Genomic DNA, 105945 nt, shown 5'->3' with positions numbered 1-105945 from the left:
TGTTCAGGGCGCCGGGCTTTAGTAATGGGAGCCGAATGAGTGGAGAGGGAGAGGGTTCCCGCCTTTCAGATTCAAATTTAGATTTATTTATCACATGTACATAAAAACATACAATGAAATGTTTATGCGTTAACAACCGACAAACCTAGGGATGTGCTGGAGGTAGTCCACAAACACATATCCATCAATTCCCCTTTCCTGCCCATCAATCACCAGTTGTGGGGTTTACAGAGGCTGCAGATGCTGAAATCAGTTCAAAAACCAAACTGCTGGAAGAACTCTAAGTTACGCAGCATTTTTGTTGGGGGGGGAGAGAGAGAGAGGAGGAAGAGGAAGAGGAATGGTCAATATTTGGGTTGAGATTTAATTCCACCTGCCAAGAGTCTGCTCAACTTTTCATCTCATCTATATTCTATTGTAGCCTTAGATGCTTAACTTGCTCTCCACAAAACCACCAACTCTCATGCCATCCTCAAATTTACTAATGCTACCTCCTGCACTGACAGACGTGTAAGCAGCAAAGGTCCCAGCACCAATCCCTGTGGTACACCACTGGTCAAAATTTCCCAAACTAGAAAAAACATCCTTCTATCGCTACCCTCTGGCTGCTGGTGTTGGAGCATCTACACCGGAGTTCGAGGCAAGTGGTCCTAGGACAGCTGGCTCCTTCCATGCTTTCCGTCTGTGCTGGCCTGAGTGCCAAATTAGCAACTTGTGAAAATCAGACAAAATGGCAAGGTTGCCGCCTGATGCGCCACAAGGAGCAGAAAGGAACAACAGCAACCTCGATCCTCTAAGTCGTATCACCAAGCCAGTTTTGGTCCTGCTTGGAGCGTAGTATGGTTACTACTGTGCCATGCCTTCCAACGGACTTCTTCAGCTAGAATCAAACCATTTGCTTTTTCTGGTTACCTGCTATCCAAAATGAATGTTGAGATTACCATTTGAATCACAGTCCATTGATGTTTTGAGGTAGTTTCTGCACCTTATGCTCTCCGTGAGGAATGGGTTCCTGTTAATGTGCCATAATTTAGTGTGGTATGCTTTCTTCATTTAGTACCCAATGCAGGCTGAATGCTCTGATTGTACAGTAAAGGAAATATTATCATAGCAGTTATCAGACAAGAGATGCAAGCAGCCCTTGAATCATCAGCAACCATAGTTTCCATTAGTGCACAGGTCCACCCCTTGGGATAATCCCCAGCACATGTGTTGATGGTGACTTACAGCTATGGCTGATTTTACTGTAGTTTAACAGGGATGAAAGAGGTGAATTAGGAGTCAGAAAGGGTGGCATACTGTATGTCCAGATAGCAGAGGAGAAGACCCCATTTTAGGAAACGTTTCTTTCCCTCTGCCATCAGAATTTTGAACAATGAACTCATTAAGCTGCCTTGCCTTTCTTCTTTTGCATTATTTAGTTTTATTTTCACGAACAGTAATTTGTTTTGCCTGAGCTGCACTGCTGCCACCAAACAACAAATTTCATAACCTCTGTTGGTGACGATAAACCTGATTCTAATTCTCAGTCCTGAACAATGTTTCCCGGTAGGGGACTTTGTCACCGAGGCATGGAAGTTTGTTTATGGGGAGACTGGAGAAATAGCAGTAGTCAAATGGAGTGAGAACTGTAATCTGTGTCTCAAAGTGGACAAGACAAAAGAGATGATTGTGGACTCCAGGAAGGCACAGGTCAACCACTCTCCATCGCACATCAATGGCTCTGCCGTGGAGAGAGTGAAGAGCACAACTTTCCTTGGTCTGCACATAATGGTTGATCTAACCTGAACCCACAACACTTCCACATCAGTCAGGAAGGTAGAGTAGCATCAACAGTTTGAGGCGGCTGAGGTGTGCAATCTTTCCTAACAACTTTCTACAGGAGCACCACTGACTGTCCTGTCTGGCTGCATCATTGTGATACCGAAGGTGCACGGCCTTGAACTTACATCGGACAGTAAACACTGCCGAGAGGATCATTGGGGTCTCCCTCCACCCCCTCCATTTCCACCCCCTCACTATTTGTGACATTTACCATGAGCATTGCTGACAAAGGGCCCAAGGCATTGTTGAGGATTCCTACCACCCATCCCAGAATCTTTTCGACCCACTACCATCAGGAAAGAGGTACAGGAACATCAAGACTAGGACTGCCTGACTAAGTAACAGCTTCTTCACTTCAGGCTGAGAGACTAATGAATAATCTGCCACCTCCAAGGTCTCATCAGTAGGCCAATGAGCAGTTTACAGTTTACCTATGCCACATGCTACAAGCATTTTGAGCTATATTCTTTGTGGTAATATTTTGGTTTATGAGCTGTGTGTGATATATGCTTTGCAGGTGCTCTGTGGTCCAGAGGAACTTTGTTTCATTTGGTGTATATATGTATAGTCAGATGACAATAAACTGCATTAACATTGAAAATGATTAGTTAATAAATGGTAACAATTTTGATTTACAATCCTCAATTTCAACAATACATGCAAAAATCTTTCCCTGAAGTAGGCAGTCAGTTTACAGCTGTTGGCTGAACATTTTTGTACTAGTATCTAATATGTATATTTATATTTGTCTGTAAATAGTTAATTGTGCAATATGACAACATATGTAGTAATTATCAAAATGTTTTTATTACTTTTTTAGCAGTAGCAGTGTATTTGTTATGTATACATACCTTTAAGAACCATGTGTACTGTGAATATTTGGATTTCCCCTTGTTCTTGGCTTATTTACTATTTATGAAGCTAATATGCTTCCAAATCTTATCCATGGAATGTAATAAATTGATGCTAGTCTCATCTGCAGTACACCCAAAATCTGTTATTCAAACAACAATTTAATTACTTTTAAAATAATTCTTTGCCTCAATTTCATGAGGATCTGTTGCCTAGAATTCCATATTGTAGCCAGACATCATGAAAGGATGTCTTCAATCCATTCACTGCCTCTAATTCTTCTTGCATTCTCCTGTTACTATTTCATAAAGCAGTAAAATCTGTGTAGAGATACTCACCTGACAAAGAATCTTCACAATAATGAAAAACCTTTGAATTAGGTCATCATTTAAGGCTTGGGTCATTTGGGTAATACACTGAATCCCTTTGTGATCTCATCATGCTGAGCACTGCTGTTGTACATAGAGATAATGAATTTATACAAGTCATCGAGATAAAGGTAAAATCATTGCACTAAGTTAAATCAAACTTAAACTATTCAACTTTTTTTTGAAGAGGGATATTAATTCCATTGGTTTGTGAGTAAGTGCCTCCTTCTAAGGTATTGACACAACACAAGGATGTGCTCAGTCCACTGCTCTACTCTCTCTCTCTACACCCATAACTGTGCGGCTAGGCACAGCTCAAATGCCATCTATAAATTTGCTGGCAACACAACTGTTATTAACAGAATTACAGATGGCAACGAGGCAACGTACAGGGACAAGATGGATCAGTTGGTCAAGTGGTGTTGCAGCAACAATCTTCATCAGTAAGACCACAAAATTGATTGAGAGCTTCAGGAAGGGAAAGTTGAGGGAACACACACCAGTCCTCATCGAGGGATCAGAAGTGGAATGGGTGACCTATTTCAAGTTCCTGGGTGTCAGCTTCTCTGAGGGTATATCATGGAGCTAACATATTGATGTAATCACTAAGGCACAAAAGTGACTATTTCATTCAGAACTGAAGAGAATTTGAATATTACCAAAGCACTCAGATTTCTGCATATGTACCACGGAGAGCATTCCCTCTGGTTGCATCTCCAGCTGGGATGGAGGGGCTGCTGCACAGGATCAGAAAAAGCTGCAGGAAGTTGTAAACTTAGCTAGATCCATCACAGGCACTTGTCTCCCCAGCATCTCGGACACCTTCAAAAGGTAATGCCTTATTAAGGCAGCATCCATCATTAAGGTCACTCATCGCACAGAACGTGGCCTCTTCTCATCAAGGAGATACAGGAGCCTGAGGTCACACACTCAGTTTCAACAGCAGCTTCTTCCCCTCTGCCAACAGATTTCTGGATGGACAATGAACCTAGTAACACTTCCTCACTACTTTCCCCTCTTTTTTGCACTATTTTTAATTTTTTTTATATATACTTATAGTAATAAAAACTAAATTACTGTATATTGCAATATACTGATGGAAAAGAACAAATTTCATGACATATGCCACTGATATTAAACCTGACTAATTCACTAAAAAATTACTGGACAAATTAAACCAAACAAGATAATTGATGATAAAACAATGAATTGCAGCAAAAAAAAAGGGGAAAAAATCAAAACAGCTTTTCTTTGGTGCAAAATGTTTAATACAGGGGCTCACATAGTACTTACTATCTGTGCTCTTGTAAGTAAAATACTCTCATTACAGCTATGGTCTGTAAGTGGCCAAGAATTGAATTTTATTCATGTTTTTGATGATAGGACAACATTTCATTGAGTGTTTCATCCAACCACCCAAGTAAAAAGTTACCATAACTAGAGAGGAGTTTCTGAAGGTAGTTAAATCACCTGGACCAGACAGTGCACACACCAGAGTTCTGAAAGGAATGACTGAAGATATCATAGAGGCATTAGTTATGCTCTTTCAAGGATTTCTAGATTCTGGAATGGTTCCAGATGTCACAGTGGGGTGCTGGGAATGGACCCAAATGCAAGACACAGACACTGAAGTACAAGGAACAGGACTTGACTAGAGCAGGGATGTGACAGGATTCAGGCAAGGAGCAGGGACAAGAATGCAGACTTGGGCTATGGAAAGCAGGACCAGGACTAGGAATAGGAACCATGAACTAGGAGACAAGGCTTGGACTCCAAGCCTGAGACTGGACAAGGACCCAGAACCTGGGTCTTGCCTCAGGCTCCAGAACCAAGGACATGATGGGTCTTGGAGTTCGGATTCTTGGAGCTCAGCTGTGGGATCCTTGAGGCTTGGGTTCTTGGAGCTCGGCTGCAGGATCCTCGAGGCTTGGGTTCTTGGAGCTCAGAGACAGACTGGGAACTAAACAACAGAGCAGGGACATATCCTTCAACAAGCCAGGACTCATCTTTAACACCACACTAGCATGAGCCAGGACTTATCCTAAGACAAGCTGGGACTCAACTTCTCCACACCAAGGTGGGACATGTCTATCTGTTGGCTAATGGCAGGACAGCCAGACTTACCCAACAGAGGCAAAGACAAGACATGACCCCCCACAGGGCAACAGCAACCCAGCCTGACTTACTCCACAGAGGCAAGGACAAGACAGATTCCACCTCCCCCCTCCCCCACACAGGGCAATGGCAAAACAGCCTGACTTCCTCCACAGAGACAAGGACAAGATGATACAAACACCAAAGAACAACAGACAGATCCATCTCTGCTTCAGGGTTGCTCTGGGTCACAGTTACAGCTCACAGCCACTCAACTGGCCCAGGAAACAGCCAAATCCATACTGCAAAGACCACTCCAACAAGTGGCAACAAGGCACCATGAAGCAGTGGTCCTCCAACCAGGCCCAGAGATCACTGATGGTTTCACTAGCCTTCCATCAACCAGTTGCTCCAAAGGGGACTGACAAGACAAACTAGCAGCACACACTCAATCCCAAAGCTATTTATATTGCCAGCCCAAAGATGGGAATCAGGTGCCTATGACTAATTCAAACAAGGGACAGCTGGAAGACCCGGAGTCCTGAGTCCATGAACTGGACCGTGAACTGGAATGCGGAATTCACAGACCGGACTATGACACTGGAAGACTGGAAAATAACAAGTGTTACTCCGTTCTTCAAGGAGGGAGAGAGGCAGAAGAAAGGAAACTATAGGCCAGTTAGTCTGACCTCAGAGGTTGAGAAGATGTTGGAGTTGATTATTAAGGATGAGGTCTCAGGGTACTTGGAGGCACATGATAAAACAGGCCATGGTTTCCTCAAGGGAATATCTTGACTGACAAATCTATTGGAATTTTTTGAAGAAGTAACTAGCAGGATAGACAAGGGAGAATCATTTGTTGTTGTGTATTTGGATTTTCAGTAGGCCTTTGACAAGCTATTAGCCAACTGTATTTCAGGAAAGATTCTAGCAGTGGCTGATGGAATTCTTTGCCACAGGCCACTGTGGAGCCCAAGTCTTTATGTATATTTAAGGCAGAGGTTGATAGATTCTTGATTGGTCAGGGCATGAAGGAATAGGGGGAAAAGGGCAGGAGATTGGGGCTGAGAGGAAAATTGTATCAGTCATGATGAAATGGCAGAGCCGACTCGATGGGTCCAAATGGCCTAATTCTGCTCCTACATCTTACGGTTTACTTTACTTTAGTTACTTCACTTTACTTTATTGTCGCCAAACAATTGATACTAGAGCATACAATCGTCACAGTGATATTTGATTCTGCGCTTCTCGCTCCATGGAGCACAAATCGATAGTAAATAGTAAAAGTCTAAATTATAAATCATAAATAGAAAATAGAAAAGGGAAAGTAAGGTAGTGCAATACAACCAAGAGGCAGGTCGGGATATTTGGAGGTTACGGCCCAGATCTGGGTCAGGATCTGTTCAGCAGTCTTATCACAGTTGGAAAGAAGCCGTTCCCAAATCTGTCCATACGAGTCTTCAAGCTCCTGAACCTTCTCCCGGAGGTGAACCTTCTCCCGGAGGGAAGAGGGATGAAAAGTGTGTTGGCTGGGTGGGTCGTGACCTTGATTATCCTGGCAGAACTGCTCCGACAGCGTGCGGTGTAAAGTGAGTCCAAGGACGGAAGATTGGTTTGTGTGATGTGCTGGGCTGTGTTCTAAAAAATGTGACTCATGAAAATGTCTCAACAGTTTGATGCACACTTGGTTATTTCAGTTCAGTCAGTCAAGAAAATTTTGCTTTGTTGTCTGTCTCTGAAACTGCGCTCATTAACCCGTCAATCAGATGATACTGTTAAAACTGGGATCATCTCAGCAATCTTTTGAATATTCCACCAGTCTAATCCATCTTTCTCTCAATCTCTTTGCTGTAAATGCGGCCCAGTCCATCCTGCAAACCAGCCTCACCTCTATTTACTCTGTCTACGCTTCTCGTAATCTTGGGTAAGCAGCCAGTTTAGACTGGGATCCCTCCCATCCCGTCATTCTCCCTCCCGTGAGGCACAAGACACAAAAGCTTAGGAACACACACCACCAGGCTCAAGAACAACTCCCATCCTATTATCTCCTGAATTGACTTCTTATATCCTTAGTCATGAACTTCGGACTTTATTTGCCTACCTGCTTTGCACTTTCTCTGTAACTGGAACACTATATTCCACGTTATGTTTTATTCTCTTTTTATACTACCTTGATGTACTCAAGTATGGAGTGATCTGTCTGGAAGGCATGCAAACAAATGTTTTTCACTGCATCTTGGTAAATGTGACAATAATCAATCAATTATCATTAATAAACCAATTACTTACAATTGATCTTGTGCCCGAGGTATTAACTTTATTTCTCCTTCCTGCATAACCTGCTGAGCATTTTCTACACCCTTTTTTAGGCAAAACTATTATTATATCTCCTTAGCAATAAGTCCTAGAGCCAAGCATATAACCATATAACAATTACAGCACAGAAACAGGCCATTTTGGCCCTTCTAGTCCATGCTGAACTCTTACCCTATCCTTGTCCCACCGACCTGCACTCAGCCCATAACCCTCCATTCCTTTCCTGTCCATATATCTATCCAATTTAACTTTAAACGACAACATCGAACCAGCCTCAACCACCTCTGCTGGAAGCTCGTTCCACACAGCTACCATTCTCTGAGTAAAGAAGTTTCCCCCTCATGTGACCTCAACTCATGTCCTCTTGTTTGAATCTCCCTCACTCTCAATGGAAAAAGCCGATCCACATCAACTCTGTCTATCCCCCTCACAATTTTAAATACCTCTATTAAGTCCTCCCTCAACCTTCTAAATTCCAAAGGATAAAGACCTGTATTATTTATAAAGAATAACCAGGTTAAGTAAGCAGGGATCTTCAATTACTTTCAAAAACAACCCTCTCCACAATGAAGTTAAAATATGCTTTGCCTGCTGGTGACTGTACCATGTCCAGATCTATCTGCATCTCATTCAAACCAGATATTACTGCATGCCTGCTTGGTTTACAGCATACATTTAAAAGATCTGACCTGAGTCTGATTGACATGGAAAGTAACAGAACACCGCACTTTCTTAAACTTAGTCCATGTAGGGACTATGACAGAGATGAGTGCTGGAGCTACACATTCAGCAGCATTCTCAATAATATCTTACATAGTTTCCTGATGATGGTTTATGTGGTATTTAGCCAGATTGGATAGCACCTACTTTTTGTGAATAGTTCAAATTAAATTTATTATCAAAGGACATACTGTATATGTCACCATTGTTATGTACCCCTAGGGGTCATATTTTTTATGAACTATACCTTTAAAAAGAGAGAGAGAGTTGTTCAACACCAGACACATTGTTATTAAGAGAGAGAGAGGCAAAAACTGCTTTGAGATGGTGTTATGAACCCCTAAGGTTCATATTTTCTGTGGACTGTCACGAGAAAGAACTGAGACTAACTTCTGATTTCTGCTGAGTTCGGAGAGAGAGGGCACCGAACAGTTCGTGGGTCACCATGGTGACCGAGGGCAGCGTTATTTGATGGATAATCGATGTTATGGTTTCTCTGCAGCGTATTTACTTTTTACAAGGACAGTTACAGACGCAAAGAAACACATGCTCGGAGTCAAGATGGATTCGATCAATGAAAGACACCAGTGAGTGAGGTCCTGGTTTAAACTTTCAGTAGCCCGAAAAGGGGTGAGTTGAGATTGATCCTGAGTGTTGTTAAATGACTCTTACAAGTTTTTGCAACTGGGACGAGTTTGCAGGAAGAGAGAAGGAGCTACTTGATGGACAGCTAGTATTCAGCACGGTGAGATAAATAGAAGATCAGATGATAAACGGACAGACACATGGTTTTGGACACTAGATGAGCTTTGTTGTGCCTGCAGAAAGGTGGGTTTTTGGAGGATCAGTCAGCAGAATCAATCGGTGGCTCTCGCAGTATGGAGAAGGTGTGACCAGTGGGGAGTTATTTGTGTGGACGACCTTCGCCTGGGTTGATAATTCCACCACAGAAGAACGGTCCCTTTTGTTGTGGTCACATTCGATGACTTTAAAGGAAGAGAAGAGAGGACAGAAGGTTTGAAACAGAAGAAACCTAGTGACAAAGAGGTCACTATTTGGACTCTCTCTCTAAGTAGCCCGTATGGGTGAGTTTGATTCCATTCGAATACGAAGGTGTGGTTGTCACATAGTTAATCCACAGGAGTGGCTTCTCTGGTGAGGGGAATACCTTGGAATACCACTTGTGTGTTACCATTGTTTGGGTATGGTAGTTCACTGAGAAAGGCACCCCTGTGGCAAATCACTGTTGGAGTTATTTTGTATGTCGTGGAACTGAATAAGTGGCTATCACATTGTGTGTCTGGGATAACCTTGTGTGGAAACTACTTGTGTATGATAATCCTTGCCTGGGTTGGTAGTTTTACCACTTGAAGATGATCCCCTGAGTGATAGACTATTGTTGGTAATAATCCCTACGTGGGTTCTGTTGGAGTATCCTGTGGCCACCACTTTGGGATGACCCGTAGCTGAATTTGGGTGTGGTACCACTTGTGTTGAAAGGATATTCATTGAAGATCACTGTCGGTGATACTCTGTGTGTGGAGTGAAACAACTTCGGAGATAAGACCTACCATTATTGTTATTCTGTATTGCTTTCATGGAATCTGTGGAATATTGACATAATTGCCTTCTCACAACATTTGCCTTTGGATTACAAACATCTTGCACTAATTAACTGGAAGAATAAAATATCTCTCTCCCTCCATCACTATTCAACTCAATACCATGAACTGAGCTGAACTTTACTCATCTTCGACAATCTATTTACCCCTAGACTTGAAGAAGCTTGGTTTTCATATATTTACACACTTATATATACATATATATTCACTGCTAACCTGTTTCATATGTATGCATTTATATTACTGTATTGCGTAGTTACTAATAAATGCCATTAGTTCGTAGCAATCCTGGACTCCAAAGTGTTTTCTATTTCTGCTGGTTCTTTAACCCGTCACTGGGTACGTGACACCATATACTACCTTGAGAATAAGACATACTTTGTCAGTTTTACATATTGTCAGGTGTATGCCCGTGTTGCTATTGTATGAGAGCAGCTTGGCTGGCTTTGTGGAAGCTTTTGAAGAGCATCTTCATATCTAGTGCAGTGGTAAGATGAAACAGTATTAGCGATTTGCCTGTTGCAGTAGATATAAAATGGTTGAATATGTTGAGAATTTGTTTCAAGCTCTGGTTAAACAGTTAGGCTTACCTGAGAGGATTTATTGGAGATCAAGAGGGCAAGACTTCAGGATTGAAGGACGCCCATTTAGAACAGGCATGCAGAGAAATTACTTTAGTCAGAGGGCGGTAAATCTGTGGAATTTGTCGCCATGAGTGGCTGTGGAGGCCAAGTCATTGGGTGTTTTTAAGGCAGAGATAGATAGGTTCATGATTAGCTAGGGCACCGAAAGGTATGGGGAAAAGTCAGGGGAGTGAGGATGACTGGAAGAATTGGATCAGCCCATGATTGAATGGCAGAGCAGACTTGATGGGCTGAATGGCCTACTTCTGCTTCTATACCTTATGGTCTTATGATTTCTAGTAAATTGGATGTCAGGGGTCTTGCCTTATATGGAGTCATTATTCACGCAGGAGAGATAACAGTATAATAATAGTAAGGCATTTTCAAGGTATTTTCAGTATAATAATAAGGCATTTTCAAGGTATTTAGAGTATAATAGTAAGGCATTTTCAAGGAACGTTGGGAGCTTCTCTGTGGGCTGGATCATAACTGGTGTTTAATGACCTTGATACCCTTTCGAGTCTTGTTGAAGTTTTGAGGCTCCCCGGGGGCCAAAGACTGAGAATACACAAGCAGTGTTGCTAATTGTTAATTGCTGAGAAGTATCATGATGATAAGCATGCAACTTCAAGCTTGATTTATTCGTGGATAATCAAAGAAGTCTGAATTATATTCTTTTAGATTGAATTAGATTAAATTTGTAGCTGTAATTAAAAGTTGATTACAACTACAGATTTGTAGGTAAGACTTAAACAAAATTACTTGAGTGACTAATTCCTTTGTTCTTTTTGTTATGGGACAAATAAAATTATTTGTATAGCATCTTTAGTTACTGACTTGGCCACTTGAGAAGTATCAAAAGGAACCTGAGCTCTGTTTTGGGACAAGTGCAAAGAATTTGGTTGATCCTTTAGCTTTCGCCAGTTCTTCATATTATGTGCAGTGAATCATATTGGCCAGACAACATCATCTTTGGTGGTGCAGATCCCAGGAGGCAGCTGAAATTGATCATCCACGGGCTGAAGATGATTTCTAATTTATGACTTTTCTTTAATAATCATGTGCTGGCCCCACCATTTGGGACTCCAGCATGTGATGGGATGGTCTTAAGAGCTCCACCCTCCACCCAACTTCCTGTCAGTCCATTTAACTGTCTATTGCCAGTCATGCACAGATATCATAGGACATGCTGTTATCTCCCCCCTCACCTGGCTTCACCTATCACCTTTGCAATTGTACTCCTTCCCTTCTTAACCTGGCCTCTGCCCCCTTCCTTTCCAGTCCTGATTAAGAGTCTCAGCCCAAACTGTTGACTCTTTATTCCTCTTCATAGATGCTGCCTGACCTGCTGAGTTCCTATGTGTGTTGTTCTGGATTTCTCATACCTGCAGAATTTCCTGTCTTTGTGATACTGTTCACAGAACCAAGTGGACCTAAAAATTAAGTGTTGATGCGCTTAAGTAGCAATACAAGACCATATTTATGCTACACAGACAAAGCAGTGTAGTATAGACAGAGCAGAGCAATCCTCGGCTGAAACATGGTGCTCTTCCATGCAAGGAAGTGCCAGTTTGCAGCATGCGACGAGGAGTTAAGGGGGCTCACTGAAGCTTGGTGCAGCTACTGCAAATGTCTTGTGAGGGAAAAAAAATACTGGCCACTATTTATATTTTATGAATAACATATAATTTTGGAGGGCAAAATCCTAAAACGAACAGGCCAGGTCAAAGCTTCTATAGTTTAAGTCTTACACATAAAAGTTGCTGGTGAACGCAGCAGGCCAGGCAGCATCTCTAGGAAGAGGTGCAGTCGATGTTTCAGGCCGAAACCCTTTGTCAGGACTAACTGAAGGAAGAGTGAGTAAGGGATTTGAAAGTTGGAGGGGGAGGGGGAGATTCAAAATGATAGGAGAAGACAGGAGGGGGAGGGATAGAGCCAAGAGCTGGACAGGTGATAGGCAAAAGTGATACGAGGGGATCATGGGCCAGGAGGTCTGGGAAGAAAGACAAGTTGGGGGGGGGGACCCAGAGGATGGGCAAAGGGTATATTCAGAGGGACAGAGGGAGAAAAAGGAGAGTGAGAGAAAGAATGTGTGTATAAAAATGAGTAACAGATGGGGTACGAGGGGGAGGTGGGACATTAGCGGAAGTTAGAGAAGTCGATGTTCATGCCATCAGGTTGGAGGCTACCCAGATGGAATATAAGGTGTTGTTCCTCCAACCTGAGTGTGGCCTCATCTTTACAGGAGAGGAGGCCGTGGATAGACATGTCAGAATGGGAATGGGATGTGGAATTAAAATGTGTGGCCACTGGGAGATCCTGTTTTCTCTGGCGGACAGAGCGTAGATGTTCAGCAAAGCGGTCTCCCAGTCTGCGTCGGGTCTCACCAATATATAAAAGGCCACATCGGGAGCACCGGACGCAGTATATCACCCCAGCCGATCAGTTTAAGTCTGATCGATTTCTCCACAAATTGCTTTCAGGGTTTTTTTTTAAAAGCTCCTTTGTGCAAGCAAAAGAATAACTCAAATTTTTGACAACTTCTTCCCCGAGAATTGAATTCCACCGGCACTCAAGATTAAAACCTTTTTTGCGAGACGTCAAATCACATCCAATCAGATCGTCGTTTTTTCAGCATTTTACCCAATAAGAGATTGCCCAATCAGAGGATAGAGTGTGTATTCTATGTCCAATCAGCCTGAGGACTTCCCGTCCAAATAACCAATCAATCCAATAGGTTGCCTTTATAGACGTCTGCGCTTACATCCAATCAGCTCTGTGTTAGTTTGTTCTTTAGGCGCCAATTTTGAGTCCGAGGGTTCACGGAGGAGTGTTATTGTGTTGAATACGTGGTTGGAAGTTATCGGTAGCGAACTATGTTCGTGTCGGATATACGGAAAGAATTCTATGATGTGCTGTTAAACCAGGTAAGGAACTAGGACTCGGGCTACACGGCAGAGTAGCTGAAGTGCAGGCCCGACATTTGTGAAGCCGGCTTAGTCATTCTTTGCAGCCTGAAACAGCTGAGGTTTCATCATCGGTTCTGCACAGCTTCCTACTGACTGGGACGTGGTGGAGTTTGCTGAGTATTTCTAGCGACGAGATGTCGCCCTTGGCAATGTGCTATAAATAATAAGCATCAGTTTAAAAACTAGGAGAAATATGTGAGGAACTTTATCATTGACGGTCATTTTATATTTAAAAAATCAACAGATAAAAACTTTGCCTTATCTTTGTAAATATCCCTGCCAAGATGTTAATGAGTGATAATGACGTTGAATGTATAGGTAAGTAACGAAGTTTTTTTTCGTTGGAAACGATTATTGCCAAGACCGTGACGTGTCGAGATTACATGTCATTTTTTGGTTTAATTGTGGTGGTTAATTTGGTAATCAAAGGGAATTTCTGGTGGTCTTATTTACCACAGTGTTGGTGAAGGGGCTGGCTGGCTAGGTATCTTTAGTTGTATGTCAATGGTGTTTTGGCCCCTGGTTGAACTGGTGTATTTGATTATCCCACTCTTCATGTTGGTCTAGTTGAAGTAACCAGCAATGATGAAGAGGGCCTCAAGCAATACTGTTTTAAGGCTATTGACCACAGAGTATAGTTCATTGATTGTAGGCTTCATGTTTCTCTGGGATGGGATGTAGACTGCTGTCAGAATAGCTGGTGACACTTGGCCATTAGATATTCTAAACTGGGTGAGCAAGACCTTGCCAGGACCTCCAGAGAGCTATCGGTGGTATCAAGAGACAATACCAGCCTGAAAGTAAGTTCAGGACCAACCTTCAGTTGTTGCTGGGCTAACATGCTATAACAGACTACAAAATGAAGTCGCATGCCATCCCTTCCTGATGAGCTCAATGTATGGTTTGCACCATAAGACAGAATCAGGGCATTTGGCCAATTGAGTCTGCTCCACCATTTCATCATGGCCTTGAGCAGTAGGGGATTGGTATGTACCACCTACCCAACAGACTCCAATGCATCTCAATCCAATTGCAGTTTTAAGATCAATCTTCCAGAATGGAAAACATCTGGCCTGGATGGAGTCCTGAGATTGTGTGCAGAGAAACTGGCAGAGGTATTTGCAGATATTTTTAATCTGCTTCAATCTGTGGTTCCTACCTGTTCCTAATTTCACTTGAAGAAAAAAGAGGTTTTATTTCCTGTGTCAACTCAGGAAGTACAACCTGCCTCAGGAGCTGCTGACTCAATTCTATTCAGGAATAATCCAGTCTGTTCTCTGTTCGTCCATCACTGTCTGGTTTGGATCAGCTACCAAACAAGACAAGAATAGACTCCAAAGAACCGTCAGAGCTGCGGAAAGGATTATTGGTGTGAAGCTGCCCTCGATCCAGGACTTGTATGCATCTAGAGTCAGGAAGCGAGCAAGCAGCATCATTGTAGACCCATCACACCCTGGACATCACCTGTTCCAACTCCTTCCTTCTGGTAGGTGCTTTAGATCACTGTATGCCAGGACAAATAGGTACAAGAACAGTTTCTTTCCGTATGCCATCAGCCTTATGAAAACTTGAATTTTAGTCTATTATAAACCAAGTTCACCTGTACATACACAGGTATACCTCATTGTATATAGTTCACAATTATTTGCACTATTGTTTTTTTGCTTTTTGATTCTGTACAGCGAGAGCTCAGGGAAACCGGCATCAAATTCCCTGTATGTGTCCACATACTTGGCGATAATAAAGGATTCTGATTCTGATTCTGAAAGGTAATGTGCCAGAATGACTGCCACTCAGTCACTCTGATGTGCACCACTGACAAGTCCTATGTGGGGCTGTTCATGGCATACATTAACTCCAACCACCCATACAACATCGCCCATGGCAATGCATCTACCACCAAAACAGATCTACAGGGATGCCATCTCACTGCTCCTACACTCATCCATGGAGCATCTTTACAGTAAAGGCACCTACAGTTCACTATTTATTGACTACAGCTCTGCCTGTAATTCCATGCAAACGTCATCAAATTCTGAAACCTGGGAGTCAACAACTTCCTTTGCAACTGGACCTTTGACTTCCTGACCACTGGACTGCAATCAGCAAGAAAAGGCAACAGCTCCTCCTTGATTATTCTCAAAATTGGTTCTCCACAAAGCTCTGTCCTCAGCTCCCTGTACACTCATGACAGCGTGGCCAGATTCTGCTCCAATTCCATCGACAAGATTGTAGATGATACTGCTATAATGGGCCATATCTTGAATAACAGTGAGTTGGTTACAGGAAGGAGATAGTCCAGTAATGTGGAGTGAGGACACATCCTTTCCCTCAATATTGGAAACAAAAAAAAAAAAAAACTGGTCATTGGCTTCAGGAAGAACGGTGATGCACATGTTCCTGTCTACCTCAGTGGTGTAGAGGCTGAGAGCTTCAAGTTCCTGGGAGCGAACATCAACAATAACTTGTGCCAGTGTAATGATGCAGATGTTATGGCCAGGAAAGCTCACCAACACCTCTACTTCCTCAGGACGCTGAAGATATTTTGCATGTCCCAATTGACTCTTAGCTATTTTTATCAAAGCAGCTTGGCATAGCAACTGCTGCACATGTGAACACAGAAACTGCAGAATTATGGACAGAGCTCAGCACTTTATGGAAACCAGCTTCCCCTCCGTAGACTGTTTGTACTTCTTGCTGCCTCAGTAAAGCATCTGGCATAATCAAAGACCCCACCCATCCCGGGACATTCTCTCTCCTCCCTTCTCCTGTTGGACAGAAGATACAAAAGCCTGAAAGCATGTACCTGCAGATTGAAAGATGACTTGTACCCTGCTGTTATAAGACTATTGACTGCTTCTGTCAGACAATAAAATGGACTTTTGACCTCACCATCTAACTGAACCGCACTTTGTTCTGATATTTTTTTTACTTTGTGCTGCATCAATACTATGTAATAAATGGATCTGTATGACCACTATTCAAGAGAAACCTTCCACTGTACACGTACATGTGACAATAATATTCCAGTTCCAAAAAGTTCAATGGCATGGACATATTGAATGCAGTGGTAAACTTAAACAAAACAGGTAGGCTCGCTGGTTTGTTCTGCATGTGGAATGAGTGGGAATGTTGCTAGGATGAGCAATGTCAGTGAGCTCTTGAGTGAGAACACAATAAAGAAATGGGGTGGTATAAGGACCATAAGATAAAGCAGAATTAGACCATTCAGCCAATTGAGTGCTCAATCTACATGGCTGATTTATTATCCCTCTCAACCCCATTCTCTTGCTTTCTCCCCTTAACCTTTGATGACCTTACTAATAAAAAGCCTATCAACCTCCACTTTAAATATAGCCAATGAATATGTCAGAAGAAGGCAACAATATTGTTGCTTATGATAGCACTGGAGACATATGGGACATGAATGAGTCTGCTGGTGCAAGACTACAGCTTCATTTACACATTTGCATCTGAGTAGTTGATTTGTGCAAGTTTATTTTTTGTTTTTAAAGGGGAAGCAATGTAGAGGGTATGAGAAGTAAAGGTATCACTTTGTATGAGATTGATATAGCAGACACTGCCCTTTAGTTGAGAGTTTTTGCCTTCAATAAAGCCATGAAAGAGTTCCCATAGCTGCCTTTGGAAAGGGAATTCTGTGATTTGGAACTAATGGTGAACTATCCATGTCAGTACCTTTCCTGTAACACCACAGGATTTTGTCTTGTTAAGCAGCCTCATGTGGCACCCTAACAAATGCCTTCTGAAAATTCAAGTAAATGACATCCACTGCCTCTCCTTTGTCTATCCCACTTGTTACTTCCTCAAAGAACTCTGACAGATTTGTCAGGCAACATTTCCTTCTGCAGAAACCATGCTGACTTTGACTTGTATTATCATTTGTTTCCAAGTATCCCAAAACCTCATCCTTAATAATGGACTCCAACACTTTCCCACTCAGAGGTTAGGCTAACTAGTCTATAATTTCCTTCCCTTTGCCTTCCTCCCTTCTTAAAGAGTGGAGTGACATTTGCAATCAACAAGTCCTCTGGGTCCATGCCAGAATCAAGTGATTCTTGACCTCTGTCAGGACTCTGAGATGTAGTCAGGTACAGGTGACTTGTCCACCTTAAGACCTTTGAGTTTGCTTGGCACTTTTTCCTTTGTAATAGCAATGGCACTCACTCGTGCTCCCTGACACTCACAGACCTCTGGCACACTGGTAGTGTTGCCACAGTGAAAACTGAAGCAAAGTACCCAGTAAGTCCATCAGCTATTTCTATGTCTTCCATTACTACCTCAACAGCACATTTTCCAGTGGTCCAATATCAATTCTCACCTCCCTTTTACTCTTTATATAAATGGAAAAAACTCAATAGTATCCTGCTTTATATTATTGGCTAGTTTGCCCTCTTATTTCATCTTTTCCCTTCTTGGAGCTTTTTTAATTGCCTTTTGTTGGATTTTAAAAGCTTCCTGATCACTTTTGCTACTTTATATGCCCTTTCCTTGGCTTTTATGCAGTGCTTAACTTCCCTTGTCAGCCACGGTTTCCTGTCCATGCCTTTTGAGAACTTCATCCGTGGAACATGTCTATCCTGTACCGTGTGAACTATTCCCAGAAGCTTCAGCAACCTCTGCTCTGCCGTTGTCCCTGCCAGTATCTTCCTCTAATCCACCTGGGCAAGCTCCTCTCTTGTGCCTCTGTAATTACCTTTATTCCTTTGGGAAGGATGTGACTTGTGCTTCTCCCTCTCAAATTGCAGTGTGAATTTGATCATATGATCGCTGTCCCCTAACGGTTCCTTAATATTAAGTTCCCTAATAAAATCTGAATTATTACACAACACCCAATCTAAGATGGCCTTTCCCCAAGTAGGCTCAAGCACAAGCTGCTCTAAACCTGATTTTCAAAATCCACTTGCATATTGAGATCCCCCATTACAATTGTGACATTGCCCTTATTACATGCCTTTCCCAGCTTCCTTTGCAGTCTCAACCCCACATATTTGAGGGCTTGTATATGATTTCCATAATGGTATTTTTACCCTTGCAGTTTCTTAACTCCACCCACAAAGATTCAACATTCTCTGCCCCTATGTCACCTCTTTGTAAGATGTAATTCCATCTCCAACCAACAGCCACACCATAGCCTCCGCCAGGGGTCGGCAACCTTTTTGCCTCGGTGGGCCGGATGGCGTATTAATGAGTGGACTGTGGGGCAGATAAATGCCATAAAAAAACTTGAAATATGGGAATTATCCATTTAAATACATCTAGTTATGTTTTGCCTCAAATTAATGAATAATGCATGCTAGAAATCATTTGTGCTTAACCAAGTAATCAAAGAACTCAAGCAACACACACAAAACACTGGTGAATGCAGCAGGCCAGACAGCATCTAGAGGAAGAAGCACAGTCGACGTCTCAGGCCAAGACCCTTCCTCAGGACTAACTGAAAGAAGAGATAGTAAGAGATTTGAAAGGGGGAGATCCGAAATGATAGGGGAAGACAGGAGGGGAAGGGATGAAGTAAAGAGCTGGAAAGTTGATTGGCAAAAGGGATAGAAGGCTGGAGAAGGGAGATGATCATGGGATGGAGGCCTAGGGAGAAAGAAAAGGGGAGGGGAGCGCCAGAGGAAGATGGAGCAAGGACTAATTGAGAGAGGGATAGAGGGAGAAAAAGAAGAAAAAAAAGGGAAAAAAAAAAAAATTAAATAAGGCAGGGGTCCCCAACCTTTTTTGCACTGCAGACCAGTTTAATATTGACAATATTCTTGCGGACCGGCCGATCGGTGGGGTGGGGGGTAGGGTTGCCAACGGACAAGAGTAGCAGTCAAATACGTTGGGTTTACCCAAAGAAAGACTACAATGACCATGAAGCCTTGCGCGGGCACCAGTGCACATGCGTGCATCTGCCAATTTTTTTTTCCCCCCACAAATTGTTTTTGGCGATTCTGTTCGGGATGGGGTTAATCTCGACTGGAATATAGGTGATAAGTGGCTAATACACTCAATTTCGTTTCTGAAAGGGTTTATCTAACAAATTTAATATTAAACACAGCGCATATTTTCCTCGGATGAATATAGTGATAAGTCAATTATCGGGTAGGACAGGGGAGCTTGAAGTAAGTGTTGAATGAAATTCCAGTAGAAGTGGTAGAGGCAGGTTCGATATTATTTAAAGAAAAATTGGATAGGTATATGGACAGGAAAGTAATGGAGGGTCATGGGCTGAGTGCAGGTCGGTGGGACTAGGTGAGAGTAGCGTTTGGCACGGACTAGAAGGGCAGAGATGGCCTGTTTCTGTGCTGTAATTGTTATATGGTTATATAAGTCAATAGCATCATAACATTTTAAGTAACGTTTGGATATTAAACACACAGCACATATTTTCCCCGTATGAACATATAAAATCATTGCAACACACCAATATCGCTGAATCAGTGGGAGCCCTGGGCTTGTTTTCACGCAACAACACGCTGCCATCAAGGGGTGATGGGAGACAGCGATACTCGAAGGGAGTTCCTTATGTCCAGTCTATTCCGCAATTTAGTTTCCGTTGCATTCATTCCAGAGATACGTTGGAAATGGAAGTAACGTTTTCAGTGATTTCGTGGCTATCTCAGGATATTTAGCTTTGACTTTGATCCAGAATGCCAGCAGAGATGTTATGTCAAACATACTTTTCAGCCCACTGTCATTTGCAAGCTCGAGTTGACCTCTTTCCTGCTCTGACATGGATGACGCACGGGCGATGACCTCGCGTGCGTTCAAGCTCAACAGTGCGTGACAGGGAATGAGGAAAGATGCAGCTGACTCAAAGCCAAATCATATCGTTTCCTCGCGGCCCGGTGGTTGGGGACCACTGAAATAAGGGATGGGGTAAGAAGGGGAGGAGAGGCATTAACGGAAGTTAGAGAAATCAATGTTCATGCCATCAGGTTGGAGGCTACCCAGACGGAATATAAGGTGTTGTTCCTCCAACCTGAGTGTGGCTTCATCTTGACAGTAGAAGAGGCCGTGGATAGACAAATCAGAATGGAACTGGGATGTGGAATTAAAACGTGTGGCCACTGGAAGATCCTGCTTTCTCTGGCAGACAGAGCGTAGGAGTTCAGTGAAACCGTCTCCCAGTTTGCGTCGGGTCTCACCAATATATAGAAGGGAGCACTGGACGCAGTATATCACACCAGCCGACTGACAGGTGAAGTGTCACCTCACCTGGAAGGACTGTCTGGGGTCCTGAATGGTGGTGAGAGGAAGTGTAAGGGCATGTATAGCACTTGTTCTGCTTACAAGGATAAGTGCCGGGAGGGAGATTGGTGGGAAGGGATGGGGGGGACGAATGGACAAGAGAGTCGCGTAGGGAGGGTTCCCTGCGGAAAGCAGAAAGGAGGGGGGAGGGAGAGATGTGCTTGGTGGTGGGATCCCGTTGGAGGTGGCGGAAGTTACGGAGAATTATATGTTGGACCTGGAGGCTGGTGGGGTGGTAGGTGTGGACAAGGGGAACCCTATTCCTAGTGGGGTGACTTGAGGATGGAGTGAGAGCAGATGTGGGTGAAATGGGAGAGATGCGTTTGAGAGCAGAGTTAATGGTGGAGGAAGGGAAGCCCCTTTCTTTAAAAAAGGATGACATCTCCTTCGTCCTGGAATGAAAAGCCTCATCCTGAGAGCAGATGCGGCGGAGACGGAGGAATTGCGAGAAGGGGGTGGTATTTTTGCAGGAGACAGGTGGGAAGAGGAATAGTCCAAGTAGCTGTGAGATTCCATAGGTTCACAGTAGACATCAGTAGATAAGCTGTCTCCAGAGATAGAGACAGAAAGATCAAGAAAGGGGAGGGAAGTGTCAGAAATGGGCCAGGTAAATTCTCTCTCTGTCCCTCTCACAATTACTCCTTGCCTGCTCTTCATCTTACTCTAGCACTCCCCCTTCCCCTTTCTTTCTCCCTAGGCCTCCCGTCCCATGATTCTCTCCCTTCTCCAGCCTTGTATCTCTTTTGCCAATCAAATTTCCAGCTCTTGGCTCTATCCCTCCCACTCCTGTCTTCCCATATCATTTCGGATCTTCCCCCCCCCCCCGCCCCGCCCCACAACTTTCAAATCTCTTACTATCTCTTCTTTCAGTTAGTCCTGACAAAGGGTCTTGGCCAGAAACGTCGACTGTGCTTCTTCCTATGAATACTGTCTGGCCTGCTGTGTTCCACCAGCATTTTGTGTGTATCGCTACATCAAAGAACTCAGTTTAGTTGCAATTTATTTCAACTGAGACATCTTTTGAATCTTTTAAAAGGACACAGAATCTTTTAAACGTAAAATGTATGAACATGATGCATTCAATGGTAGTAAATTAAGTATAATAAAAAAAGAAAATTTTAATGCAAACAGTTGATAAATCATTGTGAAACTTGATGCTGTTTGTTGTTTGAAAGCTTCTCAATATTGGGTGTCAGACTTGTTGATGCCAAGAGCAAGACGTTATCCGTCATCAGTCAATCTTGTTCTTAAATGGTTCTTGGTGTGCTTCATTTTTGAAAATAATTGCTCACACAGATAAGTGCTGCCAAACAATGATGCCATCTTTTTTGCATGGTCCAGTAAGTTAGGATACTTCACTTGGATGAATATATTTTCTATAGAAGTCAAGCAGTGACATATCTTCAGAATGAAATTTCGATCTTAATATGTCGTCACACTGCATCTCAATCAATTCCATTTGAAAAATTTCTGATGCAGTGTCCACTTCCACATCAAATGGAGTAGCAAACAGCTTGAACTCATTTGCATGCAAGCAAAAATCAGCAAAACGAGATGAAAACTCTTTTCTCAATTCTTGGACTTTTGTCTCATTTTCTAGGCAAATGAGACAAACTGGTTTCCCAGCTTGCTCGAGGAAGGAGTAATCTAGTGTCCAAGTGTCTTGGAAATTTGGGCACTCAGTGTCTACCTTCCTGCGTTTTGCATTCATTGCCATTGGAATTTTTTTCTTCGATTTCATTTTGAAATGTGAGTTATTCAACAAGTATCGTAGCACATGTAAATATCTGGATATTTAGCGTGGATTTCTTGTTAAAACACAGTGACGCTGTTTCTGTTTACAAATTTGAATGATCCCATCTGAAAACCTGCGCATGCACGGAGAGTACCTAATACATATTAATAAGGTAGTCTGCCTTCCCGTCATTCGTATATACCAGTGTTTTGTTTGGAACAAATCAGAACCTGGGGCCAGTGTAACAATTCGCCATGCACGTCCATCAGTGTGGTCCCGTGAAACATTCAGAATAAGAAAAATCGCTCGTGGGCCGGATAAGCATAGTATCTCAATATTTGCTCGCGGGCCGGTCAAAATACCTAGGTCGCCTACCCCTGACCTATGCCTTCCTGCCTGTCCTTTCGATACAAAGTAAATCCTTTGATATTAAGTTCCTGACTATGGCCTTCTTTCATCAGCGACTCAGTGACCACAATGTCATACTGGCCGGTCCCTAATTGCGCCATGATTCGTCCACCTTATTCCGTACATTTAAATGCAGCACCTTCAGTCCTGCATTCTTCGCCATTTTGAATTTTGCCTCGGTGTTACAACTTAACTCTTTGTTCTGCCTGCATTTGTACCCAATCATTGGCTTGTCCTTCCTTACATTCATGTTACACCCATCATCTACTTGTAAACCTGCTGGCTCATCCTCAGCTCTATCACACTGGTTTCCATCCCCCTGCCATGTTAGTTTAAACCACTCCCAGATGTCTGAGCCACTGGGCAGCAATCGTTTTGGTACTTTATCTTGTTTTACCTGGATATTTCGATGATAGTAGTGGTCTTATTAAAGCAGGTGGTAACCACAGATTAAAGCTGGGAGAAGTTAAAGCTGCCTGCAAATACTGTCAGTTGATCTGTGCTAGATGAGCTTTTCACTGTATCTCAGTACATGTGACAATAATAAACCAATTTTAATTCAAGTCAAGGTTTCTCTATTGGTTCAGTTATTTGTCATTATACCCTACACATGTATACAGCCAAATGAAACAACATCCCTCTGGACCAAGGTGTGCCACATAGTACACTAAACTATATTCTACTACCCAATCTACATAGGTAATAGTTGAGGAGTTCGGTGGAGGTTGCAAAGGTGAGTTGATGTGAAGCTTGCTGATGGTGGTGTAATGTGAAGAGTTGCAGGTGGTCAGACATATCGTCACTGGCTTGCTTCATTTTGAGTTAGTGTTGATCTTTGAATGTTGACTGATAAATACTCATCCAGGCCATCCTGATTTTGCAAGTTTATAACAAGTCAAACTGACCGATGCTCTTGTATGGAAAAAGCTGAGACACGACCTGATGGACCATTTGATGTCTGAGAATGGTAGCTAGTGGCTGAAAGCTAAGTTAGAAGCAATGAGAAATGAAATTTGGGTTTTTGCAAATGACATCTAGAAAATTGAGGGCATAGAATTTGATGGTGTGGATGGCATATTCATACCTACAAAACGACTAGCTTTGTGCAATAGTTGCATTCAGTCCACAAGTGCAAATTGACCAACCTGCTGCCTGCTGTTTTAATTCTTCATCCTCTTGCATTCTGACCTATTGGTCAATTGCCTCTTGTACCACTAGAATGAGGCAGAATACAACCATGAGAACCAGCACCTCATCTTTCACCTGGGTTTGTTGCGTCTTTCTGGATTTAACATTGGTTTATATAACTTCAGGTAACTTGATTTCTGTCTATCAATCAATCAGCTATTTGTTATATTGGCTCAGCTTGTTTGCTTTTTTACTTTCCTCTGGGTGTGGAGGATATGCTTAGCCTGACCTGGGCTTGTCTATTGCTCTGAATTTCACAATCAGCTTTCTTTTATCTATTACTTTGTCTATTTTCTTACTGTCTAACTGGTCCCATTCACTCATCAACCAGAAGGCATTCTGACCTCTGCAAAGGACTGGCAGCTGTTGGTGGACCTCGAAGGGCAGCTGAAGTTCCCCAACCATATCGCAGCCACCACCCTGCGACCAGACATTGTCCTAGTGTCTGAGTCTACTAAGCAAGTGGTGCTGCTGGAGCTGACAGTCCCATGGGAAGATAGCTTGGAAGAGGCCTTTGAAAGGAAGCTCTCCAAGTACGCAGGATTGTTCAGCAACTGTCAACAGGCTGGATGGAGAGCGAGGTGCCTCCCAGTGGAGGTTGGTTGTAGGGGATTCGTAGCCCATTCTTTAGTTAGAGCCTTCAGCATTTTGGGCATCGAGGGAGAGAGGAAGAGGAGAGCCATCCGCAGTACCACCGATGCGGCAGAGAGGGCCTCAAGATGGCTGTGGCTCAAAAGAGGGGAGCCATGGAGTCATAAGTAGCTAGTCATCTGGACATAAGCTGGGGTCTGATCAGCCCTGGCTGGGTCACCTGGAGGAGATTGTATGATGTTGAAAGACCCGATGATTCCAGGAACATCACTGAAGATGTGTCCAGAAGCATCAACAGATGTATGTACACAGCTTGTTTATGGCTTTTCCCCATGGTCGCCCTTGTTTTACCTTATCGCAGACATCCTCCATCCCCCATCCAACTTGCAACTTTGCAATCTTCTATTATCTTCTTCCCAGTTCTGAGTGTTCTTCAACTTGGAGCTTTGGCTCTGTTTCTCTTCCTGAAGATGTGGTCTGACCTGAGTATTTTCTGTTGTTAATTTAGATCTCCAGCATCTGCAGTTTTAATTTTATTTAAAGCCAAGGCTATTTGAGGGAGGAAATTTGCCACCCTTACCTGGTCTGGGCTATGGGTCTGTCTCTAAATAAATGGAAAGGCTAGTATTTGTTAATTCCTCATGGTTGTTTTTGAGAAGGTAGGGCTGGTGGCGTAGTGGCATCAGTGCTGGACTTCGGGACGAAAGGTCCAGAGTTCAAATCCAGCCAGCCGGCTGCCCTGCACGCTTTCCATCCGTACTGGGTTAAGAGTTGATGATCTCTTTGGAAACTCACCCGGCAGAAAGCAATGGCAAACCACTGCTGTAACTTGCCTCGTACGCAGTTCCCCACTACGTCAGAGTGGAGAGAAACTCCAGGTGCAACGTACCTTTCCTTTAGTGGAGGATTACAGGTAATGCTGAATTGTTGCCTGTAGTACAGTGATTCTCCCTTAATACTGACAGTGCTGAATATGGAACTCTAAGATTCTAACCTGGGGTCAATGAGTATATAACCTAACCATCTGAGTGAGAAAGTAACCAGGTTGAACTGAATATGCTCCTTACTGTATTGGGTAATATGTCAGGGCTTTAACTGAGGAGACTTTTGTATATAGTTGCTCTTGCCTGTAGTTGACTCCAGAAAGCAACATTTAATGAAAATTGGAATTGGAACTGACAAAAGTTAACATTTCAGGTCAAAAACGTCTTGTCATTCCAAATTCAGAGGGTCTTGGACCTCCCATATGCTTCCAGCAGGTTCTATTTTATTTCTGAAACTATTTGGGCAGCTTGACTTTTTCAAAGAAACATTTAAGTAATGTGATGGAAAATTTTAATCTGTTCTACTGGGGAAAAAATCAGAATGTATGTCTAATTGTTGATGGTCAAAGCCTCATTTTGTGAACCAAATTACTTTTAATCAGGTTTGGTACATTTATTGATGATCTAGGACTAAAAGCTTTCAGTTAAGTAAGCATTAATTATGAACTACTTATGAACTGCATGGGGTTCCTGTTGAATGCACAAGAGAGGGATAGCTGGTAGCACATGTGAATTGGATTTTGGCCTTTGGTTTGAGGGAACTGGGTCACTTTCAACCTAGATGAAAGTGCTTGAAGGTTCTGCATGAATCCACACGGTTTTCCTACTGTTTGTGATGGACAGGGACTGTTGTTGCTAGTTTGTCATTAAACTGCATTCTCATTGCAGCATAACTATTGCGGGAGATTTTTTTAAAAAATGCCTTCAGCATCAACAATACAATGTCTTAAAACGTGGTCTTTTATCCTGTAGCCAGTCAGCCTTCATTTTGAAGAGATAAAAAAGAATTCCTTATAAAATCCACAAGGTGGAGCAGGAACATCAAAGCATGAAAGGAACTGTAGGGAAAAAAACATCGAGGCTGTTCAGACATTTATTGAAATTCTGGTTTGTTTGTATTCTAATTTCAATGGAATATTTTGGCTTCCAATCCCTTAATGATTTCAGTAGTAAAAATGTATCAATTTCTGAGCTTGTTGCGTGAGCTCCAATCCCACCACCCTTTGAGTAAAGGTATATTTGCTAAATTCACACTGGAGTATTGCAGACTTTGAGCTTATGTCCTCCTCTCAAAGACTCTCCTGCCAGTGGGGCATCTGTCTATATCCACCCTGTCCATTCTCTTTGAACCCAAAAATAGCTTGATCAAACCTGCATTCCATCAAATGCAAACGCAGTCTTGTAGAACTTTGTGATTTTTTTTTGCAGCTGGACTAATACAAAGAGACAATGTAGTTTTCTGTACGAAATCTGGTCTCCAAATTATAAAATACTTATTAGCTATTAGAACTTGTGTCATGGCTTTGAGCCTCAGTCAGTTATGTGCATTGATTTAGGAGTACTTTTGCTAAGAGTCATTGTGAGCTGCTGTTGTACATGTTCAGCAGTGCAATGCAATTAGTGGGAAACAAATTCCAAGCTGCAATAAAGACATCCAAACTGCGAGTCATTGGTACTGAATCTGGGTGCCATTCAAGTAAATCTGGATCGTATATGAGAACAGCATAGCACAACTCTTTCCCTCTGCCATCCGATTCCTCAGTAGGCATTGAACCATGAACACTACCTCACTTCTAGTATTCCTGTTTTTGCACTATTTTTTCCTTTCTACATTATCACATAGTGCAGTGTACTGCTGCTGCTAAGTTAACAAGTTTCACAACACATGCTGGTGATATTAAACCTGATTCTGATTAATTTAATAAGCTGTACGATTCTGAGGTTTGCTGAAACTTGTTTTGTTTTTCAGAGGGTGTTATTACTTGTTGCCTTGGATGTCGATGCACTTTGTGCCTGCAAAATCCTTCAGGTGAGTGGTATGGAATGTCATATTCATTGATTCCTGGTGGAAACTAGAGACGTTCACTCAACCAGATGCCAAGCTAGAGGGATTTGTTTTGCCATTCTGAGAGGAGAAATCAAAGATTTGGTCTGTTGGCTTGTCCTAATCTGCTGCAAATTTTGTGTCATGTCCAGGACCAATTCTTTCCAGCTACTCTGTGGGTGCCATTTGCTTTACATTGAGTCTCTGACTTCAGATTCAGATTTTAATTTGTTTATCATTGAACCATGCAGTTGAAATGTGTCAATTTTATTAATAGCCAACACACCCAAGGATGTTCTGGGGGAAGCCCTCAAATTTTGCCACACAACCTCACGTGCCCACCATTCTTGTCAGACCAACACAGAACACAGCAAAACAGAGCATAGGAAAGAAGAAAGCAACAACAGCAAAACAAATCTCGTTCCTCTCTCCTACCCATTCGCACATATACACAATAAATCATGTTCAACCTGAGGCAACTACAGTCCCACACCAAGACATTGGAGCAACTCATCCGAGAGCTACTTTTCGCCGATGATGCTGCCCTTGTTGCCCACACAGAGACAGCCCTGCAGCGTATAACATCCTGCTTCGCAGAGGCTGCCGAGCTCTTCGGACTGGAAGTCATCTTGAAGAAGACAAAAGTTCTCCATCAGCCCGCACCTCAGGAAGATTACCACCCTCCTCGCATCACCATTGGTGAGGTAGAGCTGAAGACAGTCCACCAGTTCAGTTAGCTGGGGTGCACCATCTCGTCAGATGCCAAGATCGATAAAGAGATTGACAACAAACTGGCAAAGGCAAACAGCGCATTCGGCAGGCTGTACAAAAGAGTCTGGAACAACAAGCATTTGAAGAAAGGCACAAAGATCAGTGTGTACAGAGCCGTTGTACTGACCACCCTCCTGTATGGCTTTGAGTCGTGGGTCACCTACTGTCACCACCTACGACTCCTTGAGCGTTTCCACTAGCGCTGCCTCCGCACCATCCTCAACATCCACTGGAGTGGTTTTTGTCACCAACATCGAAGTCCTCAAACAGGCGGAGGTCACCAGCATCGAGGCCATACTGTTGAAAACGCAGCTGCGCTGGGCAGGGCATATTTCCAGGATGGAGGATCATCGCCTGCCCAAGATTGTGCTGTATGGCGAACTCTCCACTGGCCAACGTGACAGAGGGGCACCAAAGAAGAGGTACAAGGACTCTCTGAAGAAATCCCTTGGAACCTGTCACATTGCCAGTGGTCTAATCTAGCCTCTGATCGCAAGGCCTGGCGACACACCATTCACCAGTCTGTCTCCTCCTTCGAGAACGCACGCGGGGCTGGCATTGAGGATAAAAGGAAAAGGAGGAAGAACCGTGACACAGCAGCATCAAACCCAGAAAAGAATTTCCCTTGCAACCACTGTGGCTGGACCTACCTGTCCCGTATTGGCCTCGTCAGCCACCAGCGAGTGGGCAGCCCCCTTCCTAAATCTTCATTCGCGAAGCCAAGCCATGATGATGACAATAAATTGTGATGTGGGAGCGGCTCTATTGGACACTCAATTTCATAGAATGTTTTAAAATGGTACAAAAATGTAACGTTAAAATGCTGTTTTTAAAAAAAAACAGTGGTAAAGCAAGCCAGGAGTGGAGCTGCATAACCACCATTTTGCAAGAAGGTCTGGCATCTGGAACATAACATCTGACAATGTTTATCTGTCTCCATTTCAGTCCCTGTTCCAGTGTGACCACATACAATATACGTTAGTTCCTGTGGCAGGATGGCAAGATCTGGAGACTGCATTCCTTGAGCACAAAGAGCAGGTATATGAAGTGTCTACTCAACATCTCTAGGAGAATGTTACGAGCTAGTGTAGAATTACCTATGTTCAGACCCATGGTTGTTTATTTCTGTGTACAAAACAAAGCTACAATTCATGATTATATTCCCAGTAAATGCAGGGGATATGCCCAATATGAATATCACTGGTCTGTAAATCTGAGCTTTACAACTCCTCAATGTAGAGAAACAGGGATTTTTGGGGTCTATGTCCAGAAATCCTTCAAAGTTGCTGTGCAATTTGATAGGGTTGTTAAGAAGGTATGTGATGTGTTGGCCTTCATTAGTCTTCATTAGAAAGCTAGGGCTTTCTCTTTAAAGGAGGATGAGGGCTGACTTGATGGAGGTATATGACAGCCATAGATAGTGGACAGCCAATGCCTCTTTTTCCCTGGGTGGCAATGGCCAAGACCAGAGAACATCAGTTTAAAGTGAGTGGAGGAAAGTTTATGGGAGCTATCAGAGGCAAGTTTTTATAGAAAGCGCTCTGTTCCTAGAGCGCACTGCCAGGGGCGCTGGAGGAGGCTGATAAATATGGACATTTAAGAGACTTGGGTAAGCACATGGATGTAGGACAAATGGAGGAGGATGATGAGCTGTGTGGGAAGCAAGGGTTAGGTTAATCTTGGAATAGGTTTGTACAGGTTGGCACAACATTGGGGGCTGAAGAGACCATACTGTTTTATGTAAATTAAAATCTCACAGATGAGTGCTTCTAGACAGTAGCACAACGCTTTACCAGAGACTTGAGTTCAATTCCCGCCACTGTCTGTAAGGAGTCTGTATGTTCTCCCCATGACTGCGTGGGCTCCCCTGATATTCGGATGGAGAGTTAAGCGTCAGGCTAGATTGGAAAGGTCAGGGTGTCAGGCCTGAGGCGAGGTAAAATTGCTGCTCCATGATGTTTGTTCTGCTCTGCACTGAACTATGGGACTCTCTTGTAGACTTCAGTTGAGCAACACTATTTGCTTGCAGTTATCATGATGTTTTTTTTCTCATTGTACGTTGGGTGTTTGGTCTCTTTTTTTATGGATTATTTTATTTTATAGACATGGTGTGATTTTTTAAAATTACCGCACGTTGGGTCTTTTTTCATATTGCATGGGGTTTGTTTTTTTGAGTTTCTTTGTTTCATGGCTGCTGTTAGGAGACAAATCTCAAGGTTGTATAATGAATACATACTCTGATAAGAAATGTACTTTGAACTTTGAAAGGGAGAGCCTGTTCCATGCTGTATCTCAATAAATTATTTTTGTAATGTTTAGTTATTTACTACATTTATGAAAGAATATAATATATAACATTTTAAAATTGCATTAGGTTTAACAAAAACTCACTTCTGAACTATAATATAATTTCATTGATATTCCAGATAGATTCAGTCCTAAGTAATTTGAAGTCGAGTTTTCCTTTAGTACATTGTGTTCAGTGTTAAGATTGGCAAGATTGTTACTACAGTGCAAGTTGCTCAATTTCAATGCAATGTATGTAGAATTAAATGAGTTCCTCGGGTTGTACCTAAAATGCTTACTCAATGAGATGGGTTGGGGGGTCATTTTAAAGGAGACAAGGGTGGCAGAAATATTTAATGGAAGACCAGTCGTGAGACCAAGAAGGCTGAAAGTATAGCCTTATTTTGGAATGAAGGATGCAAGGGTTGTAAGTGAATCAGGAGAATGTAGAGATCTCAGGACAATTTGGATTTTTTCTAGGGCAGAAATGGCTAATATGGGGGGCATAATTTTACTGTAATTGAAGATATGGGGGGTGGGGGTTTGTCACTTTTTTTTTTAAACGGTATGGTGGCTGTGTGGAACACCCTACTAGGGATGATGGTAGAGGCAGGTGGCATGGGGACATTAAAGAGACTTGGATAGGCACATGGATGATAGAAAAATGGGTGATGTCGGAGGGAAGGATCTTAGTATAGTTGAAGTGGTCAGCACAACATTGTGGGCCAAAGGGCCTGTACTATGTTGTAGTGTTCTATACTCTAATTGATAGATTCATTAATTAGTTCTTTGGTATGTCACATACCCCGTGACGGGAATAAAGAACCAGCAGAGATGGAGCTGACGCTGTCGATCTTCTCGTAGTCCTTCGAAATCCTTTAAAAGTCACCGACTGTGACCACAACAAAGGGGGCCGGTTTTCTGTGGTGGAGCTATCACCCAGGCGAGGGTGGACACATGGACAACTCCCCACCAGTCAACCCCTTTCCTTTTCACTGCAAGAGCCACTGATCGATCTGCCCGATCGATCCTCCGAAAACCTACTTTTTCTGTGGACACAACAAAGCTCATTCAGTGTCCAAAACATGTGTCTGAGGTCTATCATCTGACCTCCTATATATCTCACTGTACTGGATACCAGCTGTCATTCAAATAACTCCTCCTTCCTCTCTGTGTGTAAGAAATGCCAGCAGGCGATGTCCTTAAGGAAAGTATAAACAACCTGTGAGCAGTCTTCATCCATCTCTCTGTGTCTCTCTCTGTCTCTCTAACAAGTTGTTGGTGTTAAATAACTCTCTCTCTCTTTTCAAAAGCACAGTTCATAGGGGTAACTCAGGACCCCGTCACAGGTATAATAAGTGTTTGCTCTTTACCAGTAAGTGGAAGTTGGTAAAGTGAGTAATCTGTGCAGTACTTGCCACTGAATCTCTATCTTTCCCATTTGCAGTTCAAGTATCATGTGCTAATCAATTGTGGTGCTAACTTGGATCTACTGGAAGTGTTGCAACCTGATGAGGACACTATTTTCTTTATCTGTGATACCCACAGGCCCATTGATGTCATTAATGTTTACAATGATACACAGGTATGTCTGTCAGAGATTGACGGAAGTTTATTAAGCTTATTAAGAGCTGATCTTTCTATGTACAAAATATTGACTTTTGTTTTATTTTTATTTCCTGCTCCATTCATGTATAACTTCCGTGGTCACTGAGTGTACCTTTTGAAAACAAAACAAAACTTGCTATTTTGGGAAGCAGAGTATTTTCCCATGGTTCACACTTGGCATGTTAGAGTTTATAGTGAGGAATATTTTGAACCAGACATGGAACTTTTCTCTGCTTTGCCTAGCAGTATATTTCAAATCCAGTCACGGAAGGAACGTTACAACCATGTTAACATAAAGTGATGTACACACTGACCTCCATCAGCAAGGCTACCGATACTTTTTTCCCCATATAAACAGCATCAGGTGCATTTAATATGGTGGAAAATATTAATCCTGCATATGCTAATACCAGTAATCAGTTATTTTTGTTTATTTATGGCAAGCAAGTATATAAATTTAAAAAAAAACAGGTAATTACTCATCATTAGCTTTGATTGCCTGGATCACACATAGATGGCCACATTAAGAGAGGCCTCTTCTCTTCATAGCTGCCTTTTTTACTCTTAATATATCTGTAGAATCTAGAAGATGGAACAATACAGCACAAGAACAGGCCTTTCAGAGTAATCAAGTGGCTAACTGATCTAATCCCTTTTTCCTATATGATGTCCATATCCTTCCACCTGCTGCCCATTCATGTGCCTATCTAAAGGTCTCTTGAATACTACTTGTATTTGTCTCCACCACCATCCCAGGCACTCACAGCTCCCTGTAGTTTAAAAGAAAAACTTACCTCACACAGTGACTTTGAATTTAACCCCTCTCACCTCTGGTATTGGACATTTCAACCCTGAGGAGAAAGAGAGCTCTGTGCCTCTCGTAATCTTGTAAATGTGTATCAGATCTCCCCTCAGTCTCTCCCGCTCCAGGGAAAACAAACCATAGTTGTTCAAACTCCCCTTACAGTGCATACTCTCTAATCCAAGTAGAATTCTGGTAAGGCTCTTCCGTGTCCTCTCCAAAGCCTCTACATTCTTCCTTGGTCAGCCAGAAATGAATGCATTGCTCCAGATGTGCCTTAACTGGAATTTTCTGAAGCTGTAACATAACCTCCCAGCTCTTGAACTCATTTCCTTGACTAATAAAAGCAAGCATGCCCATGCGCTTGAACATAGAACAGTACAGCACAGTACAGGCCCTTCAACCCACAATGTTGTGCCAACCCTTAAAACCTGCCTCCCATATAAGCCCCCACCTTAGATTCCTCCATATACCTGTCTAGTAGTCTCTTAAATTTCACTAGTGTATCTGCCTCCACCACTGACTCAGGCAGTGCATTCCACGCACCAACCACACTCTGAGTAAAAAACCTTCCTCTAATATCCCCCTTGAACTTCCCACCCCTTACCTTAAAGCCATGTCCTCTTGTATTGAGCAGTGGTGCCCTGGGGAAGAGGCGTTGGCTATCCACTCTATCTATGCCTCTTAATATCTTGTATACCTATCATGTCTCCTCTCATTCTCCTTCTCTCCAAGGAGTAAAGCCCTAGCTCCCTTGATCTGATCATAATGCATACTCTCTAAACCAGGCAGCATCCTGGTAAATCTCCTCTGTACCCTTTCCAATGCTTCCACATCCTTCCTATAGTGAGGCGACCAGAACTGGACACAGTACTCCAAGACAACTTTCAGGGATCTGTGGACATGTAGCCCCAGATCCCTCTGCTCCTCCACACTTCAAAGTATCCTGTCATTTACTTTGCCTTGGAGTTTGTCCTTCCAAAGTGTACCACCCCACACTTCTCCGGGTTGAACTCCATCTGCCACTTCTTAGCCCACTTCTGTATCTTATCAATGTCTCTCTGCAATTTTTGACAATCCTCTACATTATCCACAACACCACCAACCTTTGTGTTGTCTGCAAACTTGCCAACCCACCCTTCTACCACCCTCTATCTCCAGGTCATTAATAAAAATCACGAAAAGTAGAGGTCCCAGGACAGATCATTGTGGGATACCACTCGTCACAACTCTCCAATCCGAATGTACTCCCTCCACCACAACCCTCTGCTTTCTGCAGGCAAGCCAATTCTGAATCTACCTGGCCAAACTTCCCTGGATCCCATGCCTTCTGACTTTCTGAATAAGTCTACCATGTGGAACCTTGTCAAATACCTTACTAAAATCCATGTAGATAACATCCATTGCACTACCCTCATCTATATGCCTGGTCACCTCCTCAAAGAACTCTATATCAGGCTTGTTAGACACGATCTGCCCTTCACAAAGCCATGTTGACTGTCCATGATCAGACCATGATTCTCTAAATGCCCATAGATCCTATCTAAGGATTTTTTCCAACCGCTTTCCCACCACAGATGTAAGGCTCACTGGTGTATAATTACCTGGACTATCCCTACTACCTTTTTTGAACAAAGGGACAACACTCACCTCCCTCTAATCCTCCGGTACCATTCCCGTGGACAACCCTATCAACATGTGTAGCCAGTCTCCTTAACCCTACTGGCTAGATCCATCTTGTATCCTCTTGCCCTCCTGATATCCTTCATTTGTGCCCCTTCAGTTCTAGACTTTGAGGGATTCACATGTTCTTGATGATCTAAGCCCAATGTATGCCTCCTTTTTCCTTATCAGGGCCTCGATACTTTTCATTAACTAATTTTAAGAAATTGTCAGCCTTGCTCTCCGTCTTAGCAAGAACATGCTGTGCCCTGCCAGCTGCTCCTTTACCAGGATAAGTCTCACACCACTCAGCCTCTGCAAAACTCTGCCTAAGGTTGGTTCTGCCCCCATTTCAAAGTACATACATGAAACCATATATGTACAACCCTGAGATTCAGTGGAATCAACTGCACCCAATAGGACGGACAGACAATCAAAGTGCAAAAGATAACAAGCTATGCAAATATAAAAAAGAAAAATATATCAATAAATAAGCAATAAATATCAAGACCATGAAATGAAGTGTCCTTGAAAGTGAATCCATTAGGATCATAAACTGAGCACCTCCATGACCATTTTAAAGCTAATAGAATTGTGGTCATTCAAGCCGAAGTACAGTCTGACTGACCTTTCAGTTGCTTACCCTCTCCTGTTCCCATAGAGGAGGTCCAGTGTTGTGCCCTCTTCTCTTGATTAATTAAAGAAACCACCTTGAGCACATTTAACAAATGCTGCCTAGCCCACGCCCTTTGCACTATATCCACAGTCAGTATCAGGGAAGCTAAAACCTCCCACTTATACTGCCCTTTTATTCTTGCAACTATTTGAAATGCTCTCTACACATCTGTTCTAATTCTTGCTGACTGTTGACTGGACCTAAAGTGGTCCAGCCATCCCTTTCTTGTTTCTAAGTTCTACCATAGGACCTCATTGGATGATTTTCCCACAAGAAATATTCCAAGTATTGTTATTTTCTCCTACGTCAAGAAGGCACCTTCCCCCTTGTACCTGTATCATGTCTGTATCCTACAACGTTGAGCTGTCAGTCATGCCCCTCTCTCAACCGTGTTTCTTTTAAGGTAATATCCCAGTCACCCAGAGTATTGAGCTGATTCTTTAAAAGCTTGTATTTAAGGGGAAAGCAAAAACAAACATTAATTTTGTCAGTACTTTTCCTCTCTGACCTCCAGCAGTGGACTTCTGTGAATGTTCATTCTGATTCGATATTAGAGATCCCATCCCATTCCTTGATAATAAAGCAAACTAATGCCAAGTTTTCCTGAAGATAGTCCAGATATCAGCCCTGAACAACTACAAGACTTTTCAGAGTGTCTCTAAGACATGTTAATTTGCCTGACTTTTAAAGCAGTAAATGTGGTTAATGATGTCCTGTCTTTTAGATAAAGCTACTGATTAAGCAGGATGACGACCTTGGAGTTCCTGCGTATGATGATATTTTCAGGGATGAAGAAGATGAGGATTCCGAGGACTCTGGAAATGAAAGTGAAGGCTCAGAGCCTTCAGGAAAACGCAAACGTTTGGATGAGGTAAGTGGTTGACAAGAATTGTGATATTCTGTATGTATGTATCAGGCGGTGGTGGTGCAATGTTGGGGTGAGAAACGAAGGGTATAGCGTAAAGCCAGGTTGTTGCCTTGCAGAAGGCTTAGGTTTGGCACTGCACTGGATCCATGATGGATATACCCTCAGCAAAGTGATTAACGTATCCCAACAATCCTTTCTGAGTGGCATTGTATCAGGACTGACTTAAATTTATCTGTCCCTGATGAGTCAATTGCCAAGATTGATTGATGTCCAGAAAAGCCCAGTTAAATTTGCAGAGTGACACGAAATACCCAGAAATTGGGCTTACTTCAGAAACTAGTAGGTGTCTGCTCCTGACCAGTGGTATAATTCTCAGAAGAATTTATACAGTTGAATTTCTGGACAGTTTGTTTATTTTTGAAATATGATCTTATCACTTTCCACATAGCTTTGTGGAGAGAAGTATTCCACAATCTGGTATGGAATCATGTAGACACATGGAATTTCAGACTTAATCTATGCCAATTAATCAATCTGATGGATAAGTTTATTCTGGAGTAGTCTTAAAGCTTAATGAATGAGAAAGTAAATTAGCAAGTGCATTTGCCATTGGATACTTTTTAATGACCATTGATAGAACTTGTATGCCTGTGACTGAGTGGCAATCATTTTGTTTTTTTTCCTGATGCCACTAACAGTTCAGTAACCTTTGACCTTTGATACTGAGTCTGACCTATAAGAAACAATAATGAGTCAGTTTGTGAAAACTCTGTGCCGAACCGATATTATTGCACCAAGCCAGTACTTTGAGTAAAGAACATTGGAAAAATTAAACCATTGAATTTGAAACTTTGTTTCAATTGTATGCATTTATAAAGATATTATTTAGGAAAAAGTCCTGCTTCACAATTTTATGATGTTCTGCACACAGAAGCATGAAGAACATTGTTTTTGTTCTATATTAATCTTTATTTGATAAACTTGAATCAAAGGGAGTTGAACTTCTCTGACTGACTTCATCTTATTTTACTGCATTTATGCTTGGTAGAGAAAGCATAATTCTCAATTCTCAGCAGTATGGGTAATTATGTATCATGTTCTCCCATTTATGTTGAGTGGATATCTTGCTGGGTTTGTTATTGCAGTTAAAAATAAATAAATAAATAAATAAATAAATAATACTGTTCCAGGCATCCATGGAGAGGAGAATTGATCGAAGACGTCATCGACGAGAATGGGAGGACCGCAGGTACAGGCTATTGGAGTTGACTTCCATCAATGTTATAATTTCTGTTCTGTTCTGTATCAGTAGTATGCAAATTGAGCACAGGACAGCTTGTCCTTTTCTCTTTGTGGAGGGTGAAAAAAAAGAGACTGATCAGCAGTGACAGAACAATACAGCACAAAAACTGTCCTTTTGGTTCACTACATCCATACCAACTGCTACATATCCATCTATACTGGCTGGGGGAAAGTTTCCTTTGGCATTCACCTTGTAGCATGCCCACTGTCGCCTTAGCTCCTAGAAAACAAGCCCGGCCTATCCAAGTGTCTCCTTGTAACTGGAATATTCCAGGCAATATCCTCCGAAATGGAGCTTTGAGGCTTTGACGAGAAGAGGTGGAGGACAAGCTTGCTCGCAGTTAGTCTTTACAATGCCTCCTGAGACGGTGATGTACCTCTCGTGTGAGATGTGGCAGTCTTGGGGGAACTCCCCTCTCCCGCAGAGTGCAGAAGTGCTTGTGGCTGGGCGATCTGGAAGACTGTGTGAGGAATCTGGAGCAGCAGCTGAATGACCTTCGACTCATAAGGGAAAATGAGGCAGTCATAGATGAGGACTACAGGGAGGTAGTCACACCGAGGCTGTCAGAAGCAGGTCGTTGGGTGACAGTCAGAGGCGGGGGAAAGCGAAGGTGAGCGGACAGGTAGTGCAGAGCACCCCTGTAGCCATTCCCCTGAATAATAAGTTTACCGTCCTGGATACTGTTGGCGGGGACGACCGACCAGGTGTGAGCCATGGTGGCAGGGCTTCCGGCACTGAGTCTGACCCGGTGGTGCAGAAGGGTGGGACGGAGAAGAGGAGAGCTGTCGTCATAGGAGACTCTATAGTCAGGGGAGCAGACAGGAGATTTTGTGGACGTGACAAGGACACCCGCATGGTTTGTTGTCTCCTGGGTGCCTGGGTCCGGGATGTCTCTGACCAGGTGCACGACATCCTGGTACGAGAGGGAAAGCAACCATACATGTTGGTACTAACGACATAGGCAGGAAGAGGGATGAGGTCCTGAAGTGAGAGTTTCGGGAACTAGGCAGAAGGCTGAAGAACAGGACCTCAAGGGTGGCGTTTTTAGGTTTGCTGCCAGTGCTACGTGACAGTGATGGTAAGAATTGGAGTAGATGGCAGTTGAATGCGTGGCTGAGGAGTTGGTGAAGGGGTCAGGGTTTTAGATTTTTAGATCATTGGGATCTCTTCTGGGGAAGGTGGGACCTCTACAGGTTGGATTGGTTGCACCTGAACTTGAGGGGGTGCAATATCCTTGTAGGTACATTTGCTAGCATGGTTCGGGAGGGTTTAAAATAATTTGCAGGGGGATGGGACCCGGAGCGATAGAGCAGTGGAAGAAGTGCATGGAGTAAAGCCAGATCTACCATATAAAGAGGCTTTGAGGAAAGAGAAACAGAATAAAGGGTGTAAAGGTAGTAAGGTAGAAGGGCTAAAATGCGTGTACTTCAATGCAAGAAGCATTAGGAACAAAGGTGATGGACTGAGAGCTTGGATACATACATGGAATTATCTTGTAGTGGCCACTACAGAAACTTGGCTGGCACCAGGGCAGGAATGGATTCTCAATATTCCTGGATTTCAGTGCTTTAAAGGGGATTGGGGGGAAAGGGGAGGAGGGGTGGCATTACTGGTCAGGGATACTATTACAGCTACAGAAAGGGTGGGTAATGTAGCAGGATCCTCTTTTGAGTCAGTATGGGTGGAAGTCAGGAACAGGAAGGGAGCAGTTACTCTATTGGGAGTATTCTGTAGGCCCCCTGGTAGCAGCAGAGATACCGAGGAGCAGTTTGGGAGGCAGATTTTGGAAAAGTGCAAAAATAACAGAGTTGTTATCATGGGTGACATTAACTTCCCTAATATTGATTAGCACCTGATTAGATCCAATGGTTTAGTCGGGGCCCAGTTTGTTAAGTGTGTCCAGGACGGATTCCTGTCACGGTATGTTGACAGGCTGACAAGGGGGAATGCCATACCAGATCTGGTATTAGGTAACGAACTGGGTCAGGTCACAGATCTCACAGTGGGTGAGCTTCTGGGGGACAGTGACCACCGCTCCCTGGTCTTCAGCATTATCATAGAAAAGGATAGAATCAGAGAGGACAGGAAAATTTTTAATTGGGGAAGGGCAAATTAGGAGGCTATAAGGCTAGAACTTGTGGTTTTGAATTGGGATGCTGTTTTTGTAGGGAAATGTACTATGGACATGTGGTTGAAGTTTAGGGATCTCTTGCAGGATGTTAGGGATAAATTTGTTCCGGTAAGGAAGATAAAGAATGGTAGGGTGAAGGAACCATGGGTGACAAGTGAGGTGGAAAATCTAGTCAGGCGGAAGAAGGTAGCATACATGAGGTTTAGGAAGCAAGGATCAGATGGGTCTATTGAGGAATATAGGGCAGCAAGAAAGGAGCTTAAGAAGGGACTGAGGAGAGCGAGAAGGGGGCATGAGAAGGCCTTGGCAAGTAGGGTAAAGGAAAACCCCAAGGCATTCTTCAATTATGTGAAGAACAAAAGGATGACAGGAGTGAAGGTAGGACCGATTAGAGATAAAGGTGGGAAGATGTCCCTGGAGGCTGTGGAAGTGAGCGAGGTCCTCAATGAATACTTCTCTTCGGTATTCACCAATGAGAGGGAACTTGATAATGGTGAGGACAATATGAGTGAGGTTGGTGTTCTGGAGCATGTTGATATTAAGGATGAGGAGGTGTTGGAGTTGTTAAAATACATTAGGACGGATAAGTCCCCAGGTCCTGATGGAATATTCCCCAGGCTGCTCCACGAGGCAAGGGAAGAAACTGCTGAGCCTCTGGCTAGGATCTTTATGTCCTTGTTGTCCACAGGAATGGTACCAGAGGACTGGAGGGAGGCGAATGATGTCCCCTTGTTCAAAAAAGGTAGTAGAGATAGTCCGGGTAATTATAGACCAGTGAGCCTTACATCTGTGGTGGGAAAGCTGTTGGAAAAGATTCTCAGAGTTAGGATCTCTGGGCATTTAGAGAATCATGGTCTGATCAGGGACAGTCAGCATGGCTTTGTGAAATGCAGATCATGTCTCATAAGCCTGACAAGCAGCCTCTTTGAGGAGGTGACCAGGCATATAGATGAGGGTAGTGCAGTGGATGTGATCTACATGGATTTTAGTAAGGCATTTGACAAGGTTCCACATGGTAGACTTATTCAGAAAGTCAGAAGGTATGAGCTCCAGGGAAGTTTGGGAGGTGGATTCAGAACGGGCTTGTCTGCAGAAAGCAGAAGGTTGTGGTGGAGGGAGTACATTCGAATTGGATGGTTTTGACAAGTGATGTCCCACAAGGATCGGTTCTGGGACCCCTACTTTTCGTGATTTTTATTAATGACTTGGATGTGGGGGTAGAAGGGTGGGTTGACAAGTTTGCAGACGACACAAAGGTTGGTGGTGTTGTGGATAGTGTAGAGGATTGTTGAAGATTGCAGAGAGACAGATAGGATGCAGAAGTGGGCTGAGAAGTGGCAGATGGAGTTCAACCTGGAGAAGTGTGAGGTGGTGCACATTGGAAGGACAAACTCCAAGGCAGAGTACAAAGTAAATGGCAGGATACTTGGTAGTGTGGAGGAGCAGAGGGATCTGGGGGTACATGTCCACAGATCCCTGAAAGTTGCCTCACAGGTAGATAGGGTAGTTAAGAAAGCTTATGGGGATTAGCTTTCATAAGTCAAGGGATAGAGTTTAAGAGTCGCAATGTAATGATGCAGCTCTATGAAACTCTGGTTAGGCCTCACTTGGAGTACTGTGTCCAGTTCTGGTCGTCTCAGTACAGGAAGGATGTGGAAGCATTGGAAAGGGTTCAGAGGAGATTTACCAGGATGCAGCCTGGTTTAGAGCGTATACCTTGTGATCAGAGATTAAGGGAGCTAGGGCTTTACTCTTTGGAGAGAAGGAGGATGAGAGGAGACATGATAGAGGTGTACAAGATAATAAGAGGAATAGATAGAGTGGATAGCCAGTGCCTCTTCCCCAGGACACCACTGCTGAATACAAGAGGACATGGCTTTAAGCTAAGGGGTGGGAAGTTCAAAGGGGATATTAGAGGAAGGTTTTTTACTCAGAGAGTGGTTGGTGCATGGAATGTACAGCCTGAGTTAGTGGTGGAGGCAGATACACTCGTGAAATTTAAGAGACTACTAGGCAGGTATATGGAGGAATTTAAGTTTGGGGGGGTGTTATATGGGAGGCAGTGCTTAAGGGTCGGCACAACGTTGTGGGCCGAAGGGCCTGTAATGTGTGTACTATTCTATATCCTATGTACTTTTCATTGTGTTCTCTTAACTAGAGTAACAGTGCGTCCTTTTGTCTTTTACCCTTCATTTTTATATTTGACTCATTTTCATGCTGATGTGTGCTAGTTGCTTGCTGCTGCACAGAGAAGTAATCTTACATATCAATGAGCAGAGAGTACCCATAAATTTCATCTCTAACAGCACTTTATGAAATATTTTCTTCTTCTCATCGATTATTTCAGGTTCTCTACCCTTTTGTGGATTGTACACATTTTTAATAAGAAAATCTCCATTTTTTTTCCAGGATTGTAATTTTACTTTACAGCAATTCCCTCAACATCTATTCAACAAAGTTACTCCTTACCTTAGTAACACAGCAGGTGTTTATGATAGTATCTTCAATGTAAAATGTCCCAAACTACTTAACAGGGCAGTGTCTGTCTGTCTGTCTGTCCATCTATCCATCGCCCACTTCACCTTAAATGACCTGAGTTCTCATCAACTACTGCTGAAATCCTCATCCATGCCTTTGCTAAAGATAGATTGGCAATTCCAGTATACTCCTAAAAGATCTACAAATTTTCAACTTTACATAATTGAGCTAATCTAGTGTTTAGTTAAAGAGAAAGTTTGTAAGTGGCATCTTAAGGAGAAACTATGCACTGGAGGATCACAGACATCTAAGTGGCTTTCTGGACGAGATGATTTTTGGTGCAGGAATGGAGCAGACTGTGTGGGGATTTGCATAAAGATTTTAATGTGACTATTACTTGACTGAGTTCAGTGAGCTAGGGTGTGAAGGGTAGGTGAGACTTGGAATAATTAAAAGGTAAGGCAACTGAATTGTGGAAGGAAACCAAAAGCTGATCAGAGAGCATTGATTTAGATGTAGTAAAAGCGTGAATAATGATTTCAGCAACTGAGTTGGTTGGGATGAGTGTTATGCAGATGGAAGTGGACAGTTTTGGTAATAGAGTAATTGTGGTCAGAAGCTCACAGGGGTCAATGCAGCAGCAAAGGGTGTGAACCTGCAGATGCTTGCTAAGAATGGAAGAAAAAGCTAGCAAACCAAGCTTGTTACAGGAAGCAAACCTAGAGACCTCAGACTTCTGGATATTGGAAGAGATCATGTTTTATAGACATGAGTGAACACCTACTTTCAGACATTACATGTACTTTACAAACTAAATGGGAAGTAAAGTTTTATTAGGGCAAGAGAGGAAATTGTCCAAAAGATGACCACGTGGGCTTACTCCGGATGCTCCGGTTTCCTCTCACATTCCAAAGATGTACAGGTAGTGGGTTAATTGCTCATTGTAAATTGCCCTGTGATTGTGCAAGGGTCAAATAGATGGGATGCTGGTTGGTGTGCAACGAAAGGCCTGTTCTATGCTGAATCTCTAAAGAAATTTACAAATTAATTTTGCTGCGCAATATTTATTTATTATATTTTTGAACATTCTTTTCTGTATGAAATGAATGTGAGATTGTAGCACAGCAGTTCCCAACCTTAAGTTGACAGACTTAATGGTATATCTCCAAGTCATGAATCAGAATACTGACAATCCATCTGTTCTTTTACAGGCGAGAGATCTTATTTGAATATGAACAATATGAATACCATGGGACTTCAGTACGTATTAAAAATCATTATGTGAATGTAAAGATGCTGTTTAACTATATTTTTTTTTAAAAACTTAAGTTTGGTGAAAATTTATGCCATTCAATGTCATTCCAGGTTATTCTGTGCCTCCTAAGGGTAATGCAAACAGCATCGATCAATGACCTCAGAAGGGAATCGGATATGCACTTGATAGACTAACATACTGTGCTATAGGGAAAGAGTGGGATAATGGGTTTGCTGAAATCCCCTTCCTAGAAGCCAAAGTAGACGATATATGGGGCACCACGGTAGCATAGTGGTTAACACAATTATAGCTTGGGGATTCAGGGTTCAGAGTTCAATTCTGACATCCTCTGTAAGGAGTTTGTACTTCCTCCCCGTGGAATGCGTGAGCTTCCTCCAGGTGCTACGGTTTCCTCCCACAGTCCAAAGATATACCGGTTAGTAGGTTAAGTGATCATTGTAAATTGTCTTGTGCTGTGTACATACATCTACTGATGCTTCTGGACACATCTTCAGTGATGTTCCTGGAATCATTGGGTCTTTCGGGTCTTTCAACATCATACAACCTCCTCCAGGTGACCCAGCCGGGGCTGATCAGACCCCAGCTTGTGTCCAGATGGCTAGCTACTTTTGACACCATGGCTTCCCTCTTTTGAGCCACAGCCATCTTGAGGCCCTCTCTGCCGCATCGGTGGTACTGCGGATGGCTCTCCTGTTCCTCTCTCCCTCGATGCCCAAAATGCTGAAGGCTCTAACTAAGGAACGGGCTACGAATCCCCTACAACCAACATCCACTGGGAGACACCTCGCTCTCCGAGCTTCCTTTCAAAGGCCTCCTCCAAGCTATCTTCCCATGGGACTGTCAGCTCCAGCAGCACCACTTGCTTAGTAGACTCAGACACTAGGACAATGACTGGTCGCATGGTGGTGGCTGCGATATGGTTGGGGAACTTCAGCTGCCGTTCGAGGTCCACCAACAGCTGCCAGTCCCTTGCAGAGGTCAGAATGCCTGCAGATGTTCTTTTGGCAGGTATTGGCTGCTCCCCAGCTCTGAAAAAGGCAGTGGTCTGCTTGGAGGGTCGGGACCGCTTCGCCCACTCAACTCCTGCACTGACGGTTTCAGCGATGGTCTTCAGGACCTGATCATGCCTCCACCTGTACCGTCCCTCACCAAGTGCCCTTGCACAGCCACTGAGGATGTGCTCCAGGGTTCCTCGCTTGGAGCACAGTGGGCACGCAGATGACTCTGCCTTGCCCCATGTGTACAGGTTTGATGGGCTTGGAAGCACATCGTACACTGCCTGGATGAGATATTGGATGCGGTGTGGTTCGACTTTCCAAAAATCAGCCCAGGTCACTTTCCTCTCAACCGCATTCTCCCACCTTGTCCAAGCTCCCTGTTGCTTCATCCCCACCGCCTTGCAGGCTCTCGTCTCCTCTACTACTGCTCTCACCTCCTCCTGAACTAGACGACCCCTTTCCTTCCCTCTGTTGTCCATTTGGGGAGTTGGAAAGGATCCTAAGCCCTGCTCAGCCTCGTGTAACCACTCCCACCAGCCTCCTGTGACACAGCCTTGCCTCTGCTTCCTGAACAGCTTCCCATGCCCTCCACTTCCTGCCAGTACTTACTTGGATCCCTGCTCTAGCCACCTTCGGGTCACTTGAGTCCCTATACTGTAGCACTTCTCTGTCTCTTGTTACCTTGAATTCTTCCTCCAAGGATTTGAAGGGCAGTTGCAGTTTGTTGAAGTGTCCATAGAGTGCGATGCTGCTCAGGCTCTTTGGTAGCCCCAGCCATCTCCTGAGGTGGTTGCTAACCCTCCTCTCCAAGGTTTCGACTGTTGAGATCGGAACTGCATAGATGAGGAGGGGCCACAGGATTCTGGGAAGAATGCCATGCTGATACACCCAGGCTTTAAACTTCCCAGGTAGGCCAGACTTGTCCACAGATTTTTGCCAGCCATCCAACTTGGTTCAGATTGCCTGAACGGATGTTGTGTCCCTTAAAGAGCTGTCAAAAACTTTGCCTAAGCTCTTGACTGGCTTTTCTGTGATGGTTGGGATGGCTGTGCCTGCGATGCTGAACTGGAACTTGTTCTCTACCTTCCCTTTCGTCAGCACTATCGATCTTGATTTGGCAGGTTTGAAACGCATCTGGGACCACTCCACCAGCTTTTCGAGCCCCTGCAGAATCCACCGGCAGCCTGGGACTGATTCTGTGGTGACTGTGAGGTCGTCCATGAATGCCCTGATAGGTGGTTGCCGTTGAGCGGAATTTATTCTGGGCCCTCTGCACTCTGGTTCAGCAGACTTAGTGAGCATGTTCATGGCTAGGGAGAACAGTGTCACTGAGATAGTGCACCCTGTGATGATGCCGATCTCCACATTGTGCCAGGTTGATGTAATTGCTTCTGAAGAGACCCTCATCCTGAAGTTACTGTGATAATCAGCATTAAGGTCTCTGATTCTGCTGGGGACGTGATATTTGGACAGTGTGAGCTGCACCAGCTTGTGCGGAATGGAGCCATATGCATTTGCCAAATCGAGCCACAACACTGACAGGTTGCCCTTGTTCTCTCTGGCCTCCCTGATGAGCTGTGTCACCACACCGATGTGCTCCAGACAGCCCGGCATCCCTGAAATGCCACCCTTCTGGACTGATATATCAATATAGGTGTTCTTTGCTAGGTAGGTGCACAGCCGGTTAGAAACTGCACCGAAGAAGATCTTCGCCTCGACACACAGCAGGGAGATGATGCGAAACTGATCTATCTGGGTGACATTTTCCTCCTTCGGGATCCACACCCCTTCAGCCTCTCTCCATTGTTCTGGGATCTTCCCCCTTCTCCAGAAGATTCCCAGGATCTTCCACAGACACAGTAGGAGTTTGGGGCAGTTCTTGTACACTTTGTACGAGGTGTTGCTCGGTCCTGGAACGGAGCGTGCCCTTGCTTTGCGGACGACCTCTCTGACTTCCTTTAGTTGCAGCTCTGACATGTCGAACTGCACATCCGGTTCAGGTGGATCTATTAGGATGTCGCACTCTCCCAACTCCTGCTCTCTTTCAGGATCATTATGTATCTTCTTCAGATGTTGATCTATGTCTTCCTGCGAACAGGCTAGTTTCCCACTACGCTTCTCCCCCAGCAACTCCTGGGTGAACTTGAAGGGGTTGGCAATAAAGGCAGCATGTTTTCGAGCCCTTTCACGACTCCGCCTCTGATGCCACTCTGCCCGGCGGAGGACCCTGATCTTCTTTCGTAGTATGCACATCAGCCGGGCCAAGCCAATGCGGTCCTCTTCTCCTGCCTTCTTGTACTGGGACTTTAGCGCTTTCATCTCCTGCCTGATGTTGTGGATCCTCAATGCTCTTTGGTTCTTCGAGTAGGATGTTTTAGAAACATAGAAACATAGAAAATAGGTGCAGGAGTAGGCCATTTGGCCCTTTGAGCCTGCACCGCCATTCAGTACGATCATGGCTGATCATCCAACTCAGAACCCTGCACCAGCCTTCCTCGATACCCCCGATCCCTTTAGCCACAAGGGCTATATCTAACTCCCTCTTAAATATAACCAATGAACTGGCCTCAACTGTTTCCTGTGGCAGAGAATTCCACAGATTCACCACTCTCTGTGTGAAGAAGTTTTTCCTAATCTCGGTCCTAAAAGGCTTCCCCTTTATCCTCAAACTGTGACCCCTCGTTCTGGACTCCCCCAACATGGGGAACAATCTTCCTGCATCTAGCCTGTCCAATCCCTTTAGGATTTTATATGTTTCAATAAGATCCCCCCTCAATCTTCTAAATTCCAACGAGTACAAGCCTAGTTCATCCAGTCTTTCATCATATGAAAGTCCTGCCATCCCAGGAATCAATCTGGTGAACCTTCTTTGTACTCCCTCTATGGCAAGGATGTCTTTCCTCAGATTCGGGAACCAAAACTGCACACAATACTCCAGGTGTGGTCTCACCAAGGCCTTGTACAACTGCAGTAGTACCTCCCTGCTCCTGTACTCAAATCCTCTCGCTATGAATGCCAGCATACCATTCCCCTTTTTCACCACCTGCTGTACCTGCATGCCCACTTTCAATGATTAGTGTATAATGACACCCAGGTCTCATTGCACCTCCCCTTTTCCTAATCGGCCACCATTCAGCTAATAATCTGTTTTCCTGTTTTTGCCACCAAAGTGGATAACTTCACATTTATCCACATTAAATTGCATCTGCCATGAATTGGCCCACTCACCCAACCTATCCAAGTCACCCTGCATCCTCTTAGCATCCTCCTCACAGCCAACACTGCCGCCCAGCTTCGTGTCATCCGCAAACTTGGAGATGCTGCATTTAATTCCCTCATCCAAGTCATTAATATATATTGTAAACAACTGGGGTCCCACCACTGAGCCTTGCGGTACCCCACTAGTCACTGCCTGCCATTCTGAAAAGGTCCTGTTTATTCCCACTCTTTGCTTCCTGTATGCCAACCAGTTCTCTATCCACATCAATACCATACCCCCAATACCGTGTGCTTTAAGTTTGCACACCAATCTCCTGTGTGGGACCTTGTCAAAAGCCTTTTGAAAATCCAAATATACCACATCCACTGGTTCTCCCCTATCCACTCTACTGGTTACATCCTCAAAAAATTCTGAGTTTCGTCAGACATGATTTCCCTTTCACAAATCCATGCTGACTTTGTCCGATGATTTCACCGCTTTCCAAATGTGCTGTTATCACATCTTTGATAACTGACTCCAGCAGTTTCCCCACCACCGACGTTAGGCTAGCCGGTCTATAATTCCCCGGTTTCTCTCTCCCTCCTTTTTTAAAAAGTGGGGTTACATTAGCCACCCTCCAATCCTCAGGAACTAGTCCAGAAACTAAAGAGATTTGAAAAATTATCACTAATGCATCCACTATTTCTTGGGCTACTTCCTTAAGCACTCTGGGATGCAGACCATCTGGCCCTGGGGATTTATCTGCCTTTAATCCCTTCAATTTACCTAACGCCACTTCTCTACTAACATGTATTTCCCTCAGTTCCTCCATCTCACTGGACCCTCTGTCCCCTACTATTTCTGGAAGATTATTTATGTCCTCCTTAGTGAAGACAGAACCAAAGTAATTATTCAATTGGTCTGCCATGTCCTTGCTCCCCATAATCAATTCACCTGTTTCTGTCTGTAGGGGACCTACATTTGTCTTAACCAATCTTTTTCTTTTCACATACCTATAAAAGCTTTTACAGTCAGTTTTTATGTTCCCTGCCAGTTTTCTCTCATAATCTTTTTTCCCCTTCCTAATTAAGCCCTTTGCTCTCCTCTGCTGAACTCTGAATTTCTCCCAGTCCTCAGGTGAGCTGCTTTTTCTGGCTAATTTGTATGCTTCTTCTTTGGAATTGATACCAAATTGATTCTTTGGAGCCTTCCTTCTCCTCTTCTCCGAATCATTCAGCTGCGATACTGACAATAATTGTTGTCATGGCTTGCAGCTTCCTATCGACCCTTTCCCTTCGCCGTTTCCTCCAGAATTTGGTTAACATCTTCATCAAACTGTTTCCACAGTGAAGTCATGTTAGCTGCAGGCCATTTGATCCACCTCCTGTTAGACTTCATGTTAGAGGGATTAGTTTGCAACATTTGGCACTATGGGGTGACTCCGGGCCTGGCCCCTCCTTTGTCTCACCAGTTTGGACACCTGCGCGTTGTGCTGCTCCTGCTCCCGCCAAACACTTCATCCTCACTTGGTGGATCTTCAAGCCGCGATCGTTCTTGCAAATTTTGCCACATGCACACTGCTTCCTCATCATCGTTTGTTCATTGCCTGGGTCTGATGTCGTTGTGTCCAGAATAGATTAGGGTTAAATTGGGGATTGCTGCTGGTGTGGCACAAAAGGCCTATTCTTCACTTTGTCAATTTTATTTATTTAGAGATATAGTAACTCCCAAAGTAGCCAGTTCCATGAGATTTCTCTCTGGTTTTGATAGTGAACATTTATTTCCAGAGAAAAGAATCTTTCACAGGGGGATGGGGTACATTGACAATTTGGTTATGTGGGTCAAATCTCATTGTGATGCCACTCAACTGTCATGAATATGTACTGTACTTGCCTAATCTGGCTTGCATATGACTGCAAGCCCACAATGTGGCATGTTGAAACTTGAAACTTTCCTGTGGCAGTCATTAAAATATCCACGTGGTGTAATTCCACCAGTCTTGCAGTAACAGATATACTGACAGCTAATCTAATCAAACTACTTGCATCACACTACTTTCCCTTTTTAAAAGAAGGGGGGGGGGAAACAAACTTATGAATGTATTCATGCCAAGATTTTGTACACATTATAATCATGAGATTAAGTGAATGAAGATTTCATAATCTTCTGAGAACTCATTGCCTGTGTCTCAACTTCCTCTCGTTCTACAGAGATTAGTCCTTCAACTTTCATTTCTGATCATTGTCAAGTTCATATCCACTGCCAAATACCCTTATTCCTTTTGGACATTGTGGTGGAATGTGTACCGAATGCATTCCATATCTTCTGTCAGGACACTTGACAGTAGAGTACTACAACACAGTACAGGCCCTTCGGCCCTCGATGTTATGCCGACCCATATATTCCTTAAAATCTTACTAAACCCACACTACCCCGTAACCCTCTATTTTTCTTTCATCTATGTGCCCGACTAAGAGGCTCTTAAATACCCCTAATGTTCTAGCCTCCACCACCAGCAAGTCATTCCAGGCACCCACAACTGTGTGTGTGTTTATTTATAAAAAAAAACCCAACAACTTACCCCTGATGTCTCCCCTAAACTTCCCGTCCTTAACTTTGTACATATGCCCCCTGGTGTTTGCTATTCATGCCCTGGGAAACAGGAACTGGCTATCCACCCTATCTATGCCTCTCATAATCTTGCAGACCTCTATCAAGTCCCCTATCATCCTTCTACGCTCCAAAGAGAAAAGTCCCAGCTCTGATAACCTTGCCTCATAAGACTTGTTTTCCAATCCAGGCAACATCTTGGTATATCTCCTCTGCACCCTCTCCATAGCTTCCACATCCTTCCTATAATGAGGTGACCAGAACTGAACACAATACTCTAAGTGTGGTCTCACCAGAGATTTGTGGACTTGCAACATGACCTCTCTACTCTTGAACTCAATCCCCCTATTAATGAAGCCTAGCATCCCTAGGCTGCCTTAACTATCCTATCAACCTGTGCAGCGATCTTGGGGGATGTATGGATTTGAACCCCATGGTCCCTCTGTTCATCCACACTCTTAAGTAACCGACCATTAACCCTGTACTCAGCCTTCTGGTTTGTCCTTCCAAAATGCATCACCTCACACTTATCCGGATTGAACTCCATCTTCCACTTTTCTGCCCAACTCAGCATCCTGTCTATATCCTCTTGTAACCTTCAACAACCTACAGCTCCATCCACAACTCCTCCAATCTTCATGTCGTCTGCAAGCTTACTCACCCATCCTTCCGCCTCTTCATCCAGGTCATTTATAAAAATCACAGAGAGCAGGGGTCTCAGGACAGATCCTTGCGGCACTGCACTAGTCACCGACCTCCAGGCAGAATACTTTCCTTCCACTACTACCCTCTGCTTTCTTCCTTTAATCCAATTTTTTTATCCAAACAGCTAAGGTTCCGCTGATCCCATGCCTCATGACTTTCTGAATGAGTCCCTCATGGAGGACCTTGTCAAAGGCCTTGCTAAAATCCATGTAGACCACATCTACCACCCTACCCTCATCAATAGAATTTTTTGAGGATGTAACTAGTAGAGTGGATAGGGGAGAACCAATGAATGTGGTATATTTGGATTTTCAAAAGGCTTTTGACAAGGTCCCACACAGGAGATTAGTGTGCAAACTTAAAGCACACACTATTGGGGGTATGGTACACTTTGGAAGGACAAACTCCAAGGCAGAGTACATAGTAAATGGCAGGATACTTGGTAGTGTGGAGGAGCAGAGGGATCTCGGGGTACATGTCCACAGATCCCTGAAAGTTGCCTCACAGGTGGATAGGGTAGTTAAGAAAGCTTATGCGGTGTTAGCTTTCATAAGTCGAGGGATAGAGTTTAAGAGTCGCGATGTAATGATGCAGCTCTATAAAACTCTGGTTAGGCCACACTTGGAGTATTGTGTCCAGTTCTAGTCACCTCACTATAGAAAGGATGTGGAAGCATTGGAAAGGGTACAGAGGAGATTTACCAGGATGCTGCCTGGTTTAGAAAGTATGCATTATGATCAGAGATTAAGGGAGCTAGGGCTTTACTCTTTGGAGAGAAGAAGGATGAGAGGAGACATGATAGAGGTGTACAAGATAATAATAGGAATAGATAGAGTGGATAGCCAGCACCTCTTCCCCAGGACACCACTGCTCAATACAAGAAGACATGGCTTTAAAGTAAGGGGTGGGAAGTTCAAGGGGGATATTAGAGGAAGGTTTTTTACTTAGAGAGTGGTTGGTGCGTGGAATGCACTGCCTGAGTCAGTGGTGAAGGCAGATACACTAGTGAAGTTTAAGAGACTATTAGACAGGTATATGGAGGAATCTAAGGTGGGGGCTTATATGGGAGGCAGGGTTTGAGGGTCGGCACAACATTGTGGGCCGAAGGGCCTGTACTGTGCTATACTATTCTATGTTCTATGTATTGATGTGGATAGAGAATTGGTTGCCAGACAGGAAGCAAAGAGTGGGAATAAACGGGACCTTTTCAGAATGGCAGGCAGTGACTAGTGGGGAACCACAAGGCTCAGTGCTGGGACACCAGTTGTTTACAATATATATTAATGACTTAGACGAGGGAATTAAATGCAGCATCTCCAAGTTTGCGGATGACACGAAGCTGGACGGCAGTGTTAGCTATGAGAAGGATGCTAAGAGGATGCAGGGTGACTTGGATAGGTTAGGTAAGTGGGCAAGTTCATGGCAGATGCAATTTAATGTGGATAAATGTGAGGTTATCTACTTTGGTGGCAAGAACAGGAAAACATTATTATCTGAATGGTGGCCGATTAGGAAAAGGGGAGGTGCAAGGAGACCTGGGTGTCATTGTACACCAGTCATTGAAAGTGGGCATGCAGGTACAGCAGGCGGTGAAAAAGGCAAATGGTATGCTGGCATTCATAGCAAGAGGATTCGAGTACAGGAGCAGGGAGGTACTACAAGGCATTGGTGAGACCACACCTGGAGTATTGTGTGCAGTTTTGGTCCCCTAATCTGAGGAAAGGCATTCTTGCCATAGAGGGAGTACAAAGAAGGTTCACCAGATTGATTCCTGGGATGGCAGGACTTTCATATGATGAAAGACTGGATCGACTAGGCTTATACTCACTGGAATTTAGAAGATTGAGGGGGGATCTTATTGAAATGTATAAAATTCTAAAGGGATTGGACAGGCTAGATGCAGGAAGATTGTTCCCGATGTTGGGGAAGTCCAGAACGAGGGGTCACAGTTTGAGGATAAAGGGGAAGCCTTTTAGGACCGAGATTAGGAAAAACTTCTTCACACAGAGTGGTGAATCTGTGGAATTCTCTGCCACAGGAAACAGTTGAGGCCAGTTCATTGGCTATATTTAAGAGCGAGTTAGATATGGCCTTTGTGGCTAAAGGGATCAGGGGGTATGGAGAAAAGGCAGGTACCGGGTTCTGAGTTGGATGATCAGCCATGATCGTACTGAATGGCGGTGCAGGCTTGAAGGGCCGACTGGCCTACTCCTATACCCATTTTCTATGTTTCTAATTTCTTTTGTTACCTCTTCAAAAAAAACTTAAATAGGCTTGTGAGGCACAACCTTCCCTTCACAAAGCCATGTTGACTATCCTTGACAGTAGAATGCTAATGCTAATGCTCCTCTTCATTGTATCTACTTGGAACCTCGTTATAAATTTTTATCTCCGCTTTCCTTTTAAATACCTCTCCTTTTGATTTCAGTTTTCATCAAAGCACCTCAATATGAGTTCTACTATACCTAAGCTATTGTAAACAGCAGACGGCTCCAGTTAGTATATCAAACTCTGTTCATTTGTACTATTCAGCGTGCGGAAATGCCTCTTTTAGTATATTTAAATTCTGCAATTTCTTCCCTTACAACACCAAGATATTTTTGTATGCTAGTCATAAATTTTTGCTTGCTAGCAATGTGTAGGTCCTTGAAATAACTTTTTAAATACATGGAAACGTGCTGCATTTTTGCTCTTTTATGAAAGAAATCTTTCACTTTTCAACGGATTATGGCAAAGTTCTATTCTGTATTATCAGGATTTTAGCAACAATCTTGCTTGCTTAGAGGAACTGAATTTTCCTTCTGCCCTTCAGTGTGAGCAGAAGAATGTGCAGTCCACCCTGTGCTACTTGGTCTTTGTGAGGCATACAGCTCTGAGGCTAAACATCTATTCATGTATATTCTTTGAAGCAGGAGCTGTCTTTCCTGGAGAGAATGATGACGTGTGTGTCATAATCCAGCCATTTCCACTTGAAGATGATATATTCGGGATGATTCATAAAAATACTTTGCCCAGATAAATGGGCAGATCCATTCAAAGGATTTTTGTGGTTGTTGGAAAGTTCATCTCTCTTCTTTCAAAAATGCTCTGCGAAAGTACTGTATGTGGTCTAAGCAAAGCATGATGCATTAATCCTTCATCCTCTGAATGTCATCTTTGAATTCTTGACCTGTTCTACAAACTTTAAGTTGTTATGCTTTGAGAATGCCAAAGGTAGCAGGACAAGCATATTTACATTTGTTTTTGTATCCATTTTCCTTTCATTCCTCGGTTCTAGTCACAATGTGTTCAGTCACTGCGAGGATTCTTAGCGTGACACAGTCTGATAACCAAACACAGGAATAAATTGTTCCTTATCCTTTTGTTGACCTACAGCACAGGCCATAAATGAGAAAGTAAATTCTTTACAGCCTGACTGTTTCTGGAGTGGTGATCATTTTCAAATGCTTGATGGGCATGGCTAACCATCCTTGCCCATGGCTAACCATCCTTGCCCTTGCTCTTCACAGCTACAAAATTCTCAACATCTACTCGAAGCATCTGGAGAAAAAACATTAATTGAGCTACTTCATTGTATTTTGTGGGAGATAAAGAGCTGTTTTGGAACTGCAATGTGTTGTTTTGCAGCAGAAGTAGAATACAAAGAAATAAAATTATTGTAAATTACAAAATAGTGCAGTAAAAAAGAGTAAGGACAGCGTTTGTGGGCCATTCAGTAATCTGAAGAGAGGGGAAGTGAGAGGTTGAAGATGTCCTTGAAACACTCCTGCCAGTTGATCCATACAGGTTTTCAGTACCCAGTGCACTGTTGGAGCCTGATGGCATGCAAATTAATTTTGAAAATCAGCAAAAAAAAACACTGAGCTAATGAGCACAGCTTATTCACTTGTAATCTTTGCCTTCAAGTAAATGTGATCCTTTTAATGAATTCTTAAAAGGTTGTATGGAAAGTTTCCCTGAATCAAGTTTGCGTATGGTCATGATTTCCTGCAATCTTAGATTCCAGTCCGTGACAGACAGGAAACATTTCCTTCAAGCGTAATGCTATATCCTTCCAGTCCAGCACACTCAAATGGATTGTTTGCCTCTAGCTTTTCTCATTTTTTTGGAATCTCTTTTCACTGAGGTATACATTTCTAATTCACTGAAACAAACTAATTAAACCATTTTTTCACTATACTTTTTCTTCCCTTGTCAATGTAGTGGACCCTGAATATTCAGCCTCATTTACCTGCACCAATGTTTTATAGTATCAGTTAGTATTCCAAGTCTGGCATCAGAATTGACAATTTAGTACAGAGCTTTTGTATTCTTGTATCACCCCTAACTGCTTTCAAAGTCAGTAAATAGCCTCTGAAGTGCAGTCATTGTTAGAAAAGTGATGGACAATTCTGCACACAGCAAGGTCACAAAGCACAGTTGGATTGTGGCTGACCATCAGAGCACCGGAAACTTCCTATTCTTTTGACATGACTTTATTGTCTTATCTGAAACATGATAGCTCTGACAATATGGCTGTCCTGCATATTGCGAAAATGTTGCCCTGAAGTAAGAACTCTGATTCTGGAATAAGGCTTGCAACCACATACTGAGTTTACACAGCAGTATAAATATTCAGCCAGGCTCATGTTCCAGAGCCTGCTTGATTGTTGATAGTAGCAACTTTTGAAAGAGGTGTTAAACCAAGGTCTTGTCTCTGTTCATTTGAGTACAAAAATACGCCAATGATCTATTTATAAATTAAACACTGCTCTCAATACCAATTTATGGCGGTATGTTGACATAATTTTTACTAATGCATATTGGGGCAGTACGTGGGATACCTGTTAATGTACATCAGCAATCAGAAGATCAGCATTCGTTTCTTGCCACAGTCTGTAAGGAAATCACGCGGGTTTCTGCCGAGTGCTCTGCTTTCCTCCGACATTTTCTAAGAAGGCATATGGATTAGGGTCAGTAAGCTATGGGCATGCTATGAACTTGGCAAAACTTGTGGGACGCTCCCAGCATACCTGGCTGTGTTGGATGTTGTTGCTAAAATAGCATATTTTACTGAATGTTTTGATGTTCATGTGACAAAGAATCTTATTTTAAATCTTAATCTTGCTCTACATTCATAAAATTCTTCAGTTAATTTGTGATGCTTCAGGTACCAGTTGCTGAATAAATTCAAGATTGCCACTTGTTATAATAGCATTGGGGCCTGTTGCCTGTTTTATATTTATATGTATATAGTTGTAGTGTTTTGAGTTTGATTGGTCAAGCAGCTATAAGATTATCAATCATAATGAGCATCCACAGGAAGTATTTTTCTCAATATTTCTATGTTAATGGTCTTTAAATATCTCTGAATGTTGAAGACATTTTATATTTAAAAATAAATAAATAAATAAATTGAGATCCGAAGACCAGATCTGCTCCCAGGTCTGTTGTGTTAAAGCAGATTTGCACTTCGGGCAGGGCATTTGGGATCTCACCTCTGGACTGCAGCAAGTTCAGCTCTCGTGTCCCGCCACCACCACAGCTGCTGGTATCTTTCAGTGGGCTTGGTCTCACATGCTCCAGAGCAATATATCTAACCATACTGTCACCTCATTAACTGAAAATGTTGACCTTTTATTTAGCAGCAAAGATGGTATAATTAAAATGTGAAGATGTTTTGAAGTTCGTGTCACATTCCTGTTAGCCTGTATGAAGACTGCCAGTACATCCTGTGCAGGATTAGGGTATTAGTGACTTGTGTTTCTCCATTTAACTGCACGTGTTGCTATCAATTTTACACAATAATGTCAACAAATCTGACTCGCATTGTTAACACAACTACAAACTGCAGACCAATGAGTTTATAAATTCCAAGGACAGCTGGAAACTGATAACATGAGATTTGATTGAAAAGCATCTGAAGCGTTTATTTGGAAGAAGTTTAAAATACTGAACAGTGGCGGAGGTCCTTGATTAATATAAATGACCAGAGCTGATCAATTAATAATCCTGTTATTTACCTGCAGTCTGCCATGGTAATATTTGAACTGGCCTGGATCATGTCAAAGGACTCGAATGACATGCTGTGGTAAGCAATCCCTTCATCAGTGTAGAAAATTCTGTCATTAATGCATGTTTGCTTGATCATACATTGTTACAGACTTTGCAACTTACAGTATTTTACTATTTGCAGTAATGTTTTGCCTATCTCCTTTCCAGGTGGGCTATTGTTGGTTTGACTGACCAATGGGTTCATGACAAAATCACACAGTAAGTGTTCTAAAACACTAATGCAGTTTTACTGTCCAGTGTTAACGGGAAGGACTCCCAGATGAAGCATGTTGTTAATTAGATGCAAGGTATCGTGCACTAGCATGAGGAATTTCTTTAGCCAGAGGATTTTGTGTTGGAATTCATTGTCACAGACAGCTGTGAAAGCTAAGACATTGGGTATAGTTAAAGTGGAGGTAGATAGATTCTTGATTATTAAGTATCAAAGGTTATGGGGAGAATGCAGGAGGATGGGGTTGAGAAGGAAAATAAAATTAGTGTGGTCTTGGGAAGTTTTTAAAAAAAAACAAACAAACAAACAGAAGGCAACTTTAAAAAAAAAAGTCACGAAGAAGGAAAAGATGGAATATGAAGGTAAGCTGATCAATAATATTAAAGAGGATACCAAAAGTTTCTTCAGATATGCCAAGTTTAAGAGAGGTGAGAGTAGATATCAGACCGCTGGAAAATGATGCTGGAGAGGTTGTAATGGGGCAAAGAAATAGACAAATTGAATAAGTATTTTCCATCAGTCTTCACTGTGGAAGACACTAGTAGTATGCCAGAAGTTCGAGAATGTCAGGAGGCAGATGTGAGTGAAATTGCCATTACTAGGGAGGTAGATCTGAAGGTAGATGAGTCACCTGGACCTGATGTTCCTCACCTCAGGGATCTGAAGGAGGTGGTTGAAGAGTTTGTGGGGGCATTAGTAGTGATCTTCCAAGAATCAATTGATTCTGGCATGGCTCCAGAGGACTGAAAAATTACAAATGTCACTCCACTCTTCTGGAAAGGAGAGAGGCAGAAGAAAGGTAATTATAGCCAGTTAGTCTGACCTCAGTGCTTGGGAAGATGTTGGAGTCTATTGTTAAGGATGTGTTTTCAGGGTACATGTTAAAATAGGCCAAAGTCACCATGGTTTCCTAAAGGGGGAATTTAAAGAACAATTAACTTCGCCAAGAGCCTCAATGATTTATCCTTCATTTTAAATACTGTAGGCATTTCTAGGAATATCAAAACCAGTTTACATTTACCCCCAAAAAAAACTTCAAGAGCTCTGCCATCAACTTCTCTCCTGTCAGTGTTATTGGGCCAATTCAGAATGAGAACTCAGTAGTCAGCACCCAGCAGCTTCACCACACACATTGCTCCTCCTTGACCTGACTGATGGGTACACCTATCAGCTCCATTGTCCCTCTGCACCTAGGTCTGAGGAATGCAGGCAGACTGGCACCATAGACAGTACCATCATGATTTGACCCATAGAGGAGGTTAATATTCCTACTCCAACCATTCAAATCCTCTGTTAATTCATCACTCCCTAATCACTAGTTCTGTCCAGCTTTAAAAGATTTTAAGAATTCCACATTTTTTTTTGATTAAGGCTTCTTACTCACTCCTTTACTGAAATTTGTTTCTTTCAAAATTCGTTTGATGGCTCTGGGTCTGCACCTGCTGGAATTGAGAGAAAAATGAGGGGGATCTCATTGAAACCTGTCAAATATTGGAAGGCCTAGATAAAGTTGACGTTGACAGATGTTTCCAATGGTAGGAAAGACAAAGGCACAGCCTCAATGGAAGGATGACCTTTTAGAATAGAAATGAGGAGGAACTTCTTTAGCTTGAGGGTGGTAAATCCGTGTAATTTATTGCCACAAACAGTTGTGGAGGCCAAATCATTGGGTGTATTTAGAGCAGAAGTTTATAGGTTCTAGGTTAGTAAGAGTGTTAAGGAGAGAAGACAGGAAAATGGGCTAGAGAGGGATAATATATCAACCTTAGTCAAATGGTGAAGTGGATTAAAGGCTGAATGGCCTTATTCTGCAACAGTGTCGTGTGGTCTGTTCACAGTTCTTGGTGATCACAGGATGATACTTAATTAGAATTGTGATTTGTTCTGCAGCATGAAGTATGTGACAGATGTTGGCATTGTGCAGCGTCATGTCTCGAGGCACAACCATCGTAATGAAGATGAGGAGAACACTCTCTCTATTGATTGCATGAGAATTTCTTTTGATTTTGAGTATCCTTTAATCAGAGAGTACAAGTAAAGCAAACTTACTTCTGCTCTGCATAACCAAAGTTGGATTTTCATATCTGGAATCAATTCATGTTCAGTGTATTTGGGGAAAAAATAAATGATATTGCACGTAATGACTCAGCAGTTCTGGCCTAGTGGAAATCTCAATTCATGGCTGCAAAATTGGCTTTTTTTAAAAAAAGCAAGTAGTAAGAAACATTGCAGCAACACACACAAGAAATGCTAGTGAACGCAGCAGGCCAGGCAGCATCTATAGGAAGAGGTACAGTCGACGTTTCGGGCCGAGACCCTTCATCGAGACTAACTGAAAGAAGAGATAGTAAGATTTGAAAGTGGGAGGGGAGGGATAGAGCTAACTTTCAGTTAGTCCTGATGAAGGGTCTCAACCCAAAACGTCAACTGTACTTCTATAGATGCTGCCTGGCCTGCTGCGTTCACCAGCATTTTTTGTGTGTGTTGCTTGAATTTCCAGCATCTGCAGATTTCCTCATATTTAAGTAAGAAACATTATTATCATTGTGCAGATTGGACTCTATATTGACATAGAGATTTTGGTAAGTTTCCTTGATTAGGAGGGGCCAACTTGTAGGTTATCTTTCGCTGATCCAGGAGGTGCCACAGAATATACACTACCCCAAAAGGACAATAAAGTGGCCAAATAAGCCCAGAAACAGTAGCTACTTCATTATTATTATTATTATTATTATTATTATTATTATTATTATTATTATCATCACTATTCACTGATATGGAAGAGATTTTTTTTCATATAGCTTCTTAGCTGTTACCAGTCATGTTAAAATTAACTAAAAGTTAGAATGAGTTTAGGTTTTATTGCATTAGGTGTTTTCTTTTTGTAATTATGAATGCTTTTTGTTTCTTTAACCACAAGCCTTGTTTAGTCTACGCCTTGCTCTGTACCATCACTGGTCATTGTACGAGAGCATGTGTAACTCTAGCTACACCTATGCCAATCTCAAGCTGTGGTCCATACAGGGTTTGAAGAGACTTCAGGAATTCCTAGCAGAAATGGGGTATGTGAACTCTTTCATTTCCCACCTTGTAATACAAAGCATCATTTTTAAATGAGCTACTGCCTAAGTTCAAACTACAATAAAACTCTGATAATTCAGAAATCTGCTGGTGTCATTCTTGATAATCCACAAACATCCCAGTTTCTTTTTTTTCTTGCATTACATTGGCAGTGAACCTGTTGAGTTTAAAGGGCAACAATACAATGACCCTGGACCCTAATTCCATCTGCAGACTCACCATGTTCCTGACCTTCAATGTTCTGGATGTGACCATACATCCCTTTGTACTCAACCCCTGGCTCGCACACTGAACAAAGAATGAGAAATGTGCTGAAATGACATAATTTCCAAACAATCAGACACTGGATGATCTAATTTTTGCGCTGTGGAGCTCCCTGGGTTACAGAGGACCTGACTTGTGGAAATCGGATTTTTTGCAATAATATAATAACTGGATGCTTCTGCCTTTTTTTTAAAAAATTGAGCTTATGAACACCTTCGGTAATCTGGGAACTGCCTATACTTGGGCACAGATGTGTATTTAGCTGAGAGATATCCTACCTTGCAAGTTGTAATAAAATATGTCCAGGATAGTTTTTAAAATTAATTTTGAATACATTTCTCTTTGATACTTATGATTTTTTTCATTCCTAAGAAGGTAAAGGCTTTCTGGATCGTATTAGTTTTCACAATGCTTTGTCTTGTTGATCTTTTGAGAATTCCACTTTGTTCTCCCCTTTCCATCTCCCTAGATTAGCCAGCTTTATTTGTAATATGGTTTTAAATCCTCTTGAGTTGCATCCTATTTGAGTTCAACATTAGGACATCACCTTTCCTCTGTCACTGGCATTATGATTCTGTTTGAAGGATCATTGATGTGGTAATTCCATTTCACCATCTTTGCAGATTCTGCCTGAACTGCGGAGTATTTCCAGCACTTTGTTTTTTAACTTGCAATACCAAGGTTGCAATCAGGCATCCGGCTTCTATTACCCCTCTGCTAATCTGAGTGATGGAAAGCCTAGTTTGTATGAATCAAGTACTGCATAGTTGATGTTACTGTATAGGAGTAAACAATGGGTAACCTTTGAATCTTGTGCCCCAATGATGTTGGATTATTCTGTAAAATCTAACTATCTGTTTTCCTACTTACATTGCAGACTCCCACTGAACCAGGTTAGACAGAAGTTTAACTCGATGGACATCGCACTGAAGGATAATTTACGAGAAATGATTGAGGAGTCTGCTAATAAGTTTGGGTAAGAAACAAAATCTCAAAATTGCAGTTATACAGAAGCTGCAGTAACTCAAATTTGACTAAATAGTGTGTGGAAATTGTTGCATGTGTATGAGAGAGCAAATCCTTCAAAGAACATTGGAATCACATTCAGAATGAGATGGGAACACGTAGAGTTGCAAGTTGTAGTGACAACATTGATGAGGAAGAGGGATTTGTGAAGTATCACTGAACTACATACATGATCAGAAGCAGAAGTCCATCATAGTTCCAGCTGATGGTTATTGACCCACTTATTCATGGCTCTTGTTTGGTCTTATTGTCAAATTTGTTGGATTGTACAATACAGGTAGTATCTTTCAATAATTTTCCAAGCCCAGGATGTTGGAGAGGAACGGGCAGGCAGTGGTTTTCCTGTTTGTCTGCTGCCATTATTCTCCTTGGTGATTTTTGTTTTGAAGCTACTGTTGCAGTAACCTTAGTATGACACTACAGTCCTGTTTGTTGCAACCATGGTATGCAGGATTGAGCAAGTTTAAGATTTTGTTGGAGTATGGTTAAGAGGACTACTTTGTCCTGAAAGGAGATTCTTGTGGTTGCATTATACCAGGCAGATGTTAGTTGAGAGAAAGATGAATACTCTCAATGTCTTGTAGATGGAGTAAAGATTGAGGAGTCAGGAGGAGTTGCTTCTTCACTTGCCATACTATTTATTATACTGGTCTGGTTGAGTTTCAGTTGAAATTTGTGCTTTACTCTCACCATCCTGGGAAGATGGTAATAGCGTCTAGTAATAAGGGTAGGTGTTAGGTTATTTATTATCACTTGGTGCTTCTGATGCAAGTTCAATATACCTGAATGGTCTTGTACGCATATGTGTGCGCTATTTCGTTTTTGGAGTTACGAATGGACTTGAACGTTGCGCAGTGGGCAGCATGAGGAAGGTCATTGACAAGGCAGCTGAAGATACCATATGCAGTCTTGGTGCAAAAATTTGCTACGACCTTTCCTTTGGCTAGTATTACTCAGGGCACTAAGGAGTTTTCTGAATTTTTTCGTTCGTTTTGCACACCCCCCCCCCATCCATTTACGTCAATTTTATCGGGCTCGTTGGTACTTTGCTTTGCCGGCCTCCAGTGAGAACTGAAGGATGTGATTTTAGATTAATTGATAGTACTTGGCTCTACATTTAAAAAAAAAAAAAAAAATTCTTCACTGGATGACTTGAGCAAATGGTCTAAACTGATGACCACGTTACTAAGGGTGAGTTTTACATCCTGTCCTTAATGAAATGTTAAATTAGAGATCTGCTTGGATAGCATGTGTATGTTCTTTTTAAAATTCTGCGGCAAATTTTAGGTGGGGGGGGGGAGAAGCAAAACTTTTGGCATTTTGCCCAACATTTCTCCTTAAATCACCTCTGGGAAGACAAGAGATTATGTAGCTAGGAGAGCCACTGCCTCAGTGCCATAGACCCCAGGTGTTGCATGTTTTCTTTGTGATGGGTTTCTGGGTGCTCCAGGTTCGTTCACATCCCAAAGATGTACAGGTCAGTAAGTTAATCGCCCTGTGTAAATTCTGTCTTGCGTATGTGTATGGTAGAATAGGGGAAACAACTGGGAGAGTGGTATAAAGATAAAAAATTAAAGTGGGACAAGTGTAAATGTTGGCGCAGACATGATGAGCTGCAGGTCTTGTTTCTGTGCTTTATAACTCAATTTGTTTACTGTGACAGATATTGGGGCATGCAAATTGACTAGTATTTAGTATTATTGTCAAAAAGAATAATCAAAGGATAACAAAATGTCGTAATGAATTATAATTCCATAGATGCAAATTATTTTACAATGGATTGTATATCTGTATTTCATCACAAGATTAAAGTGACCTCAATTATAGAAAACATAATGCTGGATTAAAAACTGATAATACTGTTGATTCTTTCCTGATATAACTGATGCCTCACTTCTACAAAAACCTGTAGACTGATTTCCTTCCCCCAACAATCAATTCTGCTAATTTCCCTTTTTAAATTTTCATTTATCTCGTGCCTCTCTGCCATGTATCCACCCTTCCAACATTGACTTCAACAGGGAGCATTAAATAACTGTTAGCAAAATGAGAATACAACACCTTTTTAGTTGTAGTGTTTAGTCTGGTAGCAGTTAATTTGATTTCTGCAGTTGGTAATTGCTGCTCTAAGATTTATTCTGTTTATTTTCAGGATGAAGGATATTCGAGTACAGACCTTCAGTGTGCACTTTGGATTTAAAAACAAGTTTCTCGCCAGTGACGTTGTTTATTCAGCAACCTCTCTGCTTGAGAACATTGAGATAGATGATGGGAACAAGAATTTTATTGAAGCTTTGGACAGTCTTTCCAGGTATGGCTTACTTTAAACCACTGCTTCAGGGATCTAAACTGTACTGTTGGTTTTTAGTTTGCTATAGGGTGGTTTATCTAAAAAATTTTGAAACAATGTTAAAATACGTAAACCTTCCATTTAATATCACTGGTTGTTAGCAACATACAAAGTAGATTGTTGTGTTCCTGTACCAACTTAACATTGGGGTAGTCAGTTGATAAAGATCATATGTCAGTAAGAATGCCTACCATGTTTTCCATTGTGTTCTGATTATTGCTGTGAAGTAGGTTATATTAGTCTGTGTTCTTCTCCCAGTCTGTTTTATTCCTGGTCTGCACATTCAAATGTACGTTTATTTGTATTTTTTCCTCTCGTTTGAATTATCTTAGAATAGGCAGAAGTCTGATATTATACTTGAGAATTGAAAAAGTATTTTAAGTACTTTAAGCCCACTAGTGAGAGAACTGTACTTCCTGTTGTACATTGATTTCTAATTTTTTGGAAGAGCTGAATGTATTAAAAGTAGACAGTTGACAGCCCAGTCCATCAAGCAGTCAACACTCCTTCCCTTTGACCTTGCTCACTAAAATTCTCTGGGAGCTGTTCAGGTGTTGCATATTCATGCCAGTAAGCAATGAATTATGCTTTGCTCAAGCGGCAGAAGTATTGTTTCCACAATTTCTACGACGAACCCGTTTGTTGAGATTGAAATTTAATACATTAGTTATGTCAGCTCTTGTTATCCAGGGCCACTTAAAGGTTAGCTTTATTTGTCACATATAGTGAAACACATTGTCTGTGTCACCACAGTCCAAGGGTGTGCTGGGAGCAGCCCGCAAATGTGGCCATGCTTCAGGCATCAACATAGCTTGCCCACGGCTTACTAATCCACAAGTCTTTGGAATGTGGGAGGAAAACGGAGCATCCAGAGTAAACCCACACGATCATGCGTGGGGAGAATGTGTGTACTCTTTACAGACACCGGTGGGAATTGAACCCCAAGTGCTGGCACTATAAAGCACTGTACTAACTGCAACACAAGTGCTCCCCTTGAATCCTTTTCACGTGGGCAGTCGTGTCCCATTACTTTAATGGTTGTTAATGATATTGTTTGGCTCAACATCTCCAGTAAAGCGGAAAATGTAGCAGAGTGTTCACTTTTTGTCTTGTAGTGCCATATTTTATCCACTAGATGCTGTCCATATACCTGTTCTCCCTAAAAGCTGATGCAATGTCCTTAACAGACATGATTAGCGGGGTAATGTTGTGTGCTTGAAATTAAATTAATAATTGGATTAAGTTCAGGATCTGAACTATCACCAAACTACCTTCAGCACGGGGTGGGGTGGGGGGGTTGCGGTTCTTGTTAACAGAATAAAATATGTGCATATATGTTCGTAATGAAGCTGATGGCTCTGCAGTCTCTCTTCCTTTGCCGATTGTGTTCTCTCTGCCTCTCTGCAGAAGTAATCTGGATAAGCTACATCGAGGTCTGGAATTGGCCAAGCAGCAGCTCCGAGCTATTCATCAAACAGTTGCAAGCTGCATTTGTACCAGTCTTATCATCTCACATGGACCCTTTCTGTATTGTTATTTGCAAGAGGTGAGGATCCACCTGCAAATAAGAATAAAACTGGGGAGGTTGAATGAATTCAAAGTGAATTATTGTTAATGCATATTAATGTAAGTGAAGAATCAAAGTCCACATCCTTGATGATTGAGTCGTCCAATACACAAACACAAAAGACCCAAATGAAGTATTGCAAATTGCCTTCAGCTGACAGTGCTGATTATTCAGTTGTACCATCTCCTAGCAATCTCAGTATCCGATTTGTGCGTCTGCCAGGTTATGATGTGTAACTGAATGCAGAGAACAAAACAAATGCTGTGGTCCTGACGTAACCCCAGCTACAGCACCAAGGACCTATCCCATCTCGAACAAAACCATTCCAGAGCAGTTTTCATCCTGTAATGTGGTAAAAATTAAATGGTGCAGTTGCTGAGTATGTCAGGCTTCATTGGTCAGGCACAAAATGGAGTCAATGGTTTAGGTTGTCGGTACTGTAAGGAGGATGGGGGGGGGGGAAGAGGTTGAGGGAGGGGGAATGGATAATTCCGACAGGGTAAAACAGTGAACAGCTGTAAACAAGATAGTTGGTCAGTGAATGGATGGGAGAGAACGCAGATGAAAGAACGTGGGGGTTGTGAGATGCAGAGAGAGAGAACAAATCCTCCACACTCGAGTAAAAAGGGAGAGAGTGGGGTAAAGTCACTGCACTAATATTACAGGTAGCATCCAGGGTAAGCAGTCAGTTCAGGCAAAGCAGCTTCGCATGTACTTCTAATCTAGTGTACTTGCAATATGGTCTCCCCTGCACAGGAGAAACCAAGTGCAGGTTGCCTGATCACTTTGCAGAACATCTGTGTTCAATCTAGTACCCAGGCTCCCAGTACCCTGCCACTTTAATCCCTCATTGCACTCCCACTCCCCTCTATCGCTCCAAGCCTGTACTGTTACAGTGAGGCCCAACATAAACCTGAGGACTTGCTCCTCATTTCCCTCTGGGCTAATTGCAGTATTCTGGGCTCAATATTGAATTTTACAACTTGATTTCTTGCTCTGTATCAATTGTCCATCTGTAGTATTTCCTCAATTTGCTTGCTTTTTTTTCCTTTTTTAGGAGTAGAAGACATGCCAGCCTGGTATGCTGGGCTTGTCTTCCTGCTCTGCATTTTACAATGGCATTTATGTTCTGGTCCTCCAGATGCTCCCATACACTCGCTGTCCAGATAATCTTGTTTACAGCTTCTCCCCAATGTCAGCCTGCTTTTTTTTCTATCAGAGAAAATTTTGCTTCCATCCCCAACCCCCATCCCCCACCTTTGTAGCTTTATGAGTTCTTTTGTTTACTTCACAGTTCTGACAAAGGACCTGCACCCTACCACTTTGACTTTTTTTCTTGTAGATGCACCCTGGCCTAAGTACTATTTGCATTTTCGGTACAGCCCACAATGTTGTGCCAAACTAGCTAAAAAGTAAATAAACTCCAAAACACTAATCCCTCCGATTTACACAATGTCCTTTTCCCTCAATTTTCCTCACATTCATGAGCCAATCTAAACATATCTTCAAGGCCTCTAATCTATTTGGCTCTACCACCACACCAGGCAGAGCAATCCAGGCATCCACCACTGTGTGAGTAAATAAATTACCCGTTGCATCCCCTTTGAAGCTGCCCCCTCTCGCCTTCAATGCATGCCCTCTGGAATTAGGCATTTCTACCTTTTGGAGGGAAAAAAAACTTCTGGTCTACTCTATCTATGCCTCTCATAATCTTCTAAACCTCTGTCAGGTCTCCCCTCAGCCTCAGCTGCTCAGAAGAAAACAACCCAGGTTTATCCAGCCTCTCCTGACCGCACGTGCCCTCTAAACCAGGTAGCACCCTGGTAAGCCTCTTCTGCACCTTCTCCAAAGCCTCAACATCCTTCCTGTAGTGGGGCAACCAGAACTGTATGCAATACTCCAGAAGTGGCCTAACCAGAGTTTCATAAAGTTGCCATATAATCTCTTGACTTTTGAACTGTTTTGGATTTCCAGCATCTGCATTTTTTTTTGGTCTTCAGTATAATGTGGCACATTATCCAACTGGTCTCGTATGTAAATGGTAGACCAAATCTGCATTTAAAAGCACAACTAGATATAGGTATAACTCAGCCTTGCATCTGTTGCAACTTTCTTTAGTATCTGTTTAAGTTAAAAGTGCAAGTCATAAAATAGTTATCAGCCTCCTCAATGCAAACTCATCTGCTCTAGTAAAGATAAAATGCAAGCACAACAGGAGAAATTAAAAGCACTCAACTAATGGAATACCAAATGAGCTTTTTTAAAGTGTTCCTCATTCTGATTCTTCAGGAACTAACCTCCTGAAGTTTGCTGCTTGCTTTAAATTCCAGCTGTGTCCAGCAATGATAACCTAGGTGTTGGTTTGTGCAATATACTATATGTAATCCAGTACTTAGAACATAGAACTGTACAGCACAGGAACAGGCACTCCAGCCTCTGCCACGCCCGTTAGAACAACCCAAATTTGTCCAACCTCCAGCTATTATCAAGGATGCAGCTCACCCTAACCATGGACTTTTTACTCTCCTCCCATCCGGTAGGGGCTACAGGAGCCCCTGCTCCCACACCAGCAGGCTCAGGAAGAGCTTCTTCCCCAATGCTGTGACCCTGCTGAACCTCACATCACAGCGCTAAGCAGTTTTGCACCCATATTGTACTGTCTCAGTACCTCTATATTTGTGTGTTGTAGCATTTTTTATTCGCAGTTATTTTGTAAATAACACTGTTCTTTGCATTTCTGGTCAGATGCTAACTGTATTTCATTGGCTTTGTATCTGTACTTGGCACAATGACAATAAAGTTGAATCTAATCTAATCTATAGCACATGCTCTCTGATCCAGGAAGCAACCTTATAAATCACTTCTGCACGCTCCCCAAAGCCTCGACATCCTCCCTATCATGGGGCAACCACAACTGTACGCATTACTCTAGATGCGGTCTAATTAGAGTTTTATAATGCAGCACCAAGATTTCCTGACATTTGAACTCAGTGCCTCTACTGATAAAAGCAAGCATGCCATATTGACCTGTGTAACCACTTTCAGGGAGCTATGAACTTGGACCCCAAGATCCATCCGCTCATCAACACTGAGGATCTTGGCCTTAATGCTATATTTTCTCTTTACATTTGACCTACCAAGGTGCAACACTTCACACTTGGCCAGATTAAACTTCATCTGTCCATATCTGCAACTGATCTACATCCTGCTGTATACTTTGCCAGTCATCTACATTATCCACAGCACCACTGATTTTTGTACCATCCACAAACATACTAAACCACCCATCTACAGTTACATCCAAGTCATTTATATACATGACAAACAGCAGAGGTCCCAGTACATATTCCTGCAGAGCACCATTAATTGCAGACCTCCAGCTAGAATAAGTCCCTTTGACCACTACCTCTGTCTTCTGTAAATCAATACACTCAGCACTGATCTCCCCATCCTTCATGTCCTTCTCCTTGGTTAATACTAATATTAAGTATTCTACTTGTGTGGTTCTTTTGAGTAATTTGTTTCTATAAATTTGTCTCTAGGGGACCCCAGATGTGAAGATCTATTCAAAACCAATTTGTATGAAACTTTTGTGCAAATATCTGCTCAAGTGTTTTGTACGCTCGGTATGTATGCTTTCAAGGTCACTGGATCACTTTAATGGGTTGTGAGTGTTCACTTGGTGTCAAATGTATAAACTAGCATGCTGTTTCTCTGAATTAATTTAGTCTTATTTGCAATTGTTGCTTTAATCCAACTTATTTACCTGAGTGTATATTTCAACAATGCATTCCCAAACTGTGGAAACACACAGAACGGTGGAGGAACTCAGCAGGTCAGACAGCATCTATGAAAAAGAGTGAACAGTCGACGTTTCGGGCCAAGACCCCCCCCAAACAGGACAGGTCAATGTTGTGGGAGCTGCATCGTTGGGGTGGGACAGGGTTCGAATGGAAACTGAGATTTTGCTGAGAAGAGGCAGAGGCCAGCGTCCCAGAGGCCATTTATGATTGGGCATTGTGTGAGTGGACCAGTGCAGAAGTCTAGGGTCTGAGGCTATTTCTAGGGCCATTTCGGATCTCCCCCTCCCCCTCCCACTTTCAAATCTCTTACTAGCTCTTCTTTCAGTTAGTACTGATGAAGGGTCTCGGCCCGAAACGTCAACTGTACCTCTTCCTAGAGATGCTGCCTGGCCTGCTATATAGTAGAGGAATGAGTTCAGCAGCTTGGTAAAGTATGGATAAAGTAAAAGGGAAGGAGAATACAAAATTGCTTACTTGAAGTCTCCAAAATATAGATCAAGGCCATAAGTTTAGAAAAGCATATGATTTTAACTTCAGACAACATGGAGACATAATTGAAAAGAAGGGTGGTGAATACAGGCCAGAAGGTGTTGTATTTTAATGAATGGGGTATATGAAATAAGGTAGATGATCTTGTAATGTTGTTAGAAATAAGCACATTGTGGGCATCGCAGTCATTAGAGATCCCAGCTGGGAGCTTAACATCCAAGGATACACTTTGTGTCAAAAGGACAGACAGGTGGGCAGAGTGTGTGGGGGGACTTGGGTTAAAGAATGAAATGGACTCCCTAGAAAGAAGTGAGATAGGATCAGAAATGTAGACTCCTTGTGGATAGAGTGAAGAAACTGGAAGGGTCAGAAGACCCTAATGGAAGTTATATACAGGCCTCTGAACAGTAAACTAAAAGTGGGGTACAAATTACAACAGGAGATGGAAAAGGCATGTAAAAAGAGCAAAGTTATGGTGGTCATTGGGGATTTCAATATGCAGGTAGTTTGCGAAAATAAAATTGGATCCCAAGAGAGTTATAGCAGCTTGTGTTCGGGTCCACATGGGAAAAGATGGGATTGAGTAATGAACTAGATTTGATCAGGGAGCTTAAGGTAAATAAACCCTTGGAAGGAAGTGATCATGATGTGATAGAATTCACCCTGCAGTTTGAGAGGGAGAAGCTAAAATCGGATGTGTCCATATTACAGTAGAGTAAAGGGGATTTCAGAGGCATGAGAGAGGAACTGGTCAAAATTTGTTGGAAGGAGACACTAGTGGGTTAGCAATAGAGCAATGTCGAGAGGTTTTGGAAGTAACTCAGAAGATGCAAGATCAGTTCATCCCAAAGAAGCATTCTGAAATGAAGTGAGGCAACCATGGCTAACAAAGGAAATCAAAGATAAATAAAAGCAAAAGAGAGGACATTTAGTATATCAAAAATTAGTGGGAAGCTTTTTAAAAACCAATGGAAGGCAACTTACAAAAAACAGCGAGGAGAGAAAAGATGAAATATGAAGGTAAGCCAGCCAATATATCAAATATAATACCAAAAGCACTTTTAACATGTATGAAGAGTGAAATAGAGGCAAGAGTGGACATGGGACTGCTGGAAATGACGCTGAGGAGCTAATAATAGGGGAAAAAATAAATGGATGCGCTAGAAAGGTATTTCATGTTGGTCTGCACCGTGAAAGACACTAGGAGCGTGCCAGAAATCGAAAGTGTCAGGAGGCAGAAGAGAATGAAGTCGATATTACGAAGGAGAAGGTGCTTGGGAAGCTGAAAGATATGAAGCTAGATGAGTTAAACCTGGGCTAGGTGGAAAGAGGTAGCGGAAGAGATTAGAGGCATTAGTAACGATGCTTCAAGATGAATATGTCTGGAACAGTGCTGGAGGACTGGAATATTACAAATGCTACTCCACTCTTCAAGAAGGGAGGGAGGCAAACAAAGAGCAAGTTATGGCCCATTTAGCCTGACATCAGTGGTTGGGAGGATGTTAGAGTCCATTATTAAAGATGAGGTTTCAGGATACTTCGTAAATCTTGGCAAACTTCTACAGAGGTGTGGTGTTAGGTGCTGACTTAGGATGGGGATCCCAATGCCTTAGAGTGGATAGTCCTACAAAGGGTAGTGGATTCTGCCCAGTACTCCCAACCGTTGAGCACATCTACATGAAACATTGCCATAGAAAAGCAGCATCCATCATTAAAGATCCTCACCACCCAGACCATGCTCTTTTCTTGCTGCTGCCATCAGGTAGCAGTTACAAGTGCCTCAGGACTCACACCGTCAGGTTCAAGAACAGTTACCATCCCTCAACCATCAGGCTCTTGAACAAAGGGGGATAACTACTCATTCTATTTCTGGTGTTCACTCAACTGATGGTCTCTCACTTCAAGGACTCTTTATTTTGTTATTTCATACACTCCTATTTATTGCTATTTGTTTATATTTGCACAGTTTGTTGTCCATTGATCCTGTTTACAGTTAATGTTTTATAGATTTGTTAAGTGCGCCCACAGAAAAAGAATCTCAGGGATGTATATGGTGACATGTATGTACTCTGATAATAAATTTTACTTTGGCTTATCATGTTTCTCAAAGTTCAATGTCAGCATGGTTTTCTTAAGGGTAAATATTGCCTGACAAATCTGTTGCAATTCTTTGAGAAAATAATAGGCAGAATAGGATCACTAAGAGGTTTACAAGTCTGCTGGGAATGAAAGGGTTAACATATAATGTTGATGCCTCTGGGACTATAATCTCTGGAATTTAGATGAATAACTGTGATTTCATTGAAACCTACTGAACTTTGAAAACTCTAGGGAGAATGGATGTGGAAAGAATGTTTCCATCAGGGTGAGTCTGGGGCCAGAGAGCACAGCCTCAGAATAAAAGGATGTCACTTTAGAACAGATGAGGAAGAATTCCTTTAACTAGAGAGTGGGTGAATCTGGAATTCATTGCTACAGATGGCTTTGGGGGGCTAAGTCATTCAGTGTATTTTAAATGGAGGTTGATAGGTTCTTGATTAGTAAGGGCATCAAAGATTACAGGGAGAAGGCAAAAGAATGGGGATATGGGGGAAAATAAATCAGCCATGATTGAATTAATTGATCCTTTTGCCCATTAGGTTGGGAGAGGAATGTCACTTGGAGCTGATGATTCTTAATGCTGTCGAGAAAAGCATACTTAAAATTATGTGGTTGGTTTGGGCTGGATTTAATTATGGTGTGCAACATTGAGTGTTTCGATTCTTACGTCATCTAATGACTATTAGGATACCATATTTGGTACACAGATCTGGGCACATTTATTCAGAGTATTACCTGTGTTGATAGTTCTCTTGAGATGTATATTAATACACTCCTTAAATATCTGTGGAACAAATGTATTTCAAAGTTTTATTTGTCTGCAAGTATGTAGGGATGCAGCTCAATTTCGTTTGTACCATAAAATTAACCAAGTGTGTCATATGTCAGATGTTTATCATTCCACAGATGCTGCCTCAACTCCTTGATGTTTAGCTTTTCGTTTGTTTTCATTTCAGATTTCCAACATGTACACTATTTCTGATTTTCATAAAATTGATTTTGAAATTGCTTTGCCGTTGGATCCCTTTTTTCTTCTTTCCCCACTTTTTCTTTTGTTGTCCCATTTATCTTAAATTCATTTACCCTAGAAAAAGCACTTAGCATTGGGTCACTGTGCTGTACTCCACGGCTAATTGGCTCGGGCTTAGAAGTGTGTAGGTGTGAAGAAATTGTTGGCACAAGAAATTTTAGTTATTACAACACCAAGCTGTGGTCAGCTAACTCATCCAAGATGAGCAAGACCATAAAACATAGGAGTAGAATTAGGCCATTCAGCCCTTTAAGTCTGCTTTGCAAAGTTTAAACTTTCATGTCTCTACAATTTTATGACGTATTTAAAGAATACTGAGACATGCTTTAAAATCAAACCCATTCAACCATGTCACATTAATAATAATTTGACAATAATCTTACACCTTATTTAATTAATGATTCAGAGATTATGCAAAATAAAAATGTCTGATAAAAGATTCGCCAGACATTACTTGAACTCGGTATGTAGGTTGGGTACAGTATCAGGATAGAATATTTAGTGAGAGATGTGCTTTCCACCTTAAATGTGTATCTATTCCATCTTTTAGACCAGGAGCAAACGGTGCAAGGTGCTTCCACTGGTCATGGCAGCACCAATGGATCCAGAGAAGGGAACTGTGATAGTGACCGGAATCCCACCAGAAACAGAAAGCTCAGACAAAAAGAAGTATGTAACCATGCTCTATTTTATGATTTCTTGAAAGAAGAAAGATAATGTCTCCCCCCCCCCGCAACTAATATAGCAGTAATTAGTGCATATATTAAATACACTTGCCAAGTAAGAGTAATTCCTTGCTGTACTGTATTTGCTGACTTCCTGTCTAACATATAGGGTGCATATAAGATTTTCATACATTTAGTTTTGAACATGTTAAAGCAGGAAACAAAATCATTTTCTCTGTCTTGATATTTATCAGGATTTGTCCTTTGCATTTGCTAGAATTGACTAACTAAGAGCACATGGGGTTTTCTTGCAGGTACTCCAGTTTCCTTACATATCCTAAAGTTGTGTAGGCCGCTAGGTTAACTTGCCGAGGTTGTTTTGAGTGGGAATAAGGTGCTCATTCTCAGGTTGTAACTTGAGGTTCAGTGCTTGGGCCCCGGCGTTCTACAGTCAAGCATACAGGTATGGCAGTTTTAAGCAGGTGATGAAGGTACATTGCCATGGCTGGAAGAGAGGGAGGAGGGGTAAATTTCAAATCAGGCTGACTCACAGAGGAATGAGAACCCCTCTCCCCATCATTTTGTTAGCAAATAAACAGTCACCAGAGAACAAAATTGAGGAACTCAGGGTTGGATTGCAGTTTTGCAAGGAAATGAGGTATTGCTGCGTTCTGTGTTTCACAGAGACATGTCTCACTCAGTTTATGCTGGATGCATCGCTAAGACCCGAAGGTTTCTTGGTATACAGGATGGACCAAACTGCTGATGTGGAGAAGGCAAAATGTTGGGGGTGTGGGGTGCTGTCTGTATTTCATGATAAACTCTGTGGTGCTCGAATGTTTGCCTTTTTTTTTGTTGTACTCTTGTTACCCTGACCTGGAATGTCTAACGATTCAGTTCCGGACGTCTACTTGCCAAGAGAGTTCTCCTCCATGATCTTGACCGCAGTTTACACCAAAAGCCAAAGGTAATCAGGCACTCGAGATATTGAATGCTGCTATCAATAAACAAGAAACTGCCCAACCCGACGCATTTCAAATCATAGTCAGGGACTTCAACCAAGCTTGTTTGAAGAAATCTCTGCCCTATTACCATCAGCATATAACCTGCCACACTAGGGGTTTCAACACACTAGGCCACTGCTATATTATGATAATGAATGCCTACTGTTCCATTTTCTACTGACATTTTGGGAAATCTGATCACTTGGCTGTTCTCCTACCTGCACACAGGCATGGCTCCAGCAAAAAGGACAATAAAGAGGTTGTCACAGGAGGCAGAGGGGCAGCTATGGGATGGCTTCGAGTCAGTGGGCTAGGCCATGTTCAAAACTCATCAGAGAATCTGAATGAATATGCCATAGCTGTCACAGACTACAGTCATGGACAAGTGTGTCCCCACATAAATCATTTGGTCTTTCCCACCTAGAAGCCCTGGATGAACCATGAGATGCACAATTTGCTGAGGGCCATATCAGTGGCTTTCGGATCTGGTGACCAAGTAAGGTGCAAGAAATCCAGGTATGATCTCCAGAAAGCCATCTCACGGGCAAAGTGGCAATTCTATACTAAACTTGAATTGCAGAAGGATGCTTGACAGCTTTGGCAGGGCTTGACTAGGATTACTACTTAAGAGTGAAACCAAGCAACGTGGGTGACAGCAGCGCTTCTGTGTGCTTTGACTGTCAAAACATGGAGGAGCCTTCAAGAACTCCCACAGCCCAATGACCCCGTGATTTCAGTCTCTGAGGCCGATGTGAGAGCATCCAACCTTAGTGCAAAAAGCCTGCTTCCATTAACCCTCACAATTTTGTGTACTGCAATCAAATCTCCACTCATTCTCTGCACATTGGGTGTCTGAAGATCTTTTTTTTTAATAGGTTCTATTGAGTTTCTTTGTTTGGTGGCTGCCTATAAGATGAATCTCAAGGTTGTATATCGTATACGTAAATGTACTTCAACCTTTGACGAAAATTAATCTCAAGGTAGTATATGGAGATGTATGTATTTGGATTTTGGCTTTTCCGTCTTGACTTTGTCAAAGTTTGCCTTCCATGCTATGCGATCAATGGGGCAAGTATTAAAACAGCAAAGTTCTTTAAAAATTACAACATCCTTCACCTCAAATGTAAAACTTAGCAAAGACAAGAAAATCTGCAGGTGCTGGAAATCCAAGCAGCACACACAGAAGTGCTGGAGAAACTCAGCAGGCCAGGCAGCATCTATGGAAAATAGTGAACAGTCGAAGTTACGGCCGACTCCTTTCATCAGGACTAGGGAAAAAGGATGAGAAGTTAGAGTAAGAATTTGTGGGAAGAAGTACGAGGTGAAACTGGGAGAGGGGGGAAAGAGATGGGAAGCTGATAAAGGGCTGAAGAAGAGGGAATCTGGTGGAGAGTAGAAGACCATGGAAGAAAGGGAAGGGGGAGAAGCACCAGAGGGAGATGATGGGCAGGTAAGGCAATGAGGTGAGAGGGGAAAGGGAATGGTGAATGCTGGGGCAATTACCGGAAATTCGAGAAATTGATGTTCAGCTCAGCATCCCTGGCATTGCCGAAGTTCTTGCCAATGAAGTACAACAAGCTCTATTTTAATTCTCACGGAAGGTTTTTTAAGCTAGGTCTGCAGGTTTAATTTTCATTTATTTTTCCATAATATGGTCTGGGCTTTAGATGTTTGAAAAGGGGTAGGGAGAGGGGTAAAAGAGTTGGAGGAGTTGCATTACTAATCGGTTGTTTTCATGGTGTCCAGGGTGACTTCCTAACATTGGTTGGCACCTCCTTAGTGCAAAAGGTTTATAGGGAGCAGAATTTGTTATGTGTGTTCAGGAAGGATTCCTAACACATTGTGTAGATAGGCTGACTAGAGGAGTGGCCATACTGGATTTAGTACGAAGCAATGGGCCAGGTTAGGTGTCAGATATCTGTGTGGGTGAGCTTTTTAAAGAATGTTACCTAAACTCCCCTGACCTTTACCGTAGCCTCGGAGAGGGATGGGAGCAGACAGTATGGGAAAGTACAAACGTTTGTATGTAACTGGGGGAGAGGAATTATAGAAACATAGAAAGTAGGTGCAGGAGTAGGCCATTCGGCCCTTTGAGCCTGCACCGCCATTCAGTATGATCATGGCTGATCATTCAACTCAGAACCCTGCACCAGCCTTTCCTCCATACCCCCGATCCCTTTAGCCACAAGGGCCATATCTAACTCCCTCTTAAATATAGCCAATGAACTGGCCTCAACTGTTTCCTGTGGCAGAGAATTCCACAGATTAACCACTCTCTGTGTGAAGAAGTTTTTCCTCATCTCGGTCCTAAAAGGCTTCCTCTTTATCCTTAAACTGTGACCCCTCGTTCTGGGCTTCCCCAACATTGGGAACATTATGATGGTAATAGGCAGGAATTTGAGGGTGTATATTGGAAATGCACAACAGAAATGTGGAGGTTGTATAGGGAGCACTTGCATGGGGCTCTGCATGGGTTTGTCCCATTGAGACAGGGAAAGGGTGATAGGGTGAGGGAGCCATCGTTGACAAGAGATGTGGAACATCGAGAGGAAGAAATAAGGTTTCTTAAGGTTTAGGAATCAAGGATCACATAGGACTCTAGAGAATTACAAGATAGCCAGGAAGTAGCTTACGAATGGATTTGGGTGTGCTAGAAGGGGGCATGAGAAGATCTTGATGAGTAGGATCAAGGCATTCTGCATGCATGTGAAGATCAGGAGGTGACTAGACTCAGGGTAGGACTCTTCAGAAAAAGAAGAGGAAATATTCCTGGGGTTGGAGGAGGTAGAGGAGATCCTTTGCTTCAGTGTTCACTAGTGAGAGGGACCTTGACATTTGTGAGGACAGTGTAAAACAGGCTGATATGCCAGAAAATGTCAATGTTAAGAAGAGGATGTGATGGAACTTCTGAAAAACATTAGGATAGATAAGTCCATGGGGCTGGATGAGATATACCCCAGGTTACTTTAGGAAGTGAGAGATGCCTTTGGCAATGATCTTTACGTCCCCACTGGTCACAGGAGTAGTACCAGATGATTGGAGGATGATAAATGTTTTTCCTTTGTTCAAGAAAGGAAATAATTCTGAGAAATTATTTGTATAGACATCTGTTGGTCTCATGAGACCACAGATTTACACCTTGGACAGTTTCCAGGGCGCAGGCCTGGGTGAGGTTGTATGGAAGACCGGCAGTTGCCCATGCTGCAAGTCTCCTCTCTCCACGCTACCGATATTGTCCAAGGGAAGGGCATTAGGACCCATACAGCTTGGCACCAGTGTTGTCGCAGAGCAATGTGTGGCTAAGTGCCTTGCTCAAGGACACAATGCACTGCCTCAGCCAAGGTTCAAACTAGCCACCTTCAGATCACTAGACGAACGCCTTAACCACTTGGCCATGCGCCAACACCTGAGAAATTATAGCCCGGTGAATATTACTTCAGTGGTGGTCAAAGTATTGGGGACGATTCTTAGAGACAGGATTTACAAGCATTTGGAGAAGTAATCTGGGATAGTTTTTTTTTTTGCAGGGATCTGTTTTGGGACCCCTGCTCTGATTTTTATAAATGACCTACATTAGGAAGTGGAAGACTGAGTAATTTTGCAAATGACTTGAAGGTCAGCGGATAGTGTCGGAGGCTGTTGTAAGTCACTGAGACTTGATACGATACAGGGCTGGGCTGAGAAGTGCCATTAGAGCTCAAAGTGGAAAAATGAAGTGATTCACTGTGGAAGGCCAAATTTGAAGGTAAAATACAATGTTAATGACAGGATTCTTAGCAATGTGGAGAGATCTTGGGGGTTCATGTTCCATAGATCCCTTAAAGTTGCTGCAGAAGTAGATAGGGTTATAAAGAAGGCATTTGGTGAGTTAGTCCTCATTAGTCAAGAGTCTTGAGTTTAGAGCCACAAGGTAATGTTGGAACTCCATAAAACCCTGGTTGGACAATACTTGCAACATTGTGTTCAGTTCTGTCACCTTTTATAGGAAAGATGTGAAAGGTTTAGAGAGGGTGCAGGGGGGATTCACCAGGATGCTGCCAGGGTTGGTGAGAATGTCTTGAGGATAGGTTGAATGAGCTCGGGCTTCTCAGGAGTGAAAGAGGATGAAAGGTGATTTGATAGAGCTATATAAGGTGATGAGGCATAGATTGAGTAAGTAGCCAGAGACTTTCCCAGAGTGGAAGTGGCTAATAAATATGGTCATTAATTTTAAGGTGTAGGGGAGATGTCAGAGGTAGGGTTTTTTTTTGCTGTAACCCAGTGGTGAGTGTATAAAGCACCCTGCCGGGGTGGTGTTAAAGGCAGATAGATACATTAAACATTTAAGAAACTCTTAGTTTCTCTTGGCACACGGATGATAGAAAATTGGAGGTCTATGTTGGAGGAAGGTTTAGATTAATCTTGGAGTAGGTTAAAATGTCAGCATAACGTTGTGGACTGAAGGGACTGCACAGTGCTGTTATGTTCGATGTTAATGTGTTAGATGCATAAATGTGAACCAGTGCCGAATGGGAGGGAAGTAAGTGGGTAGCAAGGAGCTTTAGAAAGACTGACATAGCATTGCATACCCTGTATAATTCAAGCGTGTGTGATTTGTTTTGCAAGTCCTTTATATCATGATATAATGTAACTGCAATTTGTGATTTAAAAAAAAATTACACCCACATTGGGGCCCACAATACAGGAACAGCATTACACAATCAATTCCTGAACCTGTGATCTCTGGTGCAATTTGGGTTTGCAGTCTTAAGATTGGGGCGTTGTTGAATGAGCTTTGTGGAATTTAATCACGGCATTTGACTTTTTTTGAGTACTGAATGTTGATGAATGGAAAAAGTAAAAAGTATTCAGTTATAACAACGTTCACCCTGAGCAGCAAAAGATTTGCACAACAAAACAAATTTAAAGAGGATTAAAGATGCAACTACTGTGTAACCTTGTTTGTCAAGTTTTTATTTGTCAATTGTAACAACTCTAAACTAGTGCAATGCTTTGGATTCTGAAGCAGAGAGTAAAATGGTTGGAGATTAAAATAAAGAATTGTCACACTCTTTTCCAGTTTCTTTGGCAAAGCATTTGAAAAGGCAGCAGAAAGTACCAACTCAAGGACTCTGCATGATCATTTTGACAGCTCCGGTGAGTATACTTCACTGTGCCACCAAGCAATCAAATTTCCTTATAATGTTATCAGTTACTTTGGCAGTTTTAGGAAGTATCTTTCTTCATTCCCTTGCATATTTGTAATTGATAGCAGGGAGTATCCCTTTCTCAAGTGTTTGGGGAATATGTGTCAAAGATTTTGTGCCTCACTTCAAACAGAATTGTTTTAAGACTTCCTTTTAATAGAGTAGTGGGAAATCATTCGGTACTTGAATATTACAAAATGGCACTTGTGCGCTAACAAGAGAAAACAATGCCAACGACATTTTAGAAGGGCAAGATTTGGTTTTAGCAAACTCTGTTTGTTAAATATGGAATTCATACTCATATTACAGGGTCAAAAAAAACATGAAGTCTGATGCAGTATATCTGAAGTAATGAGCAGCACAGTTTTCAAGTGTGAAATCTGTTCCACAGCTCATGTGAAGAAAGCATTTGGCACCCTGGCAAATGCCTTTTTCACTTATCAGGGCACTGAATATAGGAGTGGAGACGTTATGTTGCAGTTGTACAAGATATTGGTGGGACCATTATAGGAAAAGTATCATTAGACTGGCTAGAGTGCAGAAATAAAGTTACAAATGCTTCCAGGACTCAAGGACCTGAGTTGTAGGGAGAGGTCATGCATCTTGGACTTTACTCTTTGCCATATAGGGGATTGAGGGGTGACCATAAAGGCTTACAAAATAATGAGGGGTAGCGATAGAATGAATACACATTGTTTCTCCCAGAGTGGTTCTGGTATGAAATGAGCTGCCAGAGAAAGTGGTTGAGATGGGTACAGTAACAGCATTTAAAAGGCATTCAGATAAGTATGTAAATAGGTTTAAAGGAATACAGGGCAAACCTTTGTGAATTGCATTATCCTAGTGGGTATCATGGTGCACATGAATGAGATGGATGGAAGACCTGTTTCCTGACTCTACAATTTGTTCAATATATTGCAGCAAAAATTATGCAGTTTCGGTATGTGAGAAAATCCTTTGTATACACTCAACAATAAAACTAGTTTTTTTTTCAAACATTCACACACACTACGTTCCATCCCAGACAGTTTGAATTACTTTTGTGTGTAGGGCTTTGTATCAGTTGGTACTGGTCAGACCTGCACAATGAAATGCTAGTACTGTCAATGTAGCGTGAAGGTAGCTTGGGCTGATACCAGCATTGGATGGAGGACTGGTGACAACTGCTTCTATTTTCTTGTTTTGTCTGTTCTTTCCCACTAATCTGTAGTCCTTTCTTACAGTAATAGAACTGAAAATGGAGGATCGCAGCAAATTTCTAGATGCGCTTATCTCTCTGCTGTCATAAAGGTGAGTGCAACTTTATTGGAGTGCTTGAAGTTTCTGGTGTAACACGACTTTGTATTTAGAAAAGCTTTATTGTAATCTGCCTAGGGTGTTGATATGTAAAAAAAATAAAGTTTTTACAAGTACACATTTCTTGTCACTTGGCTTTATTGTGCTGTTTATCCTACTACCATCTGCACAATTATCCATGGTTATTTTCTTGAATCTATTTCAATTGCTGCATTTTGATTGAACAACAAAGATGTTGTTCAAAATATTATCAAGGACAAATTTTACTTTCTGTTGCTCAGAAGTAGTTTATTTTAAAGAAAGAATTAATACTAAGATGATTTATCTTGAGGCTCAGTGTTTTACTTCAGCCTTGTAACATTCTTTTTCTTGATGCTTGGCTAGATATCATAGACTTGAATGTACTTTGATTTCCTATACCTGGTGAGGTTCAACTGATATTTCCTGTTTCTTGTCCCTTAGGATCATGCCTGGTGATTTTTTTTTGGACTCCGAGGATTGGAGATTCTCTTGTATTTAGTCTTGTGATATGAAAAGAATAGAAATTGTCTGACTTTCCTGGTGTTGTTTTACTGTACTATACATTGTAAATTGTGTAATATTGTAGGTGTGCTGTTTTCCAGATTTTACTTTTGTAAATTTTAAAATTAAATCAGTACCAATTTTATGTATTTGAATTGTTTTACAACTTTGTCCTGTAGTTTTTTCCATATTATTTTTGGGTATAATTTGCACAGTGATATTGCAGATGTGCATGAAGAATTCTCTGTTTTGGCTGCAATTGAGACTGCGACGCATTTTTTCCCTGTTGTTTTTTCCCTAATTGGCAAAACTAGCATTAGATTAAAACAATTCACCAACAAATGTGGGAGTTGAGAACATCTTGTAGTTTCATATATACATGCTGATCTATCATATTCCCTTTTCTGTTCCGTCCCACCAGTTTAACTGATGATTATTTTTCACCGTGGTTCCAAGAATACACTAATGTGACCTTGTGACCGTGTGATAAAAGCTCACAAAATTTCTGGTTTAAAGAGTCAGAACAAAGCTGTAATTCCTCTTGCATCAGCAGTAGTGAATGCAACAAGAATTTTGAAACAGATTTCATTACTGCTTGAAAGGCCTACTCCTGTTCCTATGACAGCAAAAAAAACCCAAATTCTTCCCATGATAGGAGGCACTGTAGAACGGGCATCTTCAACTATATTTGGTTCCCCTGCACCTGTTGCTGTCCATACGACCCGTTGGGCAAATCTGAAGTCTTTTTAACAGAAGGGCTTTTATTTGAGAAAGAACTGGCACTGGCATTGGCTGAGCACCTCTTGATTCTTCTGCCCAGACTTTGTGTCTGTGTTTCTAGTGAGTGTGTAAGAAATCGCTGCTTGCCAAGTACAGAAGCAGAAACTCCCAGGACTCAGCTTTCTGTCTTCTGTATTTTTTCACATCTTTCACATCTTTCTGGTGCTCTTTTTAAACAAAGGTTATGCACTTAGCCAATGAAATTATTTTGCTTTTTATTTTCGCAGGCACTAAATTCTGCTTTTTTACAACTTGCTACCAAAAATTATCAGTGAGAAACAGATGACTGCTTTGGACCACTAGCTTCCTATCAAGAAGGAACTTCCTCACAGTAGCTTTTTTTAAGTTGAATACCACACTCAAAATTTTCTGATAAGGTACATTGGTACTGAGGATGCAGTGAGGTGAATGCATCCAGAAACTAGAATCGCTTAACAAGTTCTTTACATAAAGCTCTCCTCAGTGCCTTGACTTGGCTTAATAATAGAATGGTCCTCTAAGCTCCCACTTCCTTTGAAGTATGCCAGAAATAATTACAGTAATATCTATTGAGTGAAAGGCGAAGGCTGGTTCTAAAAATATATTTTGTGAAATCAGCATTTGTTTTCCTTTCTCCCAGCTCTCTTCCTAAGATCTAATCCAAGATGAAAAGCACAAAGAAAATAAATCTAACAGTATTTAAAATGGGGGGGGGGGTGAACATTACAGTAATCACCAGAGGACAGATTGAACAACTGTGCTGTTGGAGGTGAGGAATGGCTCTTTGTTATCCAGGAACTTTAAAAAGAGAATTGGATCTCCAGCTTAAAAAGTAAAATATTTAGACTGGTACAGGGAGTATTTGAGTAGCTATTTCAATCATCTGACGTGGGTAGAATGGGGCAAATGCTGAAAGTGAGGTATTGCATGTTTCCATGAAACTTGGAGTTAATTTTTTTGAAATGTTTTTGCTTGTGCATCTACTTTGATTGACTTTAGTGTATGTGAAGATTCCCATGGATGGTTATGTTGGTCACTGAAATCCAATAAATGGCTTCTGTATCAGGCATGTCTATGAACCTGATTTAATATTTGAGCTAAAGAAGGGTATTTTAATCACTGTCAGCTCCTTAAGGTTAACCTACTTTAGAACCAGCATTTTTCCATAAAATGTGTTTTATTCGTTTATAAGTAATGTGATGCAGAGAATTTGGCTCTTGTTTTATAGTGGAGATTGAAACAGACACAAGTATTTTGAGTCATTAATTGGAAGTCATTTCCCCAATCATTTGGAAGACTAACAAAGCTGAGTATGCACAAGGCAGAGGTTTTGGGATCTCAGTCCATACAACTTGTCTTGGGTTAACAACTGATGGTTTAGTTGACTGCAATATGATAAACCATTATAAAATCAAGAGTATACAATAATTTAGTACTGATATCATTAGGATTAGGTAAAATATCTCTGTTACAAGTCATTGCTAATTGCCTTAAAACATCTGTGTTTCTGCGCTCATTTAACCTTTGTCCTGCAGTTCTCCATCTAGTTCACTGTCATAAGTGATTCGTGCTGAGTAATTAACTATCACAAATGGACTTTAAGAATGAGAAGGTAATAAAAGAAGAAATGAATAGCTAAAGAATGTAAATTCCCAAAGTTTTTTGATTTAACTTTTATTGAAGATTGTTAGAAGGCCAGGTCCTTGTGTTTCAATACATTTGGAGGCTTTTTAAAAAGTTTTATTTATACTGTATTTGTCAACCTTATTTACCCAAACCTGGTATTTTCCATTTGTTGTACTGTGTATTTACTTTGTCTCTATACATAACATCTAAATTAAAATGATGATATTTGCTGACTTGTTCAGACATTCTCTGAAAAGATTTGGTGAAATTGTGTCAGTAACATCTTTGTTTTTCATCCCATTTACCCCACACTTTAATTCTGCTGTCCTTCATCATCAATACCAATATCGCACTCTGCTGAGCAGCAGTAGATGAGATGGTCACTGGTCCACATGAGCATCTTGTACACTTGTCCAAATTGTGCTGTTCTTGAAAATATGAATGTTGTATATTTGAGATTTGTTGCTGGTTTATTCCTGCATTTTTCCCTATCCCCAGATTTTAAGGCTTAAATAGCAAACTGTGTCCCCACCTCCCTCAAGCCATCCAATTCGCCTATTAAGTCAGGAGGGAAGCAGCCATCCTTGATATATGGTGCAATTTGCATTTGCCAACATTTTCTTAAGAACTTCAAAGCAATGGGAGGATATTTAATAACTTCAAGCAACATCAGGTTATGCAGCTGTTTCCTGATATCCGGCATTTGGGTAAGCTAATGCAATTCTATGCTTTGCAGTTCACGTTCAGTGTTCAAAGAATGTTGAGAAAAGATGTTTGAATAGCATTTCGGTGGCTCATGCACAGCCTCTGTCAACCTGCAGGCCCAAAAGAAACAGAGGAAACTTAACCTGCACAGCCAGTTCTTGGCTCAAGTGCTTGTCCAAGTAAGTGTACATAAAGAAAGTTAATAGATAGCATCATAGATGATTTATTTCAGCAAGTAGAACAAATTTCAAAGCAGCAAAACTAAGCCACCCATGTCCTTTCCCGACCATCCTCAACTACTGCCTCCCAGCTGCAGCATCCTGGGTTCGATCCAGACATCTGGTGCTTGTGTGTGGAAGTCTGCATATTCTCCATGAGATTGCATGGGTTTCCTCCCCATGTCAGCAAGACATGTAGATTGGTGAGTTGAATGGATACTGCAGATTGCTCCTAATGTATTGGTGAATGGTAGAATCTAGGGAGGGAAGGAGAACAGATGAACTGTATTAGGATTAGTGTAGAAATGTTTGTCTGCTGGCCACCATTGACAGTGGACTGGAGGGCCTGTTTTCATGGTGTATCTTGATGACTCCACATGAATTTCCCATGCATTCTTTGAAATCTCTGATTCTCATCTATAGCTTAACCTTCCTATGCATTGCACCTGCCTTGAAACTATTCCCAACCTTTTATGTGACTTAATCCTCCTGCTTCTCCACTGTTCGGATAGATAGGCCTGATATCCGTCTTGGACTACTCCTGGTCTTAATTCAGTTCATTTTGCCCACTGTGACTGGTGTGTACACGCATATGCACACACCCACTGTTTTTTTAATTTCCAGTCCTGATTGGGGGGTAGGGGTTTAAGGGGCGAGTGGACCATGGTAGAATTAAAGGGCTGAAGAAGGAATCTAATAGGAGAGGACAGTGGACCGTGGAAGAAAGGGAAGTATGTGGGGAACCAGAGGGAACTGATGGGCAGAAAAGAAGGGCTGAGAGGACAATCAGAATAACAAATCCCTATCTCCTCCCACAAAGTGAAACCAAGTGACATGGCTATTAAAAAAAAGTTTGGCTCCCACATGAGCTCAATGCTTTTTATGCTGGCTTTGACCGTCAAAACATGGAGGCAACTTCATGAACTCCCACAACCCCCAATGACCCTGTGATTTCAGTCTCTGAGTCCAACGTGAGAGCATCCTTCAGGAGGGTGGACCTACGGAGAGCACCTGGCCCAGACCGGGTACCTGGGCGAGTACTAAAGACGTGTGCTGATCAACTCGCTTCAGCAGTCTGAGGTACCCACCTGCTTCAAGCTTGAATTAAATCAGTGCCTAAAAAGAATATAGTAACCTGCCAGTAGCACTTGCATCCACTGTGATGAAGTGCTTTGAGAGGTTTGTGATAAAACATAACTTCTGCCTGAGAAGCAACTTTGATCTGCTGCAATTTTGTCTACTGACACAACAGGTCTACAATGAAATGGCATCAGCTGGCTCTTCACTCAACTCTGGAACATCTGGACAGTGAAGATCCATACATCAGGATGTTCTTTGTTGATGACAGCTTGGCATTCAGTACTATCATCTCAAAAGTAATCTATAAGCTTCAAGACCTCAGAATCCTTGTGCAGAAATATAATCGATGTCTTCACTTGCAGACCCCAGTCAGTTAAGATTGGCAACAATATCTTCACAGTCTCCATCAGCCCAGGTGCACCACAAGGCTGTGTGCTTAGCCCTCTGCATTACTTGCTTTACAGTTATGACTGTATGGCAAAATACAGCTCCAATGCCCTATTTAGGTTTGCTGATGATACCACTGTCGTTGACTGGATCAAAGCTGGTGATGAATCAGCATATAGAAGGGAGATTGAAAATCTGGCTGAGTGGTGCCACAGAAACATCTCACTCAATGTCAAGCAGATCAAAGAGCTGATTGTTAACGTCAGCAAGAGGAAAGGGGGCCCATGAGCCAGTCCTCTTTGGGAGATCAGAGGTGGCGAGGGTCAGCACTTTAAATTCCTTGATGTTATCATTTCAAGGGATCTGTCCTGGGTCCAGAGTGTGAATGCAATTGTAAAGAGGGCACGGCAGAGTCTCTACTTTTAGACGTTTGTGCAGATTCAGCATGTCATCTAAACCTGACGAACTTCCATAGATGTGTGGTGGAGAGTATTATGATTATGGCATCCGTTAGTCTCGTGAGACCATGGATTTGCACCTTGGAAGGTTTCCAGGGCGCAGGCCTGGGCAAGGTTGTATGGAAGCCCATGCTGCAAGTCTCCCCTCTCCACACCACCGATGTTGTCCAGGGGAAGGGCATTAGGACCCATACAGCTTAGCACCGGTGTTGTCGCAGAACAATGTGTGGTTAAGTGCCTTGCTCAAGGACAACACGCTGCCTCAGCCAAGGCTCGAACTAGCGACCTTCAGCTCACTAGACGAACGCCTTAACCACTTGGTCACACGCCAACACTCTGGAGAAAATATTGACTGGTTAACTCACAGCCTGGTCTGAGAGTATCATCGGCCCTGAATGGAAAATCCTATACAGTATACAGCCCAGTCCATCAGGGTTAAAGCCCTCCCTATGATTGAGCCTATCCACATGGAGTGCTCTCACAGGTAAGGAGCATACTTCATTAAGGACTCCAACCATCCAGTCCATGCTCTCTTCTCACTGCTGCCATCATGATGGATGTAGGGGAGCCTCAGAATCGACGCTGCCAGGTTCAGGAACAGCTACTACTCCACAACCATCAGGCTCCTGAACTAGGGTGGATAACTTCACTCATCCTATCAATGAGCTATTCCCACAACCTGTGGATTCACTTTCAAGTACTCTTCAGCTCATGATGTCGATATTTACTGCTTATTTATTTGGGGGTTCTTTTGCATAATTTGTTTTTTGTCCATTGGTTGTCTGTTCTGTTGAGTGCAGACTTTTGCTGATTCTATTGTGTTGCTTGTACTTGTGCTGAATGCCTGCAAGAACATGAGTCTCAGTGTTGTATATGCTGACATACAGTGCCTATAGAAAGTATTCACCCGCCCCCCCCCAGAAGTTTTCATGTTTTATTGTTTTACAATGTTTAATCAACAGTGGATTTAATTTGGCTTTTTCGACACTGATCAACAGAAAAAGACACTTTCGTGTCAAAGTGAAAACAAATCTCTACAAAGTGATCTAAATTAATTACAAATATAAAGCACAAAATAATTGATTGCACTAGTATTCACCCCCTTCAAGTCAGTATTTAGTAGATGCACCTTTGGCAGCAATTACAGCCTTGAGTCTGTGTGGATAGGTCTCTATCAGCTTTGCACATCTGGACACTGCAATTTTTCCCATTCTTCTTTGCAAAACTGCTCAAGCTCTGTCAGATTGCGTGGGGATCATGAGTGAATGGTGCTTTTCAAGTCCTGCCACAAATTCTCAATTGGATTGAGGTCCGGACTCTGACTTGGCCACTCCAGGACATTAACTTTGTTGTTTTTAAGCCATTCCTGTGTAGCTTTGCTTTATGCTTGGGGTCATTGTCTTGCTGGAAAACAAGTCACAATTCTCTTGCAGATTGCATCAGGCTTTCCTCCAGGATATCCCTGTATTTTGCTGCATTCGTTTCACTGTCTACCTTCACAAGCCTTCCAGGGCTTGCTGCAGTGAAGCATCCCCACAGCATGATACAGCCGCCACAATACTTCACAGTAGGGATGGAGTGTTTTTGATTATGTGCGGTGTTTGGCTTACACCAAACATAGCATTTAGTCTGATGGCCAAAAGGCACAATTTTGGTTTCATCAGACCATAAACCTTCCTGCTGACTTCAGAGTCTCCCACATGCCTTCTGGCACACTCTAGCTGAGATTTCATGTGAGTTTTCAACAGTGGCTTTCTCTTTGCCTCTCTCCCATAAAGCTGTGACTGGTGAAGCACCCAGGCAACAGTTGTTGTTCACACAGTCTCTCCCATCTCAGTAACTATTCCAGAGCTGTCATAGGTGTCTTGGTGGCCTCCCTCAGGCGTCTCCTTGCACCGTCTCTCAGTTTTTGAGAACAACCTGCTCTAGTCAGATTTACAGCTGTGCCATATTCTTTCCATTTCTTGATGGTTGAATATCCCTTGGAGTACAGTTAAGTCAGTGTCTTGGAAATTTTCTTGTATCCATCTCCTGATTTGTGCTTTTCAATAACCTTTTTGCAGAGTTGTTTGGAGTGTTCTTTTGTCTTCATGGTGTAGTTTTTGCCAGGATACTGACTCACCAGCAGATGGACCTTCCAGGTTTGGATGTATTTTTACTACAACTGAGGCACCTTGACAGCACACAGGTCTCCAAAAACAGATCTCCTTTTAACTTTTTTTTCACTTTGACACTAAAGTCTTTTTCCTGTTGACCAGTGTCAAAAAAAACATATTAAATCCACTGTTATTCACTGTTGTCAAACAATAAAACACGAAAACTTCCAAGGGGAGTGAATACTTTTTATAGACACTATATGTACTTTGATCATATAGACACTATATGTTCTTTGAACTTTGCTGAAACCAAAAATTCTGGGCATTTTGGACAGACAGACCCTGTAGAAAGAGGAAGCTGATGTTTCAGGTTAGAGAATCTTTGTCAAAACTCCTGCTGTTATTTATTCTTCTGAAGCTTGGTTCCTCAAAATCCATTTCTTTGCCCACCCTTGCATTAGTTTTCCCAGATGTTTTCCTTTGCTCCATGAAATGCTTGGCGACCATTATACATTAAAGCTGCTCTACGACTGAAACCAGTGCTGACTACAATAGACTTTATATAATTAGACTGCATCTGATTTAATCATTTGTTACCTTCAATGTTTCATGAAGTATGAGCCTCAAACAATTGTAATGCATTTTCACATTTTTTGTGGTAGTCCACAGATTTCAAGAATAATTTAATTTGCAGATATTTCTGATCCATTTTGCTGAGAGCACTACTAGTATGTGGCCTAAAGACAGAGGACCAGTTCCTGTCACTCAGATCTGCTGAATCCTGTGTATGTAGACCTCTTGTTTGAATCCTGCTTTATGCTGAGAGTGAAGGGAACTTTGCAGATATCACATTGTCATCTCTGTAGATTGGAAAAACAGCCAAAAATCTACCTAAGTGCCAGTAATGCCAAGTGATCCCTGCCAGCGAGGACACAAGTGAATCTTACTGAAGATGAAGTCAAGCTTGGTTGAATATTCAAATTGACTGTGCACTGCTATTCTAAGCTCACACATGAAGAGAGAATTCTTCAGAGCATTCCAGAAAAACTGCACTTGTCAGAAATGGGGTATGGGGGGCAGAATTAATAATTGAAAACTTTAAGCACCCTGATGTATATGGTTTCTGGTTCTTAACAGTTGGTAACTTGGAAAACATGCTGTTTTTAACGAAAATGCAGGCGCAAGTTCCAGTTTTAGTGCAGGTCTGAGAGTAAATACTTGAAAAGCACATTACCTGGAAAGTAATGCCATGAATGTTATGCAAGTTAAAAATAAGCGAGTTATCAAGAGAATAAGTTCATCTTCTGGTATGTTATAGTGGAAGTTGTGTAGCTGTAGGTTGTGCAAGGGAATTTCTTTGTGCCTCTGGCTTGTTTCCTTTACAAATAATCTTTACTTTCTGTCTATAACTCAGTCCCCTGTTAAGCTTTAACTTCAACTCTCTGAATTCTTGGAATTCCCCCTTGTTTATTAAAATACTTGAAGTAAGTCAGCAGAAAAGAAAGGAATCAAATCAATTTGACAGTAGGCTGGAATTAAACACAGCAGGGGAGGATTGAAGTAATCTAGTTGCAAATGATTGCTTTCATCAAAAAGGTTTTTGCTGGGTCCTAAGGGCTTCTTCATATGGAAAAAGGCTGTAAAGTACATGACATAGAATTTCTCCTGCCGAAGGGTCTCGGCCTGAAACGTCGACTGCACCTCTTCCTCGAGATGCTGTCTGGCCTGCTGTGTTCACCAGCAACTTTGATGTGTGTTGACATGGAATTTACTTAGTTTGGTATCTGGGTACCAAAACAACATGCTTTTAATATCAAGCACTTTGGTTGTGTGATTTTTTTTTTCTTACAGTCCTACTTTCTCCCCTGTAAGATTTTGGAATTGAGGGTAGTGGGAGGGAAATTGGCACTAATTGACCATAATCTTATTGAATGGTGGTGAATATTTAAGGGACCTAGCGTTTGTAAAATGGTGGAAGGTCTACAACTTGTACCTTTCTCCCTTAATACTGTGTGGTCCTTTTGATTATTTCATTCTATACTAGACTCCTCTATCGCTACTTCAGCGATTCATTTTGTATCTAGGTCCATGTTCCGGTCTTGCTATAGAGAATCTATATCATAGAACGGGGGCCATCTAATCCTTCTCTCCTACATAGCCTTCCATTTTCTATCATCCTTCTTAAATATTCCTAATGTATCTGCCTCTACCACCACCGATGTTTTCGTCGGATCGACACAGACACACACCTCCACCGTGGACGGCTCCAAGCCCGGCTATGAAAGGAGGTGGGTTGGGTGAGAGGCCATACAAACTCAATGCTACAGAAACACCAGGAGAAGTTCCAATGAATGCGAGAGGACGGATTTTCGCCTAGATCAGGGTTTTCCACCTTTATTTTAATGCTGTGGACCCCTACCGTTAACCAAGGGGTCCGTGGACGCCAGGTTGGGAATCCTGGTCTGGAGAGATGGGCCACAGCTGGATTTGAAACACCGGGCCAGGACAGAGGAGTCTGCCGAGCTGCCTTTGGCGTTCTATGTAGAGGTGACGAGCTTAAGCAGAACACACGCAAAATACTGGAGAAACTCAGCTGGTCAGATAGTGTCTATCAAGAGGAATAAACAGCGCTAAGACTCTTCACCAGTGTACTTCCTCTGTTGCATTTGTTTTTACCTTTTTAATTTTATTTGCATTTTAAAGATACAGCGTAAAATCAGCCTTTGAGGCGCACCGCCCAGCAACCTCCGGCAGCCCCGTTTTAACCCTAACCTAATCGCTGGATAATTTACAAAGACCAATTAAGTTACCTGATCATTGTAAATTATTCCATGATTAGGTTATGGAAATACGTATTTTTAAAAATAAGCATGTATTTTTTAAAGATATTACCTCTACGTCGAGTAGATATTAGCTCTTCGTTTTAGCTCTCTGGGGTATAATTAATATGAGATCCTGCACGGCGCTGTCACAAATTTAACCCTTTTGTGAGAAAGGCAGAGCCAATTTCAGCTCATTGCCTCCTCCCACAAACACCTGGCCCGGTTTAATTAATTCCCTTCCAAAAATCATTCACTTTTAATGAAATGTCTGCAAAGGTCAGTCATTGGCGCCAGAGTAACTGCTACCGCTGCTTAACCCTCTTCACGGGTTGCTTCATAATAAAAAAATTTGTATGGGCACATGAATTAGTGCCTTGCTCTGCGGGCACCGCGAGTCGATTTGTGCTCAGGATCTTCATTTCGCAGCCGAGAGGGGGACGTCCCCAATAACACTGTCAGTCTCCTATGCTTTAGTAGTTTGTTGGTGTAAACACGAGGAATTCTGCAGATGCTGGAAATTCAAGCAACACGCATCAAAGTTGCTGGTGACGAAGGGTCTCGGCCCGAAACGTGCTAGCAGCTCTAGAGATGCTGCCTGGCCTGCTGCGTTCACCAGCAACTTTGATGTGTGTTGCAGTAGTTTGTTGGGATAGGTAATATGAGTGCGCTGGGGGTGGGTGTGATCTCACAGCGCTAATTTATTTAGAGATACGACATGGAAGGCCCTTCGAGACGCATTGCCCAGCAACCACGCGTTCACGGGTAATTGTACCTACTTGTGTGGGAAGTTCAAGGGGGATATTAGAGGAAGGTTTTTTATTCAGAGAGTGGTTGGTGCCTGAGTCAGTGGTGGAGGCAGATACACTAGTGAAGTTTAAGAGACTATTAGACAGGTACAGGGAGGAATTTAAGGTGGGGCTTATATGGGAGGCAGGGTTTGAAGGTCGGCACAACATTGTGGGCCGAAGGGCCTGTACTGTGCTGTACTATTCTATGTTCTATGTCCTTTGGGCTTGGGAGTCACGCGGGGGTGGGGGGGGAACGGAGAGGACGTGCAAACTCTTTACAGGGGATGGATGAGTACACAGTAATTCAGGACCAGTCACACCGCAACGCTCCGTACTTCGACTCGCAGGCGGCGTGCGATCACCCGGGGCGACAGGCTTTTGTCCTGGACCCAAGAACACACAACGGGACAAAGATGTGATCGCCACTGGAATGTGGTCGATTAATACCCGCCCGTCGCTATTCTCTTGGACCCTTACCCCAACTTGTTTAGAAGTCAGGTGCCTTCGAGTGTCAGATGTACATAAAACTCACTAAGTAAAAAATATTAGTAACGCACACAAAATGCTGGAAGAAGTCCCTGGTTTCACCAACGAAGTTTTAAAAAAAAATTTTGTTGTTATGTATCATCTCCCATTTCTAGTCCAGACTGTAGGTACTCTGTGGTAACCGTGTGATTTGGAAAGAATGAAAGAAGTATTCATTCGTGGCTATATCCACAAATCACTCCCAGCAAAACACGAAACTGACTTTTCACCCGTTTTGTGTTCCTAGTTGAGATTTCGATGGGTACCCTCTACCTTTACTTGTCACAATCCTCGTATTCCCCATTCCCTTTACATGAAGGTCTCCACTCCATCACTCATATGAAGAACGTCTATTTATCATTCGCAAACAACAGGAAAATACTCGGAAACTTCGAAGGCTTTGTTTGGCCGGAGTGAGATAAAGACCATGCGTTAACGCGAAAGCCGTGTGAGAACAACACAAGGGATAAACGCTAGTTTTTTTGCTCTTTTTGTGTGGGTGCGTGTCATTGTTGACTCTTTGCCTTCAATACTTTCTTGATGCCTTTCACTTCTTTTTGTTTTTTCCCTTTCCACCCCCATTCCCCTCCTGTGTGCGTGCATCTTCCCCATCCCGTTCTTCTTTTAACTAATCGTCTCAGACAAACGAAGTTCCCTTTGTTCTAATGAAGCCACTTTAAACCTTTCACTGGGCCTCCACAAAGCCACAGCGCTGTGAGCTGTTACTGGCACATCTCATCGCTTTAATTGACTTTGCGATTTACTTCCCTCTTAATCTTTCCTAATTCAAAAATAAAATTAAAAAGTTCACGAATTGGTCGCTGACTAAGACCCTACTCCCAACTCTAGAAACGGTTTTTCCGTTACCAGCGGCAACTAGGGGAATCTTTTATGGGAAAAAATAACGAGCGCTCGGTATCCGAGCAACCGGAAAAGTATCTACTGTTGTCATGGCGTTTCTGTCCCCTTTGTTTGAAATGAAGGGTTCTTTAATTGAAGGCTGAACAGCTTTCAGAAATTGCAGGTTTATGTCGCAACAAATCTGGACCTAACCAAAGAGAGCAGAATCCCCACTAGCACCTCCACCACCAGCCGCCTCATTCCCTCCCCCCCCCCCATCTTTCTCCCGGGCTCAACCCTCTTTCTGCAGCCACTCCTTCCTTCACCAACCTTCGCCAGGGCAACCCTCCCATCCCTGGGACCACACTCACTAATCTGAAGCCTTCGGGTTGTCACCAGTTGGTTAATGTAAGTGTTTATTTTGGGAAGAAAAGCAAATATAGCGGTATGCAAGCAAGTAGCTAAGCAGTAACTAACAAAGCGGAACAATCTATTCTATTACCCAGTGTGACTTATGCAAGAGTCAAAGTTAAGAATGTCCTGTTTGTTCCTTTTATGACCGTGTTCTTCACCTAGTGACCTGCCTACACTAACAAAAATTAGCATTCTTGTATTTTATATATATCCTAAAATCTGTACACCCTTCATGGTAGTACAGATAATCCAGCCATGAAACGTCGTTAATGTCCCACTCTTGACTTCCACAAGCTTAATTTCTCTGTTACTAAAGAACTGTTATCTTTAAGGCCTAATTGTAAATGTCCCATTTTCCACATCATGTTCTCATTGATTCTGTAGAAGTAAAACAAAATTGGTCTTCTATCTGGCAAATTAAAATAGACAGTGCTAGCAAAGGGAGTTACACGTTAATTGTTCCCATTGTGAGAGTGAAGAACACCCTGTGTGGTGATTCCTCCACATCACATAGATTGGTTTAACAGTTAGGCATTTTGTTACATCTCCTCCCAGTGGCTGAAGATCTCCTCCCTGAATCAATGTGGATTATGTATTTAAGATGCATGAAGGACATGATTTTCATTACGGGATAACTTGAGCACAAACACAACACCAACTTCTATACACAGACTTTTCCTGGACTCATGAAAGTCTTTGACTCCACCAGCCTAGAGGGACCATTGGAAACCACTCTCAAATCTTACCTCCCTTAATAATTTTCTATATTCTATAATATTTCTGCACAGTGGCATGAAACCACAATTCTAACTAATGAATCTGCTATAGACCCAACCTCAATGCAGATTGGAGTCAAGTCAGTTTGTGTCACTAAAGATGTTAACATTTTATCTGATATTATCAGCTATCAAATATCACAACATGGACCTGATGTCAAGATAAATGTTTGGCCACTACTAGATCAGGATTATTCATCATATTCCAGACCAAGTTGCTTCATGGGATGTTGTCTGGTTGGGAAGATACTACCAAAATTGGTTGCAAGCTTCTGTGGAAATCTTTCCTTTCTGTCAGAAATTATGACATACATTGAGGTGAGATGCTGTCAAACACAAATGAAAAATTTTGTCATATAAGGATGAAGAAAGGTAATATACCTCATGGATGCATTCTGAAACACCATCAACACTGGTCTCTGTAATTGGGACCATTTGGAAACAAAAAAACAAAGTCTCCAGCGAAGTTAAACAGACAAAATGTATTTATGACCTGAACTAATTTAAGACTAATAGTATTTTCAAGGATCAATAATAACAACATGTTACTGCAATGATCCACTGAGGCTTGTGAAACTGAAATAATGTGTAACATCTGAACTGCCCGCTTCGCTGTCACTGCTACTGTGTGGTAACTGGAATCTCCGGAGCAGAAGGCCCCAAATCCTCGGCTTTGCTTGTTTCAGCAGCTGCGGTGAGGTCCAAGGCGCTCAGCAGAGGATGGTGCTCGGGAGGCTGTATCGGAGGGGCTGGTCGGAAGCTTTAAGTTTTCGTATGGACAGACTCAATGTTGGCTGTGGTTGGCTGCTTCCAAAGCATCAGCAAGTTGATGGTGCCTGGAGGTTTATGGCAGGGAGTTTCTCCTTTTTGCCACCTGCTATCAGGAACTTGGGAGTCGATCGACTCAGGGACCTTTGAGACTTTTTTTTACTGTGCCCATGGTCTGCTCTTCATCAAATTATGGTATTGCTTTGCACTGCTGTAACTATATGTTATAATTATGTGGTTCTGTCAGTGTTCGTCTTTGCTTTGTCCTGTTTTTCTATGGATAGATATCACTCTGGAGAAACATTGTATTATTTGTTAATGCATGTATGCATTTCTAAATGACAATAAAAGAGGACAGAGTGTTCTCATAAACAATTATATGAGGAGAAGATTGGTGTTTTGATGGAACAAGGCGAATTGGTATCTATCTTATGATCCAAAAGGATTAGGGAAAGCCTTGGAAAGGCAGCAATGAATAACACAAATGACCTAGATGCAATTCATTAACACCAATAAACTTGTTAGAAAAAATTTAGATTTCTAATACTCAAAGCTGAGTAACACAGATGCTAGGACATCCGGGTACAAGAGGAAAAGCAACCAGAAGTTGTGATACATGTTGGGACCAACGACATAGGCAGGAAGAGGGATGAGGACCTGAAGTGTGAGTTTCGGGAACTAGGCAGAAGGCTGAAGAACAGGACCTCAAGGGTGGCGTTCTCAGGATTGCTGCCAGTGCTACATGACAGAGATGGTCAGAATTGGAGGAGATGGCAGTTGAATGTGTGGCTGAGGAGTTGGCGCAGGGAGCAGGGTTTTAGATTTTTAGATCATTGGGATCTCTTCTGGGGAAGGTGGAACCTGTACAGATTGGATTGGTTGCACCTGAACTCGAGGGGGAGCAATATCCTTGCAGGTAGGTTTGCTAGCATGGTTCGAGAGGGTTTAAACTAATTTGCGAGGGGGATGGAACCCAGAGCGATAGAGCAGTGAAAGAAGTGCATGGAGTAAAGCCAGATCTAACATATAGAGAGGCTTTGAGGAAAGAGAAGCAGAATAAACGGTGTAAAGACGGTAAGGTAGAAGGGCTGAAATGTGTGTACCTCAATGCAAGAAGCATGAGGAACAAAGGTGATGAACTGAGAGCTTGGATACATACATGGAATTATGATGTAGTGGCCATTACAGAGACTTGGCTGGCACCAGTGCAGGAATGGATTCTCAATATTCCTGGATTTCAGTGCTTTAAAAGGGATAGAGAGGGTGGAAAAAGCGGAGGAGGGGTGGCATTACTGGTCAGGGATACTATTACAGCTACAGAAAGGGTGGGTAATGTAGCAGGATCCTCTTTTGAGTCATTATGGGTGGAAGTCAGGAACAGGAAGGGAGCAGTTACTCTACTGGGGTTTTTCTATAGGCCCCCTGGTAGCAGCAGAGATATAGAGGAGCAGATTGGGAGGCGGATTTTGGAAAGGTGCAAAAATAACAGGGTTGTTATCATGGGTGACTTTAACTTCCCTAATATTGATTGGCACCTGATTAGTTCCAAGGGTTTAGATGGGGCAGAGTTTGTTAAGTGTGTCCAGGATGGATTCCTGTCACAGTATGTGGACAGGCCGACCAGGGGGAATGCCATACTAGATCTAGTACCAGGTAATGAACCGGGTCAGGTCACAGATCTCTCAGTGGGTGAGCATCTGGGGGACAGTGACCACCGCTCCCTGGCCTTTATAATTATCATGGAAAAGGATAGAATCAAAGAGGACAGGAAAATTTTTAATTGGGGAAAGGCAAATTATGAGGCTATAAAGCTAGAATTTGCGGGTGTGAATTGGGATGATGTTTTTGCAGGGAAATGTACTATGGACATGTGGTCGATGTTTAGAGATCTCTTGCGGGATGTAAGGGATAAATTTGTCATGGTGAGGAAGATAAAGAATGGTAGGGTGAAGGAACCATGGGTGACAAGTGAGGTGGAAAATCTAGTCAGGTGTAAGAAGGCAGCATACATGAGGTTTAGGAAGCAAGGATCAGATGGGTCTATTGAGGAATATAGGGAAGCAAGAAAGGAGCTTAAGAAAGGGCTGAGAAGAGCAAGAAGGGGGCATGAGAAGGCCTTGGTGAGTAGGGTAAATGAAAACCCCAAGGCATTCTTCAATTATGTAAAGAAAAAAAGGATGACAGGAGTGAAGGTAGGACCGATTAGAGATAAAGATGGGAAGATGTGCCTGGAGGCTGTGGAAGTGAGCGAGGTCCTCAATGAATACTTCTCTTCGGTATTCACCAATGAGAGGGAATTTGATGATGGTGAGGACAATATGAGTGAGGTTGATGTTCTGGAGCATGTTGATATTAAGGGAGAGGAGGTGTTGGAGTTGTTAAAATACATTAGGACAGATAAGTCTCCGGGGCCTGACGGAATATTCCCCAGGCTGCTCCACGAGGCGAGAGAAGAGATTGCTGAGCCTCTGGCTAGGAGCTTTATGTCCTCGTTGTCCACGGGAATGGTACCGGAGGATTGGAGGGAGGCAAATGTTGTTCCCTTGCTCAAAGAAGGTAGTAGGGATAGTCCGGGTAATTATAGACCAGTGAGCCTTACGTCTGTGGTGGGAAAGCTGTTGGAAAAGATTCTTAGAGATAGGATCTATAGGCATTCAGAGAATCATGGTCTGATCAGGGACAGTCAGCAAGGCTTTGTGTAGGGCAGATCATGTCTAACAAGCCTGATAGAGTTCTTTGAGGAGGTGACCAAGCATATAGATGAGGGTAGTGCAGTGGATGTGCTCTATATGGATTTTAGTAAGGCATTTGACAAGGTTCCACACGGTAGGCTTATTCAGAAAGTCAGAAGGCATGGGATCCAGGGAAGTTTGGCCAGGTGGATTCAGAATTGCTTGCCTGCAGAAGGCAGAGGGTGGTGGTGGAGGGAGTACATTCAGATTGGAGTATTGTGACTAGTGGTGTCCCACAAGGATCTGTTCTGGGACCTCTACTTTTCGTGATTTTTATTAACGACCTGGATGTGGGGGTAGAAGGGTGGGTTGGCAAGTTTGCAGACGACACAAAGGTTGGTGGTGTTGTAGATAGTGTAGAGGATTGTCAAAGATTGCAGAGAGACATTGATAGGATGCAGAAGTGGGCTGAGAAGTGGCAGATGGAGTTCAACCCGGAGAAGTATGAGGTGGTACACTTTGGAAGGACAAACTCCAAGGCAGAGTACAAAGTAAATGGCAGGATACTTGGTAGTGTGGAGGAGCAGAGGGATCTCGGGGTACAGGTCCACAGATCCCTGAAAGTTGCCTCACAGGTGGATAGGGTAGTTAAGAAAGCTTATGGGGTGTTAGCTTTCATAAGTCGAGGGATAGAGTTTAAGAGTCACGATGTAATTATGCAGCTCTATAAAATTCTGGTTAGGCCACACTTGGAGTATTGTGTCCAGTTCTGGTCACCTCACTATAGGAAGGATGTGGAAGCATTGGAAAGGGTACAGAGGAGATTTACCAGGATGCTGCCCGGTTTAGAGAGTATGCATTATGATCAGAGATTAAGGGAGCTAGGGCTTTACTCTTTGGAGAGAAGGAGGATGAGAGGAGACATGATAGAGGTGTACAAGATAATAAGAGGAATAGATAGAGTGGATAGCCAGCGCCTCTTCCCCAGGGCACCACTGCTCAATACAAGAGGACATGGCTTTTTGGTAAGGGGTGGGAAGTTCAAGGGGGATATTAGAGGAAGGTTTTTTACTCAGAGAGTGGTTGGTGCGTGGAATGCACTGCCTGAGTCAGTGGTGGAGGCAGATACACTAGTGAAGTTTAAGAGACTACTAGACAGGTATATGGAGGATTCTAAGGTGGGGGCTTATATGGGAGGCAGGGTTTGAGGGTCGGCACAACATTGTGGGCCGAAGGGCCTGTAATGTGCTGTACTATTCTATGTTCTACGTTCTATGTATTAGTGGTGTGTCATTGAGAAATAATGAAAGAATCAGCTGCAGGAGAATCTTTCAAACTCTTAGACTGGAAGAACAAAGGGGTTGAGAGATGCTATTGAGGGAAGAGCTATGGAAAGTTGTTTGTTTAAAAGCAAGAAGCAGTGACTCATTTTCTTGGACAATTTGAGAAGTTTAAAAATCCTATTATTGAAGGACATTTATTAATGCACATGAAACAATGTGTTGCTGACATTGAGGAGTACTCTGCATTCAGAAGTCATTTTTAGTGGGGGAAGAATACAAAGCGATCCCAAGCATCCATGATACCAATATGGATCAGGCTCCCTCATCATGGAAATTGAGGTATTATGGGTCTTGACTTTCTTGCTGTGTCGACTGAAGTATGTAGTTGAGCAGAACCTTGCTGTCACCTTTGCCTGTGACAGAAAGCATGGTGACCCTCTTAATTAGACTTGCCTGCTTGAAGATGGACATCATTATAGCCTCCCCAAGATCCCATCCCCACCACCTCTGTAAAGCTATCCTCTTCCCAGCTGTTGGAAATTAGGATGTGAATTTATGTCAGTAGTCCTTCTATCCCAGGTTTTAGACCTTTAGAAATCTAATATGAAAACAGAAAGGTTGAAGGGTACTATTGAAGGAACTTCAACAAGGAGCTCAAATGCTTTCCACAGATGTTGCCTGTCCAGCTGAGTGCATTCAGTATTGTCTCTCTTTCATAGTAAAGAGAGAGCTGCTCTGTTGAGACAATTTTAATTGGGCTGCAAGCAGTATCATGAATCATGATCAGTACTGTAGATAAGCTTTGAAAATAAATAATGAGGTGGTGGGGAAGGGTGGGGTTGGTTCTTTTAATGAGAAAATTTAGTGAGAACAGAGTGATAACACAAGGTATCCAGACTGCTAGAGGATGTGTCAGAGGAGAGAAGCAGCCATATACCTTCAAATATGGTCTTAGCAGGGACAAATATTAAGAACTGTATGTTCTTAGGTTGAATGAACCTGGCCCATTCTCCTTTCTCCTTGGAACGAAGGAGGATGACAGGTGACCTGATAGAGGTGTATAAGGTGATGAGAGGCATTGATTGTGTGGATAGCCAGAAGCTTTTTCCCAGGGCTGAAATGGCTAACACGAGGGGGCATGGTTTTAAGGTGCTTGGAAGTAGGTTCAAGGGGGATGTCAGGGGTAAGTTTTTCACAGAGAGTAGTTGGTGCGTGGAATGCACTGCCAGTGATGGTGGTAGAGGCGGGTACAATAGGGTCTTTTAAGAGACTCTTAGATAGGTACATGGAGTGTAGAAAAAAATAGAGGGCTATGCAGTAGGGAAATTCTAGGCAGTTTCTAGAGTAGTTTACATGATCAGCACAACATTGTGGGATGAAGGGTCTGTATTGTGCTGTAGATTTCTATGTTTCTATGTTCCTTATCTGATCCTATTTAATAAATGGATTAAAAGTGTTCCCTCCAAGGGTCTTCTACTTGAGACAGCAATTGCTTCTCTTTCAAAAGATGTTGCCTGAACTGTTGGGTGTTCCCAGTATTTTCTACCCAAAATTGGGTAATGCACAAATTTATGATTCTTGTAATTAATTGAAGGTATATGTGGAAGAATGGTCAAATGGTGTAAATATTATAAGTGATTTAAATCGATTTGAAACCAGAGACTGATACACTAAAAATGAACTGAAAAGCCATGAGGTGCTGTGAAATCACAGAGATACAAGGAAGAAAGGTGTTGCACGATTTCATGGAGCTGGGTTGGTAGTGTAGCTGCTCAGTGCTGAGATGCTGAGCTGATGGCTACATAGAATTAGAGTTAGTCTTCTCCTTAAGCCAATTACCCGAGTGGGGCAAAGGTCACTGACAGCAGCTCGCTGGAGTCCTCTGTCCTAGACTAGTCTTTCAATTTGTCCCCAGGTGGAACCTAAATTTGAAGATCCTACTTCTCCCATGGATGAGGTCTTTGGAGCCTCTGCTGGCATTTTTACAGCTCAATGTTTTATGGGATGGGCTAGCTAGCTCCAATGCCCAAACTTCCTTCTGTCATAGCCAGTCTGAGGACTGTCCATGACTGGACAAGCACCTTAAAACTATGCCCCCTCTGTCCATGGCAGAGCTAATCAGAGTTAACCAGCAGGTACAGTGTTACCTCTCTACCAGTGACAATCATAGCATATACGCATCACCCTCCACGAGGAGAAAAAATGCCCTCAGGTCTTGTTTAAGTCATTCTCCCTCACATTAAATCTTGTCCAGAATGGCGAGCCTGATCACTACCAAAGACTGGTAGTACTTGCTCTCTGTTAACAAGTTGTCTGCGATTGCACTCATCAGTGGAGGTTGTTGGTCTCTTGATGGGTAAGGATGTCAAAATTTATGGGGAGAAGGCTGGAGAATGAGGCTGAGAGGAATAACGGATCGGCCAGATGGAATGCCAGAGCTGACTTGCTGGGTAGATTGAGCAGGATCAGATGAGAGGAGGAGAGGGTCAGCAACTCTAGATTCCTCAGTGCTATCATTTCAGAGAATCTGTCCTGGGCCCAGTACATAAGTACCATTATAAAGAAAGCACAGCAGCACCTCTACCTCCATTGAAGTTTGCAAAGATTTGGTGTGACATCCAAAACTTTAACAAAAATCTATAGATGTGTGGTGGAGAGTATATTGACTGGTTACACCACAGCCTCGAATGGAAACACTAATGTCTTTGAATGGAAGATTGTACAAAAATTAGTGGATTTGGCCCAGTCCATCACGGATAAAACCCTCCCCACCATTGAGCACATCCGCAAATCACCACCCGGCTCAGGAACATTTATTACCCCTCAATCAGAATTAAAACTACTGCAGACTCCTATAATGTGCTGGATTGTTTCGGGTTTCTCTTGGCATTTTCTGCATTTATCGTCTAGATTTTTTTGGTTTTCTATTATGTATTTTGATCTTTTTTTGTGTGTTGACCAACTGGTCCTGTATTGTCACAAGGAACCCTTCTGTTTCTCGTAAGAGGTCTCCAACTCTGAGCCAAGCGTTCGACGCTTCCTCGTCAACATCTAGTCTGCTGAAATCGAGGGGACGTTTTCCATGGAAGGTCGTGCTCTTCCATTGGTTAACTTTTTTTAATAGTGACAATGGCTTCATTTTTTGGGGTTGTGCTTTCATTTAAGTTTAGCGGTGTGCACCCCTTATCAGAATTGCACAGGCTCGCATGGAGAGCTGAATCCTGTTTTCGTTGATGAAAATCTATCTTTATAAGTTTTATCTGAATTGTGTAAATGTTTATGTTTGTTATTCCTCTTCTTGCTTCCGCCCCAGGCAGTGTTAATCTAAGTGCGTAGGAGTGTGCATAGTGTTTTCTAAAAATTGTCATTTCAGTTCTTATTTTCTTTAGTGAATGCTTTATTATATAATTTTCTTTTTGTACTTGCACAGTCTGTTGTCTTTTGCACACTGGTTATTTGTCCGTCCCGTTGAGTGCAGCCTTTCGTGGGTTCAATTGTGTTTCTTGGATTTACTGTGTATGCCCGCAAGAAAACGAATCTGCGAGATATAGTTTAGGTACTTTGATAATAAATTGACTTTGAACGTTGATTGGCCTAATTCTGCCTCTTTGCCTCATGGTCATCCCTCCTGCTGTCTGCTCCTCCCTTTGTCTGCCCAGCTCATCCTGTAACTGGAGCTTTGTCGGCGCGGGAGAGGACACTGAAATCGGCGCTCTTGCTGCTATGGGCTGAGAAATTTTTATGGCGATAGTGTTCGTACTATATCTAAAATGCCTTGAGTTAGATCCGGCGTCTCTGATGTAACAAGAAACCAGAGATTACTTATACCATGCAGACCACAATGTTGGTATTGGGTTTGAAGTCTCGATCTCCAAAACAAAAGAAAATCCGCTAGCAAAAGCTGTACCGGCCCACCGGAAGCGGCTGTAAATTTCATACATTTGTCTGCCTTTTCAGTGAGATGGCTCCCTGCAAATAGACTGAACTTGTTTTAGAAACAATGAAAACCTACAGCACAATACAGGCCCTTCGACCCACAGAGTTGTGACGAACGTGTTTTCCGGGGTGCTTTTCTAGACCTTTATTGTTAGATGTCGGGTTACAGGGTTGTTGCGGTTGAGGAAGTTTGTGGTTTGTGAATGTGTAATGCAACTCATTCGTTTTAGTGAAGAAATCAGTATTGACAATAGAATTCAGCTTCTTACCATGTGCATGTGTCTTCCTAGAACTGTATTTGCATTTCCAGAATATAAATGAACTACATTCCTGGGTTAACGCTCCTGCTTCCGACGTTTAAGTTTAATCACAGCCGCCTGAAACATCTGCTCCGATTCTGACCTCTTGCTCATCCCCCAACGCTGGTGAGCCAGCCTTTGCTCGAACTCCCTCCCTTCGCCTTTGCGCTTTCAGACTAGCTTCTTTCTCCAAACACTGGCCTTCCGCTCTAATGTCGAGTCTGGCTTGCATGGGAACTTAAATGTGAAGGAACCACGTGAAGACCAACGAGCCACTCTGATCATACCCCTGCCTTGTGTAGTGTCTTGGGGTTCTGTGAAAATATTCACTATCGCCATAAAAATTTCTCAGCCCATAGCAGCAAGAGCGCCGATTTCAGTGTCCTCTCCCGCGCCGACAAAGCTCCAGTTACAGGATGAGCTGGGCAGACAAAGGGAGGAGCAGACAGCAGGAGGGATGACCATGAGGCAAAGAGGCAGAATTAGGACTCCGTTACAAACAAGTTCACCCGGAACATAAATCTCGAGTATGGATGCCTGAATGTTTTCACCACCTGATAAAAACAATACAACGCAGGATTTAGTGTACAAGGCATTTTATGTGGTGCAGGGAGCGAAAATCTACCATCCTCCATAGAAACCAAGTGCATAGGTTATTTGCAAGTTGAACACTTAATGAACAGAAATTATTGGCGTCGGACAAATTAATTAACAGAGCACATAATCCCTTCACCAAGTGTCCCGTCGGCGGAGCCATAACTAAGTTAAACATATAACAACCCCTTCAGTTTATCGTTCCATTTCTAAACCAAAGCCACAAGTGATGGCTAGATTAGTTGAGGTCAACAAATTAGCCAGGGAGGCTAAGAAATATTTCTTCAATAGAGATAATGTCAGATGATATACAATAGCATCGAAAACATCGAACATGTTTAAAATCAACTAACATTAGCAGAAGTGCAGAGCATGGTGGTTACCGACCATTCGCTACAAACAGCCGGTTTCTTATTAATTATTGGGGTTAGTTAAATACTGCGATGTGCTTCACGCGTGCACTTCATGTAATGAAATGCATAAACAGTCACACCGTTCTGTGCAGCGTTGGAACCCTATCTTCAAAGCGACATCCGTAGGACCTGAATAAAGGACATTCTTTGGTTGGGGTGATGGGGTGGGAAGGGTGTTTATAGCCCGTTTCCCATACTCATTAAGAAAACACAGAAGCACAAATTCTTATCGAAGGTTTTGCCCCATGGAGGCTCACTGTTATAACTTCTCCCCATTTGGAAAAAGACACAGCTTTGTGTTGGTGCGTGGATCCTGGAACGGCTCCATCTTTTAAAAGGAAGATCACACTCGCACTCAAAATGGCAGTCAAGTTCTGAAAAACCAGTCCAGGCTCCTGTCCGGAATTATCTGACCACCCGGGATAATCTCCGAAAGTTTTGCTCGGTTTTTCTTGCGGATAGCGAGCGGATTTCCTGTTGGATGCTTGCCGCACCCCCACCCCCATAAATTAAATGAACTGGGCAATACAGTACGCAAGGTGGGAGGGAACTGGCCAGTCTGGTGATCTTCTGGGGTCTAAACTCGTTTGTGTTACTTAATACTCAAATATCCCTTAATTGGCAGTTTTGGTTCTTGTGTCAAGGGCAGACAAAGCGACAACATAACGTGGGGGTAATTTAGCGGTCCCCGTTGGGGGCAGTTAATGGATTAATTTAATCCTGTGCCATGTTGTTGTGTTGGATGGTGTTCCCGTCAAGTGCTAGGAGTTTGCAAGACCAGGAATTGATGGCTGGAGATCTGGCCCGGAGGAAGAGATCAGTTCTGGGCAGGTCACCAATGTTCATATTGAATGGCAGGGTAGACTCGAGGAGCCGAAGGGTCTATTCCTGCTCCTGTTTTCATGGTGTTCTGAACTTTAGAGCGGAATACTGACACAATTTGTGAAATATGAAAACCACATGCTGACGCTGCTGATGCGGGTGTTTCTAACCGAGGTAACTGTACTGAACATTACGACTATCCACCCTG

General features: G+C 42.5%; 2 protein-coding genes across 4 annotated transcripts in view; one reads left to right on the top strand and one right to left on the bottom strand.

Annotated features, from left to right (window-relative positions):
- Positions 1-13205: 13205 nt before the first annotated feature.
- Positions 13206-84066, top strand: cdc45 (CDC45 cell division cycle 45 homolog (S. cerevisiae)). 3 transcript variants are annotated; one of them, XR_010021204.1, is made up of 19 exons: positions 13206-13346; positions 27361-27420; positions 29152-29244; positions 31940-32077; positions 35965-36111; positions 37299-37357; positions 43232-43280; positions 56817-56878; positions 57010-57060; positions 58964-59083; positions 60004-60135; positions 61296-61394; positions 63597-63755; positions 65202-65340; positions 68904-68987; positions 73334-73452; positions 74877-74968; positions 79512-79588; positions 80862-80897. XR_010021204.1 is itself a non-coding variant. In XM_063073408.1 (19 exons), exons 1-18 carry the CDS (start codon positions 13296-13298, stop codon positions 80924-80926), a joined length of 1704 nt encoding a protein of 567 aa, XP_062929478.1. In that variant the 5' UTR covers positions 13206-13295; the 3' UTR covers positions 80927-80928; positions 81397-84066. The 3 variants fall into 3 exon arrangements, 2 of the variants coding, with proteins under 2 accessions (XP_062929478.1, XP_062929488.1); XM_063073408.1 differs by lacking the exon at positions 74877-74968 and adding an exon at positions 81397-84066 and having other exon boundaries at positions 80862-80928; XM_063073418.1 differs by lacking the exons at positions 74877-74968; positions 79512-79588; positions 80862-80897 and adding an exon at positions 74346-74850.
- A 20421-nt stretch (positions 84067-104487) lies between these two features.
- LOC134342584 (claudin-5-like) overlaps positions 104488-105945 on the bottom strand; it is a 4229-nt gene continuing 2771 nt past the window's right edge. Inside the window, exon 1 of the mRNA XM_063040899.1 lies at positions 104488-105945. This exon is cut by the window's right edge and continues 2771 nt beyond it. The gene's annotated coding sequence lies outside the window, so the exon portion shown is untranslated.

The sequence above is a fragment of the Mobula hypostoma genome, chromosome 2, assembly GCF_963921235.1.
Source record: "Mobula hypostoma chromosome 2, sMobHyp1.1, whole genome shotgun sequence".
NCBI lineage: Eukaryota > Metazoa > Chordata > Chondrichthyes > Myliobatiformes > Myliobatidae > Mobula > Mobula hypostoma.
This window is presented reverse-complemented; position numbering and strand designations above follow the sequence as displayed.

Excerpts from the sequence above, each read along its gene's own strand:
- cdc45 (XM_063073408.1), top strand. The coding sequence starts at position 13,296 with ATGTTCGTGTCGGATATACGGAAAGAATTCTATGATGTGCTGTTAAAC. Across the intron at positions 37,358-43,231 it reads CGAGAATGGGAGGACCGCAG|GCGAGAGATCTTATTTGAAT; the intron begins GTACAGGCTATT and ends GTTCTTTTACAG. Across the intron at positions 68,988-73,333 it reads TCAAGTGTTTTGTACGCTCG|ACCAGGAGCAAACGGTGCAA; the intron begins GTATGTATGCTT and ends TCCATCTTTTAG.